Consider the following 138,259-nt stretch of genomic DNA (forward strand, 5'->3'; position numbering starts at 1 on the left):
ATCGTCCCTGTTCCCAAGAAGCCAAGGACCACAGGGCTTAATGACTTCAGACCCGTCGCCCTGACCTCTGTGGTGATGAAGTCCTTTGAGCGCCTTGTGCTCTCACACCTAAAAGACATCACCGACCCCCTCCTGGACCCCCTGCAGTTTGCCTACAGAGCCAACAGGTCTGTAGATGATGCAGTCAACCTAGCCCTTCACTTCATCCTCCGGCACCTGGACTCCACAGGAACCTACGCCAGGATCCTGTTTGTGGATTTCAGCTCTGCCTTCAACACCATCGTCTCAGTTCTGCTACAGGAGAAGCTCTCCCAGCTGAGTGTGCCCAACTCCACCTGCAGGTGGATCACTGACTTCCTGTCTGACAGGAAGCAGCGCGTGAGGCTGGGGAAGCACGTCTCTGACTCCCTGACCATCAGCACCGGTTCCCCCCAAGGCTGTGTTCTCTCTCCTCTGCTCTTCTCCCTGTACACCAACAGCTGCACCTCCAGTCACCAGTCTGTCAAGCTTCTGAAGTTTGCGGACGACACCACCCTGATCGGACTCATCTCTGATGGTGATGAGTCTGCGTACAGATGGGAGGTGGACCATCTGTTGGACTGGTGCAGCCAGAACAACCTTGAGCTCAACGCTCTAAAGACAGTAGAGATGGTTGTGGACTTCAGGCAGAACCCAGCCCCACCTGCCCCCATCACCCTCTGTGACTCCACAATTGACACTGTGGAATCTTTCCGCTTCCTGGGAACCATCATCTCCCAGGATCTCAAGTGGGAGCCAAACATCAGCTCCCTCATCAAGAAAGCCCAGCAGAGGATGTTCTTCCTGCGGCAGCTGAAGAAATTCAACCTGCCAAAGACTATGATGGTGCACTTCTACACAGCCATCATTGAGTCCATCCTCACCTCCTCCATCACCATCTGGTACGCCGCTGCTACAGCCAAGGATAAGGGCAGGCTGCAGCGTGTCATTCGGTCTGCTGAGAAGGTGATTGGCTGCAGTCTACTGTCGCTCCAGGAACTGTACACCTCCAGGACCCTGAAGCGGGCAGGGAAGATTCTGGCTGATCCCTCCCACCCCGGTCACAGACTCTTTGAGACTCTCCCCTCTGGCAGGAGGCTGCGGTCCATCCGGACCAAAACCTCACGCCACAAGAACAGTTTTTTCCCATCTGCCACCAGCCTGGTTAACAAAGCCCGGAAACCACCCTGACACTGTCCCTTTCCCCCACACCCCCCTTTTTTTGCTGACAGGACACTTGTAACTTGTAACTCTTTGTGTTACATTAACGCTCAGCTTGGACTCCTGCTTTACTTGCACAATGATCACCTGCACTGTTGTATTGCTCTTGCATCTTATACTGCTCTATATTTACTCTCACTCACTTAAAACTGTGCACATATATTTATATTATATTGTAGATATGTTTATACTGTTTAATTTGTACTGTATTGCACCGACTACGCCAAAACAAATTCCTTGTATGTCCAAAAACGTACTTGGCAATAAAAGCTTTTCTGATTCTGATTCTGATTCTGATTGGTCAAGTTAACAAGCATTATTTCTAAGTCAATGAAACTAGGTCATATGGCAACATTAGACACTCATATAGTGTTTTTTATTTTTCTTGTGTATTTCACATGTGAAATACTGTTGTTTCCTGAACAGAATTTATTCACTTGACATAGATATCTACAGTCCTGTAAAAAAGCAATTGTCCTTCCAGGTTTCTTCTATGTTTGACTTTTTGTCACATTTAAATGTTTCAGATTATCAAATAAATGTAATATCAGATCCGTATTAAATACAAAAAGCTGTTTTTAAATGATTTATTTTATTAAAGGGAAAAAGCACATCAAGCGGTCAAAGGTGGAAATAAAATTGCCACCCCTCTAGTTAAAATCATAAATTATTTTTGATTATCTGCATTTTTTGGTTAATGTCCATATGCATGCCTGAAGACTACCAGACCCGGTAGAATTAAAAAATTGCTTAAATAGTACTTGTATGACAACTGGAAATAGGCTAAAAGATCTCAAAAAGCAACACATCAAGCCCTGATCTAAAAAAAAAAAAAACAAGAACAGATGAGTGACAAAGTCACTGACACCTATCAGTCTGGTCCCAATGCCATTTCTAAGGCTTTGGGCTACAGTGAGCCACAGTGAGAGCCATTATCCACGAATGGAGAAAACATTGAACAGAGGTGAACCTTCCCAAGAGTCTTTGGCCTAACAAAATTACTCCAAGAGTGCATCAATGATTCAGGAGGTCAGAAAGGAGCCTAGAACAACATCCACAGCAATGCAGACCTCACTTGCCTTAGTTAAGTGTTCATGATTTAAAATAAAAAATGAGATATTCTATTAAATAGTTCCTATGTGAACACCACTACAGAATAAACACAAAGGTCCTGCTCACATTTTCCAAAAAAATATTTTCTGTTTTCTGAAAGAGTTTTCAGAAAACATTCTGTCGACTGAGGTGACTAAAGTGGAACTTAAATCTGGTGTAAAACGAACACAGCATGTCAGAAAAAACATCATACCTACAGTAGTGTGGTGGTAGTGTGATGGTGTGGGGCTGCTTTTCTTCTGCGCAACCTGGACAAGCATGGATGGAACCATGGAACCAGGAATTCTCTCTAGCATAAAATCCTGAAGGGAATGTCTAGTTATCAGGGACAGCAGGACAATCATCCAGAGCACATCACCAACTCCACTTCTGATTTTTTTAAAAAGCATTATGAAGGTTCGGGAAAGGCCAAATTGAAATCTCGACTTTAATCCGACTGAGATGCTGTAGCATGACTTAAACAAGACTATTGGTACAGTTGTGTCTGCCAAGGGTTGGATAGCTTTTCTCCCTCAAAAAATTAAATCAAGTTTGAAAACAGCCTTTTGTATTACCTTGCTTATATTTTATATTGAAATTGGTCTGATGATCTAATAAGTTTGAATAAAAAGGCAAATAGAAAAGAAATCTGCGGAGGGGCAAAATACTTTTTTAGCACTGTAAATATGTAAGCAAGTGATAGTATGTCCATTTAACTTGCCAGTGACACATTGGTAAATGATAAACTTTTTTTTTAAAGTATGCTGGAGGATTGTAAGGTAAAGATCTATTTTTCTCCAAAGGTTTGAATAAATACATAAATAAACAGACCATGTGCTCAGTCTTATCAATCTTACCCAGAGAAATTAAGGTGCTGCCAACAGTCAGTTTGACTTGCTGTCAGCTGCAGGGAGGGAGGAGGATGAAAAAACAGCAGAAAGGGAGAGCTCAGGAGCTCCTCTCCTTCAGGCATCCCGACAAGTCTGGACTGTTCTGCTCCTGCTTGTGCTCCACTCTCTCCTAGAAACAAGGCGGCAGCCTCGGGAATCAGAAACAGTTTTTCACGCTCCTGACTGTCGCCTGAAGGGATGCAAAGAGAAGAGCTGAGTCTCTGAGCTGGCTTTCAGGTGATCGTGGTGTGGTCGTGTCCCGCTCTGTGAAGCTGTGACGCTGTGACACCGGTGGTCTGTGGATACCCGCTGCTGTGTGAAACCCCCCACAACGCAAAGAGAGCTCGGGCTGGATGTGCCACAGGTGGAGAGCGGCGGTCTGTGGGCCGGCGCACAAGGCAGAGATCACCAGGTACCAACAAACTTCTTCTGTTTCATTGCAAAGTTTTCCAGGAGTTCCATTTGTCACAATGCATGCATCTGCAACCTGCAAACTGCACGTTAAGTCCAAACGCTTTAATGTTGCATCTGCCTGCATTACAGTGCTGTTTGGTACTGATTTTGCTGCCACATCACCGTCATAAATGGTTGCTCGCATCGACCAGAAAAAAAACATTTTAAGCAAGCTGTCTGTTGATTCTTAAAAAATATATGAAACTTATTCAAAACTAACTTAAACTCGACGAAGATCGAATGGGTCATGGTTAAAACGAGCAGTATTTTACATTATAGCTTAACCCCTTAAAAAACTGTAAACTAACAAAAAAAACAAAAACAAAAAAAAAAAAAACGATTTTCCAAACCCAGTTCTGGTTCACGATGGACCAGTCTAGCCTTGCTTTAACACAACTGGGCTGGTTTATGGGTTTGATGTGGGGTTGGCAATGGAAAAAATAGATTAAAGTAACTGAAGACAAACTTTAAAGCTGCTAATAGGTGAGTTGAAAACAAAACAATTTATCTTGAATAACTATGTAAGTAATATTTGGATTAAGGTGAATTATTTTGAATGGTAACTAGTAACATTTACTTAAGTAACCTTTTGGAAAGAAAAAGTACTTCTTGGAGAAGTTTTACAGAACCATATTTTTTTCCCCACTTGTGTACAATTGTTTTGAAGTAACGCCACTGTAACTTGAGTATTATTTCTGACATCTCTACCCAACTCTAGTTATTTCACTGAATGAAGAACAAACGCATTTAAGCAAAATGCACCAGACACAGACACATATGTCATATTTTCTGAGTAGCAGAATCTGCACATAATTTTAAATTTTGTCAGTTTGCTTATTTCCACAGTTTCCATAATTTCCACAAATTAAATCAGATTAAACAGTACTACTCAACTACTCAGTTGCATTTTTACCAAGTACTTTTTTAGTTTAAATTGAGTAATTATTTTTTTTTATCCACTTTTTACTTCTATTTCACTAAAACAATATATGGAAATATTGTCACTTTCACTTGAACACAATTTTTGGCTACTCTACCCACCTTTACCTAATTTATAATCTCTACATTACTTTGTCTATATTAACCAATTCTGCGGTCAATGTGTGAATGTTGACCATAACTAGCACTAGGCTGTGTTAACTACATAGCACAGGCATAGATGAGTAGATGCCTCATTGGCTTTGTTGTCCCAAAGAAACTTTACATCAGCACGTTCGCCATGCTGTGAGTGGCAATTTTACCTTGGAAACAAACTCAGCAGATAAGTCTGTGTCAAAGAGTTTTTGGAATATAAGTAACTATTTTAGGTACAGCTGATCTTTAACTAATTTTGACAAATGATTTTTAATAATATCTTGTATTTTAGTATTTGTAATGGTAATCTCAGATGTTTTGATTTGGAATATCTCCAAATCAAAATATGTCTGTGTGGCTAAAATGCATTTAAACGTACTTTAATTGATTAATTTAATCCAGTCTTAAACTCTGTTCACTACAGCTATTTTGTTTTGATGAAAAAACTCTTTTGTAAGAGCCTGCGCTCTTTATTTATTTATTTATTTATTTACGTGTCATTGTAGGAGAAAATTGTCCTATAAAAATATAAAATCATAATATCAAAACAAACTAATCTTTTAGTAGGTCTGATAAGTTAGAAAATGATGAACTGTGTTTGAAACTCCGGGTGCAGAAGGAGGTGTTTATCATTCATGCAAGCACTGCCATTGACAGACAGTGATGTGTTGTCTAGTCTTCTATATCTATGAGTACTTCACATGTAAATGGCTCATGCTATCCTAAGAGAACCAACTTGTTCTCAAGGGTGAAGTAAAACCGTTAGCGCTGACATTAACTTTATTGTTCTGCATAAACTTTACCATTCTACCATTTCTTGTTGCTTCTGATGGAAGGGGTTCAGTAAAGTCTGATCAAGTCATTGTATTGAATGATTAGACTCCTTTTAGTGTCTTTTCTAATTCAAAAAGCTGCAGCACAATGTTTGGCTAAAACCGGCCTAAATAAATAACCCAGAGGTTCTTAGAGTGTGTTGTCCTCAGTTGAACTTATTTATGATGAGGACACTGACAGTTCTTGATGTAGCTTGGAGGAAAATATGCCCACTTAACTTCCTCTGGTTCATTGGGCTCAATTATCTGCTCTAGATCTGACTGCACCCATAACTTTGTTGTGGTAAGGCTCAGAGCAGTAAAAAACGTACGTTTTGTATTGGTAATAAAATCAGACTGTTTCTGTTTCACCTTCATCTTGCTTTTTTCATTCTGTTCTTCATTCTTTGCATAGTTGCAGCCAGACCTGGTTAGGTCTTTGGTGCCACTCTGGCGTTTGGTGCTAACATTTGGGGGAAAACTGCTGCAGCTTGTCCCTGTGTTTGCTCGATGTCATTCCCTTTTTTTTCCTTAGTTGAGGATTAGAAAGAGAATATTAGTTTTTGCTCTGCATTAAAGTGATGTTTACAGTGACTCATTTTTGTTTGTTTTAACTTAAATGTTTCTGTAATGATGTTTTGAGTTGGCTAAGCCAGCTGGAAGGCAGGCGTGTTGCTGTGTCGCTGTCTTTTCATGCCCCATTTATGTTCTTGAAAGAGACAGATAACTCTTTGAAGATTAAGAGAGTCCTTTCCCTGAGTCATTCTGTTTGGCTTTTGGTAACAGTAATACAAAGCTTAAGCAGTTATGGAATAAATTTGAACCTTGCAAATACTTTTTTTCACTGAAATGATTCATTTTTGTAATAGATCATTCCCGAATGGGTCTGAATTTATGCTGAGTTTGGCTGAAAACCATGACCATGATGGATCTTGTTCTTGCATTAAGGATCATGAGTCTTCAGATAACCTCAGACCAGGTCTCATTTATTCTCAGAATAAGCAGAGAACCAAGAATACAAGATCCCTGTGGTGTGAGAATTTTTAGCAGTCTTGGGTAATTCAGTGGAACATCTCACCCTCCTTTAACCCCTCAATTCCTATGTCCACTTACCTCACAGTCTGCCCCTGAACTCTTGCAGTGTTTGGGGACCCTGGTTCGACAGACCTGCAGTCTGTTACATTGTAGTGGTCCGCGGCTCCCCCTGAGGGAATGGCATCTGAACTGAACCACATTTATTTTACTATGCGAGAGTTTGCGTTTATAGCTTTGCTCAGTGTTTATACAGCTCCCACCAGAAACTCATGGGAAGAGTCATATTTTGTTTTCTTTTGTCCCGGAAATGCCTTGTTAAGCTTATTCAAACACTTTTGTTCCAGGGTTGTCTTTTTACTTTTCAATTGGACTTTGTTCAGGAGGACTATGAGAAACCCTTTGCTACTGTTTCTTTCACATTTAATTATACCAGCTTGGTTTAATTTGTCAGATGACTCATACTGGGTGTGGTCATGCCTATCAGCCAGGTGTTTCATATCTCTTTTCACCACAAAACAAATAAAAATGGCCAAAAACATAAAAAGTGTACTCGTGTAAAATTTCGATAGGTTTGGATGAATATAATTATTCTGTAATTGCTTTACTACATTTTGAGCACCCTTAGCTGAGATCCACAAAACATCACGGTCACATAAATAGAAAGTTTCACAGGATTACGCTAGTTTCACAAAGATAAAAACAATTTAATTATAAATGTTTTTATTCAAAACAGGAAATCATCAATTATTCTTCCTGCTACTGAAATGATACAACACATTGATTACAGTTATAATAATGTTATCTATTGCATTTGTTTATTGTAGTTTTGATTTTGATATACAAACTTTAGAAATAATTGTTTGATAAGATTGAGGATAAGAAGTGCTTCTTGGTTGAACTTCTTAATACCGTGGCACTGATCCAACCCTGAGTAGTGGTTAGGAGATAAGTTAACAGGGGCTGTTTGCAGCTTATTGCTCACTGAACCAATATTAAAGTGTTTATTTTGTCATGTAAGAAAGATCACAAACCAAAATGCTGGAATATTTCTTCAAGGAAGATATTTCATGTTCATGAAGATGACTGTGATTTCAATTATAAAAAATATAAGCTGTTCTACATTATTCTATTGTAAATGATCAAATTGTGAAGTGTTGATAGAAGTCAGTATATGTTAGCTTTCTTTGAATATTTACCAATCTGTCAGCATGTGTTAACTACATCGGTTTTTCACGTGGTCTGCATCTGAGCTCAGCTGTCCAACTTTCACTCTGGTTTCTGTCGTTTTCTCATAGAACTGCGAGCGTTAAATTGTTTTATTGCATTATCAGACATACAGGGGCTGCTGTTGTCGTGCCTATTCCTATCGACCATTGATATTATCCACTCGTATGGACTCCTGTGATTCTGTTAACCTGACTTGGAGCTTTCTATCACTATGATGAAAAGCTGTTCTTTCTTGCCCCACATTTATAATGGCTATGCCCCCCCCCCCCCCCCATGGCAATAGCTGTCACTTATTATATTTAATAGTGACAGATGTTATCATGACTCACAAGAGTTATAACATTCATTATGTCTTGAAAAACAGCAGGGATCTCCTGGATCATCTATAGGAATCTGTCATGTGCCTTCCAGAAGAACAATAACCAATGACAGATAGAAAGCATATGGAAATAATACTTTATGTTATTTTGTTGTATTACTGCTGTGAACGTATAGAGACATATGTGAAGGTGGAGTGAAGTAGGGATTCATATTCATATGTCTGTCTTTATGGCCAGGATGACCAGTACTGATGGTAAATAATAAAATACAGTTCTTATGGTATTTGTTTATGCTGGTCACTGAAATGTAAAATAAAAAAGTGGAGAGGTTTAACAACATTTTATAAGTGTAATAAACTATTTCATGACAATTATGAATTTCAATCGGAAGAACAACTTTGTGAAAGTTACGCAAAATGCATGTTTAGTGTGTTCAGTGCTTTTTAATAGATGTTTATTGATTTTATTAATTATTATTATTAATGAAACAGTTTGAGCGGGTCATATGGTTTTGTCAGACACATCAGGACAAGCAGATCTGAATTATATCCATAAATATGTATTCCAAGTTTAACCAAAATGTAATTCATATCAGTCTATTAAAATTATATCCAGTCATGTAGTCAGATTCAGATCCAATTACGTATAGTAATGTTCAGTCCAAATAATAATCCAGTACAATGATACTGAATTTATGTAACATCTTGTTGTGAAGTATAGGACATTAACACAAACAGGAAGATGGTGGTCTCGTTACAAGATTATGATTTCTTAAGTAAACAAACGGATAAGGAAGCACAAACAGCAAGAATAACAGCAGGGGTACTGGGCTTGGATCTGGACAGGTAGACAGGAGAATCACAAAAGTAGAGTTTGTCGAGGAGTGAAAACTGACAGGCTTGGAGATGCTCAGGAGGTGATTAGTGCAAGCAGGAACAGGGTCTAATCAACATAATGAATGGGAACTGTTATAAGTGCATGACTAATGATCTGAGGAATATGAACTAATGGCATAGAGCAATGAACAGACTCAGGAACAACCAATGAGTATGAAGTAACTAGAATTACAATTAAACACAAATGAATGCTACAGAAAACAGTTAAATAAAAAATAAATAAAAGAAAATGCCTCAAAATCCAAAACTTAAATGGTGATCATGGGGTCATGATTGTTTATTATGCAATACCAGTTGGTATTAAATTGAGTCATTGAGTGATTGACTTTACAGCAATCCCTCCACCCGAGCAAGTATGTGTCAACAGTGGAAAGGAACTACCCGCTTTTAACAGGACGATGCCCCCAGCAGAACCAGGTTATGAACAGCCATCGGCTAGGGCTGTGTTTTGAGAGGACAGGAAAGAAGCAGAAGCAATGATTAAAGTGTACTTTCAACGGGAAAGAGAAAGAGAGAACACAGATGCCCCTTTTCCACACGCTCTACTTAGGCTGGCTTTATTGACGGTCCTCAAGCGAACCAGAGTCTGCAGAAGGAGGGACCACCAGAGAGCATCTGGCTGTATTCAGACTGCCTGCATCTTGTCAAATGGGAGGAAGACTCTGCTGAATTCGTGGAGCAGGAATATCCAATAGGGTATTGGAGAGGAGAGACCGGCCAATAGTCAAACTTCAGCTTCAGGAGGAGCAGTGTGGTTTTTGCCCCGGCATGAAACACTGGACCAGCTCTGCACCCTCTGTAGGGTACTCGAAGGTTTATGGGAGTTTGCCCAACCGGTCCACATGTGTTTTATGTACCTGGAGAAGGCATTCAACTGTGTTCCTTGTGGTGCTCTGTGGGGGATGCTTCAGGAGTATGTAGTCGAGGGCCCATTATCAGGGTCCTCTGGATTCTGCACAAGCGGAGCAGGAGTTTGGCCCACATTGCCGGCACTAAGTCGGACCTGTTCCCAGTGCATGTTAGACTCCGGCAGGGCTGCCCTTTGTCACCGGTCCTGTTCATAACTTTTATGGACAGGGTTTCTAGGCGCAGCCAATGGCCGGAGGGGGTCCGGTTCTACCCTCTACTACGTTCCTACCCTCAACTATGGCCATGAACTTTGGGTCATGACCGAAAGAAGGAGATCCTGGATACAAGCGGCTGAAATGAGCTTCTTCTGTAGGGTGGCCGGACAACCCTTTAAAGATAGGGTGAGGACCTCGGCCATCCGAAAGGGGCTCGTAGTAGAGCCCCCACATCGAGAGGAGCCAGTTAAGGTGCCCGGGCATCTATACCGGATGCCTCCTGGATGCCTCCCTCGGGAGGTGTTCCAGGCAAGTCCCACTGGGAGGAGGCCCAGGGGACGGCCCAGGACACGCTGGAGGGACTTTATCTCTTGGCTGGCCTGGGAATGCCTTGGGCTTCCCCGGAGGAGCTGGAGGAGGTGTCTGGGGAGAGGGACGTCTGGGGATCTCTACTGAGTCTGCTCCCCCTCGACTCGGTTCTGGATAAAGCGGAAGATGACGAGTACGAGGGATATCCAAAATCCAACCTAAAACTAATTTTACCACAGTCAAAGGTCCACGGTTTTGTGCTTTAAAGTCCTTGTTGCCATCATCTATGACACAAACCTCCTTATAAAGCCCAAAATATTAACTTGTTCAGGCAAACCTTTGAGCTTCGGCGGCCCAGCCAGCGGCGTCTCTCCTTTTCACAGCCTCCCCTCATGTCAAACACCTGAGTCTTTTTTTTGGACTTTGTTCCAGATAATTATCCCAGTGGATTATTTTATACATAAATAAACACAATCAAGACATTCTTGCATATACAGTAATACTAACATTATTTGAATTTTGATTATTTATGCTTTTTTTTCTATTTATTTAATTAATTTAGCATTTCATGCAGACTACTTTATTGTGACTGTGTCACACAATAACAATATCGGCACAGCACACTAGTGGGTGGAGCGGAGCTGCGTGAAGCTGGAACCTTCAGCGAAAGTAAAAGGCAGCAATAGCTCCATCCATGACTCGGTCTTTGAAACCAAGAGAAACACAAAGATATTGATTGTCGTAAAATAGGAAAGATATGTTATATCAAGCAGTCATCAACAGAAACAAATTTTTGGACCAATTATGAGTTATGTAGATATGATTACATGTTGCACAAAGATTTAATAGTAGTATTTTAATGTTAATTTTTGTGATTAGAAATCTTCACCATATTTTTTGTAAACTGTTTTTATTTTTCTATTTTTAAACTAGCTGAAAACTAAATGAAAACTCAAGCAGTAAGAATCTTTGTTTTGGAGACATTGAAAAGCAAATTAAGAAAAAGGTTAATCTGCATGTATGTGCATTATACAATAATTTTAATCTCATTAAATCATAGTAAAAGTATTTTACCTATAAGATGAAGAAAATGACTTTCATTTATGATGTAAGGCCCTGAACAGGCATTCCTCCATGACTCCATATTTTAGTCAACTAAATTTACAGTAAAACTAAAAGTACTACAGAAAATTAAATTCAGACTAAAATAAAATGGATTTGAGTCAAACAGGGATCCTTTGGAATCCTGAAAAGTTCGGAATAGTAGAGACTTTTCTTACATTTGTTTTCATGTCTGAATTGGTTTGAAAAATTGTTTGATTTTCCAGATTTCCCAATTCCAAAATGTTAAAATTTAATAATGTCTAACAAGTGCTGTGATTTTAACTCTAGGTTATATAAAATGTACATGCTTTATGCTTTGATTTGCAACAGCACACCTTGATTTCAACATTTTACACAAGTATCATTATTTTGGTTTTTGACAAACTGAATGAATGTACGGTTATCGAAAAATCACATCACAAAAGGACAAATTTACTACCAGTTTGGTTACTAGACAACTTTAAAATCAGGTTGAACAGAACCTTTGAAGTTATACTATGTTTAAAAGCCCAAATAATTAACTAAAATTATTATATGATCTAAATTGGTTGTGATGTCAAAAGAATCAGTAAAATGACATTATACCACACTCCGAAGCCAACTAAAAATGTGAAAAACGTGTAAGAACCCTGGTCTAAAGACTATGACTAAACATAAATTAAAACGTGATGTCAAACTTAATGCTGTTTTTATCATTATGCTAACTTTGGAGCTGTTTATTCTGAAATATTCTAAATTAATGACAAAGACTGGCAAAATGTAATATGCCAAAATAGCCTGCAGCTGAAGCTGATTGTCAGACAGAGCTGAAAATCATGGAAATATCTTGTAATTAATAAGACTGGCAGACTGGATATCAAGGATCAAACACAGGAACAATGAATAGAGCCTCAGGGAAACAGACAGTGACACATAACAGAAGAATTGAAGATGCTGTGGAGTTAATTACTAACAGGATTCAAAAGGAAACGCATAGAAAGGATCTGGCAAAGAGCACAGAAAAATAAGGAACTACAGTTTTAATAAGGATGACTTGGTATCTGAAGGATGACAATTCCTATGTTTTCAAAAATATATAATTTGTTCATCATGTTTTGCATAAAGTTTGCATAAAGATGTATTTCCTCTCTGTGTGTTTAGATCGTGAAGATGTGGAGCTGGGTTTTCACTGTTGCGGTTCTGCTGTCCTCCATCAAACTTGCTGAAACTCAGGGTAAAAATATTCATCTTGTTTCTCCTCCAGCAGAAAACCGAACTACAGGGTTTCTGGGAACGTTTAGAATAATGTGGAATTTGATTTAGTTGTTTTTCTAGTTTCGATATAGAACAATGAAAATTAGAAATGAAAGAAAGAAAAAAATCCACACTTATATATGAAATATCCATTTTCCACAATGCCGAATCGGAAGTAATCTTTAGCATTGAGTTGATGGTGATCTGTGGAAAAGGAAAAATATCCACAAAATGGATGGATAATCTAGAAAAGTGAGCCTGGAAAAATACTGAAATGGAAAATTGGTAGGAACCCTGACATTAGAACCAAGTCCATCAACAGACTAACGTTGCCCTCTATTCTCCCGAGGGAGGCGTCCAGGAGGCATCCGATATAGATGCCTGAGCCACCTCAACTGGTTCCTCTCGATGTGGAGGAGCAGCGGCTCTACTCCGAGACCCTCCCGGATGGCCGAGCTCTTCACCCTGTCTCTAAGGGAGTGCCCAGCCACCCTACGGAGGAAGCTCGTTTCAGCCGCTTGTATCCGAGATCTCGTTATTTCGGTCATGACCCAAAGTTCATGACCATAGGTGAGGGTAGGAACGTAGACCAACCGCTAAATTTAGAGCTTCAGTTTTCCGCTCAGCTCTCTCTTCACCACAATGGACCGGGACAGCGTCCCCATTACTGCAGCAGCCGCACTGATACGTCTGTCGATCTCCTGCTCCATCCTCCCCTCACTCGTGAACAAGACCCCGAGATACTTGAACTCCTCCACTTAAGGCAGGAATTCCCCTCCAACCTGAAGAGGACAAGCCACCCTTTTCTGGTCAAGAGCACTGGCCTCTGACTTGGAGGAGCTGACGGTACCCATCAGGAGTCCCACAAGCCAACCACAGCCGAAAGGACTCATTCTTTAGCTTGACAGTGTTCCTTACTGCCAGTGTCCACCACCGGGTTTGGGGATTGCCGCCACGACAGGCCTTACGGCCACAGTTACGGGCAGCAGATTCAACAATAGATGTGGAGAACATGGTCCACTCGGACTCTGTGTCTCCAACATCCCCCAGAATCTGGTCAAAGCTCTCCCGGAGGTGGGAGTTGAATACATCCCTGGCCGAGGGCTCTGCCAAACGTGCCCAGCAGACCCTCAATATGCACTTGGGTCTGCCAAGTCTGTTCGGCTTTATCCTCTTCCAGCAGATCCAACTAACCACCAGGTGGTGATCAGTGGACAGCTCAGCCCCTCTCTTCCCCCGAGTGTCCAAAACATGCGGCCGAAGGTCTGACGACACGACAACAAAGTAGATCATTGACCTCCTGCCTATGTGTCCTGGTCCCAAGTCCTCTGATTCAATTCATTTCAGTTTATTTATATAGCGCCAATTCACAACACATGTCTCAAGGCAATTCACAAAAGGCAGGTACATGCAGGGGTTGGACAATGAAACTGAAACACCTGTCATTTTAGTGTAGGAGGTTTCATGGCTAAATTGGACCAGCCTGGTAGCCAGTCTTCATTGATTGCACATTGCACCAGTAAGAGCAGAGTGTGAAGGTTCAATTAGCAGGGTAAGAGCACAGTTTTGCTCAAAATATTGAAATGCACACAACATTATGGGTGACATACCAGAGTTCAAAAGAGGACAAATTGTTGGTGCACGTCTTGTTGGCGCATCTGTGACCAAGACAGCAAGTCTTTGTGATGTATCAAGAGCCCCGGTATCCAGGGTAATGTCAGCATACTACCAAGAAGGACGAACCACATCCAACAGGATTAACTGTGGACGCAAGAGAAAGCTGTCTGAAAGGGATGTTCGGGTGCTAACCCGGATTGTATCCAAAAAACATAAAACCACGGCTGCCCAAATCACGGCAGAATTAAATGTGCACCTCAACTCTCCTGTTTCCACCAGAACTGTCCGTCAGGAGCTCCACAGGGTCAATATACACGGCCGGGCTGTTATAGCCTTTGGTCACTCATGCCAATGCCAAACGTCGGTTTCAATGGTGCAAGGAGCGCAAATCTTGGGCTGTGGACAATGTGAAACATGTATTGTTCTCTGATGAGTCCACCTTTACTGTTTTCCCCACATCCGGGAGAGTTACGGTGTGGAGAAGCCCCAAAGAAGCGTTCCACCCAGACTGTTGCATGCCCAGAGTGAAGCATGGGGGTGGATCAGTGATGGTTTGGGCTGCCATATCATGGCATTCCCTTGGCCCAATACTTGTGCTAGATGGGCGTGTCACTGCCAAGGACTACCAAACCATTCTTGAGGACCATGTGCATCCAATGGTTCAAACATTGTATCCTGAAGGCGGTGCCGTGTATCAGGATGACAATGCACCAATACACACAGCAAGACTGGTGAAAGATTGGTTTGATGAACATGAAAGTAAAGTTGAACATCTCCCATGGCCTGCACAGTCACCAGATCTAAATATTATTGAGCCACTTTGGGGTGTTTTGGAGGAGCGAATCAGGAAACGTTTTCCTCCACCAGTATCACGTAGTGACCTGGCCACTATCCTGCAAGAAGAATGGCTTAAAATCCCTCTGACCACTGTGCAGGACTTGTATATGTCATTCCCAAGACGAATTGACGCTGTATTGGCCGCAAAAGGAGGCCCTTCACCATACTAATAAATGATTGTGGTCTAAAACCAGGTGTTTCAGTTTCATTGTCCAACCCCTGTACATTCCAATTAATCCTAACCATTGAACAGTGCAGTCAGATTCAGTCATTTATTCAAATTTGATAAAACGTTTTTCTATCTAAGGAAACCCAGCAGATTGCATCTAGTCAGAGATTTGTGGCAGTCACTCCTCCTGGATGAGCATGTAGCGACAGTGGACAGTCACTGGCGTTGACTTTGCAGCAATCCCTCATACTGAGCATGCATGTGGCGACAGTGGAGAGGAAAAACTCCCTTTTAACACGAAGAAACCTCCAGCAGAACCAGGCTCAGTGTGAGCGGCCATCTGCCACGACCGACTGGGGTTTGAGAGAACAGAGCAGAGACACAAAAAGAACACAGAAGCACTGATCTAGGAGTACTTTCTATGGGAAGGAAAAGTAAATGTTAATGGATGTAGCTCCTTTAGTCGTTTCATCTAGAAAGAAAGAACAGATTAACTTTGAGCCAGTTTTCAAGGTTGGAGTCTGAAAAAGAGCACATATAATTAGTTACAGTAAAAGCTCAGTCAATCGCCATGTCTAGGAGAGAGAAAGGGTTAAACACTAAAAGACAGGGCCATGTGGACCATCGGTAGAGGGTGAGCATTAAGTTGTTGCCAGCAGAAGCTTGGACGATTCCCCTCTCCAGAAATGTGTCACAGGTAGACGCAGAGTCAGGCCAGGTGTAGCTTCTAGGAAGAGAAAAGAGAGAACAAGGTTAAAAGCTGAAATAACAGCAAATAATGCAAAATTGGAGAGTAGTGTGAGAATGCAGCCTAAGCCTATAGCAGCATAGCTACAGAGATAGTTTCAGTTTCATTTTGTTTATTTATATAGCGCTTATTTACAACAATGTCGTCTCAAGGCACACCACAAGACCAAACCACTGAGTGCCAGAGCCCGGCCCCTCCAGAACGGGCCACGTGTAGGGGCACTAAGTAAAATAATAAACTGATAAAGTTTGTCCATCTAGAGCCCACTGATGGCCATTGTTATACCAAAAACTACAAGGATTGGGATACCTCTCTCTGTCAGACTGATTATAACCATTGGAAAAGAGAAGGGGTCATACAGGTAGCAGAAATGATGAACATCCTTATGTTTGAACGTGGTGTTCATAATGGACAATCCGTGACTAGCACAGTAGCCAATAACGAAACACCACTCGGATTCAGATCGGCGAGGCCATTCCTCCCGATCACGCCTCTCCAGGTGTCACTGTCGTTTCCCACGTGGGCGTTGAAGTCCCCCAGCAGAATAATGGAGTCTCAACACTATCTAGCACCCCCGACAGGGATGCCAAGATGGCCTGGTATTCCGCACTACCGCTCGACCCGTAGGCCCGAAAAGACAGTCAGAGGCCTGTCCCCGACCCGACGGCGCAGGGATGCGAGCCTCTTATCCACTGGGGTAAACCCCAACATGAGACGGCTGAGCTGGGGGGCAACAAGCAAACCCACCTCTGCCCGCCGGCTCTTCCCGTGGGCCACTCCAGAGTAGAAGAGAGTCCAGTCCCTCTCAAGGAGATGGGTTCCAGAGCCCAAGCTGTGCATGGAGGTGAGCCCGATTATTTCTAGTCGATATCTTTCGACCTCCTGCACAAGCTCAGGCTCCTATCCCCCCAGCGAGGTGACATTACACGTCCCTAGAGCCAGCCTAAGCATCTGGAGATGAGGCCCCTGAGGTCTCCATCTTCGTTCGCTACCCAATCCTCTTTGCACCGATCCCTCATGGTTCCCCCTGCAGGTGGTGGGCCCACTGGGGGATGGCCTCGCGACTCTCGTTCGGGCTACCACGAGGAGCAACCCATCCACCAGGCGCTCTCTGATGAGTCCCGACCCCAGGCCTGGCTCCAGGGTGGGACCCCGGCTCCGCCGTACCGGGCGACGCCACGTGCCTCGATTTTGTGGTCGTCATGAAGGTGTCTTGAACCGCTCTTTATCTGACCCGTCACCTAGAGCCTGTCTGCCATGGGAAACCCTACCAGGGGCATTTAAGCCCCAGACAACATAGCCTCAAGGATCATTCGAGCACTCAAACCCCTCCACCATATTAAGGTGGCGGTTCAAGGAGGGGCTTTTTTTTTTTTTTACCATAAATTAAGTAATAGTTCACAAAAAAACAACAGGCTTTGAAGATGGCAAGCAAAATAAAAAGATACCATAAAGATTATTGTTGTCTTTTTTATTACCTTTGAGGGATTGGCTGTAATTGTCTTTTGTTTTTGGACTGGAGGCCACATGTTTTTAAAGTACTGGCCACCCAGCCTTGCTCTCATGCAAGTGAATTGCAACACACTCATGGAGCAGAGCAATCTCTTTTTTGCAACTGTTTTGCTCCAGCTGTTTCCTTTATTTCTGCACTGGATTCTTCAAGCTTTTTGCACTAACTACATGCAGGAGCAATTGCACACATTAATTCCAACAGATGGGAGCAATTTAGACAATTTTTTAAATCAGGTGGCAGTTGTTCTCTCCTTAACAACAAACATAGGGGTTGAGTTAAAATTGACAGATAGAACTTTAGTCCCTTTTTAATGTTATTTTTGATTAACACTCATTGGTCCCTTGACGTTTTTTGTGTTTTTTCTTTATTTATTTTATTGTATTTGAGCATACCTTTGGTTATGTTGATACAAAGGGAAAAACAGTCCTTTATATGCCCTTTAAACAACATAGAACAATATGTGTCCCTTGGTCATTTTTTGTTCTATTCACATTCAAAATGCACTTTGATTACATTATTGTTGCAATTTGAATTCTCTTTTTAGTTTAGTTATTCCCCATTGTTGAAATAAAAAAAAATCATGTTTCATTGAAAAGAGAAAAGAGAAAGAAAGAGAGAAAAACTGGTAAAACTGACAACATGGTTAAAAAAAAAGAAATCCTAAACAATTATTTATGCTTAGGACTGAATTTATGTGCCCTGCGATTGACTGGCGACCTGTCCAGGGTGTACCGCGCCTCCCGCCCATAGACTGCTGGAGACAGGCACCAGCTTCCACGCAACCCACTATTGAAGAAGCGGTATAGAAAATGACTGACTGAATTTATGTTTATATGCTAATTTTAATATTTTTAATGGAAACCTCTAAAAGACCTACGTTTTGGATCAAAGGGAGACAGGTGGAGAACAAAACCTGAGTAAACCGAGAACTCCAGGCCCTGACCCAATGGGGTGAATGTCTGAAAACTTTAAGAACAACATCTGACTTGAGGAAGTTACAATGCTGCTTCCGCAGGGGACCCTACAGATTGTGTTGATGATGAATCCATCTAACCGATTCATTCACAGATGAAAATCACTGACTGAAGTACTAAATGTATCAAATTGTAAAATTATTTTATGTTTTCTTTACAAACATACTTTAGTTAACTATGTCATAATAATAGTAACCTTTACAATTATGTCAGAATTAAAAAAGGAAAACTGTGTTGTAACATTTTACAGATGGATCTTAACAAAGTTTACAAGGTTGGAATCAATTTAATAAACTCATCATGAAAGACATCTGTTAAAACATTCTACATTGAAAATGTTTGCATTCAAAATTTATTTTTAAATTAACAAAAATGTCTTTAACAGGATGTAGACAATGCATCAGATTTAATTTGTAGAAAATAATTTTCAAAAATATCCAGCAGACCGCACCAGGAGACATGATGACCTGCCTAATGTACAGGTCCTTCTCAAAATATTAGCATATCGTGATAAAGTTCATTATTTTCCATAATGTAATGATGAAAATTGAACATTCATATATTTTAGATTCATTGCACACTAACTGAAATATTTCAGGTCTTTTATTGTCTTAATACGGATGATTTTGGCATACAGCTCATGAAAACCCAAAATTCCTATCTCACAAAATTAGCATATAATTAAAAGGGTCTCTAAACGAGCTATGAACCTAATCATCTGAATCAACGAGTTAACTCTAAACACCTGCAAAAGATTCCTGAGGCCTTTAAAACTCCCAGCCTGGTTCATCACTCAAAACCACAATCATGGGTAAGACTGCCGACCTGACTGCTGTCCAGAAGGCCACTATTGACACCCTCAAGCAAGAGGGTAAGACACAGAAAGAAATTTCTGAACAAATAGGCTGTTCCCAGAGTGCTGTATCAAGGCACCTCAGTGGGAAGTCTGTGGGAAGGAAAAAGTGCGGCAGAAAACGCTGCACAACGAGAAGAGGTGACCGGACCCTGAGGAAGATTGTGGAGAAGGGCCGATTCCAGACCTTGGGGGACCTGCGGAAGCAGTGGACTGAGTCTGGAGTAGAAACATCCAGAGCCACCGTGCACAGGCGTGTGCAGGAAATGGGCTACAGGTGCCGCATTCCCCAGGTCAAGCCACTTTTGAACCAGAAACAGCGGCTGAAGCGCCTGACCTGGGCTACAGAGAAGCAGCAATGGACTGTTGCTCAGTGGTCCAAAGTACTTTTTTCGAATGAAAGCAAATTCTGCATGTCATTCGGAAATCAAGGTGCCAGAGTCTGGAGGAAGACTGGGGAGAAGGAAATGCCAAAATGCCAGAAGTCCAGTGTCAAGTACCCACAGTCAGTGATGGTCTGGGGTGCCGTGTCAGCTGCTGGTGTTGGTCCACTGTGTTTTATCAAGGGCAGGGTCAATGCAGCTAGCTATCAGGAGATTTTGGAGCACTTCATGCTTCCATCTGCTGAAAAGTTTTATGGAGATGAAGATTTCATTTTTCAGACCTGGCACCTGCTCACAGTGCCAAAACCACTGGTAAATGGTTTACTGACCATGGTATCACTGTGCTCAATTGGCCTGCCAACTCTCCTGACCTGAACCCCATAGAGAATCTGTGGGATATTGTGAAGAGAACGTTGAGAGACTCAAGACCCAACACTCTGGATGAGCTAAAGGCCGCTATCGAAGCATCCTGGGCCTCCATAAGACCTCAGCAGTGCCACAGGCTGATTGCCTCCATGCCACGCCGCATTGAAGCAGTCATTTCTGCAAAAGGATTCCCGACCAAGTATTGAGTGCATAACTGTACATGATTATTTGAAGGTTGACGTTTTTTGTATTAAAAACACTTTTCTTTTATTGGTCGGATGAAATATGCTAATTTTGTGAGATAGGAATTTTGGGTTTTCATGAGCTGTATGCCAAAATCATCCGTATTAAGACAATAAAAGACCTGAAATATTTCAGTTAGTGTGCAATGAATCTAAAATATATGAATGTTAAATTTTCATCATGACATTATGGAAAATAATGAACTTTATCACAATATGCTAATATTTTGAGAAGGACCTGTGTATGTGGGCAACCTACTTCAGTGCACAGAGATGCTGTTTTGCGCCTATTTTCTGAATTAGGAGCACATGCAAATTTTTAGCAATAGCTCTACGCATCTGCTCTCATTGTTTTTTTTGTTTTAACATAGATATATACAGATGTTTTATCATGTCTAAGTAACAAAGGGAGTATGTATTACTACACTCACTTTATTAGTGACACCTTGCTATTATCTAGTTGGAGCCCCCTTCGCTCTCAGAAAGGTATGATTTCTTAATTGTATAGATTAATTAAATATCCATGAATTTAAGTATCCTGTTCCACCATGTCCCAACTGTATTCTACTGGATTAAGATCTGGTCTGTGGAGAACATTGGAGTATAGCAAGCTCATCAATATGTTCAACACACCAGTTTGAGGTGATTTAAACTTTTTGGGATGGGTAAATTGTGGTCATAAAGGATGAAATAAAGTGTTTCCCATTTTTAAGGGACTCTGGACCTTGCAGGATTGAGATAAGCATGCATTTTCTTAGTTGATTTTTTTTGTATATTGATAGTTGGAAACATTATCTAAAGGGTCATCAGGGTGCTTAAAACATTTTTCTCATCTCTAGGTAAATCAGACACAGTTTTTCTTTACCTAAACAGCCATAATAGCTGGCTATGTCAATAAAAACAATGAAAAAATAGAGCAATGACATTCTGGAAATGCTTAATTTACATTAACTTCTGAAATTCTTGAAACTAAACACCTGGATTTGAGGCGAATATGCAGCCACTTGCATAATCACCAATCAAGTGACTGGAGCGAAAACAGCAACCCCAATTATGGTTAGTAGTATACCTGATTAAAGATTTGCTACATAAATACCATACCCTCACATTATTTAAAACAAAAGGAAGAAATGTGGTTCAATTTATGTAAATGAAGTTATTTATAAGCCACTAATTGTCCTTCTCTTTGCAGGCAGGTGCAATAATGTGCAGGCAGCAGACATTGTGTTCCTGATTGATGGGTCCTCCAGTATCGGACGCGCAAACTTCCTGCAGGTGAAGGGCTTCATGGCTGGAATTGTAAAGCCTTTTGCTAGCTCTGTCAGTGAGTCAGGGATCCGGTTTGGGGTCGTGCAATACAGCGACACCTCAAGGTGACTGACAAGATTAATAACTACCTCTTTTCTCTACTTCAGCAGCAGAATTATGTTATCATTTGTGTTGTTCTTTCTTCAGGGTGGAGTTCACCTTTAACACACACCTAACAGGCACGGATGTTGTCAACGCGGTAGAGAATATAAACTATAAAGGTGGAAACACACGCACTGGAGCTGGTCTGAAGTATGTTTCTGATAACTTCTTCAATCCTGCCTCCACCCGGGATGTCCCAAAGGTCTAACCAGCACGATTAATCATTATAAACTGGCTTATGCCAGGGACAGGTAGCTAATTTTACCTGTGGTACCGTTTTAGGTCACCATCCTGATCACAGATGGGAAATCCCAAGACCAAGTGCAGGAACCGGCTCAGAAGCTGCGCAGTCAGGGAGTGAATGTTTTTGCAGTTGGTATGTTTCTTATCTGCAACCTTGTGGCTTTGCTGTTAGAATAAAAGAGTGGATATGAAATCCACTGCTTTCTTTCATTCAATTGCCAACGTTTTGAAAAAAATAATTTTAGGAATCAAGAGTGCAGACAGGAATGAACTGGCTCAGGTTTCCTCAAAGCCCAGCAGTGATTTCACCTCGTTTGTGGGGGACTTTAAGTTGCTGAATACGCTGCTTCCTGTTGTTAGCCCACAAGTGTGCTCGGCAGCAGGGGGAGTCTATGCAAGTGATGGTATGTATAGGTACCACAGCTCAACATCCGTATATTGTAACACAGTACCCTGAAAAAGTATCCATATCACTTTTCCACATTTTGCCAAATTACAGCCACAAACCTCAATGTGTTTTATTTGATGTTATGTCAGAGACCAGCATAACATGGTGCATAATTGTTAAGTGGAAGGTAACTAATTTCAATTATTTTTATTAAAAATCCGGAAAATGTTGTCTGCATTCCTATTTAGCCCCTTTTACTCCAATACCCATAAATAAAACTGAGTACCAATTACGTAATTAGTAAACAGAGCTAACTTAAGTGTAATTTAATCTCAGTATGAATACAGCTGTTCTGTGATGGCCTCCTAGGTTAATTTGTGAGCAAACATCATGAAGACCAAGTTTAAAGCAGGGTTATGTAAACTTACAAGCCAGGCAAGACAAGCATTAATCAAAGAAGTACAAAAACGGGCTTTTGTAATACTGGAGGAGCAGCAGAGATGTAGAGCTCAGGTGGAAGAATCTGTTGACGAAGGTGCACTCTGAACATCCGGGCCCGTATTCACAGTCGCTTCTAGTGACATCATTCTGACATCATTCTGTTAAGAGTAGTGAGGAGCAGTAGTGTCTTAAGCAGGCAAGATGTTGGAAAGACTGAGAGAATGGAGGGATATTCTCTGAACAACAAATACCAGTGAATTAATAAAACGATACCGGCTTGACCGCGCAGGGATCCACTCCAAAACAGTCAAATAAATAAGAAAATAAACTTCTATAACAATCATACAATTTTTAATATAGAGATGAGATTAACTTTATCATCGACCTAGGGGGAAATTAAATAGTTTCAGCAGCAGGACAGATTAAAGGTGCACCTCTTGTAAGGTAATATTAGGAAGGATAAATAACTAATAGAAACAATAATAACCATGAAGAAAAAGTGAGCAAAATTACAAACAATGTAGTACAGAATTATTTTAACATTTACAGATTGTAAAATGCTTTCAAAAAATTTATTAGGAAAATTGGAAAAACTCAGAAAAAAAAAAATATATATATAAATACAAACTCTAGACGAGATACAGTAGGCTACAATAATCTAAGCACTACATACATAGAAGGAAGATGTAAATGAGGTGAATATGTACTTGCTTTATTGTACATGATGATGTCAGCTGCCTAACCTCAATGGTCATCTACAACGCTCCCTGTCTGGAGAGAAGTTCTCTGGTGTGCTGCTATCTCCTCTCTAGCTTGTGACCAGCGCTGCTTATATTCCAGGCTGGTGCTGAAAGCAAAGGGAAAGACCCACTAATCTGCTTGGGAATTCCTGTTTGTTCGCCCTGTGATCCCAGGACCAAATCTACCTTTTTAACTCCTCTATTCTCCTCCACCAGCAGGTTCTGCTCTTGTTCAGTTTGGTTTTCTCCAAGTTTTTTTCTCCGTTTTGTTTTGGTCATTTTACCGAACTAAACCTCATTATATAATAAAACAATCACAGTAAAATGCTGAATTTTAATATTAATGTTAAATGTATTAATATGAAAAAGATGCAGTATGAAAACGACTACCATGGCGAGTAAACATAATAAGCAAATCAAAATAATGACCAACATGTAAATAAGCTACATTCAAACATTTTGATGCTACGTGACAATTAATTTAATTTAGCTAATTTTATCATCATGATTTACACATTTTTGAATCCAGTCTAAATTCTATCATCAGTTAATTTCTCTCCATTGATTACTGGGAACGCTTTTTTTTGGCGGTTTCTTTTAACAACCAATCACAGCTCTTAGAAGACAGCGTCACGCCTAGCAACGGGGTCAACCACGCCTCCTCACTAAGATAGGAGTTTCTGTCATTTCCTCGCTCAGCGTCGCTCTCATCAGCGAACAGAATCACTTTTAAGCTAGGAGTCCTTGGCAGGAATTTCTAGGCTAAGATAGGAGCTCTCTGAGAGGACTCTAAGAGTCTTTGTGAATACGGCCCTGGCTTTTATATACAGGTCCTTCTCAAAATATTAGCATATTGCGATAAAGTTCATTATTTTCCATAATGTCATGATGAAAATTTAACATTCATATATTTTAGATTCATTGCACACTAACTGAAATATTTCAGGTCTTTTATTGTCTTAATACGGATGATTTTGGCATACAGCTCATGAAAACCCAAAATTCCTATCTCACAAAATTTGCATATCATTAAAAGGGTCTCTAAACGAGATATGAACCTAATCATCTGAATCAACGAGTTAACTCTAAACACCTGCAAAAGATTCCTGAGGCCTTTAAAACTCCCAGCCTGGTTTATCACTCAAAACCCCAATCATGGGTAAGACTGCCGACCTGACTGCTGTCCAGAAGGCCACTATTGACACCCTCAAGCAAGAGGGTAAGACACAGAAAGAAATTTCTGAACGAATAGGCTGTTCCCAGTGTGCTGTATCAAGGCACCTCAGTGGGAAGTCTGTGGGAAGGAAAACGTGTGGCAGAAAACGCTGCACAACGAGAAGAGGTGACCGGACCCTGAGGAAGATTGTGGAGAAGGGCCGATTCCAGACCTTGGGGGACCTGCGGAAGCAGTGGACTGAGTCTGGAGTAGAAACATCCAGAGCCACCGTGCACAGGCGTGTGCAGGAAATGGGCTACAGGTGCCGCATTCCCCAGGTCAAGCCACTTTTGAACCAGAAACAGCGGCTGAAGCGCCTGACCTGGGCTACAGAGAAGCAGCACTGGACTGTTGCTCAGTGGTCCAAAGTACTTTTTTCGGATGAAAGCAAATTCTGCATGTCATTCGGAAATCAAGGTGCCAGAGTCTGGAGGAAGATTGGGGAGAAGGAAATGCCAAAATGCCAGAAGTCCACTGTCAAGTACCCACAGTCAGTGATGGTCCGGGGTGCCGTGTCAGCTGCTGGTGTTGGTCCACTGTGTTTTATCAAGGGCAGGGTCAATGCAGCTAGCTATCAGGAGATTTTGGAGCACTTCATGCTTCCATCTGCTGAAAAGCTTTATGGAGATGAAGATTTCATTTTTCATCACGACCTGGCACCTGCTCACAGTGCCAATACCACTGGTAAATGGTTTACTGACCATGGTATCACTGTGCTCAATTGGCCTGCCAACTCTCCTGACCTGAACCCCATAGAGAATCTGTGGGATATTGTGAAGAGAACGTTGAGAGACTCAAGACCCAACACTCTGGATGAGCTAAAGGCCGCTATCGAAGCATCCTGGGCCTCCATAAGACCTCAGCAGTGCCACAGGCTGATTGCCTCCATGCCACGCCGCATTGAAGCAGTCATTTCTGCCAAAGGATTTGCGACCAAGTATTGAGTGCATAACTGTACATGATTATTTGAAGGTTGACGTTTTTTGTATTAAAAACACTTTTCTTTTTTTGGTCGGATGAAATATGCTAATTTTGTGAGATAGGAATTTTGGGTTTTCATGAGCTGTATGCTAAAATCATCCGTATTAAGACAATAAAAGACCTGAAATATTTCAGTTAGTGTGCAATGAATCTAAAATATATGAATGTTAAATTTTCATCATGACATTATGGAAAATAATGAACTTTATCACAATATGCTAATATTTTGAGAAGGACCTGTATAAAGAAAGGCAAAGAAAAACATGTTTGCAGTACACATACCAAAAGCCATGTGGACAAAAAGGAATCATGCGAAAGAAGATGTTCTAATACACTGATCATGTGTTAAAATGGTCCAGACCTAAATGTATTTGAAACTGTGGCAAGACCTGAAAATTGATGTTCAAAGACGAGGGCTGAACAATAAGGGTATTATTGGCAAATCTTGCAACAACGACATCAGTTGCAATAACTACATATTTTCCTTTCACCTATCTTTGTAATGTTTGCCTATAGTACTCTCTGCGACCATTTTAGACACGATGACATGTGTCAGGCGTGAGCATCTACTGCCGTATAAACTCATGACCCTAGAAAATATTACCCAACAGTTGTTGCTTTCCAAACAGCTGGCTGGGATATTACACATAATCACAGTAACGATAGATTCGAGATATATTGGGCAACCCTATGAAACCATGTGTCATTCTGCACTACCTCTGTTGATTTAAAATATAAATAATAAATAAAACACACTGAGGTTTGTGGCAAAAACTTGTCAAAATGTAAAAGATATCAAGGGCTATAAATACTTTTGCAGCACATTGCACAAATGCATGTAATTTTGAACAGTAAATCCTATTTATTTTGACCCATTTCTTTCAACTCTACTGTCAGAGGCCTTTTCTGGTCCATCTAATCTTCAGTTCACGGGCCAAACGACTGATTCTCTCCGGTTCCGATGGAGTCCTGCAGGGGGGCCTGTCAGCGGCTATGCCATACAGTATGTGCCCCTCTCTGGTCTGGGTCAGCCAATCACTGCAAAACTACGTCAGGTGAGTCCAGGATTTTGTGTTGTGACACGTGAAAATGTGAACAAGCAGATTTATTTTGGCCCTGACTGAAAAGTTTAATTGTAGTTCTTGAGAGCCAAAGTCAGTCGTGCTTTGCTCGAGAAACATGCATTCAGGCTGAGTATAAACCTGTCTAATGGGTGGATTCTTTTGATGTAGACATTGTAGAGATTAAAGCGTGGCAGACTAGAATTTGGTGTTCCTGTAAGCTGTTATAATGATGTAAGGATGCCATAGTTCAGGCTGTTTTTAGCCACACTTTTTGCTAAAATCTGACTGAGAGATAGCTAAAATAGGATATGTGTCGCTCTCTACAGGAAACGGTCTTGGCCAGTCAGAGGACATTCACTGCACGAGAGCTCAGTTCAGCAACAGACTACCTGGTGACTGTCATTGCCCAGTACCCCAATAGTGTTGGAGATTCTGTTTCTGCTAAGCAGCGAACCAGTAAGAACTGACGACAGACAATAACCAGAAACTGACGACTAGTGCAACACTAATAAAACTCCTCTTGTCCTTTTTTCCCTCACACAGGATCATTACCAGGAGTCTCCAGCCTACGCTTGGTGCAGGCAGGCTTCTTCTCCCTCTCTATTGAATGGGATCAGCCTTCATCTTCTGTGCAGGGCTACAGGCTCACCTACGGGCCACGGGGTCAGACTCACACAGTTCTGTTATTGTTTTCTGTCAATCTTAAACGTCTTGCCTCTAACTTGCATCATGCATAATGGTACTACTTTCCTATATTGTATAAACCAAATCATGGGACTGTGAGTGATCTTAGTAGAGTAAAGGATTACAATAAAGTTGAAACAGTAGTCAAAAACTTGCCACCAAATTTCCTTTGGTTGCAAGTTGGAACCATGTCAAGAATGTGCATGAGTTTGAGTAAAGGCTGAGAAACACTGAAGGTCCCCCAGGCACTGGTTGTATGAGTTTTTACTACCTCGGTCATGACCTAGTATATGAAGGTCATCTTCAATTGGTGTGAAAAAAGGCTAAATTTAACCAGTTTCATATACTGTGAGCAATTAGTAATATAATCCTTGTATTTCTGAAGACAGGGTGTGTCAAAAGGTCTGGGTGATTACACTGTGATTCAGGACGGAAAATTGCCCTCTGGGGGATGATATTGTTTCTCCCACTGAACATGTGGCAGGAGTGCCAGTCTCATTCCTTTGCTGGAGGAATCTCAGACTCGTCAGGCAGATAGATGTCTGAAAGTAATTACAGTGCTCTTTTTATCCTTTAGGCGTTTCCTGTTTTATGTTTTAGGCTAACCTAATAAAGGAGGTAATTCACCACCTCAAGCCCAATTTACAGTAGAATGGAAAAGCAAACATAAGAATGACACATTGTATGTAGACAAGCATTCATGTTTTTTTCTTAATACTTGGTTACTCAGCGCGTAATGAGACTTCCAGCTCATGAGACAACACGTAATATTGGGTTTACAAAAACAAGACGAGATAAGTTTTTTTTCCATAATGTTCATCCATGCAGTTGTGATGCAAGACAATGCCCACCAGTAAGTCCAAAACTGAATGTCCGAAAAACAAAACTAAATAAAAGTTTGGAATGGCCTATTTAAAGCTCAGATTAAAATCATATTAATATGCTGTTGCAGGGCATTAAAGAAGGGCATTTACATACAGCCAGGCTGATGTGGATAGCTTTTTCCTCCTATGAAATCATCACTTCAAACAACGTTTTGTACTCACTTAGGTTATCTTTGTCTGATTTTAAAATTGGTTTAATCAGAAACATTAACTTTGATAGTGAAGCAAAATCAGCAGAAATCATTAAGGAGGGAAATATTTTTTCACAACCCTGTACATCCACAAACATGTCCTACAAAGGCTTAGACATAGCCAGCACACTTGAGCTAGAGACTACACATATTGCACATATGAGCTCCTGTATTTACGATGCTGGATGACACTAAGTGTATTTTGTGATGCCCCTAGTGCAATAACTGTCCTTTTGCATGCCAACCATGAGTCTTTTTTGCCCTGTGTATTGATTAGGACAACCAGCGACCCAGCTGTTGGAGCAGTCTCTGTCTGCAGATGCCATCTCTATCACCTTGGAGTCTCTTCAGCCCGACACAGAGTATGTCATCAACCTGTACCCTCTGTTCTCCAGAAATGGTGCATCCCCGTCTGTCCTTAATGCTCGCACATGTAAGTGCATCACGTCTGATAGTTTTAGCTCTGTTGGGTGATCGGTATGATTTAAATAAACAGAATAGACCACTAATACGGTGTTTGATAAAGCCTGTATACCTGTTTACTTCTATTGTGTGTCTGCTTGTGCTTCTGATTGCTTCAGTGAGTCTGGAGGCAGTGCAGCAGTTAACAGTGGAGACAGTGTCGGAGGGCAGTATTCGTGTAAAATGGAGACGAGTCAGTGGTGCACGAGCGTACCGTTTGGTATGGGGACCATTTACAGGTTAGAAATATATTTTCTTTCTGCCAACGTTTTTTGGTTAAAATCTTCCATTTACAAAAAATGTATGTTTTGCTTTTCCACCAAGGGCGTAATGTGGAGACTGTGGAGGTCGCTGGTGACACTGAACTCTATACTTTATCCAGCCTGCAGCCGGATACTGAGTACATTGTCACCATCATCCCATTGTATGAGGGCAACACTGAGGGGCCTCGGGCCACAGCCAGATTCAATATTGGTAGGACTGAGGCGTTCATCACTTCAAGCTTCTCTGCGTGATTTCTCTGATGGTTACCACAATTTTTCTGTATCCTCATCACCCCAAATAATTTTACAGACAGCAGTTAATTACAGTACTTTTTTTAAGATTGGATCTGTAAATTATATGACATAAAAAGCAGCGTAGTGTATATATATTTTTTCTACTTTTAAGTTACATTTCTTTGGGTACAAATGCAGTTTCAAGGCCATTGCCTGTTCCATTTGCATGTAAAAGTGATACTATACACTTTTACATGTAAGGTTTAAAAAAACATAAAATAATACATTTTAAAAACATTCTAGTAAATAGCATGCCGTTATATAAAGGTGTGGTAAGTTTTTAAAATATATCCCTTAGGTCATGGAAAATAACTAACTTAGATTATTACTATACTTGATGTTATTAGATATGTTCCCATGAATATCCTTTATTTCATGTTTAAAGTTCCTTTTAAAACCCAGCATCGTTAAAAGCTTTTTTAACTGTGAGGTAATTTGTTTTTATAATTGCAGTGTAAGAATTTGCATCAAATAACAAAGTATATCATGAAATCACCAAAATGCCTATTAAAATATTTTAATTCTAGAAGAAAGAGGACGTTTTATCCTTAAATCTTAGTTTTCCTGCAAGTATTGGGCTTGCTTGTAGTTTTGTTTAACCTCAGCATTAGCTGATAAGATCATCACAATGGTTATAGCCTCACATTGTAATTAGGCCTTAGCTAATCATAGCTTTTTTTGAGACTCAACACCACAGCCCGCACAGGAGAGCAAATTTCTCATATTGCTGCAGTTTTTGAAATGTCTTCATCTTTTCTGAGAAACCTTCACCTGTCAGAAAAAAATAAACATTTTATCCCTTGTGTCGCGGACATGCTGTAACCCATTAGGAATCCTCTTTGAAAAGGCAAATGCCCTCTGTTTCATCCTGCAAAGTACAGAGACAGGAAACGAGAGGGGAAAAAAATAAAACAGAAAAGATGGCCAGAAATCTTTCCTTCTGTCTGTTTCTCTTCTAAATATTGTGCACATGTTACTGTTTAGGTCAGACAGACAGTCTCACAGCCTGGGCCTTTCATGTGTGATGCCCATATGGTGTCACTTCAGTGTGATGAAGGCTGAGTCACTGCAGGGCTGTTTCTGTACTCAGCAGAGACAGCAGCGGAGAGACTCTCTGAAAACGTTTCAGCTTTTAAAGGCAAGGCAAGGCAAGGCAAGGCAAGGCAAGGCAAGGCAAGGCAAGGCAAGGCAAGGCAAGGCAAGGCAAGGCAAGACATGGCAAGGAAAGGAAAGGAAAGGAAAGGAAAGGAAAGGAAAGGAAAGGAAAGGAAAGGAAAGGAAAGGAAAGGAAAGGAAAGGAAAGGAAAGGAAAGGAAAGGAAAGGAAAGGAAAGGAAAGGAAAGGAAAGGAAAGGAAAGGAAAGGAAAGGAAAGGAAAGTTTATTTATATTGCCCATTTCAGTAGCAAGACAATTCAAAGTGCTGTACATGAAAAACAAAAGAAAAAGAAACATAATAGGAAAAGTACATTGCAGTGGTATAAAGTTAATTAAATAATTAAAGAGAATAAAAAATGAATAATTAAAAAGATGATAATAAAACAATTAATAAAATAAACATTTTATGATAAAATGATTGATAGACATGACATGAACACACAATTTGATATCCTGTACATCTGTAATTTTAACTGTGTTTTGGCCTGTTTGTCAGTTTTGTGATGTCTCATTTTATTATTCAGTTAGTTTTTATTTATTGCGAAAGAGCTTTAGGAAGGAAATAATTGCTTGCTGCTTACTAACTGTACTCTCCTCAGAACGTCAAGAGCAGCAGGTTCTCAGAGCAGCAACCACAGGACCCTCCTCAATCCGCCTCAACTGGAGACTGATCCGGGCCGCTCGAGGCTACCGCCTGGAGTGGAAGGAAAGTGAAGGTCAGGAAAACATGGTGGCTCAAATTAATCTCTCTCGCTCTGGCCCTCAAAACATATGAACAGGCAAACATTTATTTGAAAGCATGTTGACAGTTTGAGAGGTTTCCTCACAATCACAATATTGTTTTAGGCCAAGATAGTAACCAGGATATTTTCATCTCGCTCTTGTAGTTTCTCTTTGAAAATTTCTAATCAAAAATCTCTTTTCTTGTCATGTCATTAGTTAGACATTCTTGAAGTTAAACCCTCAGAGCTAAATCCTTGCATTTCTGAGATTTTTTCTGACCCTAACAATCTGCCACATTTTACATAATGCTCTAAAATTTGCCCTGAATGAACTTCTAACTTTGATTTACAGCTAATACATTGCTGCTAAATGTTTGTAATAAATTAATAGTAACAAGTGTGTTTGGCTAAATATTCTTCAAATCTCAAAAACTACTATTATTTGTTTGATATCTTCATTTAAAGCATAATAATATAAAATATATTGTTGACATACACACAGTTATTTCATCTTTATAAAGAGAACATTAAAAAAAAAAACAGAAAAAGTTTTTTTCTTAAATTTTTTAAAGGTAAAACACATTTCTTTTGGAAAGCATTAATGCTCAGTTTCTGCTTTTTGAAGATGTTTTATTGTTTTTCAACACTAAGATTTTGAAAAAAGTTTAATGTTTAATGTTACATCTGTGTATTATGTTGATTATAAAACTTTATTGTTTATTTAAGATACCTGTTCTCAACAATTATTTCAAGGACCAATGGTCTGAAGCTTCATTCAATACAGTGCAAACCATATACAATAAATGTTGGATTTAAAGATTCTGGAAAAAATGTCACTCTTAATACAGGACCAATTAAATTTTATATATATCTGAAGAATTATAATTTTTGACCCCCTAAAAAATATATTTTAGGGGAAATACATCATTTAGGTCATCTTTTAAGCTGCAACACTGATTATATAAGCATAAAACCTATAATGTTGCGACCTTGTCGCTTTCTGCAGGAAGCCCTCTCCAGAGTCTGTCTTTTCCTCAAAGCTCCACCAGCTACGAACTAACAGGTCTCCGACCAAACACAGAGTACATCTTCCAGCTGTACACTCTGTATGAAGGGCGTGAAGAGGCCACACCCGTCTCCACGGAAAACAGAGGTCAGTCAGAAGCTATAAGCTGATTTCTGTCTAACTTAAGGGTCATAACCATGCTTGTGGTAAATACTCTGCTATTTGAACTTTGAACAATCAGTCAATAATGAATTATGTATTTGATGTTGCAGAGGAGCAGCCAATAGGAAGCGTGTCCAACCTGAGAGTGGTGGAGTCACTGGGTAGTACAGTCCGAATTGGGTGGACAGGTGTGGCAGGGGCCACACAGTACCGTATCGTTATCTTGAACACTGAGGGTATGGTCATATTGACTGTTTTTGTTTTGTGTCCCTTTAGTGAATATAGACATAATTGTATCTTCTACTATTCCTGGTGTCATATTAGATGGAACAGAGGCAATCAAAATTATTCCTGGAAACCAGACGACCCTTGACCTGAGAGATCTGACAGTGGGAGTCTCATACGGTGTCAGTGTTACCGCACTGGTGGGAGTAAGCGAAGGAGAAACCATAACTGTCTACATCAAACCAGGTGAGCTGAATAGTTCAATTAAACATACCTGAAAAATTAGCTGTGCAGAGAATGTGTATTCATGTTTTATTAAGGATGGCAGCATGACTAAAAACAATCATGTTAAATATAAAATAATGTACTTGTAAACCTCTGTTTGCAGAGCCAGCTGCAGGGAGAGTGACCAATCTCAGAGTAACAAATGTAAACAGTCGGAGAATTCGCATCACTTGGCAAGGTGTTATTCGTGCAACAGGGTATAGAGTTATTTGGAGACAAGGCAACAGTGAGTAAAACTCAGTATATTTAAAGTAGATCCCAAAACCCCTGTTAAAATGCCAGGTCTTTGATGTAAAAGTATGAGAAGATAATTAATTGTTATTATGAAAACCTTTCCCACATTTAGTACATTTATCTTGGATTACTCAGCTGAAAAGACAAAAAAAACCTGATAGAGAATAAAATATAAAAAACTAAAGAGCTACAACATCCAGGTTGTATAAATGTCCACAAATTAAATTACATTTTATAGCATCTTATGATTGAATTTCAACATTCAGAGTTCTTTGATATGAGTTCTCAGCCTCCACATCTTGACAATATTTGTCCACTCTTTGTCACCCTTACTAAAGCTCTTAAAAGTTATCAGATTGTGAGGGCATCTCATGTCCACAACCCTCTTCAGGTGGGCCAACAGTAGTTCTGTCAGATTTGGTTCTGGACTCTGGCCATAAGACCTTCTTTTACGAAGATTTGGGAGGTCTTACCCCAGCTTCAATATTTCTTTTGGAAGAAAATGGATATGTTACATGTAGAACATGCTGGTGTAGATTTACAGTCATCCAGAACATGTGAATCCTAAGTGCTTAAGTAGAAAACAACTGAACATGGTTGGAAGTTACAGGCTTATAAGTTCATGTCCATATATATATATATCAGTGGCGGATGCTGGACTTTCAAGGAGGGGAAGCTCAATTTCAAGATTGCTGATTCCGTGGTTTGCTCATTTAGCTGTCAATCAAAAAGGGATTCAGCCTCAGACAGATCATCCAAACATCATGCAGAAGCTGAGCATCCGAGCCAGCCCACTGCCCCATAGACCCCGAGAGACGCTGAGGGTCCGATGGGCGGGACAAAGCCCAGCATTTTTCCTTCTCTATTGAACTCACTGTTTAAAGCACTGTGAAACTGTGGGAATGAGTGAGAGGAAAGCCGCGCCGTTGCCAGGGATAAGAAGCTGATTCTGAACAAAAGTTGAACGCGTTGTAGCGCATATTTAGTCAATGACATGTACACCCAACAGTATATATTTGATCACTTATTTTTTGACATTTTAGGGGAAGCTGAGCTTCCCTTGCAGTCTTAGAGCAATCACCACTGACATATATATATATATATATATATATATATATATATATATATATGTGTGTGTGTGTGTAAATGAGCAATTGTGGGAGAGATCAAATGAGGAGTTAGCTCAGATTCACTGCAATGGCAGGGGTGAACTCCAGAAGAGTGAATGCTAAAATTAAATCAAAAGATGCTTCAAAAAATATGTAAATTACAAATACCTGGCATTTTAATTAGGGTGTGTATAACATTGAGAGCCAAGAAATATATTTAAATCATCATTATTATAGATTTTATAACCTCCTGTTCTGCTGTGCAGATGCAGAGCAATCTCGTCTTCTGGGAGCAGAACCTACTTTTTACACTATAGATGGCCTGCAGCCGGATGAGGCTCTGGTGATCAGTGTTGCCCCTATTATTGATCGGCGTGTTGGTGAAGCCGTCACTTTGTCTGCAAGGACGAATCCCTCTAGTGGAGCATTGTCTGGGCTTCGCATCACTGAAATCTTGTCACAGAGGATACGCATTACATGGTCACCTTTTTCTCGGGCCACTGGATATAGGATCATTTGGCGCCTTGAAGATGGTAAGGAATGATTTACTTTACAGTAGTTATTAAGGGTATACACATTCAGTTCTTTGCTAAAATACTTACATCTCTTGAACTTTTGTACAATATGATACCTTACAATCATAAACTTTGATGTGTTTTATTGGTGCTGTATGCGACAAAGTTACATGCAATTTTGAAATGGAAGCAAAATGAAACAGTTTTGCAAATTGTTTTGCAAATAAATGTCTGAAAAGTATAGCCTGTTTATGTATTTAGCCACTGGGAGTAATTACTTTGTAGAACTACCATGTTCGACCACTTATACACATCTAGAAACTAAATTATTTTCTGACAACCTTCCTTGTCCATGGTTAAAGAAAAGCATCTTCCCAGCATAATGCTGCCACCACCATGTGTTACCGTGGGGAAGGGTGCTGTGCAGTGTTTTCTCCCCCACATGGCATTGTAAATGTAGGTCAAACACTTTTGTTTTTGCTCATGGACCTCTTGGCAGCTGTACTGATTAAGGAGCTCCCTGCCAGGCCTATCAGTTTAGGTCAGGGGTCAGCAACATTTACAATCCGAAGAGCCATTTTGGCCCTCATTCCTACTAAATAAAATGTTTCTAAAACCTACATGACCCCTTGAAAAAAATGACTTATCAAACATTTACAATACCTAAGATATACAATTAGTTTGTTTTTTGGTGAAATTATGGCAATGATATTATTATTTGTTTGTGTTTTAAAACAAAGGATGAACATCAGACTTTCCCAAAAAGAAAATGATAACATTTGCTTGATTAGAACAGTTCTTATTAGCGGAAAATTTGTTTTGCAACAGTTTTGTAGTCTAATGATTAAAAATGTTCTTCAAAAATGTTTTTTCCTGTGTTAGAGTCATTGTGGAAATTCTACAAGATATTTGCATAAAACAAATAATCTCTCAAACTAGCCTTTTTTGTTACCTTTAGATGTAAAAATACCTTTAATATTCATAGAAGTTTTGGCCAATTTTATTAGGAGCTATTGTAGAGGTCCTGAAGAGCCACTAGTAGCAAGTGGCAGACCCCTCCTGTTGCTGGACAGGCATGTCTTGGTAGGTTTGTAGTTGTGCCGTACTGTATCCATTTCCACATCATGTATTTAATGGTATGTAGTATCTAAAGTTGGATATTCTTATATAACTTAATCCTGCTTTTAACTTAAACAACCTGGACCTGTCTGCTGTAATCCTTGGTCTTTATGATGTTGTTTGACAACCAGTGTTTTTTATATAAATATCTGAGGCCTTCCCAGAACAGCTGTATTTTTACTGAGATTAAATTATACACTGGTTGACTATCCACTGATTAGGTGACCTCTAAAGGCCAAATGTTGCCCTGAATTTGACTTCAGGGTATTAGAATAAAATTAGGCCAAATATATATTACTCTTTTCAGATTTTTATTTACAAATAATTTTGATAACTATGTATTTTCATTCCACTTCCTAGTTTTGCATACCTTTGTGTCACTCTATCACATAAAATTCCAACAAAATACATTGAGGCTTTGGGTTGTAATGTGACAAAAAGCGAAAAGGTTCATAAGTGTGGAAATGAAAGGTATTGAAAAGGTTAATGTTGAAAAATGAATAAATCTCCATACAGGAACTGAAACAACACGAATCGTAGATGCTGATGTCTCTTCCTACACCATAGATGGACTTCAGCCTAACTCAGCTTACACTGTATACGTTTCTCCCCTTATTGGCTCTCGAGAAGGAAATCCAGCTATTCTCAGCATTAGAACAGGTATCTCATTGTATTCCTCTTTAACTACTGTTGCTGCTTTCAAGAACGTCCCTGCTGTGACCGGAAACGGAGCAAAGTTTAAACCGTTTCTGTCCTGACGCACTTAGAATCAGATCAGTCGGTTGTGGGAATTGTGACATCGCTTCAAGTCCAGGAAGCCCGAGGGGAAGTGGTCCGGGTCTCTTGGGTTGGTGTACAGGGAGCAACAGCTTATCGAATCATTTGGAGGAGACTCGTTGGTAATTTCTTGTACAGTTCTTTTTACAGTTCGTTTTCTTTCCTGGACATTTTCTACCATCTGCCTCTGATCTGCTGATAAAACTTCCATCTTCCCGATACCTTCCTACCCAATGGGACCCTTGCTCTATCACTGATCCAACTGACAACCTATCCACTTTAACCAAACTTATTCACAACTAGTTTAATGTTGTCGTCTTCAACTTTAGATCCCTACGACTTATTGCATGCATGTCAGTGTGGTTTCCTGTACCCTTTTGAATGAAACTGAATTGTTATTGATTTTGACATTTTCTGAAAATGTGAGGAAGATTTTGACGTTCATTTGAAAGAAATTCTTGTATTCTTCGCAAAGAAGTCTGTGTGAACATGACATTGTGTCGCTGTAGGTGGAGAAGAACGGAGCCAGCTGGTAGGCCGAGATGTGACTTCCTTGGATTTGGACCAGCTTGATCCTGGAGTTCAGTATGAGGTTCAGGTCATTGCTGTTGTTGAAAACAGGGAAGGGCCGCCTGTTTCGGTCAGAGTCACCACACGTGAGTCCCATTTTTCTGTGTCAGATGCATCATATGGGGAAATATGCTAGCATGGGGTGATGATCTTGTGCGACCTCCATTGGCACAGCTGGTTATGTCACCCCACCTTCCCCACTACCAACCACAACTTTACGAGTAACAGAGGTTACCCAGGATTCTGTGCGGCTGAGCTGGGCTGTGCTTTCGGGCACCACAGAATATATTCTACGCTGGAAAGAGGAGACAGGTAATGCTTTAAATTACATCTTACAACCGAATTCTGTCTTATTTATCATGTTAAATATCAATATTTCTTAGATGTTGGTCGGGGCCTGTCCATCACGCTGCCTGCGTCGTCCAGCTCCTACCTGGTGACCGGGTTGCGTTTGGGCCGCAGATACAGATTTACCATCCAGCCCACCTTTGTAGGCGGAGTTTCAGCTGAGACTTTTGTAGATGAACGCACTGGTAACAGGCTGTCACAAACTTTAAGAAAATGATCTTGCATCAGCGCGGGTAACATTTGCTCATTGTTGTAAGCCGTTTTCTGTCCAGTGTGTTTGGGCGGACGTCTAGATCTGGTGTTTCTTGTTCCTGCATCTACCGATCGGACTGACCTAATAAGGCCTCTTAGGGATCTTGTCGTCAGTGCAGCAGGGTCGCTTGCTGCTATTGGGCCCCGAGACTCACAGGTACTTTTAGTGAAGTACTTTCAAAAAATTGGAATGGTCGGTTAAAACGCTGATTCATTTTTTTTTAAGTTATCTGACAATAATCTGGTTGTTATAGGTGGGGGTGGTTGTATACAGTTTTAGACCCAAAATCTGGTTCCTGCTCAGTCGTCATTCAAGATCTGACACACTGCTCCAAGAGATCCGGGCTACACCCTTTGACGAAAGCCCAGGAAATAACATCGGTCTGTTTCTTTCTTTTTCTATTTCACAGTATCACCTATTTAAACATTTGATGTTGTGTGGCGGCATGCGGTGATGACATTAGCTGTATTACTCTTTAGGTGAGGCGGTGACGTTCACCAGACAGTACCTGCTGACCCCCTCAGCTGGACGGAGGCAGAGGGTGCCTGGGGTAATTGTGATCATTGCTGACAGGAAATCTGTGGACAACCTGACCCTCGCAGCTAGCAGTCTAAGAGATGCAGGTGTGAGACCCTGAAACTCTGATCTTGTGCTAAGTAGGACCAATCACTGTGGTTAGATGAAACTAATGCTCTCACTAAGGATTTGGATAATTTAGTACCTGCCCTGAATGCAACTTTTGGAAATTAAATTTGAATTCAAAGAAACCAAAAATATAGTAACATACAACACTAAGTAAAATGGCAAGAGCAAAATGTAATGGGTGTGTGTTCATGTAAGGTGTGACCGTGCTAGCAGTGGGTATAGGCCAAGCGGACACAGAAGAGCTGCGGCAGGCAGTGACGGATCGAAGCCCACAGAACATTCTCTACACCAGTACCGCAGAACGACTGAACACAGTACACGCTGATCTGGCCGACTTGCTTTGTGGTATTGCCAGAATTCCAGAGGTGAGAAATAAACCAAAAAAAGCCAAAGACTGTGTGTTTTTAGTTGGTATATTTACAACTGTTTTGATTTCAATTCTATTATACATGTTGTCTATTTTAGCTAATTAAGTCAAGGCTTAATAATTGAAAAAATGTGTGATAAACAAACTAGTTAATCGCTTGCTGGATAAAGGTAGACAGTGCAATTTAAAATCAGGGGTAAGTCTCGGCCTCAAGCGGAAGACATATATCTTTGGGTTTTGTGAACGAGTAACGGTTGAGTTGAACAGCGATGGATTGATAGATAGAGGCTTTGCCAACAGTAGTGTAGATACTACTACTACATCAAGCACTCAATTAACCAGACCCTCTACATTGCTGCACTCACCTATGGTCTGCAGAAACAGATAATCACTTTCAATACTGGACACAAAAAGCTTGAATGTTCTCTGGTTTGGTCATCTGACCTTCTCGACTTTCTGGTATATAACATGAAAGCTTGGATCCATCCTACCTTGTATCAGTGGTTCAGACTGGTGGCAGTGATGTAATAGTATGGAGGATATTTGGCAGTCTTTGGGGCCCTTAGTACTAAATTGAGCATCGTTTAGCTTACCTAAATATTGTTGCTAAGCACTTCCATCCCTTTATGGCCACACTGTACCCATCTTCTGGTGGCTACTTTCTGCAGGATAATGCACCGTGTCACAAAGCTCAGATAATCTCAAGCTTGTTTCTTGAACATGACGATGACTTCACTGTACACCAATGGTCTTCACATTCACCTGATCTTAATCCAGCAAGGCACCTTTGGGATGTGCTGAAATGGAAATTTGACATCATGGATGTGCAGCCGACAAATCTGCTCTATTCTACCTGTATTCCTATAATCTCTTATTCGACCAAAATCTCTCAGAAATGTTTCTAACACCTTGCTGAATCTATGCCATGCAGAATTAAGGCAGTTCTGAAGAGTAGAGTAGTCTAGTAGCACCTTTGGATGCTCCAGAATAAGCTTGAGAGTTTCAGTGGGTCCCTTTCCAACCTCATCTCAGATAAGCGGAAGACAATGGATCATTCATTGGATATTTCATCCCACCTTAAAGTCTCCTTTGATTTGTTCAGGTCACTCCAGGTCCAGAGCAGTGTACTGTGCAGTGTCCTCAGGTAAGTTATTTTTACAGCATCGTATATTATAATCCAAAAACTTTATTTAACAGAATTTATTTTATCCATGATAAACTCAACAGCTTTCTGTATCTATGGATGACCTTTCCTTAATATGGATGTTATTCATTCATGTCTTCTAGGGAGAGAAGGGATATCGTGGTGATAAGGTAAACTGGTGGACTTTTTCTTTTTTTTTCCATTTCTCTACTTTCTATGTGCACAACCAATTTATTTCTTAAAATTGGGTCAAAATGTTGCAAATAATATTAGAACATCATGTTAATGATCAGATGACATTCATTAGACTTTACACGCTTTTTTGAGTGTTTATTGCTTTATGCCAGTTTTAGGCTTTTTTTTGTCACAGCAAAAAATACAGCATAAAGGTGTTTCTTTGTTTTTGCTTTGTGCCACAGGGCGAAAGAGGCAGCGATGGTACAGATGGACGCAAGGGTGAGCCTGTGAGTCAAATAAATCAGTCAAGTTGACAATCCAATGTGGTACAACATGAAATATTACATTTTAAAGTAGCATTCATACTATTGATACAAATCTATCCCTTAATGATGGAGGGTCGTGATGGTTTGCCTGGGAGGGAAGGTCCCAGGGGTCCTGAAGGCCGGCCAGGAACACCCGGACAACCTATCCCTGTTGACCCTTCCCAGGGTATAAAAGGGGAAAAGGGGGAGAGAGTAAGTGCAGCTGAGTTCATGCTAAAATGAGTTGATGCTAACATGATAAAAAAGAAATATAGAAAAAAATCTATATAACTTTTTCTTCTTTTTAGGGCTTTCCCGGAGTGGATGGAAATCCAGGATTACCAGGAAGACCAGGAGCTCCTGGAAATGCAGGTGTTCCAGTAAGTAGAGCTACTGGAACTCTTTGACTGTTTTCTTGTTCTAGTTAAAAAATGAAAAAGAAATTATTCATGTCATCTCTTAGGGTTTACAAGGTCTCCCTGGAGTCAGAGGAAGCCCGGTGAGTAACCCACTTACCCTTAAACTACCAGGTGTATTTCAAAACTCAGCATTTTTCTTTTGTTTTAGGGCGAACCAGGAGGACAAGGCACTCCAGGGTCAAAGGGTGATAAAGGTGAAAGGGTGAGCTTAAACCTTATTTAAAATTTTGCAGAGAGAAATGTTCTTTTGGTTCAAAAAGATGCTGAGACCAAACTGATGTGTAGAGAGTTTCATGTGTCTGTGTCGCAGGGTGAACCGGGTTTAGCTGTATCCGGTGGGGGTCTACCAGGGAGGAAGGGAGAGCCAGGCATCCCAGGAATACCTGTAAGAAATTATAAAGTCACTTAATCAAGATAAAATTGGAAAGAAAGTGACAAAAAAAAACCTGAGATTTACAGTATTTTGTATAGTGTATAAACTTCCACATTTAAAACATCCAGCCTTTGTTGGTAAAGTTATATCTGACTTCTCTGGTGGGGTCTATAGAGTTGTGAACATGTCATAGATCTCCTTAGAGAAACCCTATAATTTTCTGCATGTCGTATGAAGGGTTCTCCAGGTCGACCAGGCAACGATGGCGCCAAGGGATCCCTCGGAGATCCAGGTACACCGGGCCAGGATGGTCGCCCAGGATTGTCAGGAACGCCGGGACTTAACATTAAGGTTTCCCTCCTTCAAATCCTCTCTACAAATGAAATATGCTCATATTGAATTAAAATTTTTAAAAGAAAGTCCACACTGCTACAGTGTTTTATTGCATAGCAAGAGAATAGGGTTCTTCTTTACTGAGGCAGCAGGTACAGACAGCTGGTAATCTTCAGTGCATTGCAAAGATGGAACAGTTTCCCATTTTGTTTTGCAGTGTTAAGTGATAGACAAACAAGTAGTGCATACATGTTAAGTAAAAGGGAACTTTTACATGGTTTTAAAATAATTTTTTTATAAATGCATGCAATTGCATTGCCCCCTTTATCCTAATATCTCTACATAACATTCAGTCTGAACTTTGACTAGGCCATTCTAACCCCCCATCTTAGGTTATTTGAGGCCTCTAACATATTTTCTTCCAGGATTGTCTTGTATTCAGCTCCATCCATCTTCCAATAAACTCTAATGTGTGTGCTGTGTTCCTTGACCTTCATGATGCTGTCTGATAACCAATGTTCTCTAATAAATCTCTGAAGCCTTCAGAGAACAGCTGATTTTATATTAAAATGGAATTACACTCAGTTGGACTCTATTTACTAATTAGGTGACGTCTGGAGGCATTTGATTATATTTAGGTGTAACAGAGTAAACGGGGTGAATACAAATATCCGCCATATTTTTCAGATTTTCTAAAATATTGCATCTTTATCGTTTTATTTCACAGTTATCACTAAGCTCTTTGTTTTGGCCTGCCACAAAATAATTCCAATAAAATACGTTGAAATCCTTGACTGTAACATGTGAAAAATGGTATGAACACTTTTTCAAGGTCCTGTTTAATAATTAACATGAGTGAAAACGGGATAACAGATCAGAACACTGCACATCCATTCTTTGCTTCTCTTTGACGTGGATGAATAATTTTTTTTGTTTGAAGTTAAACTGCTGTTGTCAGAATAATGCACATGGTGGTAGCATTGAGTTACCTGTAGTGAAAGCATCACAGCTGAGACTCATATTTACTTTTAATAAACTGAGGCAAAATACTGCAAAAACTCTGCTGTGCATTTATACTGTTAATTTTCACAATATTTGGGTGGTTGAATTAGTTTTTTTTTCTTTCTTGTATATTAGAAAAAACATCTTCCTCTGACTCAGTTTTTCTTTTCAGTAAAATGAATTAGGAAAATACTAATATTATGTCTGAGCATATTTTTTCTCACCATTTCTCATACTATTCGCATTGTTAATCCTAGTTATTACCAATTGAAGAAAACACTACTTCATTGGGAAACAATTCCTGCATCACCTTATTATACATTTGACAATATATGATGCATATTTTGATAACCAATTAATCTAGTTTGGCACAGATTTTTTACCTTTTTTGCACATGTTGAACAATGCTGCTGGATTAGTGGTGGAGATTCCATGTATACCGCCAACATAGGTTCAACAGGTACATAATCAATAAACTGCTGATTAATTGTCACAGGACTTAACTAATAATTAATTAGATTAGAATAATTTATTAACATTAATTAATATACCAGTAATCCTACATATAATAAAAAAGATTCACTACTCGGCAAGCAGGATGCTTGAAACCGAAAGTTTAACTGACGGCTTGTTCTACTTTCTGATGAATTCATCTACTAATCATTGCACCACTCTGGAACACTCATAGAGCTTTGAGGTTTGCTGTCCTGGTAATCAGTTGATTCCTAAATACAGAAAACAGATAAAAAAATGAGACAGCAGAGCAAAAGTAAAACATTGTGAATTTCCTAATACACATCAAAAGTGGCATGCACACTTGAAATATGTGACAGGACATGATGTTCCACAAAATCCTATTTGTTTCTTCACATGTAATATTGTAATATTTGTCGTTCACGACACCAACATATATGGCAAGATAGAAACAGTGTAACAGCAGCCTAACAGTTTTGCATTTAGTAGCTAAGCTAAAAGCGTAACGTCCCACTATTACAACTGATGCTGCAGTTAACACAGCATCAGTTTAATTTGTAATCCTAAGGGGTTGGAGCCGGTGGCAGACATTCAATGCAGGATGAGTTATCTAGGACCAAATAGCAACAAATGTAACCTCATGGCACTTTACAAGACAAGTAGGTCCAGTTCATATTAACATTTGGAGTTTTGTGCTTTGCTTCCACTAGTTTATTCTTGCTACGGCTGATTAAATTTAGTAACACCTTTCCTTATAAGTCCCACGTGTTTGTAATGTGTTAATATAAGACAATTTAATAATAGTTGTTATTTTAGCAAAATAATATTTCTATTTCAGTAGGTTTACAAATTATGCATTCATGTCTGTTATGCTATTTTTGTCTATACTTCCTAAGCTTTTTCTTTTTTTCCAATATTTCTCTTTTCTTCCTTTTATCTCCCACAGGGAGAAAAGGGCATCCAAGGTGAGAGGGTGAGTCATACCATCATTAACCTATCCTCTAATTGCACACATTTCCTGAGGAGCAAAGGAACGTAATGATCCACAGCTCTTATCTCTCTTTGCTGACAGGGACCTCCAGGAGTAGGAAGCGGTGTGGCCGTAAAGGGTGAAAAGGGCTCCCCTGTAAGCGTCTTCAGTCACTCGTAGTGTGCTGATATGTTCGTTTTGCAGGTGAAGTTGCATGAACATATAGTATACTTTCACTAACTGCTTTTAAATGATCAGGGTATTCCAGGAACGTTAGGTGGCCCAGGACCTAGAGGGGCAGCAGGGCCACAGGGCATTAAAGGAGAAAAGGTATCCTCAGGATTTATTTAGTGTTTGAAAATCTGAACAAAGGAATGCGTCTGTTTTAAAGTAAATGGATCGCTGGTGTTTATCAGGGCGAAGATGGCGCTGGACTGCCTGGACCTCAAGGAAAGCAAGGAGAACCTGGGGACAGGGTGGGTCAATCACATGGCACTTTGAGAAAGATTTCTGATGGAGATAGTGTGATTAACTGGCTATCCCAGGAAGTATAATTTAACTCTGAGTATGTTGCAGAGAGCGAAACATGGTAACAATGTTTACTTCATATGGATCACTGCAATACAATCTTGATTTACTAACTAGTAGCACCACCTCTAGGACAAATTGCATCAGTTTTTCAGGAATTGCAAAAATAAATTTATTCGATAATTATTGACACAACAGTTCTAAAAAATTATTATGGCATATGATTTGTTTGTCCACATGAGTATGTTTTTGGTTTTTTTACATTTAAAGTGTAATGTATCATGTGAAATCATGAAGACAGAGAATGTTTCAGGACTGCTCTATATCTGAATCTTTACCTGAGCAGGTATAAGATTTTAGGCTCATGCCTATTTCCAATGTTTTCCAGGGTCCCCGCGGGCCTGCAGGCGAGATTGGCAGTAAGGTAACATGCATGTGATAAAGAACATTTCTGCAACAAGATGGAAGAGGAATGACCTTTGTCCTGATCTCTTTACCACCAGGGCGACCGAGGACAGCCGGGTGAGCCTGGGACGCGGGGAGACAGGGTGAGCCATACGAGAGAGTCCAGTTGGATCCTGTGAACATGTCCACACCAGCGTCTCAGTCAATGTGGTCCACTTTCCAGACACAGCACCGGGTTTAGATATGGTCACAAGGAGGAAACTGAATAATGGAAATGAGCTCCCTCTTTGAAGATGACTTTGTTTTTTCTAATTTCTTTTTGAAAACTTTAGGAAGGTACAGTTTGAAAGGTCAAATAAAACATTGTTTAATGTTGAATATTTGAACTGAAAGGTACAGGTCCCTCCAGAGTTAATGAAACCTATAGTAAAGTCATAAAGTAGATAATTCTGAATACATTTATTCAGATAATAAACCATTTATACACCTTTTAACTCACTATCAGCATGTATTCTTCTTACGTAGACGCCTGATATCAATTTTAGTGAATCTGACAAACTGTAAATAAAGTTTAGATGCTCTCGTAGGATTATCTTGACATTTTTTCAAAAGCCATACTTTGCGGACAGGTTACAAAAGACCAAAAGGATCTAATTGAATAAAGATTTCAGGAGAACGGTACAAGACATTCAACATAATTAGAAATACAATTGCACAGTAGAAAGACAGTCATTATTTATTGGAGAACCAGACTATGCTACTTTAAATAATTGTACAGCTTATTTTGTACAGTCTCTTATTTTCTTTTTATGTTTATGTATATCTGCATGCTTCCAACTGGGCACTTTGGTGCCGTTAAAACTGAATTTCCCCACTAAGGGACAACAAAGAAGATTTCTATTCTATTCTATTCTATTCTATTGTCTCAGTAATCTTTTTTATATGATAAATTTGAACCTTTGCATCTTTGTAGGGGGAGCGAGGACCAGCTGGGGAGACTGGAGAGAAAGTGAGTAGAACTAGAGTTTCTGAGTTTGTTTTTCACTGAAATTAAAGTTCTGTTGACCGTTGTTATTTTTAAAGGACGTTTACATAGTTGTCTGAACAATACTGTCCTTTCAGGGAGACTCAGGGAAGGCAGGGATCCCGGGATCACCAGGCTTGAGAGTAAGCATTGTTTTAATGATGTGTGACTACAATTCTTGTCTCTATGTTTTCCTATTTGATGCCCAGTGCGTATTTGGGGTGTCATAACTTAGTTTTGAATTTACTCACAGGGTTTACCAGGCCCAAGTGGACCAACGGGAGAAAAGGTAAAAATTAGATTTTATTGAAGAAACAATAAGCAGCGGGTCAGTAGGAGGCTTGTTGGACTTTTCATGATGTAATAGGATACATTTTCAAGCAAAGATCTTAAAAAAGAGAAAATGTCTGTTTCCAGGGAAATGAAGGAGCACGAGGGGAGCCAGGAAGAAGTGTGAGTGCTCAGATCTGATACCTAAATATTGACTGAATATATCTATGACAGTGAAATGAGGACACTCTGCTCTCTTTTTAACCGTTCAGATGCCGGGTTTATCAGGAAAGAAAGGAGAACAGGTTAGAGATAAAGCTTGCCTGAATTAAAAAATCTGTTATCAGCTCAAACTTTACCCAGTACAGTGCTGGTTTTACTTTTTTGGTTCATTACTGTTTTTTCACAGGGAGAAATAGGTCTGCCTGGTTCTGAAGGCCTGAGGGGGGAGAAAGGGGAGCCAGGACAAAGAGGAGAGAAAGTGAGAAACCGCTGGACCACATTTTGGAAATATCGTGTCCATCAGATTAAGATGCATGTTTCTGTTGCTCCGACAGGGTTCTCCAGGAACAGGAGGGTCAGGTGTTCTTGGAACTAAAGGAGAGCCAGGAGAGCCTGTAAGTTCAGGACCACTATAATAGTCCTAACAATGGCATTCTTTATTTGTGAAACAATCTTTTGAGCCCTCTTCACCAAAACTCGTCCAATTAGATCTGCATTAAACATGTCGTCTTTTCTCAGGGACTAGCAGGTCTTAACGGACGACCGGGAGCCAAGGTTTGCAGCCTGCAGTGTCCTCTTTGACTTTTGCTTTGAATTTCTTCTGCTTAACTGCTAAACTGATCTTTTTCACTATTATTTAGGGAGATCCAGGAGATCCAGGTGAGAGGGGAGAAAATGGACGCCCAGGAATTCCAGGAAAACCCGGCCTCCCTGGAAAACAGGTCAGAGTGTTGGAGGAAGTTTTACTCTTAAAAGACACCATATAAAAGTATAAACAGTAAAATAATGTAATAATAAACAAATGCTTGTTCTTCAGCTGAAAATGATCAGACTGGTACACATAAAGTACAAAGATTCAAACAGTGGCACTATTCCAATGCAGAATGGGGCATTTCTTTTTGCTTTGACTTATACAGCAAGGTTGAAGAAGATATGCTGCTACATTGTTTATTAACTTTTTTTGATGTAGCTCCTAAAATAATTAATGTTCCAGTTATGTAAATGTTTCCTCCTAAGCTGAAGTTGTTGCAAATTCTTAGCATGTTTTATATCATGATTATTACAATCACACCATTAATTATCCTTTTTAGTCATTGATGTCCCTGTACGCGCCATGTCCTGCAGATGTCCTCCAGATTCAAATTGCCATGTTACAGGTTTACAGGGAATCTAGCCAGTGCTTACTGGTTGTGAAATATTTTCAATTTCACAAGCTAAATATACCAAAACTCCCTCCATTTTCAGTCTAAATATGAATCAACCCACAGCATGTACTTTGATGTGCTTTTTTTGAGTTTAATAAAAAAAATCTGATAAAGATTGTGGACCTGTGGCTTTGATTAAAAAGGGGGGATAGTCCTGTAATTTATATGTTTTCTGTGTTATTCAAACTACTACCTCTATCAAAGAACCTTCAAAAGTGTATAGAATTATGTACCATCTAAAATATTGTGAAATAACTCAAATGATATTCTAGATTCCTCAAAATAGCCCCCCTTTGCGTTGATTACTGCTTTGCACACTGTTGTTGGTCTCTCGATGGGCTTCATGAGGTCGTCACCTGAAATGGTTTTCCAGCAGTTTTGAAGGAGTTCCCAGATATAGGAATAAAAATAAACACAAACCATTAAATAAGAAGGTGCATCCCAACCTTTGACTGTCATGTATGCGTTACAGTCCTCAGAAAACAACTAAACTAAATCAGAATCGCTCAAAATGGGGATCTACAGGTCAGACTTCAAAGAGAACCATAAAGCCAGGAAAAGCCGTATCAGTTATCTGTAGATTTGAGCGCATCCTTCCTTCACGTCCAAATTGGTGAATTTTAAAATGTGGGTGAAAATTACACACACGTTTGTTAAAGCCAAAAATAGCCAAAAACGTTAGCAATAAATACTGTATTTGTTATGTTTCTTTTTCTCTTTTTTGCTTTGTGTATTTTCTGCTTAAAGTGTATTTTGTAATATGTTTTATTAAATCAGTTTTTTGGGGTAGTTTTGTTAAGCAAAACTTAACACACATTAATATATAATGTTACACATTATATATTAATATATGTTCTGTGTTTTTTTTTTTCCTTTGCTAGTTTTCTACAACTGGTACAGTAACACTTCACCTTATTCTTTTATAAATTTAGTAAATTAGTTTTACAGCATATTCGCTGTGATAAAAATCCTGTTAAGCTCTTCCCTGTTATTTCCAACATGCATCTCTTTCTAATGATGACAGATTAGAGGTAAAATAAAACAATATTTTTCCTTGATACTCAGATTGCATGTCAACGGCCACTTTTTCTGTATTTATTTAATAATTTCTGATTTACAGGGAGAAAAAGGTGAGAAGGGCGATGAAGGCACACCTGTGAGTAGAAGTTGCTAAAATCATTTTGACTTTATGAACAAGGAGTAAATGTGATCATGAGAGTTTTCCTGCCTCTGTGTTTTTTCTTTCTTCAGGGGGAATCTGGACTCCCAGGAAAGCCAGGAGAAAGAGGCTTGCGGGTAGCGCATTTTGTTCTAATTCATTTTTCACATTAAAACTTGCCAAGTTACACCAAGTTCAGGTAACAAACAGTGTTATTGACTACTCACTCAGGGACTGGCGGGTCAGCCTGGGCGACTAGGAGAGAAAGGAGACATGGGAGATCCGGGAGAGCACGGGAGAAATGTGAGAGACTTGCTTATATTTTAGCACATAGACAGCTTTTCAATGCGCTCTTGAGCTGTTCCGGAGAGTTCGGGAGAAAGGAAACCGCCAGAAAGATCGTCCACTCAGTGTCTTTATTTATCTGTGTGCGATTACAGGGCAGCCCTGGACCCGCTGGACCGAGAGGAGAGAAAGGAGAGCAAGTATGCTGTTGTCCTTAATATTAAAATCGATTCATGTATCTTTAGATCTGTACTCAGCTGATTCACATGCTTTATACTTATTAAGGGACCTCAAGGGCCTGCTGGGCCACCAGGAAAAGTGGTGAGTTTCTCACTTAACATATTCTATTTAAACAAAAAACCCTGATACACATAAAAAGCAGAGCTTAATGTGATATTTCATGTTTGTCAACAGGCTGATATCCAGGGTCAGCTGAAAGGAGAGAGAGGGGAGAAGGTTTGTGCTTTTACTGTGTATTTGAGTTTCAATGCATAAAATGGTCCTGCAGGGGCAGATTATAATAAAATTGCAGGTTTCAATAAAATATTAGCTACAATGCTTGCAAAATTACTCATACTCTAAAAGGCGAAAGTTACAACCAAAAACTTCAGTTAATATATTTTTATATGATTGAACAACAAAAAGTAGCGCATAGTTGTAGGATGGAAGGAATGAAGCCAGTACATACATACATTTTCAAATGTTTTAAAAATAGAAACCTAAGTGTGGTCTGCATTTGTTAAATTCCCTCTACTTTGATAGCAGTAAATAAAATCCAGTGCAACCAGTGTTCAGTAGAAGTTATTCTATGTATGATCTAATCTCAGTATAAATCCAGTTGACCTGTGAAGGCCTCAGAGGTTTGTTATAGAACATTAGTGAACAAACGGCATCATGAAGACCAAGGAACACCTCAGACAGGTCAGTGGGAAGGTTGTGAAAAGGTTTAAAGCAGGCTGAGGTTATAAAACAATGTAAACAATATTACAAACTTTTAACATCCCACAGAGCACTACTCAGTCTATCATCTAAAAATGGAAAGATTATTGCACCACCCTAAACCTACTAAGCTCAACTAAACTAACAGGTTGGGCAAGGAGAGCATTATTCTGAGAAGCAGCCAAGAGACGTTTGGTAATTCTGGAGGAGCTGCTGAGATCCACATCTCAGTTGGGAAATCTGTTGAAAGGAAAACTATTAGTTGTGCACTTCACAAATCTGGCCTATTTCGAAGAGTTGCAGGAATAAAGCCATAAGATGCCCTGTTTGTGGGTTCCCACAAACCATGTAGGAGACACAGCAACCATGTGGTTTCTCTCATCAGATGAGACCAATATATAACTTTTTTGGACTGCATGCAGAATACTATGTGTTGTAGAAAACTGATGCTGCACATCACCCTGAACACACCATCTTAATGGTGAGATATGGTGGTTGCAGCATGATGCTGTGGAGATGCTTCTTCTCCAGCAAGGACAGGAAAGCTGGTCATCATTGATGGGAAGATGGATTAAGCTGAACACAGGGAAATCCTAGAATACAATCTCTTTCTAGCTTAATGAATTGGAATGCCCCAGTCAAATAGCTCAATCTGTTCACTTTAAAAGTGCTGTTCAAATTCTCCATTTAATCTGAGTTAGCTTGTGCTAGTTTGCAGAGTATTGGTGACTATATGTGCAAGGCTGATAGAGAGATATGGCAAAACACTTGCAGCAAATTGCAGCCAATAGTGGTTCTACAAAGGTTTTTATCAGGGAGCTGAACACTTTTTAGATTTTTATTCTTACACTTCATAATCATGCCCTACTTACGCTGGCCTCACATATAATCCTTATAGGCCACATAAAGATTTGTGAATTTAACCTTCGGTTCATGGAGGAATACTTTTACAAGGCCCTTTGTTTGGGTGGAAAACAGTAGTAGCACGCATTAGAGGCCGTACATCCTTGTGTTCCCAGGGTGACGCCGGCGACCCAGGAGAGCATGGCAGCAGAGGTCAGCAAGGGGAAGCAGGAACTCCAGGAGCTGCAGGCCTGCGAGTGAGTTTGCCATTTTAAATGCTATAATGGGCCGCCGATATTCCACTCTGCTTTAAATGCGTCCATATGCACACCGACTCCTTTCTGTGTGGATTTGCTGTGCATGACTGATCATTGTCAGTGACTTCTTCTGTCTATAAAGGGCCCAGAGGGACTGAGGGGGCCTGCAGGCACAAAAGTGAGTTTGCACTGTGCTTCAGTCATCATAACTACAGTAGATATTCCCATCTCATTTACAGGGGTTGGACAATGAAACTGAAACACCTGGTTTTAGACCACAATAATTTAGGGCCTCCTTTTGCGGCCAAAACAGCATCAATTCGTCTTGGGAATGACATATACAAGTCCTGCACAGTGGTCAGAGGGATTTTAAGCCATTTTTCTTGCAGGATAGTGGCCAGGTCACTACGTGATACTGGTGGAGGAAAACGTTTCCTGACTCGCTCCTCCAAAACACCCCAAAGTGGCTCAATAATATTTAGATCTGGTGACTGTGCAGGCCATGGGAGATGTTCAACTTCACTTTCATGTTCATCAAACCAATCTTTCACCAGTCTTGCTGTGTGTATTGGTGCATTGTCATCCTGATACACGGCACCGCCTTCAGGATACAATGTTTGAACCATTGGATGCACATGGTCCTCAAGAATGGTTTGGTAGTCCTTGGCAGTGACGCGCCCATCTAGCACAAGTATTGGGCCAAGGGAATGCCATGATATGGCAGCCCAAACCATCACTGATCCACCCCCATGCTTCACTCTGGGCATGCAACAGTCTGGGTAGTACGCTTCTTTGGGGCTTCTCCACACCGTAACTCTCTCGGATGTGGGGAAAACAGTAAAGGTGGACTCATCAGAGAACAACACATGTTTCACATTGTCCACAGCCCAAGATTTGCGCTCCTTGCACCATTGAAACCGACGTTTGGCATTGGCATGAGTGACCAAAGGTTTGGCTATAGCAGCCCGGCCGTGTATATTGACCCTGTGGAGCTCCAGACGGACAGTTCTGGTGGAAACAGGAGAGTTGAGGTGCACATTTAATTCTGCCGTGATTTGGGTAGCCGTGGTTTTATGTTTTTTGGATACAATCTGGGTTAGCACCCGAACATCCCTTTCAGACAGCTTCCTCTTGCGTCCACAGTTAATCCTGTTGGATGTGGTTCGTCCTTCTTGGTGGTATGCTGACATTACCCTGGATACCGTGGCTCTTGATACATCACAAAGACTTGCTGTCTTGGTCACAGATGCACCAGCAAGACGTGCACCAACAATTTGTCTTCTTTTGAACTCTGGTATGTCACCCATAATGTTGTGTGCATTTCAATATTTTGAGCAAAACTGTGCTCTTACCCTGCTAATTGAACCTTCACACTCTGCTCTTACTGGTGCAATGTGCAATCAATGAAGACTGGCTACCAGGCTGGTCCAATTTAGCCATGAAACCTCCCACACTAAAATGACAGGTGTTTCATTTTCATTGTCCAACCCTTGTATATTATAAATGAGATATATTATAAAATAATTTTCACTTTGAATATTTGCAGGGTGACACGGGAGAAAGAGGATCACCCGGAGAGAAGGTTTGCCATCGATGCGTGTGACTTTTCAGCACACTATTTGGTAGATTTAAAACTGAATACAAAAAGGATGCACTGCCTTTCTTACAGTGAGTGGCAGGTCTCCCTCTTTGATTCAGTCTCTCTGCAGCAAATCAGAAAGCCTCAATATTTTTTTTGTGTCCCACTACAGAAAGCTCTGTTTGGTGCTCCTGATTGTTTCTCTTTTGGTGACAGGGAGAAAGGGGAGCATCTGGCTTAGATGGGCGTACTGGTCTGGATGGTAAACCAGGCTCTCCAGGACCACCTGGACTAAGGGTATCCCACTTTTATTTGTATTTTGAGGCAACTCTGCAAACATACTGCATCCTTGTGTGACATCATGGAAAACAAAAAAAGAAAGAAAACACCCCAAAAATCACCTGCACAAGTCTGGTCCATTCTTGGGTACAATTTCTAGATGTTCAAATTATTGCAAGCAGGTATAAACATCATGGGATATTCACCCATTTTACATTTTTGTAAAGTTCTGTGTCCCAGAGGTAAACATAAGCCTTTGTCCAGTGAGTCCTGTAACGGCATGGGCTGGAAGGCCACTCAGTGAGACACAAGCCATTACTTGAAAGGCAAAATGAAAAGCCACATTTTAGTTGTGAATGACACAGAGACATGTCCTGTGGTCCAATAAAACTGAAGGTTAAGTGTTTGGTCATAATGACCATTGTTTCATTAGGAGGAAAATTATGGAAGATTGCAAGCCTAAGAACATCATCCCATCTGTGAAGTACGGGGGTGGCAGCATCATGTTATGGGCACGTTTTGCTGCACTAGGGACTGTTGTACTCCACAAAATAGATAACATCATAAGGAGAGAACATTTTAGGAAAATATTGAAGCAGCATCTTAAGACATGAGCCAGGAAGTTAAAGCTTAGGTGCAAATGGATTTTCAGAATGGATAATGACTCTAATCATGCTGCCAAAATTAGTTATAAAGTGGGTTAAGGTCAGTGTTTTACATTGACCATAACACAATCCTGATCTCTTTCCCATGGAAGATTTGAAGGCAGAGCTGAAAAGGTGTGTGAGCAAGGCAGCCTTTGAATATGACTTAGTTAACCCGGTTCTATCAAGAGGAATGAGGCAACATGCCAACAAACTGTTGTTGGAAGCTTTTGGAAACCTTCGATCCAAGCTATACAGTTTAGAAGTTTAGAAGGCAAATCTACCCAATGCTAAGGAAATGTGTGTAAACTTCTGAACCTGGAAAAAGTAAGAAAAAATCTCCATCATTACTCTATCATTTAGCAAATAGAAAAAAATTTGGTCATCCCTTCCTGACCTAAAACAGGAAAAGTTTATTCTGATTTATCAAACATAAACAAATAAATAATATGTATTTTATACAGTTTATGTAAATATCTGGTTTCAATTGTGCACTGGTTGTCCTCATTTCACAGGGTGATCCTGGAAAACAAGGCGACGCTGGGAGAGATGTAAGCTTCCTTTTTCTATTGAAAATGCAATTTGTTGTTATATCAAAAGAAAAAAAAAATCTTATTTCTGATAGTTTTAGTAAGAATTCAGTCTGTGCTTGTTCCATTAGTGTCTGTGAACGTGAGGCATTCATACAGCAGATGGCGCTATGTATATGTTTAAATTCCTTTGTTGCTCCTGTGGTTTGTTGCATAAACCAACCATGGGGAAAGATGTCTTCAGGCCAGTCTGGTTTCACAGGAAGCTGTTATGTAATATTGACAGTAATAATGATTCTAGGGGTCCTGAACTGCTTCAAGCATTTGGTATAGGAAAACGTCTTCCTTATTTTATGGGCAGACACAGAGACTATACCTCTACGGCTGCTGTTGTATGCTAAAATCAAACTCCCTGCATATTTTTCCCAATGTAATCTGTTCTTGTAGGGGTTACCAGGATTAAGAGGAGACCAGGGTCCCCAGGGGCCTGTTGGTCCTCCAGGAAATCCAGGAATACCTGTCAGTACTCGCTGTCTTTCTCACATGTTTGTTTTCATAAGTCTCTAAACTGGTCTGTCATAACTGGGTCATTGTATGATGTAGGGTAAAGCAGGTGAAGATGGAAAACCTGGGGCTCCAGGCAAAATGGTAACTCTTCTTTTCCTGGATATATTATTACTAGTTTCTGATTTACTCTGGCTGGTCATTATTCAGAATTTAATGTATTTATTTTTTTTGACACACAGGGCGAGGATGGAGTGCCAGGTGAAGACGGGAGAAAGGTCTGTGGCTGTTTATGAATTTATATCATCTGACACCCTCAGGTTAAAACTCAATAAATGGGTGTTTAACAGTTCAGATCAGTGAAAGAAATGTAAGCTATGCTGTAACAATATATCACCTAAAATCATTTTAGGTATTTGATATTTGTGCACATTTAAGTCCACTAAAATAAAACAAAAGTATTCATACCTTGAACCTTTCTGCATTTTAGCACATGGTTCTAAGTGGAAAGTGATGCATGGTTATCAAATTTATTTACAAAAAAATCTGAAATGTGTGTGGTGATTGCATTCAGCCCCCTTTACGCTAATACCCATAATTAGAATTTAGCCAACTGCTGATAACGATAAATGTATTTTATTCCGGTGAGTTGGAGAAGGGAGGAATCTGAAGGTTGCTGGATGGTAGGGTTAGGATTAAGGTTAGGGTCTGGGTTAACCCTAATCCCTGCTGTCCATCTCCTTGAACAAGCCATCTCCACTTTCAAACACGGTGGTGGTAGCATCATGGTGTAGGGAATATTTCCTCAGCGAGAGACAGGGAAACTGGTCAGAATTGATTGGAAGGTGGATGGAGGGCAATCCTGGAGGAAAACAATGTCATAATGGGTTTTTACCAGACTCTGAATGACACAACCACAAGTGAACCAAGGCAACGTTTTAACAGTTTATTAGGTTTTACATGAGTAAGTGTGATCAGGAACCAGGACTGGATCATCGACAGGATTGGGGTCTCACTGAGGGGAAAAAGAGAGGCTGAGAGAGGTCCTGCATAAGATGGCAAAATATAAAACAGTTTCTTTTGGTTTTGGACTTACGAAGGCAAGACTCTCAAAAAAAACCCAGGGAGGAATAATTCTGTTCCACGATGGTTGAGGTTGGCAGATAGGTGCAGTGGAAGGGGAACATGACAAGAATTAACCGGAGGCACAAAAAAACCCACAGAATCTCCGGCAGAAACCGTCTTCCACTGAAGTCAGACAACGACCTGACGCCTCCCTCTGGTTCTCCACTCCTCTTAAGCCCAGGTTGATTGCTCCCTGATGAGCAACAGCTGCGCAGGAGCACCTGCCAGTCACACCCTGAGTGGAAGGAGAGAAACACAGCACAAAAAACACAGACTGCACCCAGCCTGCACACAACCACCGTGGATAAGACAAACAAGACTTAATACTGGGTTGGAGGTTCATCTTCCTGCCGAACAAAAACCCTAAACATGTAACCAAAGCAAATCCATGTCTAATAATTTGTGGAAAGACTTGAAAATTACAGTTCCTAGACACTTTTCTCCAAATCTGTCTGGCTGAGCTTGAGCTGTTTTGCAAGAAAGAATGGGTAAAACATCCAGTCTTTAGATGTGCAAAGCTGCAAGAGGCATAACCCAAAAGACTTACAGCTGTAATTGTAGTAAAGGTGGTTTTATAAAGTCTTGACTAAGTGGGACTGAATACAAATGCATCCCAAATCTTTCGGATTTTTGCTCGTTAAAGAATTTAAAAGCATGCACCATTGTTAACCTTCCAGTTAACAAATATGCAATATTTTGTGTTGAAAAAATCCCATTAAAATGCATTGCAGTTGTTGTAGTAATGTGGCAACATGTGAAAGTATTCCAGACCTATAAATATGTCAGAAAGGTACTATATGTGTGTATTAATTGCTGCAGCTTGTATTTACTCTGACATTCTCTGGGGTTTGACTCTGCTGTTTCTAATCTGCAGGGTGACAAAGGAGAAGCTGGAACAGCTGGAAGAGATGTGAGTTGTGGCTCAACATTTTAAAATGTATTTATCTTTCATGCATATGATGTACAGTTTGTTTCTGCTCTGCATCTTCCACTCCTCCACTTCCTGTTTCTACTATCGTTTCATTCCACACCAGTTTCTCCCTCTAACGTCTGTTTATCAGGCATAGTTTGCTCTGACCCTGACATCATACACTCACCCTCTACTGAATCAATAGGCTTCTTAGAACCAGCCATAAAGATTCACCAGCTTCTAATGATTAAGCTTAGCCTTTAAGGGGGAGCCACTTCAGAGAGGAATCCAGTGGGGTGCCAAATGTCACAGTGCTGTTTTCATGTGCAAATTCATATTAATTATCTCTTGAACATCAGCGGAGGGGCGGCAGCAGCCACCTGCTTTGATTTTAGAGCTCAGCCTCCACTGAGTAGGAAGACACTAAGAGTAGAGTGAATCAGTTTTTAAGTTCACAAGTTGGTGGGTTTTTTCAGGGTCGTGATGGGCAGAAAGGGGATCGTGGCCCTACTGGGCCTCCAGGCCCCTCTGGACCCCAGGGGCCTGCTGGATTGCCTGGCAGCATTGGTCCCCCTGGACAGGTGAGAATCATCAAGAAAACTGAAAATGAAGAGGAAGAAAATAACATTTTACCAAATCCCAGTGTCTTCTTTCAGGTTGTGTATGTAAAAGGGGTTGAAGCTGCACCCATCGTAGGTCCACAGGGCCCTCCAGGAACACCGGTGAGTTTAGGATTGTAAAACAACCAAAAGGCATATTACGGCTTGTCCCAAACTACATAAGTTGGATTGTTTTAGGCTCGTAAACTAGAAACTATAACAATGAGAACTTTACAGCAGTTTAATAAAAAATACTTCTTCCTGCATTGTTTTGCACATCCTTACCTCTACATTCAGTTCACACGTTAAAACTGAATGAATTCATGTTTATAAGTCACATTCTAAACATCCTGAACTAAACTGAGTCATAACTTGAACTAGTTCATGCTTATTTCTTAGTTTTCTAATGAAATAAAGTTTTAAAAACATAGGCTATGATGTAAGGTGCACATGTGGATATTAATTATATCATAATGTAGCATTTGCAACCTGTGCTTTGCCAGCTTAGTTTTGTTTTCTGTTTATTTCTCTCCTGTTCTCGTTGCTCAAATAAAATTACAATATCCCCAGTAAAGCTGCTCTCATTCACATATATTCATGCTTTAGATAAACATAAAGCAACATTTGACTGCAATTCTTGCAAAAAAAAAAAAAATCAACTGTCGAGCATTTGTACAATTTAATCTGCTTGTCTGTGTTGTATGCGCCAACCCTAAAGCTGGTCTCACTCCCTGCCTGCAGCAGGCCCCCATGTAGCAATTCAAGAACCGGGAGTTTAATTTCATGTAAAAACAGTATTACTAAAGTCAAAATTCTTCAAAAAGGATATAGCCATTCATGAACGCACTAAATTGATGGTATTCGTATCTACGCTGCCTCCCCGGATAGCTCATAGTGTGGCCATGTTATCATTAGCAGCATCACTCTTCCACATATGGGAGCCATGATGTGGGTTTCACCCACACCTGTCCTCTCTAGAATAACTACTCACTCTTAGTGTCTTCATATTCTCAATTCCAATCCTCTGTCTTCCAGGGCGTCCCTGGAATTCCAGGAGCAGTGGGAGCCCGAGTAAGAAGCAATAGTTTTTACTCTTCACTGTCAATTAATAAATGTGCCGTCTGGTTTTATGACCTTCATCATTTTTACAGGGTGAGCGAGGTCCAGCAGGTCCTAAAGGAGATGTTGTAAGTCAAAATTGATGCTGTTATCCTGAAACGTTAAAATCAAGGTTTCATCTTCTATGTGTTGACCTCTGTATGCCTTGTTTATGCTTAGGGAGACCCGGGAGAAGACGGGGCTCCTGGTAAACCGGGGACAGCAGTGGTATGATGACAGCGTATTACCTTAGATGTCATGACCTCATGTCTCTGTTTGTATTTATATATGTATGCCTCCATGTTTAATGCTGTGTCTTTGCTCTCTGAAAAGGATGTACAAAAGGCGCTGTCTGGCCTAGGAATAGTGGTACGTGGTTTGTTTCTCCTTGTAATGTTACATTTAAGGCTTTTTGTTGGATATTAACTCATGCCATTTTGAGACAAGGAAATTAAAGGATAGTAAAGATATAATATAAAATAAGAAAAGTAAAAGTTAGACTTTTGTCCACAGCACTTGTCAGACATTTACATACACTTTTCATCAGCATGAATGTCATATTAAATTGGGCCTTTTAACAATGCATTGAACTTGTTTCAGCATGAATTGCTTACACAACTTGTAACTTTTAGGAGTTTTACAAAAATCCATTAGGTGAACAAGTTTTTTTTAAAGGGGACATATCATTAAATCCTTCCTTTTCGCATTTGAATCATTGAGTTGTGGTCTATATAAAGTGGAACTGCAATCCTTTGGTCTGAATTCAATTTTATTGTAGCTCCTCTTCTCAGACCGCTGTTCTGAGGTGCATCTGTCTGAGAGCAACTCATTTTGGTGGTCTCTTTAAATGCTATGCTATGCTAAATGCTATATCAGAAATGCGGCAGTTCACACAAGTCCACAAGTGTGGTGTTCAAGGTGCAACTTGCTAAGAGATATTTAGCCAAATGTTACTGTGGGCGATGAGGGTGAGATGCGGACCATGTATATACATTTACATAACCTGTATTTATTATTTTTAACCAGTTTGGGTTACAGAAAATCAAAATAAACTCAAAATTCACAAAATTTGAATGTTGAAAATGCAGCTCAAATGTGTCTTTAATACTCCAGAATTAATATGACATTCTTTAATGTAAGTAAACATCTGACCAGCAGGGAATTATGGATCACTATAAATACATGCTAAAACACACAATCATGATGATGAACAGTATTTTTGAATGTATACATGATTTTACTAATACCTCAAAGTCTTGTTAAGCCCAGCTCTTTAAGAAGGTAGTCAAATCCAAAAGATCCCCTCATTTTATGTTCCAACACACCCTTTTTAAAAATTTGAGAGCTTATGCACCAGCATGCCCTAAAATCCAGTGTTTAAATGTGGCATAGAATAGCCAACTTTCCAAAGCTGCGAACATTAATTTGTTACGACCTCCCTTTATCTGAGGTCAGAAACATTTCACATAGACTTATTGCTGATGGTGTAATGCTCTTCGATTTATCTGATTCCTTCCCTGCGTACAGGTGTCTGATCTGAAGGTGCTTGTGGACAGGAAGGACACAATGCTGTCTCCTACAGTGCAAAAGGTTGAGAAGGGTGAAAAGGGAGACAGAGGGGAAACTGGGTCGAGAGGACCATCTGGAGCAGATGTAAGTGTGACTTGCTCAGTCATTCAGGCATTTCATTGCTGTTTTATCATTCTGTGCAATGTTGAGACTGTTGATGGTAATATTTTATATCTTGCTGTATATAAGTATACAACAAGATAAATACTGCACCTGAGAGGCATCTAAACAGGGATATTCAATGCATGCCTGGTTGCACATGTTTTTATGAGAGTTTTCTTTTATTAGCCCATTATGTGGAAAGACGAGTTTAATTACTAAACTGTATTATTATTTTAATTATTAAACTTTATTAGCTGCCAGTGGTGCAATTTAAAGTATTGAATGATTTGTCCACAGACAGTTCAGACTGCCTTATTGACCATTCTATCTTAGAACATTAAACACTGGTAAGAGTATACTGTTTGGTTGAATGTTTGCCTTATTTGTGTTTAGTTATATGTTAAAATGAATATGTTTTTCATGTGAATATATGATTTTATTAAATGGATCCAATAGCCTCTTGTTTCATCTGCCAAACAAAGCACAAGTGAGATACCTCAACAGACAATCAGATGGATTCTGATTTGACCCAAGTTGTCTCAACAAGAAACAAACTGTGTGCCATCAGTAAATTGCAATCTCCTGATTAGCAGCGGGTCTCTTTGTTTGTCACTTTCTGCTATTTTGTGCTGCATCTGATAGAGTGCTGTGGTCATTAGTGAAACAAGTTGGTTGGTTCTGCAGAACTGGGCACGGCAAAACAGTAATTATAAACTCTGATTAAGGGTTTGACAATCCATCTAGCTCAATAGAACAAGACAATGCATGATATTGGATTCATAAGATCAGGTCAAGATTTTTGGAATATTCTTCAGAAATTAAGAATCCTAGTTATATCCCCATACATACAGTATAAAGTAAAGGTTTCACAAATCCCAAACTGTGTTTTAAAGGGGTGTAACAGTACACAGAAATCATAGTTTACGGTATGCTTCAATCAAGAAAAAAAATTATTTTATTTTTACTTAGGTCAGCAGAAAACAAAGAATCTTTTTCCATTTCTGAAATCAATTTGATTTTACTATGTTCTAAAACATAAAAAAGTGGAAAATATTGAACTGACTGGAGCTTTGTTTGAAGTTTCTTTCAGTGAGTAAAGTAGTATAAGCAACACTTGCATAACCACTTCAAAACGTTTAATTATTGATGTGTACAAATTTTTAAAATAAGACTGTGCACATACTTGAGAATAAGATGTGCTGTTGGAAGATGCGTATGCTAGGAAAGTTCTGGTTTGGTCCACCTTTCGCTTTCCACTGTACCTGCAAGAAAAAGCTTAATGTTCCTAAACAGAAGAATTAAGTAGGAACCCAAACCAACAGAGCCGTATCGGATATTTACGGTACCAATAGGTGTGCCGTTACACCTCAAGTGTTAAGAAACCGTATTAAATGTAGAATAATCCAGTCAGGCTTAAATTAGTCTGTATGTTGCTGTCTTTATGCTTGTTTGGTTCCAAGGTGATCCTAATGCCTGACGTTTCCCTTTTTGTTTTCAAACACACACAGAATAAAGGTACCATAAATCTCAAATGTTGTTTAAAAATATCTGCTCAGTGTAGAATTATTCAGTTCAGGTTGAAATAGTATTTTTACATTTTGAACCAGATATCATCAGAGATGAGATTTAGACTCATTAAAATAAACTGTTCAACAACTCTTTAGTGCTGATGAAGAGTAGTTGTGAAGCAGCATGCTAATATTAACATTGTTTGTGGCTAATTGTTTGCCAATTCTCACAATGCTCAGAAATTTTGGAATTCTTTTGTAACAGTTTTTTTCTGCCAGGCTGTTGAACAATCTTTTTTACCAACTCTGTTAACACAACAGTGGAACTCAAAAACTGCTTTCACTCATAATAAGAGTTTAAACCATAGAAGGAATAGGTGGTCAAGCTTAATTTACTTGCGTTTAGATCTGGGGCCCATTACAATACTTCACACCTACATCACCATACGATGTTACATGCTGACAACTAGTAGACAGACTCCACTTAAATTAGTGATATACTGCCATTTTATGATATTGCAAAATCTCATGGCACAATATCTTTTTTACAGCTAACTCTGATCAGACATGAAATGATCAGATAATTATACTGGATATGGAAAGTATGTAAAACCTAACTCGAGCATGTTCCAGTTGGAAGCTAGAAAACTTGCAGGATCTGCTAATTATTGTTGTCAGAGGTCAGGTTAACAATTATAACCAACATAAAATGTCTTCCCATTCTATGCATTGAAACACTAAAGGAACATGTTTACAAATACAGGTCATACAGAAGCATACGGCATGTCAACGGCTTAATGCAACCCTGGTCAATACGGCCCATTGTCATGCATGTTAGGTGTTTCCCTGATAGCATACAGCTGACTTACAATAGATGGTTAGAGGCTTTTCTAGCACTTGATTGCATGCTAAAGAGGAAATGGACTGAACTTATATAGCGCTTTTCCAGTCATACAGACCATTCAAAGCACTTTAGACTAGAGCCACATTCACCCAATCACACTCACTAACGCTCACACATTCATACACCGATACGCAGATCGGTAGGCAACTTGAGGTTAAGTGCCTTGCCCAGGGGCACATCGACATATGGCAGGAGGAAGCTGGAATTGAACCCACAACCTTCTGTTTGCAAGACGACTACTCTTCCTACTGAGCATGGTCCATTTGGACCTGGATGTTAAGTGTTTGGTTTGGAGGAACTTCCCTGGCTTACACAGAGCCCTGACCTCAACTTGTTAGAGAACATTCGGGATAAATTGGAGCGGAGAATGCAAACCAGGCCATATCTTCCATCATCAGTGTCTGACCTCAAAAATGCTCTCATGGAGTAATGGTCAAATATCCCCATTATTTAAGACACTTTTAAATAATGTATATAGCTGCAAGGTTTGGGCTGACATCATGTTAAACCTTATGGAATACAAATAGAATGTCATTAAAGTGAATGTGTTTGTTAAGACAAGCACCTCAATACATTCGGCCATGTAGTGTGTGTGCCCTGAAGGACTAGATAAAAGTATAAGATTAATATTATAGTAAATACAAATTTAAAAGTTTTTTTTTTAAAATGTCTTCTAAAATGTGAGTCTTGATTAAATGTCCCTCCTTTTTCTATTGCCTTGTTTCAGGGTGCTCGGGGCTTTCAAGGAGATAGGGGACCAAAAGGGGAACAAGGGGAGCGAGGACCCATTGGACAAACAGGGCCTCCGGGACGAGCCATTGTAGAACGAGGACCAGAGGGTCCCCCAGGGCCTGCTGGAGAGCCTGGCAAGCCAGGAATACCGGGTGTTCCAGGGAGAGCAGGGGAACTCGGAGAGGCTGGGAGACCAGGAGAAAAGGTGAGGGAAGATAAATGGTATGCAAAATGAAGATTTCTTTCATTGACTGAGCATGCCTGTTAATATCAGGTGTGTCTGTGCTTCAGGGAGAGAGAGGGGAGAAAGGTGACAAAGGCGAAGCTGTAAGTAATTATGTTATACAAATGTAGTTAGCTTTTACGGTTTTTACTGTCAGCTGATAATTGCCTCCATTTACCAGGGTCTAATTGGATTAACAGGACCAGCTGGCCCTCCAGGTCAAAAGGTTAAGTCCCTCTACCTCAAAGTTTTTTTCTAACTAAAACAATATTCTGTAAGTGTAGAACAAACATTGAGTTTAAAAGTTCTCATATTTCTTGCAGGGAGACTCGGTATTGGATGGTACTCCTGGGCTTCAAGGGCCTCCGGGACTGAGGGGAGAGCCTGGTGCTACAGGACCTTTAGGCCCCAAAGGAGAGAGAGTAAGAAACAGAAAATATCCCATATCAGTATCTTGTGTGACATTTTCTTATTATATTTGTTGTGTTTTAAATGTATTGCAGGGTTTTGTAGGACCTCGTGGTGATAAAGGAGATAGAGGAGAGCCTGGAGATAAGGGGCGTGAAGGCTCAATGGTGAGATAGCCCTTGGTTTAGATTACAGTATAATTGGGCTGTGTAGCAAAAATATGGTCTTGGAGAAATGATGAATTGGTCTGGTCCTACTGAGAGGTAAATGTAAAGATAATATGAGAATGTTTTAAGTTAACCTTTGGGAAAGCAGCTATTTGGTGAAGCTAAGTAACACTTGATATTTTCAAAGAGCCACTGTGTTCATAAGAGTCTCAGGTGAGTGGAGCACTTCAATGTTAGGGACAGAGGAAGTAGAAGATTATTTTCCAAACTGACAAATCTCACTAAGATCATTTTTCCAAATTTTGTTCTTGCTTTTACAAAGTTTTTTTTAGGAAATTGTATTTTTCTTTTTAAACATGTTCATTCATTTCCCAAAATTCTCATTGATGCTCACTAAACTTCAGGTCTAGTTCCCTGAAACAGCATTAGCCAACTTATAGATGTCTTAAAGGCTCCAGATCATCAAACAAAATGTAAAATTTGATAAAGATAACTTGAGTAAATACAAAATTCTGTTTTCAAATGATGATTTCATTTATTATGGCTATAAGCTATCCAAACTTTCCTGGCCCTGCTTGAAAAAGTAATTACCAGCTTGTTAAATCATGACATGTCTAATTAACCATATTTTCTTGGCTCAGTTTCACTTCCTACACACTTGCCTGATTACTACCAGACTTACTACCAGAATTACTACCAGAATTACTACCAGAATTACTACCAGAATTACTACCAGACTTACTACCAGAATTACTACCAGAATTACTACCAGAATTACTACCAGAATTACTACCAGACTTACTACCAGAATTACTACCAGACTTACTACCAGAATTACTACCAGAATTACTACCAGAATTACTACCAGACTTACTACCAGAATTACTACCAGACTTACTACCAGAATTACTACCAGAATTACTACCAGAATTACTACCAGAATTACTACCAGACTTACTACCAGAATTACTACCAGAATTACTACCAGAATTACTACCAGAATTACTACCAGAATTACTACCAGAATTACTACCAGACTTACTACCAGAATTACTACCAGACTTACTACCAGAATTAAGGAATCACTTAACAATCTCACTACAAGAGGTGACTGTGTCTCAGTAGGAAGAATAGTCGGGTAGTCACCTTGCTATCAGAAGGTTGTGGGTTTGATTCCAGCTTCCCCCTGCCATATGTCGATGTGCCCTTGCCTACCGATCTGCGTATCGGTGTATGAATGTGTGAGTGCGATTGGGTGAATGAGTGTGAAGTGCTTTCAGTGGTCTGTATGACTGGAAAGGAGCTATATAAGTTCAGTCCATTTACCATTTACATTACGTGAAGTAGGCCAAAAGATCTTAAAAAGCAGCATATCACGCAATCTTAAGAAATTCAAGAACAGATCAGAACCAAACTCATTGATGTCTTTTTTTCTGGAGGGAGTTACAAAGCTATTTTTGAGGCGTTGGGACTCCAGTGAACAACAGTGAGAACCATTATCTACAACTGAAGTAAACATGTAAACAAAGGTGAACTTTCCCAGGAGTTTCCCAAAGAGAGCTCAAAGGTCCATCTAAAAGACTAGGAAAACTAGGAAAGTGCACCTCTTGAGTGGCTCAAAGACAAAAAAAACGATGGTTTCGAAGTGGCGTAGTCAAAGTCTGGACTAAAATCGGATTTAGACATTGGGTAAGACCTTAATCAGGCTTGGAAAGCATCCAGTATGTCTGAAATAAATTAATTCTGCAAAGAAGAGTAGGTCTAAATACCTGTTCAATGAAAGACCTGTTTTCAGTTATCACAAGCGCTTTATGGCGTTTCTTGCTGGCAAGTGTGGTACAACCAACTATTAGGTTAAGAGAGTAATTAATTTTTCACATTGGGCCAGATTGGGTTTGACAGATTTTTTTTCCCTTAGTGATCATTATTTAAAAGCTATAATCTGCATTTACTCTGTCTGTTCTTTATCTGATATTAAAATTTGTCTGATGAACATTTTAGGTGTGACAAAAAATACATTTTTAAGAAGGCAAATACTTTTTCCTTGCAATGTAAGTATCTAAGCAAGGCAGTTTGACATCACACACTGGTAAGTAAACCTATTTAGAGTTAAGGCTTCACCTTTATTTGTAAAAGTATTCTTTATTGGACTTTTTGGACACTTTTACTTGAGACAAGGTTGAATTAAACTCGCATGTACCATCTGTTGTCCTGCTGCTGCCTTGATTATGTTATCATTCCCTCACATACACATACTGGGATCTTGAGATAACAAAAGTGACAAAATGCTGTTAGGCTGTAGATTTAAACAGCAGGTCATAAATAACATTTGCTGTCACTTTGATGAGCTAAATAGAAGTCAGTTAGACCACTACGAAAAACTGCTATTTTAGAAGCATCATCATATTAAAAAAATTATAACAGACTTGTGTTTTATTTTATTTTAGGTAAATCTAAGAACAGTTTAACATATGACACTAAGCAGCATCTGTTGTCAGGATTGATTGCATCTGGCATACATGTTGCAAAGTCACACATGATAACTATGTGGAAATATGTTGACTCATATTAAGCAGTGGCAGATAAACACTTCCTTACTTCACAATAGAGGATGATACAATGATTCACACATAAAATCATATATGCTGTGCCTGTCTAAAGATTGTGTAGATATAATTTTATTGTTTATGTTCTCACAATTTTATCTCAGCAAAATACTGGGGAAAAGCAAAAAAACAAAAAACTTACATTCACATTTGCTTATTGCAGCAAAACACTCGAACACTTTTTTTGGTGTTGAAATTCGTGTGGTATAGCAAAATGTGGTTTGTAATTCCAGGGCGTGCCAGGGGAATCCGGAAAACCTGGACAGGAGGGGAAACCAGTAAGTCAAGGACTAATTGTGAAGTTCTGAAGGGGACATCATATCCAGCAATTCTGCAATTTCATTACTTAAAGCTTGATGAAGTAGTACCTTGTATAAATGTATAATGGAAATTTGTTTCAGTGAACTGGTAAGTTATTATTATTTTTTACAAAAGTCAATGTATGTAACTTTTTTGTGATTTTATAGTGTAATGTCACATAATTTCATCAAAAGATCACTTTAAGTGACTTCAGGTTTATTTCAGTGTCTCAAGATGTTTTTCATACTGATCACTAAACTGTTGTCATGATTACTTTGGATGTGAGTTAAAGTAAGTAGAGCTGAAGAAAGATGATAAGTACTTCCTCTCAATTCTTATTTTCCTTCTCGACATGTTGGAGCAGGGCCCTACGGGGCCTCCTGGTCCTCGAGGCCAACCAGTGAGTAACCCATAAACCAGTCTGCTTTTAGGCTTGACCTGCAGACTAAATCTACTGGGATGGCTGCAAGCTCAAAGCAAATGGAGCTCTGTTTTTCCCCTCCTTGCACCAAGGCTTCATTGATCCCATTGCTGCTGTGCACCTAACATCTAACTCTCTAACAGTCTCTTCTGTCTCTGTTCATTTTCTTCTCTGTCTGTCTCTTATTTCAATTCTTTCCTCCACCAAACTGTCTCCCCACACCCCTACTGTCATTCCCTATTTCCTTTGTCTTTCCTCTTCTCCAGGGCTTCCCTGGGTTCCCGGGAGTTCTAGGCAGACCGGTAGGTTATCTGCTGTTGGCTGGCATGCTTTAAGCTCTGCAGGAGGAAGGGAGCTATATGTCTCTGTGTCATCACATACAATTGGGTATGGACCAAAGTCACTGAGATGCCTGCAGGCTGTAGCTTAGACAGCAAGGAGCATGAGAAGAGGCAACAAACGAAGAGCAATCTATCATCATGAAGTCAGCATCGTAATGTAAAACCTAGGGAAATTGAGATGCTTTAATATTAATTCATGTGAATTTTAAAATATAATCTGGCGGCTGGGATAAGACTCAGACCTTGATTAATTCCTCATGAGATGCCCCTAAAGGCACTTGTGTTTAACTCCAGAAGTAATATTTGAAGTTTGATTAAAAACATTTTAAGACCCATAAAAAGTGAGAAGATGAAAGGAAGTGGGATATCATCCCGAGGTTGAGCCCTCACCCAGTGTGCAGCAGTGTGTGTTGTTGACTCTGTCTGTTTGTCTGGAGGTGGGGTTGCTCTAAATCGTATCTACTGTTGCATGTCATGCATGCAGCTGTGCCTGCTGTCTGTGTTATTATCCTTGCAAACTCTTATTTGTCAGTGTTTCTTGTTTACCTTTTACATGTGTGCGTCTTTTTATTTGCGTCTTCATGTCTCCTCATGTCAAATGTCGATATCAAATTGTCTGTTAATGTATGACATAATTTGTTGGAGACTCAGTATCGTCCATATCTGTGTACAATGTAGTGTGTGTAGTTTTATCTGAACATATCTGTGTACAAATGTTACCTTTAAAAATTGTTTTACATTTTGGGAAAAGGTCAAACTTATACTCGCTCTTGTGCTGAAAGTTAGAGGAAAAGGTCACTGTGATTCATTGACGGGGTATAAATTATAAGCAGAGCTGCTGTAAAATCAGCCATTTCTATGTGAGCTTCGGTCAGGATGCCTAGAGTTGGGGATTTGTTTTGAAACTGCTTGTTTCAGGAGCCAAGAGTTTTAAATTATGAATGGACAAAAAAGGTGTAGCTGGAAATTAAAAACTGCATTCTAATTCGATAGAAATGATTGATCATTTTGAATTTATTTTACCAAGAGGAAAAGCAGACTGATCAGAGGACAGAATGTAGTTAATGGCACTGTTATGATTTATGGTAAAATAAAAAACAAAAAGTTTTTGACTCATTTCAAGAATGACATTTTTTTTAATAGAAGTCCACTAAAGCCTGGTGTGTTATGCAGTGCCTTGTGGCTGTTAGTACATTTATTTAGTGGGGAAGAAAACCTTTTTTACAAAATAATTGGTTTCCACAAAATCACCGAAGGCACAACTTTTGGTACCATGAACAATTCCTTTGAAATAGATGCAACTGAAACTTTTTCTAAATAATACTTCACTTTTTTTTAAGTTAATCAAAGTTTCCAGAAACTTGTAATTAGTACATAATGGCTTGTGGTTCTCTGGGGAATAAACACAGAGGACCATTTCTTTTAGCCCCTGGGTCCTTGGCTGGACGACGACCCAAGTTACTTGCCACCATGCATAGAGAGCAAGATGGTATAGGAAAAATGTCCAAAGTTAATTGCTGGAGAACTTCAGTAAACAGCGACATTTCGAAGTCCCGAAGTTTTCCGTAAACATTGTTAAAATCAAACTATTCGCAGCCCAGCTGTTTGAGAGATATGCCAGGAAAAACACTTTTCTGTCCTACCATCACAAATGTAAACATGTCGGGTATGCTAAATGCAATTGGGACTTTACCCAGAACTGTGGTCAGAAGCTTTGGTCAGATGGGACTAAAGCGCCTTTTAGGTCATACTTTCGTTCTGGGCTCACCACATGTTTATTAAGCCTTGTAATGAACAGGTCCCAACACAGAATATGGGGATACAGTCGACCCCTCCTCCAGAGGGTAGCAAAATATCCAAAACCACTCTGAATTGTAAGGGGTAATGCGAAATCGTGGAATGAGTGTTTAGAGTAATATCACACAAAGACAACAGTTCAGTCTACTGGTGCGCTCAGAGCAAAGCTACCACAGTGTCCTCCAGTGTCCATCTGATCTGAGAAATAAACTGATCTGCTGAATCTGGTTCTTGTTAAGGATAGCACATAATTTTCCCTGTTTTAATAATTTAAACTACTGATTGTATTTGGACAGCCTGCATAAGGACCGCTGGACAGAGCTCAGCCAGATACTGTGAAATTACCCAATATATCTTACACATATTGTTCAGGTAAATGCTGCATATTGTTTCCACTCCCCCTTGGTTCTGCAACCCCAGCTGCATGATCTGAAAGCACACAGGGTTTGTTATTTCAGAGGATTTACTTGTATGATTTGAAAGGACAAGATGATCTGTTGATAGATGATACAAAGATGTGTTCATTGCTTATTGATCTGAAATAAGAATTAAGATTGAGCTTTTCAGCAACAGACTCCAGATTGGTTTTATGCAAAGCCAATGAATATTTGGAAACTCACCTCGTTCCCACTGTTAAGTACAGTGGACAATCCGTTACGCTGGGGGCCTGGTGCTCCACCTAATGCATTGTAAGCCTTGTCAGAGTGCATTGCATCATGAACTCTTTGAAGTACCAAGAGACTTTAAATAAAAAGCTGGTTAGCTCTTTCAGTAAAACGAAAATCTGTCACTTTTGGGTCTCTCAGTTGGATAAGGATCCAAAACCTATTGACAAAATCAACAGAAATGGTTCACCAGACACCTCTGTCATGGCCATCTTAGTCCTCAGACCTAAAAAAGAAATATTTTTAATAGAAAATAGAAAACCTGAAGAGACGAGAGCATATGAGAGCAGTAATGGGAGCCGGGTAGCAATAGTTGTATCAACAGTGATATAATTAAAAACAACCATATCTTACTATCGAGCTGTTTTCCTCACTGAATAAATCTACTTAAAACAAAGTTTGGATTTTGTTTTATTACATTTTCAATATGAGATTATTCTACTGCAAAAGACATCAGGTATTTTACACTTCTTTACCAGGGTAGGCAATAAATGTATCCACATCTGAACGGATGCCATTGGATTTTTATTGGCTCCTACAGTGCTGCTTTCAAAAAATACACTGCGTTGATTTGTCTAACGGGGACACAAACAGCAAATTAATTATTTGTGTCGATTCAAGATTACGTTTTCTTTTAGACCATCGATAAGTGTAACAATTGCAGCATCTGTAAATCAATAAGAAATTGACAGAAATGTCGATTATTGTTTCAGTAATAGGTCCTGTGTTTCCTGGTCAGGTGGTCTTTATTGAGCACAAACATAACCAGAGTCTGATGCTGTAACTGTGTTTTTTAAAATAATTCATGTGATTTTTGCTGGACTGTGCATTTAAATAGGTCTATTATAGTAAAATTAGTGCCCCATGAGGGGGTTAATACTGCTTTGTCCATTTTTGTCCATAGTTTAGTGTTCCAGTGGAATTAGCAGCAGAAAATCTGAAAATTAATCATTTAACAATTTTACAAGTGAAACATTAAGCTCGATAAGACTTAGTCGTCCTGGAGCTTTCTTAGTAGATAGATGTTAATAGACGTCAACTTCTCTGATATCAGTGAGAGAGACAATGAAATTTCCAAAATGTGAACAATTTCCAAAAAGCTTTCTCCTAGCATGCAGTGTGTGTTTAGCTGCGCCTGATTGTGTTGTATTATGGTTTTTTGAATAAAGCTTTAACATTAAACGTTTGCTCACAGGGAAATCCAGGAGAGCCTGGCATTAGGGGACCAACTGTGAGTATAAACATTCAGTGTTTTTATCGATGATTGCTGGCCACAGTTTAAAGCTTGATTTCTTGCTTCTTGTATTAGGGACCCATGGGTCCTACTGGCATGCCAGGTCCACCAGGTGTAAAGGTAGCTTCACAGTATTTTCAGTATTTTGTCTATTCTGCCTTCACAAGGTCTTGAAACTCAAAACACATTTCCTTCCCACAGGGTAATCAAGGAGAAGCAGGCATTGGTATCCAGGTAAGACAGCGGAGGTTGTCTTTTATAATAAATATTCATTTGTCCAACAATATGGCAGTCCAACACGAAAACTGTGAAAGAGATACACAGTTTCTGAGTTTATTCTGTCTCTCTGCAGGGTCCTCCTGGTGCTCAGGGGAGCACAGGTATGCCTGGGCCACCAGGTCCACCAGGAGCTGTTGTAAGTTTTGCTAAAAAATCCCAGCTGCCCTTCAGCCAGAACCACCTTCATGTTTCTTAATTGAAAACCTTCTGCTGTGTATCCTAATATATGTCCCTTAAAACAATGTGTTTATTTCTCTCTGCAGGGTCCACAGGGCCCCCCAGGACTGTCGGGGCAGGTGGTGAGTATTTAATTCTGTTTTAACTCCACTTTGAATAGGAAATAGAAGAAATGTTTTACCCCTGAGGTATTTCTCTTGTAGTGGACATAGGAAGGTGATTAAAGTAAATGCCAAAACATGTGTAACAAGGTCTGATTGATAAATAGCAGCTTCAGCTGCATTTTTTGTCTTGGTAGCTTTAAAACAAGCCTACAAAGAAGACCCTTATTACCTGAGATCAATGTGCTTGCAGTTCTATTATTCTCCTTTTGTATTTGGTTTGATTACCCATGTTGTTTGCTTGTATAAATAATACGTAAAATAATGAGTTGAGACTTTTTTGCTGTGAGAAGATTTTGTAAACTGGGGCTAAAATAAATAAAAGTGATGCACTATTAGGAACTATACATTTATGCAAAAAATATGACATACACCATGATTTGGCCTGTTTGTCAGGGTGAGGCAGGGAAGCCTGGTGTTCCTGGAAGAGATGGGGTTCCTGGTAAAGATGGACTACCTGGACTACCAGGAAAGCAGGTACTATGTGTGTGTGTGTTTTAGCCTTCAACCAAACTATCGAGTATCTGCCTTGTGTTTCAGTTGCATAGGAAGATACGCTGCTTGAGGTAGATACCACTCAAGCATCGCCTTCCTACGCATGTGATAATCTAGCACAGGGGTCACCAACTCCAGTCTTCAAAAGCAGGTGTCCTGCATGTTTTAGATGATCTCCTGGTTCAGCACACGGGTCAAGTTAATGGTTCATTGCAGGCCTCTTGCAGAACTTAATGACATTCTTAGAAGATAAGTCAGCCATTATTTAAACTTTGTTGGAGCAGAGACACATCTAAATCATGCACTGGCTCTTTAAGACTGGGTTTGGCCACTCCTGATCCAGCATCACAACACTAAGATGCCATGTATGCTGTATATATGCACCACGGATACAGAATCAATGCATGTGACAATCAAATGCCGCAGCAAAGGCCAAATAATAACATTACCGAATATCACACTATGCAAATGCTCAATCTGCACTAGTTAAGATAAACTCACCTCCACATACTGAATGTTGGATTTTTTAGCTGATGATTCATTCAACTAATAAATATTTGACCACTTGACGAGACTAATTGAGCATTGAAATTCAAATGCCAGATTAATTCAATGGGTTGACTGGAAACAAGATGCATTTAATTTCCTCACATTTACTCTCATAAACTGACATGTTTTTTTGCCAACATACATTGATAAGAAAAAGTCTAAAATCAGACGTAGATTATCTTATGCAGCAGCAATGTGTTCCCTGTTTGCTCCCTGTCAAGTTGTCCTCATTGTTAACAGGGAATCATTTGTTCCTTAGGGTATTGCAGGACCTCCAGGGCTGCCTGGCTTTAAGGGGGAACAGGGAGACAGTGGTCCTCCTGGGAAGGTGAGAGTCTTCTCTGTCTACTGGGATGTCACTTTTGTTCGATGTGAGTTTATCTTGGTCTTTTGTGGTCACAACAAAGATGTATGAGCTCACTAGAAGGCAGATTGTTATTTTTACTTTTAATAGTTTGTTTAAATTTGGTTGTTTGAATGACTACCTCCCAATTGGGGCACAAAGCAGATTTCTAAGGTAAATAACCCGTTTAGTTATTCGAGTCATTTGAGAGATACACACTCTTTCTGTAACTTAATTAACATTTCCAGCATTCCTAAAGTAATTCATGTAAGGAAATGTAATTATTGCCTCAGGTCACTGTGACGTCTCTTATAGTTTAGTTCAGGGTATATTTGGCCTAAAAGGCAAAGTCAATCAGGCAGTCATTTTCTATACCGCTTCCTCCATAGTGGGTTGCGGGGAAGCTGGTGCCTATTACCAGCAGTCTATGATGGGGAGGCAGGGTACACCCTGAACAGGTCGCCAGGGCTAAAAGGGAAAGTAAACATCTAAATTGAGTTTTAGAAGTCTTATGGAGACATACACTTAGTCTGGTTTAGAAATAAATGAAGGTGTCAGGGATTGATCAAAACTTTGTGTAATAATGTTCATTCTGGAGATCCACCCAGCTTTGCAAATGCATGTGCTGTACTCAATATTTTTATTAGTAAAACAAAAAAATAATGTGTCACTTCCATTTGGCAATTATACTCCTTCACATTAAGTCCTAATGATGTACACTGAAGTCTGTGCGTGTAAAGGGACATAATCAAGTCAAGAGGTTCAAGAGGTATGAATACATTTATACACTGTATATGCAACACATATTTATTTGTCAATTTGTCAACTTTTATGACTATGTTAGCTGACTGCTGTCAAGGTCACAGTACTCTAACAACAACATGGCTTCGTTTAATAGAACTCAGTAAACATGGGTTTATACTGCCATAAATAATAATTGGATTAGGGTATTATGGTGAGGTGTACACTCAGAAAAACACAAGTGGCTTCCCAAGCCATTATTACAGCAACATGTTGGTATAAAAATCCTGACATTGAATGTATAAAGTATTTCCTCCACATGGCCCATGTCCTTGGCTGAATAAAACAACTTAACTATAATCCAACACAAAGCCCTGAAGGGCTGTCTTTGCTGCATCATTACTAAGAGCCAGCCTTTTTAATTGCACTCAGTCACAACACCGCAGTTCTATGATGAAGTCATAACAGCTCCTAAACTGGAATTTGTCAGTGTTAATCAGATCCCAAATGGGAACCATCCTGCTACTGACACTTGTATGTTTCTGCCTGCCTACAGTGTGTGCTGTAATGACCGCAGACATTTATAAACAGGACCTGGCCTGACTTGACAAACATGTGCCAGTTCTGCCAGTGAGGATCTTAACTGAGACAAATTTGTCTTGTTGAGTCTAAAAGTGACAGAGAAGGTCACTTGGATTGTTTTCTCATCACATTATCATAAGCTTTGTGCTTTCTTCTATGATCTCTGCTGGATTTAATAGTGGAAGTCCCATCAGCAGCTCTCGTCATCAATATTCTTTATGGTGTCATATAAGCATCCATTGAACTGCCACCTTCTGTCATGTGTTTTAACAAGTCCTCCACCATAAACACAGCAGATTTCTCTTTGTTGGAAACGCAAGCCATCAAACATTTTAGCCTGGAGCATTGCAATCTGCAATGCAGAACATGTCTGTCTGGTTTGCTGCCAGATTTTGTGACATACATACAGATGTGCCTGTGTCTGCTGGATGCAAACACATGACTGCAGTGTTTCTAGAGCCACGTAGTGTTGCACCTTGCAGGAAATCAATTTATCAGATCTAATGTAATATTTTCATTTTGCATAAATTAAGAATACAGTGCTGTGAAGATGTATTTGCCCCCTAACAGCTTTTCTTGTCCCTTTTTTTCTTGGGCTTAGATGCTTCTTGTCAACAATATCAGTCAATAATAATCTGAATAAATACAAAATGCTTCTAAAAGAGAAATTCCTTTATTAAGATTAAAAGCTATCCAGAGCATACTTATACTTATTAAACAATATGTATTTTATTCCATTTTATTTTTTTGTCACATTTAATTTAGTGAAGATTTTTTTAAATGGTGTTTTGAAATGGTGACGACTACGGAGAGGTCTTTTAACACAATAAAAACTGATTAGTAATACTACCAAAAATGTAACTGTCAGTGATGTTCAACAGTTGATTAATAATCAACTTTTCAAAGAGAGATCCTTTTTTAATAATCCTACAAATAACTGCTTTTCTGAAATATGCAGCAGTTTTGATGTCTTATGTTTCAGTAACTTTAAGCTTGCTTAAATAGATTAAATTCTTGCAGTAAAACAAAAGCAGCATTTTCTTAAATATTTTATGATGCTTTTCCTTGCAGTTAGTACCAATAAAGGTTGTAACTATTACTAAAAACACTTATACTCCCTGCATAAGTCAGCATCGCCAGGAATTTATGAAACTCTTAACACAGAATCCCTGTAGAAGGTGTTTTGATAAAAACATAAAGGGAATTATGTTAATTCATCATTCCCTTTATGCACTCTGATCTGGAGCTGCTGAATGTTATTTTAGTTGTTTTAAAATGTTTCCAGAGAACACTCACACATGTGCACCGATACCCCCCCTGTGAACAGCCCACTATTCAGCCACTGTCCTGCTGTTCATAATATTGACATGAGTTGTGGTGAGATGTGTCTTGACAAGCTCCCCCACCGTTAACAACCCCAGGTTTAGCACCTTGGACAGAGCCACGGTGATGCTGTCAGTGAGTTCAACAGTTTGATAAATGACCAGGCAGTACTCGTGCATCTGCTCCGATCTCCCTGCAGTTATTATTATCTCTCAGACACACTCATACGAACACAGACCAAACTGATATACACTTTTATTTTCCAGCAAACAGTTCCTCAGTCTAACAAGAGCTAATACCTTTTTTAAATAAAGACCCTCTTTAAGCATCTTAAATAAAATATAACCTTATGTTGTTAACATCATTGGTGATGTTTTTCAGGCATTCCTTAATGTTTATGAGCCTCGTCCTAAAACAGTAAAACAAGCCAGAGCTTTGGCATGAAACAATCTTTATTAAAGCCTGGCTCTGGAAGAACATCCCTTGCTCAGAACCTGCATAGATGCCAAACATCTTATCAGTAAGCATTTCAGACAAGAAATTCATGAGAAATTTGAAAGAAGGATGTACCAGACCTTGAAGATTATTCTTAAGGATATAGTTATTTCTCTGCTGCGAAAAGAACTTCACTCTAACAAAGTAAAGGATCTAAATACTTGCACGAGACACATATATACAGACACACATGTGTGTCTAAAATGTTTCATACATCTGGCAGTTTTAACATTTTAATTTTACCAACACATAGCTTGTTACCGGAAGTAACTTTAATGTTTTGCAGTGGCCTAGCCAAAGCCCAAAATTAAATCCGACCACCAACCTCAAAGAATTGAAGCTCATCATCAAAGATAAATTATGAAAATATAGGAGCAAAAAGATGGTCAGCAGGTGTCAGAAGGGTTTGACTCGTATAATGCCAAAAAACAGTTTTCCACTGATTATCAAAAAGGGTTTTTAATACAATGTAAATCTGAAACTGCTTTTATTAGCATTTTTTATCATCTTTTGAGAGCTGTTTGTTTTATTTATCAGAAACAATCTTCTTAGTTGAATGAAGATAATTTTAATTCTATATCTGCCAGGGGAATTAAAAATCCTGGGCTGTAGGTATGCATGCGCTTCACAGTCTGAAATTATTTTAAAGCATTTATTAAATAATCCTTATATCCATGTAAATCTTACAAACACTGCTGAGAGCAGCAATTTACTTGGAGAAGCCTTGTAAAGTAAGCAAAAGGTGACAATTTCCACCCTCTGTGACTCTATGACTACAGGGCTGGGATTTAGCTCTGAGAGAATGAATTTATTGAAAATCCTTGAAAACACCAAGCCTTTTAAAGTGTATGAGCTGGAGAAGATATCAATGAGGGTTGTTGAGGCACTTAATGACAGGGCTTTTAGTTATGCATTTACTTATCATAACAATAACAGGTGTTATTCTACAAAGGAAATAATGGTTATTTTCTGTATTTCTCTGCCGTCTTCCAGGCTGTGGCTGGAGCTCCTGGTCTTAAAGGAGACACGGTGAGTCACCGTTTACATCAACATAAAAGTGGCAGATACTGTGTTATAAGCTGTGTTTTTCTTCAGTAGCTCACTGCTGCTAACAGTACTTGTCTGATCCTGTCTGATGCAGGGTCCTCCGGGTGTAACAATGCCAGGTACGGCTGGAGAGCGAGGTCTACCTGGAGAAAAGGTGAGTATGACCAAACAGGCTCACTCTCAGTCGAAACCACAAAACAAGATCCAAGTGTCTCCCCTTTTAATCTTCTGTCCTTCAGGGTAGCAAGGGAGACAAAGGTCCTGCTGGCATCAAAGGAGACAGAGTATGTATAGTTACAGAGCATAGCCCTGTTTTTGCTCTCATTACATTTTTACAATGTGTTATCTGTCATTATACAAGGGAGTGGCTGGTGAACCAGGAGAGCAAGGGGAGGATGTAAGTATTTAGCAACCACTACTTGTTTGTGATATGAATTCAGGGTTTTATTTCAGTTTTTTTAATAAACTGGAGCTTGAAAATTAAAACAGCCCATGAATGGTTTCTTCAAAAAAAACAAAAACGTTTAATCTGAAATAATGCTTTGTGAGAAATGTTGTCGCAGCACAAGCTAGAGACGAACTCTGTGGAAGTTAGAAAGGAGATCCAGCATGGATAATGAACTGACTGAATTGCATGTCTAGATTATAGTTATTATAAGCCAATCTAGAGCTCATCTACTTCCTTACAAACTCGACAAAGGCCTGTGTAAATTGTGCTTCTTTTAACAGTCTGCATATAATGTATATTACCTTAGAAAAGTAACTCTACTCCTTGAAGTTTTTCACTTTTTTGTCTCTTTAAAATCCAAAACTAATATATTTGCACAGGTTGGAGAATCAGTTGACAGGTATAAGTCGTGTACCATAAGAGATCTCACTTACAGTTGGCCACAAGCCATGTAGAGGACACAGAAAACACATGCAACAATTATTCAGACCTCACATAAATATCTATAAATTGGAGCATTGTAAAATTATTGTTTCCTTTTTCCATCACCTCATTTATGTTTTACAGGGAGCACAAGGATCACCAGGGCCTAAAGGAGATAAGGTTAATCTTTTACCATCTATTTTATTATGTCATCTGAATTCAAAGCATTTTGACAAGAAATTTTATGACAAGAACCTGTTTTGCAGGGAGACAAGGGCGTCGGACTACCAGGTCCACTTGGTCGTATCGGGCCTCCAGGTCTGAAGGTGAGAAGCAGCATGTATTACAGCAGAGGAAGATCTATGATTTTATCTTTTCTAGTCAGGGAGTCAGTGTGGCTTATCAGATGTGGCTCAGGATAAAAAGATATTTATATGTATTTCAGGGAGATTCTGGGCTTCCTGGTCCAGCTGGCCCTCCAGGCTCCCAGGGGAAGGCTGGAGATCCTGGACTGCCTGGTGTGAGAGGAGAAAATGGACAGCCAGGACCTCCTGGACCTCCAGGGGAGAGGGTTGGTGGAGATGTTAAAATAATCTGCATTATTTTCTTTTTTTATCTGTGCCATCCTTCAGGGAAAATTTGGAACATTCATGGTTCTATTTTCAGGGCCTCCAAGGGTTTGCTGGCCGTGCAGGAAACACTGGAGTTCCTGGTCCTCCTGGACCTGCAGGACAGCCAGTGAGTTTGTTTTTCTAATTGCAGAAATATTTTATGAGGAGCAATGGAAAGTTGTAAAGCAGAAAGTAAGGATCTATGAGGGCTGCAGCGGCCCTTCTGGTTGCAGCCTGATATATAGTGTCTTGATTCAACAGAAACACCAATAAAATAAACCTGTAGCAAATAAAAATATGTGTTTTTAAGATGTTAATAAAAATATTGTTAGTTTTAGTACTGGTATAGAGAAAGACATAGTTAGAAATGCCAATTACTGAGGTTAAAATAACACAGCAACATTGGACCTCCTATGAATGTGAAAGTTAGTATCAGCTCTGCTGCACAGCTATCTGCTACAGGAAGTTAGAACAGTTTAAAAGCCTCATTAATCATTCCTTAAAACTAAGGCAAAAACTCATGTTTTCTTTGTTTTTTACATACCCTGTATGTCAAATCTAGAATGTAATTATTTGAGAGATTAAGTGTTCTTGTTACCATTCCTCTCTGTGGAGTCCCGCAGGGCTCTATTACAAGACAAAGCCTATTTTCACTGTATTTGCTAACACTGTCATCAACCAGAAAATACAATATTTATTTTCCCTTGCTCTTATGGCGATCTTGCTGATGATTTTGCCAATTCAAGCAAATACTTCTGCTTAGAGCTGCACAATAAATCGAAAAATGGATCAGTCATTATTACAAAATATCCAGCAATAGAATTGTAATTACATTTTTTCTTGGTATAACGCAGGGCTTGTTCTGCGTCAGTTACAGATCTGTCTTTAAGATATCACCTTAGATGAATGATCGCTTCCTTATTTTCACAAACACAACACAAAACTTTTTGCATTTGGAAATTCAACAGTCTTGGATGGTTATGACAGTACTATTAACCCTCTAGCAGTTTTCTTCTGTCAATCAGCCATAACTTTGGTTTTATTTCAGTAGAGATTTTAAACTCAATACTTATATTAGCTCTGTTGTTAAAACAGACTAGTTTCAGCTAAAGTGAAGGTCTAGTGACCAGTATAGGCATTTAAGAAAGTGATCCACACACTTACAGCTCCTCATGGTCTGATCTCTGTAACTCTTTGTACATGAAGCAGTGTCTGTTTTCATTTGTTGGCTCCAATTTCCCCAAAATGTAGCTGCTCACCACTATGCTGCAGAACCATGGTACCCTGGTTTTAGTAGCTTAGGAGATTTCATTGACTGGCACCACAGTATTTTACAGAACTATTAATCATTCATGCTAATGAAAGAGCTTTGGGATTGTCAAACACATTTTTTGTTCCCATTTATAAAAGAGAGTTGACGAAGCTTTTTTGGTCGCAGCCCTGAAGCTCTGGAATAGTCTCCCACTTCATGTATTTCAGCTTTCGGCTCTGGTTGACCATGATACACTGGCTTTTTGTGGTGTCAATTATATACAGTTTTTATTTGTAACGGTTTTGATTTATCAGCTCCTTAGATTTATTGTTGATCCATTCTCTTTTTACTTGTTGCACCAGATTACATTATAATTATTTCCGTAGCATTTGGTGCAACTGAGTTTTTCATACCCTCTAAAATTAGTAAACTAGATATATATTTCATCTTCAGCTCAGTTCATTTCAGTTTTTATATAACAGAAATTAAACAAATGCGGCACTTTACAAGACAAACAGGCCCTATTAATTTTAATTAATTCCATTATAGTTTAATCATATTGTCAGATTCATATGTAATTACAATCCATCCAGTTCAATCCTGAGTGTAATACATAAATATATTAATATTTATTTGTTTTCTAGGGCTCTGCTGGTACTAATGGAGTCAAAGGGGACAAGGTAATTTTTTTTTTTTTTATGCTGACGAGCACAATATCTCGGTTGAACTACGTGAATGTCAATACATCCTATTAAAGGTATAAATGTATTTCTTCTGGTTTCAGGGGGAAGTTGGTGTTGGGGTTCCTGGTCCTAGAGGGGAGAGAGGAGATCCAGGACCCAGAGTAAGAAGCCTCTAAACTTTAACACCGTGTTTGCATTGAAAAGTAAATTTACATTGGATGAAGCAGAACTAACTCTGGTGTGTTTACTTTTTGTGCCTCAGGGGGAGGAAGGCAGAGCTGGCTTGGATGGGGACAGAGGACCAACAGTAAATATCAGAAGTTTCTGTTTTCATGTAACACTCAGAATCAGAATCAGTGTAGAAGATGACCAACAGCTCCTGTGGAAGGTTGAACTTCTTGAGTTGCCTCAGGAAGTACAGTCTCTGCTGGGTCTTCTTTCAAACAGTGTCTATGTGTGAAGACCATCTCAGGTCCTCAGAGATGGTGGTTCCTAAGAACCTGAAGTGGTCCACGGCCGATACAGCGTTGTTGAAGATGGTGAGGGGGGTGTATGGGGGTGGTGTTCTCCGAAAGTCCACCACCATTTCCACAGTCTTGAGCGGGTTCAGTTCAAGGTAGTTCTGACCACACCAGTGTACCAGCCGATCCACCTGCTGTCTGTATGCAGACTCATCACCGTCCTGGATCAGTCCAATGACGCTGGTGTCATCCGCAAACTTAAGGAGTTTCACGGACGAGTCCGATGAGGTGCAGTCATTTGTGTACAGAGAGAAGAGGAGTGGGGATAGAACAGACCCCTGGGGGGCACCAGTACTTATTGATCTGGATCGGGAGAAGATGCTCCCCAGTCTCACCTGCTGCTGTCGGTCTGTCAGGAAGCTGTTGATCCACTGACAGGTGGAGGCTGGGACGTTGAGCTATGTGAGCTTCTGGTGGAGGATGTCTGGTATGATAGTGTTGAAGGCCATTATGCAGACCACAGGGTTGTTCTCTGAAAGGCTTTCAGCATTCTATTTCAGGGGTGTTTTTAAAAGCATGAACCAGTCTGTTTGGAGGCATAATGGAAGCAAAGAAGCATTCATCTTATGATTATACAGATGAAGAGCCTTCCTCACAAGAACACAAAATGTTTTCTGGACCGTAAACATATCATTCACTGTGTCTTTTACTCTCTCAGTGCTGCAATCTTTAGGGAAGAAGGATTCCACACTCCTAATGACTCACAATGTTGTTTTTCTTTTAGTTTCCAGTCATTTATTGTCTAGCCAGAACAGAAATAATAAACTACAGACAGAAACAGACATACAGTAGTCCATTTTACATGGAACTATTCATGTATACGTGTTTTTTGCCATTCAGGGTCCATCAGGGATTCGAGGTCTTCGAGGAGAAAAGGTAATTTTTTTCATTAATTTCTTTTCCCATATTTACTCATCCTCAGGTTGTCCATCTTCTGAGTTTTCTTTACATGTAAAACAATGAACTACATTCACAGACACCAATGAATTGTTTTGCTTAATCTTTGTTTTCTCTTTTGTACAGGGAGACAGCGGACTGCCGGGTGAGAAAGGAGATAAGGTTTGTGCGTTTTAATATGCAATAAGCTCCACTGCCATTCACTCTTTCTCAAAGTGTATTTGTTTTATTTATAAATTTGAAATCAATGGAAAATAGTCGGCAGCACATGATTTGATAGAGCTCTTTCTTTCATATCAAGCTGGATGAATATATGAATTCACAGAATACTGATGAGCTGAGATATGAAAGAATCACATAGTGTGAGAAAACGAACAAAAATAAACACTGTTATTTTCCTCTTTGGGGGTCGAAACAATTCTTTCAAAATCTGTCCTATCAATTACAGGGGGACACTGTGCTGGTGGGAGGACCACCGGGAGAAAAGGGCAACAAAGGAGAAACAGTCAGTGATGTTTAAACGCACATTGCTCTAAAAGAATATTCAATTAGAGAAAATAACCTCCTTTTGCGGTTGTTAACTCAGGGTGACAGAGGACCCAAAGGTACACAAGGAGAGAAAGGGACGAAAGGTCAGGAGGGTCCATCAGGAGAGCAGGTAAATTTGACTGGAGATTGTTTGGAGATTAAAGTAAATGGTTTTGAGATGTTGGTCTTATTCACTAACTCTGTCAGCATTAACAAGTTTTTTATTTTACCTTCTTTAATCCAGTGACAATGTGCAACATGTAGAGTCATTAACAAGGAATATACAGTTCTGGTTAAAGGTTTACACACTCATTAAGGGACTTGACCTGTTAATTTAATCTCTTTAACGATGTGTTTGAACTGTGCATTTATTTATACTGGAATGATTACAAAACAGCAATACATTTTCAAAAACAAGAATTGGGTTGTGGATTTTCTCTAATCCACACAGAGTCAAAGTTGCACATTAATGTGCAAATATACACATATTTCCCCACTAATACGTGGTTCAGTGTCCACGTTGCAGAGAAACCAGAATTTTGTATCTTTTAACTAAAACCATAGTTTGCAGAGAGGTTTACAAAGGATCAAAATGGATAGTCTCATTATACCTAAGAATGAATCTGGAAATTAAGGTAAAACATGCTTCTTCTGGGCACGGTGCTGTTGGTGTAGGGGTTTAAGCGCGCTGCCCATGTACTGAGTCTTCAATCCTCGACGTGGCAGTCCCTGCCCTAGCGATATTTGCCACATGTCTTCCCTTCTCTCTGCCCCATTTCCTTTCGACCTACAGTAAAAAAAAATTAAAAATAAAAATAAATAAAGGCCACAAAATCTTAAAAAAAAATGCTTCTTCTGGCTTGTCCATGTGGGCAGCTGTGGATTTCAGTCAAGCTTAAACGTATCATTTTGGGGCGTAATGATCTGTCAACGACCCTCTCAGTCCTCAGGTGTTTTCTGTTGAAGGCAGGCTGAAGCCTTGGAGGTTCCTCAACATTTCTGCACATTTGTTCATTTACTTTCTTTAGAGTGTGGCAGTTAGGGTCAGATGATTGAAATTGGAAAAGGTCGTGTGTTCCAACTGGTTAAAGATGTCAAAAGGGGCTTTGAATCGAACAAATCAGACTTCTGGAATAGCCTTTCCAAATCTCTGACCTCAACACTTGGAAACTCTTCTTATAAAGCTAGGCCTCTCCCAATATGCCCACATTGTGTATGCCAATTTAGACCTGAACGCAAGCTGATTGTTCAGGCATTTATTAGCTATATAACAGTAAAAGAAAAAAAAAAAAACATTTTATAATATAAAGTGTCATTTAAATAGTAAAACTGATTATCAATGTCTGCATATTTGCCATCAGGGTCAAAGGGGAGAACCTGGAGAGCGAGGATCCACTGGTTTCCCAGGGGCCCGTGGACCTGGTGGACAGAAGGCAAGTTTTCATATATAATTCTTAACTGGTATAACCAAATCTGTTAAAGCTTGGTAAAAATCATCAAATAGTGTCAGAACACTTGGTAAGATAGAGACCAAACCAGAACAAATGAAAACTCATATGAGAAAAGCACAGTGAAAACCTCAAAAAGCAGAGCAGAACCTGATTCAGTAAGAGCTTTTCTTCTGCCAACATGCAGACGACAGGCAAAAAGCAATGAGTTCCCCCACAGAAACTGAGTTTTCATATGGATGCAACCAAACTCCTTCTAATAGTTTAGTAACCAAAAATGTTACATTGCTGCTCTTGTAATACAGGTGGGCCAAGCATGATGATAAAAATAAAAGGGAAAAGCAAGGAAAATATGAGTTAACTGCAGCCAGTATCATCATCACAACGTTTAGTAATAATATTGTGAAACCTTGGATTTTACAGTTATAATTGTTTGTTTTTTTCTGTGCAGGGAGAGGCGGGTGATCCTGGAGTACCTGGTGAATCGGTGCATATTTTTACTTCTCTTTTTTCTATATATAGATCTAGCATCTATAAAAGATTTGACACACTGAATTTCTTCTTGCTGTTTTTCTGCCAGGGTTTACCTGGAAAAGACGGTCTGGCGGGTCGTAAAGGGGAGAAGGGTGAAGTTGGGGTCAGTGGACTGAGAGGAATCAAGGTATTATAATTGTCTGCATACCCGTGTTGTTTTTATCACATGTGGTTTCAACCTTGCAGGATCTTTTTTATAAGCGGGTGATTACTGCCACAGCCTACTAATAGTATGAAACTGATATAACTGCAGAGGATTGATTGTCTCACACATACAAGCAGAATGCACTTAGTAAACTCAATCCTGGGAAGGTTCACATCTTTAAATACGACTTTTGCTCTTTGCTCTTAACCTATCATGCAATCACTTTCCTATCCCAGGTTAGGATATATTTGATTTTACAAATTCACAGTTGTCTCCTGTATTGCAACCCCTGCTTTTACTACTTTCAACCCTTTTTTGCCTGTAGGGCAGCACCTAGTCTTCTCCTATAAGGTTTTAAAAGGTTGGAGCATACGGAAAGAGGGATCCCTGGCCATGCCTCTTTGCACAGTTTCTTCTGATCATCCATTGTCTCTGGTTCTCTCTTATACTGTCTTATTTTCAGCTCACAGTTTAGGTTTTCCATACGATTTATGTCTAGAATTTTAATTACAATGGAAGAAGCTTGATTTTGATTAAAAAATACACTATTGTGTCTATTAAACCATTTGCATGTTGATTTGGAGATATGTCTAAGATTCTTAATGTGCCAAAAGTGCCATTGATGCCGCATTTTCAGTTTTCCATTAGAATCTCCCAGGTTTGTATTTTTTTAAATCTCCTGATGGATTATGCTCTGCACTCTAACAAGGTTCCCAGGAAAGAAACAGGACAACAGCATCTTCTCATATGGTCCTCTATGCTAAAGAGTTTGCATATGATTCTTTTAAGCATCTTCATTCATTGGGTCACCTGAGGTGTTCCCAGAAGAATCCCAAACACCTAGTTGACTTGAATAAATCATCTAATGGCATTTTGTTCCACAAATAGACTGCCATGCATTTTATGTCTGTCAGTGATGATATCTTGTGTTTACAGGGTGACCGTGGACCCAATGGGGCCTGTGGGGCTGATGGACCCAAAGGAGAAAAGGTTAGTTACTAAGACAGGGAAATGAAAACTGGACGGGAGAGAATAAATGCAGCAGACATGATTGTAGTTAAACAGGTAAATCTCAACAGAAAACAATATAATCAAAACGTTAATATACATTAGTTCTATTCACTGCAATAAACTTGCATGTATATTTATTACACACAGAGTGATATATTTGAAGTGTTTATTTCTATTAACTGTTCTGACAGCTAATAAAAACCCAAAATTAGAATATTAAATAAGACCAATAACATTTTTAATACAGAAATGTTGGCCAACTGAAAATACAGTCTATGCACTCAATACTTGGTTGGGGCTCCTTTTGCATGAAAAACTGCATCAATGGACATGGAGGTGATCAGCCTGTGGCTCTGCTGAGATGTGATGGAAGCCCAGGTTGCTTTAAAAGAGGCCTTCAGGACATCTGCATTGTTGGGTCTGGTGTCTCCCATCTTCTCCTTGACAATAGTCCACAGTGTTGCGACTTGCGAGATAGAGGATCCCACAATGCAGACTAGCAGGCAGCATGACGGTAAGTGAAAAAAAAAAAGGATTTAATGAATAAAAAACAAAAACTCACTCACGGAGGAGGCAGGAACAAAATAGAAACAATAAACAGGCAGGCAAGACATGCAAAAGCAGACATGGGCAGAGTGGCAAGATAGGCTTGGCATGAAACACATGAGCATGGTCCAGAAGACAAGACATGGTTTGAAAAATGTTTCCGCGCTGAATAACTAAACAGGAATGTATATATGGAGAGTAAACCAGGTGGAGCAAGGAGACAGATTAGCTTGGAGCAGGTGAACCGGATAAAGATAATTAACAGACAGAACACAACATGACAGGGGCAAAACAGAACTTCAAGGATACAAAGAAATAGAAATCTAACTAGAAAAACGTGAAACCAAAGCATAACCAGAAGCCCAATCCAAATACACAACTAAGCAAAACATGAATACAAAAACTAAAGCATGACCAGGAAAACAAAGAAAATAACAATTCAAAATCTTAACTGTGAATAAAACCAACAAAAACCCCAAAACACCCACAAATCATAACACATAGATTCTCTGTGGGGTTCAAGTCAGGCCAGTTTACTGGCCAATCATGGTCACTGAACTAAGTTCTGGTACCTTTGGTAGTGTGAGCAAGTGTGAGCTGCTGGAAGATCAAATCAGCATCTCCATAAAGCTTGTCAGCGGATGAAGGCATGAAGTGCTCTAAAATGTCCTGGTAGATGGCTGCGTTCACTGTGGACTTGATAAAACCCAAAACGGGCTTTGGACCGTTGAAAAATTAGGGCTGCACAATATATTGTGAATTTATTGTTATCACAATATACCTGTACACAGTATGCATATCCCAAAGACCTGACTGAACTGCAATAAATGTTAGCTAATTATTGAAGTACCATTCATTCAGGCTACCTATGCAAGTAATATATTTAGTGATACTTGTTGTGTAATGCAGCTTAAAAAGCTTTAGAAGGTAAAGAGGAGGTCAAGTCATTAGGAACTAAGTTGTTTAAACAGCAGAAGTCAATCAGATGAACTTTTTCTATGAAAAGCTTTATGTTGGGATAGGAAGTAATTATTGATTTTTTCCAGAAGCTGGATAGACTCTTAATTATCTGGTGTTTGTGTTTGCTGTGAACCACTTTAACACAGTTTAGTTATTTGTCCATTTATTATCAGTCATATTGTTACTGCGACATTCACCAACATTACCACATATCACATGTTTTCCTGACATGTCTTTGAGAAACAGTCCTGTCCTTTTTCTCCTTAGCCCAGGTAAGAAACTTCTGAAGTCTCTGGTTCTGGAGTGGCTTTGCACAAGGAAAGCAGCAATTATGACCCACGACCTGGATACATCCTTGTATTGTATCCCCTATAGCACTGACTCACCACCATCTCTTCCCACATCACTCAATCTTCTCTGGTTTTTCTTTCTCAAACTTTTTTCTTTCACTTAAATTTCCATTAATATTCTTGGATATAGCACTCTATGTATGAGCAGCCAGCTTCGTTATAAATAATTATTTTTGGCTTATCGTCCTTGTTGAATCTGTCAGTGAGTCTTTCCCATGATAGTGTAGGCCATACCACAACATTTCTACAATAAAATGTTTTTTTTTATTGGTCTTATTTAATCATTTAATTATCTATGGGTTTTCAGTAGTTATGTAAAATCTACTCATTTAAAATATATCACTAAGTGTGTGTGATCAATTTTATAAATGAGTTTCACTTTTTGAATTAAATTATAGTAAATGGCCTGCACTTGTATAGCGTTTTATCAAGTCCCCAGAGACCTCAAAGAGCTTTACACAACAATCATTCATCCATTCATACACACATCCACACACTGACAGTGGTGAGCTACAATATAGCCACAGCTGCTCTGGGGCACACTGACATAAGTGAGGCTGCCATACACAGGGGCCCTCTGAGCACCATCAGCAGGCAAGGAGGGTGAAGTGTCTTGCCCAAGGACACAACGACTGAGACGGACAGATCAGGGGTTCAAACCGGCAACCCACTGGTTACAGGACAAACCTCTACCACTGTCGCCACTGTAATTTATCTAATTGCTTTAATAAATTAAGCTTTTGATATATATATATCTATCTACAGATATATATATATATATATATATATATATATATATATATATATATATATATATACGTATATATATAGATAGATATATATATATCTATATCTATATATATATAGATATAGATATATTCTGAGTTATTGAGATGTACCGATAGGTGATGATGATAGTAAATGTAAAGATGTTGAAATTGTTGTAATTGTTCCCAAATTTTGTATTAGGAGGTGCATAAGTATGCAAGAACTATATTAAATGAAATATTGATCATTTTATTCTTTTGCCATGTTTTCATATTGAAAATAAATTAGGTGTTTATTTGTTCAGGGGGTTTCAGGCGTTCATGGACGATCGGGCTTACCAGGGAGAAAAGGTGAACAGGTATGAGTGGTGTCTACACATAAAAAGGGGGGTGCCGAGGGGTTTTACATGGATTTCTTGCTCATTGTGCTCTGTGTGTGTTTTGCAGGGGGCCATCGGGCCTGCTGGGGCCCCTGGGAATCCTGGAAAAGAGGGAATAGTTGGTCCCAAGGTATAATGCAATATACTTTTATGTATAAAAGTATCCCAAGTGTGGAAAGTAAAATTTTTCTGTTTGTGGATGTAGGGGGAAAGAGGTTTTGATGGGGTTGCTGGACCCAAAGGAGCTCAAGGAGATAAAGGTGAAAGGGTCAGTATCCTAGGACCTGTAGTGGCTGTACAGGTCCTTCTCAAAATATTAGCATATTGTGATAAAGTTCATTATTTTCCATAATGTAATGATGAAAATTTAACATTCATATATTTTAGATTCATTGCACACTAACTGAAATATTTCAGGTCTTTTATTGTCTTAATATGGATGATTTTGGCATACAGCTCATGAAAACCCAAAATTCCTATCTCACAAAATTAGCATATCATTAAAAGGGTCTCTAAACGAGCTATGAACCTAATCATCTGAATCAACGAGTTAACTCTAAACTCCTGCAAAAGATTCCTGAGGCCTTTAAAACTCCCAGCCTGGTTCATCACTCAAAACCCCAATCATGGGTAAGACTGCCGACCTGACTGCTGTCCAGAAGGCCACTATTGACACCCTCAAGCAAGAGGGTAAGACACAGAAAGAAATTTCTGAACGAATAGGCTGTTCCCAGAGTGCTGTATCAAGGCACCTCAGTGGGAAGTCTGTGGGAAGGAAAAAGTGTGGCAGAAAACGCTGCACACCGAGAAGAGGTGACCGGACCCTGAGGAAGATTGTGGAGAAGGGCCTATTCCAGACCTTGGGGGACCTGCGGAAGCAGTGGACTGAGTCTGGAGTAGAAACATCCAGAGCCACCGTGCACAGGCGTGTGCAGGAAATGGGCTACAGGTGCCGCATTCCCCAGGTCAAGCCACTTTTGAACCAGAAACAGCGGCAGAAGCACCTGACCTGGGCTACAGAGAAGCAGCACTGGACTGTTGCTCAGTGGTCCAAAGTACTTTTTTTGGATGAAAGCAAATTCTGCATGTCATTCGGAAATCAAGGTGCCAGAGTCTGGAGGAAGACTGGGGAGAAGGAAATGCCAAAATGCCAGAAGTCCAGTGTCAAGTACCCACAGTCAGTGATGGTCTGGGGTGCCGTGTCAGCTGCTGGTGTTGGTCCACTGTGTTTTATCAAGGGCAGGGTCAATGCAGCTAGCTATCAGGAGATTTTGGAGCACTTCATGCTTCCATCTGCTGAAAAGCTTTATGGAGATGAAGATTTCATTTTTCAGCACGACCTGGCACCTGCTCACAGTGCCAAAACCACTGGTAAATGGTTTACTGACCATGGTATCACTGTGCTCAATTGGCCTGCCAACTCTCCTGACCTGAACCCCATAGAGAATCTGTGGGATATTGTGAAGAGAACGTTGAGAGACTCAAGACCCAACACTCTGGATGAGCTAAAGGCCGCTATCGAAGCATCCTGGGCCTCCATAAAACCTCAGCAGTGCCACAGGCTGATTGCCTCCATGCCACGCCGCATTGAAGCAGTCATTTCTGCAAAAGGATTCCCAACCAAGTATTGAGTGCATAACTGTACATGATTATTTGAAGGTTGACGTTTTTTGTATTAAAAACACTTTTCTTTTATTGGTCGGATGAAATATGCTAATTTTGTGAGATAGGAATTTTGGGTTTTCATGAGTTGTATGCCAAAATCATCCGTATTAAGACAATAAAAGACCTGAAATATTTCAGTTAGTGTGCAATGAATCTAAAATATATGAATGTTAAATTTTCATCATGACATTATGGAAAATAATGAACTTTATCACAATATGCTAATATTTTGAGAAGGACCTGTACACTGTTATACACACAAATCTGAATGTATCTTATTCTGATCTAATCATCCTTAATAATTATGCATATTTATTCATCATGACTGCATCTTACAACATCAGTCATTCTTGGGAATTCACAAAACATAAAATCCACAGTGAACTGTGTTTGTGCTTTAAACAGGGAACATCTGGCATACCTGGTCCTCCAGGTCCAAGAGGGCTGGATGGGCCCCCCGGCTTGACTGGCCCACAAGGACCAGCTGGTGCTAAAGGTCCAGAGGGACTCCAAGGACAGAAGGTGACTCCCCTCACTGTGGTTTAAACATTGCTGATTCTACACCTATAGCACAAAATATATTTATAGAAGCTGATGCTCAAACGAAGAAGATAAAGGATAAACACGTCTCAGATGTCTATTGATACCCCAAAAATAGCATCTGTTTTGAAGTTGGAGTTGACAAAACCCAATAATAGGTTTGAGAGTCGAGGTAGGATGTAAGTACTGATATAAAAAGATTACAATCTTTTTGTGTTTCTCCTGTCTTTGTTGTCCTCTTACTTTTCCACTTGTCCGCTTTTATTGCTATCTTTTGCCTCAAGATGATTGGCACTTTGAAGGGCTCTCTGTGTGTCTGGCTTGTCTGGTTTATCATCAGGTTAATAAAGGAAGCTGGTGACAGGGTGTAGGGTCACATCAGGTCTCTGTGATGGATGCACCTGTCTTTCAGACAGAGACACTTTTTATTCACCACTCTTTTCCACACTGATGTAACAATGTCTTTAGTTTTTCTCGTCTTCACTCCTACAGAGAGACCTAGAAGCTGATTAATAACAATAAACAAAGTTTTTTTAATCATCAATAGTGCTGATGCATTGAATGGAGAACTGCTTAAATAACCTAGATGATTTTCAGATAATTATGAACCGAAATAGTCCACCATCAGTTCGAAATTTTACCAAATTTCAAACCTGAACAGACGATGGATATATACAATGCCTTGCAAAAGTATTTACATCACTTGACCTCACATTTTTTGCTTGAAGAAATTTTTTTGTGATTTAATGTGACAGACCAAGACGAATACCTGTAGTAACATAAGGTATGACACATAGTATTTTGTAGACCCACCTTTTGCTGCAATCATATCTGCAAGTCGTGTGGATTTGTCTGCACCAGCTTTGCACATCTACAGACTAAACATTTTAAATGCTTTTCGTTGCATGTCAGCTCAAGCTCAGTCAGGTTTGATGGAGAGTGTCTGGAAACAGCAATTGTCAAATCTTCCCACAGATTCTCATCAAGATTTTGGTCTAAACTTTGACTGGGCCGTTTTCTCACATAAATATGCTTTGATATAAAGCAATCTATTCTCTCTTTGACTCTAACACGCTTTCTTCCATTTTCCCATTTAGTCAGACTTCCTTCCTAGTCCCTGCTAAAAAAATCATCCCCACAGCATGTATTCAGAGTGAATTGCATTGTTAGTTTTTTAATCGTATGTAACATTTTGCACGTTTAATGTTGGTCTCATCTGACCAGAGCACCTTCCTCCATGTTTGTTGTATCCCCACATGGATTGTTTTGCAAACTGGACTTTCATACTACAATGACTGTTGTCCTGCCTCTCCTCCATTAAGCCTGGATTTGTTAAAGGCTATTTTGCTTCTTTTTAGATGAATGCTGTTCTTGCCCGGACTGTTAGATTTGCCATTGTGCCATACACTTTCCATTTTCAGATGATAGATTGAACAGGTCTCTGTGACATATTCAAAGCTTGGGATATTGTTTTTATAACCCATCCGTGTCTTAAATTTCTCTACAACTATATCCCTGACTTCTCTGCAGTGTTTTTTGGTCTTCAATATGTATACACACCTCTAAAAGAAAACTTTAAGAAGTATAAATAAATTTGCAATTCTCTGTAGGCATTATCTTCTGAAAATGAGTAAACAAACTGAAAAAGTTAGCAAATATTAGGCATTGTTTCTCTGTAGTAAAGATTTTGAGAGGAACAGTGAAGTAAAATAACATTGCTTCTACTGAAGTGGGAATTACAGCTGCCAAATAATGGACTAAGTGATGAATCATCTTCTCTCACAGCACATTTCAGATTTGAGAAGTGATGATGAGATTGAAATTACATCAGGAGGAGCACAAAGCCATTATTTAGCCACCTTTGATGCCACAGAGTTCTTACAATACTGCTTGAGCTGTGGTTTGTTTTCATTCCATTTAACTCCTTCCTACTTCACACATAGCCAAGAGTCATACTAAAACATCCATCCTTATTAGAAGCATTTGCTCATCTGCATTCACAAACATATGAGCTTTATTGACATCCCATTCATAATCCGTCGGGTTTAATTCGATATCGGCCTACTCTTTGCAGTTATAACAGCTTCACCTTTTTAGCAAGGTTTCCACAAGGCTTAGGTCTGTTTATCTGAATTTTTGACAATTGTTCCAGGAGCACATTTGTGAGGTAAGATATTGATGTTGGACGAGAAGGCCTGGCCTACACTGTCAGCTCTAATTCGTCCCAAAGGTGTTTTATCAGGTTGAGGTCAGAACTCTGTGCAGGCCAGTCAATTTCCCCCACACCAAGCTCACTCATCCATGTCTTTATGGATCTGGCTTTATACACACCTGTGCAGTTATGTGGGAACAGAAAGGGACCATCCCCAAACTGTTCCTACAAAATGGCAGGGTAAGGTTATCCAAAATGTTTTGGTACACTGAAGCATTAAGTTCTTTCACCGAAAAACAGCCCTTATCATAATTCCCTTTGCACCACACTTTACACTTGATGTAATGCAGTCATGCAAGTACTGTTCTCCTGGCAACAGTCAAACCCAGACTCACCATTTGGATTGCCGGACAGGGCATGAATCTTCACTCCAGAGAACATGTCTCCACTGTTCTGAGTCCAGTGACGTGTTTTACACAACAGTATTCGAATCTTTGTATTACACTTCTGATCCTTAGGTGTTTGGATTTTTGGGTTTCATCAGTGCCTCTGTTTTCTTCATTTCCTTGTTGTTTATGTTCTCTAAGATTTTGCTATTTTAGTTCATTCCTTTGTTTATTAGTTTTTGAGATCATTTGTGTGTTCTTTGTACATTTAAAATTACCTCTGTGAGATATCCTATAGTATTTTTGTGTATCTCTGGTCAGCTGCTGTTTTAATTAGTCTCCTTCCCTCAGCTGTCTGCTTTCACTCTATTTCAGCTGCTCCACTTATACCCTGACTGCCTCACACCTACATCCAATGTCTTTCTCCACATCTCCCTCAGTATATAAGGTCTTTTGCTCACACTGTCGACCGCTGGATCCTTCCGTTAACATCCCCCATCTTTCCTGTTCCTTTCCCCTCGTTGTGTCTGTGACTCCACCGTGTTCCTCACCCTGTTCTCCTTGTGCTCCTGTAAGTTTTCTGTCCACATTTAATACATTTCGTTATGTTCATCCAACACCTGTCTGCGCCTGGGTCCAATCCACAACCACACAACATGGCAGCTTGGTGATGTAGGGTTGGGATGCAGCTGCTTGACCACTGAAACCCACTCCGCACTCCGCTAATCTAGTTGGAGGTCTGTAGCTTTTGACTTTGCAGAACGTTGGTGACCTTTGTACACGTTATGCTTCAGCATCCACTGACCCCACGTGGTCTGCCACTTTGTGGTTGAGTTGCTGTCGTTCTCAGTCGCTTTCGCTTTGTTATAATACCACAAACAGTTGACTGTGGGATATTTAGTAGAGAGGAAATGGCACAGTGGATTTCTTGCACAGGTAACTTCCTATCACAGTACCACACTGGAGTTCACTGGGCCCCTGAGACTGACCTGCTCTTTCACAAACAGTTGTAGAGAGCAGTCTGCAGGCCCAGGGGATGGATTTTATAGACCTATATCAGCAATGTCAAACTTCAATCCTCGAGGGCCAGTGTCCTGCAACTTTTAGATGTATGTCCAACACACCAGAATAAAATGACTACATTTCCTCCTCAGTATGCAGTCAAGTTCTCCAGAGTCCCGCTAATTACCTAATTATTTGATTTAGGTGTGTTGAAGCAGAGACGCATCTAAAAGTTGCAGAATACCGGCCCTCGATGACTGGAGTTTGACACCTGTGACCTATGGCTGTTGAAGTGACTCACACCTGAATGATTTGGAGCTGAGAATACTTTTGGCAGTAGGAAATTAATAATGCTTTTTTTAAATTCAGAAATATTTGACAAAAAGACCTAAAAACTGGCTTGAATGTGACTTATTGCAGCTTTTCTTTCAACAAGGGCTAACTTGCTGCTCTTTAAAAAAAAAAGCCGTATTACTGGTTGTCATGTTGACAGATTCTGCTACATCAGCTGTAGTTCTCTTTAACGATTGGGATATCATTTTAATAACCTAACCCGACTCTATACTTCTAAACAACTTCATCACTGTTCTGTGTACTGTGTCCATTGATCTTCATGATGCTGTTTGTTCACTAATGCTCTCACAGAACAGTTGGATTTATACTGAGGTGAAATTACACACAGGTGGACTCTATTTACTAACTAGATGATTTCTGAAGGAAGGTGGCGGTACTGGTAGCTAAGCCTGCCATATTTGTTCAGATTTGCGTGTTAAAAAAACACTAAGTCTTAGTTTTTTCACTACTTTGTGTTAGTCTATCACAAAACCAGGATTTAAGAATAATGATGAAAGAATATCTGCCAAAGCCAGCTTTTTCCATTGATTTGTTGCTTACTTTCTTTGTCCACATCTCTATTGTTGGGGATTTTGGTTAACTCTAATCAGTAGAAAGAACCCAGACCAGGCTGCAGCTACACAGCCCAATGAAAAGCAAATTGCAATACAGTGGGTGTTGATGTGTGTTTATTGGAAGCAGCATTAATAAGGTCAGCATTTATTTACCTGATTGTGCTTTGACAGTGTATGACCCTGTTGTCAGTATACCAGTTTTCTTGGAGAAGCACGGTGGGTACTGACTAAAAGTCTACCAGCCACTGAAATTCTTCCACTGGTCTATTTTTTTTAATTTAACTCATCGAGTCTTTAGTTCCTGTCATATTTATAGCCCTTTACCTCTTTTTGTGTTATAACAGGGGGAGAGAGGTCCAATTGGTCCTGCAATGGTGGGTCCTCGTGGTATCCCAGGAATCCCAGGCGAGCAAGGAGAGCCGGTTAGTATTGCCCCCCTCTATCTTGTTGTATACTTTGCAGGAACCACTATACTAAAAAGAGCTGTGATGTCCTGCTAAAGTTTATGTTCTGCAGAATCACTTTTTTTTTTGCTTTGATGGTATTTTGACCAAAAGCTGGTTACATAAAATGACATCCAGATTCTAAAATTGTTGCATTTCATTTGCTCTTGAAGAGCTTAAGCTCAGCTCGTTTAATATTTGGATGTGACTGTGTAAATACTTTCAGTGCAAGTCACTGTTGCTGATTTAACCTTCCTGTTGGGATGTTGATTTTGTTCAAATGGGGCACCTGGCCCCAGTCTAATAAATCATTTACCTTGAAAGTCTGTCTGAGGGTCCTACATCTCCTAATACCCGTCCACATTGCAGGGAGACATGGGACCAGATGGTGCCAAGGGAGACAGAGGAGAGCCAGGCATGACGGTCAGTGTGGCATCATTACCACAGGGTTCAGTGTGAAGACAGGAAATGACACACAGACACACATCCACAGAGTTTTTACTGAGCTAGTTTATAATACACTTTCTGTCTGTCTGTCTGCTTTTTCTTTTAAATTCAGGAGGATGAGGTCAGAGAATATGTTCGCACTGAGATGAAACAGCACTGTGGTGAGTCTTTCAGCTTACGCTGCAAATTTAAAACAATGTTGTTCTTAAGCTGAACTTGAAATTTGATAACAGAGCATGAGTCAAAGCAGTGCTGCATTTCTTAAAACTAATCTGTGCTGTTTCCTCTCTTTCTGATTCCTTCGGTCTGTTTGACTGATCCCCTCAGCATGTGGAGGTGAGTTAGTCATCCAACAGCAGCAAGTAAGACAAAAACGGCAATGATTAACTGCACCACTGTAAAAAACTATTTATAGATTTCTTGTATAGATTTGTTGATTTATTTTGTTTTGGCTTTTTTTTTCACACATAAATGGTTCAAATTGTCAAACAAATTTTAATATCTGAGAAATATATCCAGAGTAAATGCAAAATTCAGCAATGATTCCTTTATTGAGAGGAAAAAATATCCAAACCAACCAAGCCTGACATAGAAATGCAATTGCTCCTTACCTAAAAAAGATGTGCCACCCTTGGCAGCAACAACTATCAATTATTTGATATCGCTGTGAAGCAATTATTCCCCAGTCTTCTTTTCAATTTTATTTTGCCAAATGGGAGGGTTTTCAGCCTTATTTAGGTCATGCCACAAAATTTCTATCAGATTAAAGTCTGGACTTTGACTAGGCCACTCCAAAAGTCAGCCAGGACACACACCTTCCTAAAAATTCCTGACTATTTTGTGAGAAACCACAGAATATTTTCCCCAGTTTTGTATTGTTTAATCATGAACACTGACTGACTGCAGGCACGTGAGGAGATAACAATGTTGTTCTGGGTTCTTTTCTGACATCCTGACATGATGAGTCTTTGAACCGCTCTTGGAGTAATTGTGGTACGCAGTTCTCTCCGAGGAAGGTTCAGCACTGTTTTATGTTTTCTCTATATGTAGAGAATGGTTTTCACTGTGGTTTGCAGTTGTCCTAAAGCCTTAAAAATGGCCTTGTAACCCTTTCCAGACTGTCCGATCTCAAAGACTTTGCTACTCTTGTCTTTTTTTTTAAGATTGGGGTATGAAGTGTTGCTTTTTGAGATCTTATTGTCTACATCATGTTGTCTGACAGGCTCTATTTTAGGTATTTCTTCATTGTACAAGTCTGGTAATCAAGCCTGGGTGTTGCTAGTAAAACTAAACTGCCCAGAACAATGTGGTTAATCATAGGTAATTTATGATTTAACATGATTTACTTTTTCACATAGGGCCAGTTTGGTTTGGATACATTTTTTTCCTTAATAAATGAAATCATAATTTGAAGGTGCTTTTTATATTTCCTCAAGTGAAAAATGGATTTGATGATCATGAAATATGAAAAAAACAAAAATACAAATACATTTTGCAGCACTGTATAAACTCATTTGATATTAGTCTGCAGTTATTTAGACTTGTTAAAAATGGAGTGTATGTTGCATATTTTTTTAACTAAGTTACTCTACAGACTTGGCCCCATGCAGGTGTCATTTTGGGTCATGTTAAATATCAACATCAAATTAAACTTGTGCATGTGTTAAAGTGAATAAATAAAATGCAAATTAGCAAAAACCTCCCAAATAATTGTCCTTACTCACATTCAAGCTAATATGTTTGTTGTGTGAGTTGTTAATGAGTGCAGGACAACACCGATGTTATGAAACAGCATGAGATAAGTGATGCTGATGTAGGCAGAGAAAGCAGCCAAAGGCAGTTTTTCCTCATGTTTAATTTATGTGTTATTTTTCAAAAAGAATATTTTATGCTTCACAATTAACAACCTAACAAAGATTTTAGTAATTAGTTCACTGTGATGGTCCAACTTATATGACACAAGTCATTATAGCTGTGACTTAAGTCTTTAAAGGATTACAGCTAGTTCTGGCAAGACCGTTCCATGTTGATCAGTCCTGAGAAAGACTGGTGAAACCATTTCATCTATTGTTTGTGTCAGATTGGTGCGGTGACATTTCGTGGTGCTTTGGGGATTGTTCATGGGTCATGTGTATGAATGAAATGCAACGGGACTTGAAAGTTTATATTCTCTTTGGATTTTTCTGCATTTTTGCATGAATGTGGTTTAAAACTAAACTTTCACAGAAAGTGAAAGAAAAATAGAAAACGTTTCAAGGAAAAGTGACAGAAACACCACATATATTTTTGTCATGGTGGATATTTGAACCTTTTGGGGTACGCGTGATCTACATGTGCAGAAATACCAGTAAATGAATTATAAGCCATAATGGCACGCATAATGGTGCTGGTTCTCCTGACTCAGGTTGTTTACTTCAGCTCTTGCAACAAGATTTATTTTGGGTTAAGGTCAGAACTTTATCTTGGCCAAAGCAACAAATGAAATGTGTCCATCTCCTTTTAAACCACAGGTAGAAGTTGCAAGTGACAAGAAAGCATTATAACGTAGAGGCAGTAAATCAGGCCCAAACCATGACACTATCGCCATCGTGTCTTAACAGATAGGATAAGGGTTTTATGATGGAATGCACCATTTTTCCTGCTACTCATGTGACATCTCAAATTTAACCACAGCTTTATATTTAGTCTCAACATACAAAAAATGTTTTTTCTCAAAAAATGTTTCATTTCTTCTCACATTTGGCAGATAATGGAGAAACCTGTTTTTTGTTTTCTCGTACTCGCACCCATACTTGTCGTCTTCCGCTTTATCCGGGACCGGGTCGCAGGCGCAGCAGACTCAGCAGACTCAGCAGAGACGCCCAGACGTCCCTCTCCCCAGACACCTCCTCCAGTTCCTCCAGGGGGAGCCCAAGGCGTTCCCAGGCTAGCCAAGAGACATAGTCCCTCCAGCGTGTCCTGGGCCGTCCCCTGGGCCTCCTCCCGGTGGGACGTGCCTGGAACACCTCCCGAGGAAGGCGTCCAGGAGGCATCCGGTATAGATGCCCGAGCCACCTCAACTGGCTCCTCTCGATGTGGAGGAGCAGCGGCTCTACTCCGAGCTCCTCCCGGATGGCCGAGCTCCTCACCCTATCTCTAAGGGAGTGCCCGGCCACCCTACGGAGGAAGCTCATTTCAGCCGCTTGTATCCGGGATCTCGTTCTTTCGGTCATGACCCAAAGTTCATGGCCATAGGTGAGGGTAGGAACGTAGACCGACCAGTAAATTGAGAGCTTTGCTTTTCGGCTCAGCTCTCTCTTTACCACAACGGACCGGCACAGCGCCCCCATTACTGCGGCAGCTGCACCGATCCGTCTGTCGATCTCCCGCTCCATTTTTCCCTCACTCGTGAACAAGACCCCGAGATACTTAAACTCCTCCCCTTGAGGCAGGAACTCCCCTCCAACCTGAAGAGGACAAGCCACCCTTTTCCGGTTGAGTACCATGGCCTCGGACTTGGAGGAGCTGATCTTCATCCCAGCCGCTTCACACTCGACTGCGAACCGCCACAGCGCATGCTGTAGGTCTTGGCCAGATGGGGCCAGCAGGACCACGTCATCTGCAAAAAGAAGAGACGAAATCCTCTGGTCCCCAAACCAGACTCCCTCCGGCCCTTGGCTGCGTCTAGAAATCCTGTCCATAAAAGTTATGAACAGGACCGGTGACAAAGGGCAGCCCTGCCAGAGTCCAACATGCACCGGGAACAGGTCCGACTTAGTGCCAGCAATGCGGAACAAACTCCTGCTCCGCTTGTACAGAGACCGGATGGCCCCTAGTAAAGGTCCGCCGATTCCATACTCCTGGAGCCCCCCCCCCCCCCCACAGGGCATCATGAGGGACACAGTCGAATGCTTTCTCCAGGTCCACAAAACACATGTGAACCGGTTGGGCAAAACGTTTGTTTTCTCATTTTATTTATTCCTTCAGAAAGGCATTAGCCAGCATTTTTGCTCTATTCAGTTTTCTTTAGCATTAATCAAAATCTGCCCAATAATACTGTTCAGTTTTGATAAGAGACCCTCAAATAGCTATGATTTTAACTTTATATCAGCTAAAACCATGTTTTCAATAGGGTTTCTGTATTTATTTCCGGGGCCTATGAAAATGCGAGGATAATTGCAGTCCTAATTATGCAAAAATAAGAAAAAAATGTAAAGGGTACATGAACTTTCAAGCATCAATGCTGCCAAAATGTTCTGTCTTCCTTCTTTTTTCCTCATTTTGCTTTTCCATATGTCATTTTCCTTCCTCTTGTGTCACCTCCCTGGTCGCTCTCACTCTCTCAATCATCTTTTTGCTCCTTTGGCCCATGTTTGCTCTCCCTCCTCTCCGGCTCTCTCAGGTTCAGGCCCAGACACTCGGTCCCAGCCCGCACTCAGGGCTCGACCTACAACAGAGCAAGAACTGGTACTGAATGGTGAGAAGGGTGAGTGTTTGTTCCACAGCTCTGCAGCTGACTTCAGTCTGTTTGTCTCTTTGTTCGTCCTTAACAAACATAAAACTGGTGGCGTAACACATGGAGACCTCTGAGCATTGGGTGGTTTTCTGAGCAAGAAAACAGAGGACTCCATTTTTCACCTAAAGACACAGAATGTATTTGTGACGTTATATGAAGACAAATGCAGCAGTAGGGTTTATCGTCTGTACTGATTTTACAGTTTCAACAGAACAATGTCAGAACCTCCTCTTTTTTATTGACTAAAACAAATTTTTAATGAAATGTGTAAATAAAGCTACTGAAAAAATTAATAAAAGCAGCTCCAAAATTCATGTTACCAACATATCAAACTCTTCACTTGCTCTAAAGCAGTGATGACAACAATGAAAGCCTCCAGTCTTCCCTGGAATCATCTTGTTAACCTTTCCAGCATCACTTTGATAGTTTGATCCTTTCATTTAGTTTGAAAGCCTCCTACAGGTTTACCAAGTTGTTCTTCCCTAGACAGTTGTAGCTGCACCTAACTGTCTTTCTTTGTTTCTTTGACCTTTAACATAAAACTCTGGAACTTCTTCACTAAATACATTCAGTTCAAAGAGTATAGTGTTTCAGTGAGAATTTAAGACAAAGCTACATACCATTCAGGACTTATTGTTGCAAACAGACTGCACTACTTGGCTAGAATGACCTGCCTTGAAATATAAATTACAAATAGATATTAAAAACCAAACTCAAAGTTTACGGTACATGAAAGTACCACAGTTTATCATGGCTACGATAGCTGTGAAGCATTATGGTTATAACAAGTAGGCAAATGCTTGTCTAAGTTTTGTTTCATCTTTGTTGGAGATTGTTTGTGGGATAAAGTATTGAGACTCTATTAGGAGTCTGAAAACAGGCTCAGCCATGGAAACCGTGAAAGCTCAAAACAGACTGTTGGCACTGAAGTCATCATTACTCTTCACTCTGTCTGAGGGCTGGAGAGTTTCAGAGTCAGATGAAGGATTTTGATCAGTGTGATGCCACTTCTGTGTCAGGGCGGGAGCTGCGTGTGGTGGTAAACACCAATGACCCCGAGTACGAGCACGTCTACTCCATCGAGGCCCTGGATGACCCCATGGATGACCTGCTCTACTTCTCCACAGAGTCAGTCAATCACACTGAAGGTATTCTATGTTTCATAAAGTTTGTAACTTATATACTTCGTTTTATGAGTCAAGTTTAAATTAATGCCTAATTAATCCAATTTGAGACAGTTCAGCATCTCATCCTAAATGTCTGCATTTCTGCAGCAGCACAGCTTTAATCACCCTGTGTCTGACATTCAGTTTGTCTTATGATAATGTTTCTCTTAATCCTTATACAGGTCCTTCTCAAAATATTAGCATATTGTGATAAAGTTCATTATTTTCCATAATGTAATGATGAAAATGTAACATTCATATATTTTAGATTTATTGCACACTAACTGAAATATTTCAGGTCTTTTATTGTCTTAATACGGATGATTTTGGCATACAGCTCATGAAAACCCAACATTCCTATCTCACAAAATTAGCATATTTCATCCGACCAATAAAAGAAAAGTGTTTTTAATACAAAAAACGTCAACCTTCAAATAATCATGTACAGTTATGCACTCAATACTTGGTCGGGAATCCTTTTGCAGAAATGACTGCTTCAATGCGGCGTGGCATGGAGGCAATCAGCCTGTGGCACTGCTGAGGTCTTATGGAGGCCCAGGATGCTTCGATAGCGGCCTTTAGCTCATCCAGAGTGTTGGGTCTTCAGTCTCTCAACGTTCTCTTCACAATATCCCACAGATTCTCTATGGGGTTCAGGTCAGGAGAGTTGGCAGGCCAATTGAGCACAGTGATACCATGGTCAGTAAACCATTTACCAGTGGTTTTGGCACTGTGAGCAGGTGCCAGGTCGTGCTGAAAAATGAAATCTTCATCTCCATAAAGCTTTTCAGCAGATGGAAGCATGAAGTGCTCCAAAATCTCCTGATAGCTAGCTGCATTGACCCTGCCCTTGATAAAACACAGTGGACCAACACCAGCAGCTGACACGGCACCCCAGACCATCACTGACTGTGGGTACTTGACACTGGACTTCTGGCATTTTGGCATTTCCTTCTCCCCAGTCTTCCTCCAGACTCTGGCACCTTGATTTCCGAATGACATGCAGAATTTGCTTTCATCCGAAAAAAGTACTTTGGACCACTGAGCAACAGTCCAGTGCTGCTTCTCTGTAGCCCAGGTCAGGCGCTTCTGCCGCTGTTTCTGGTTCAAAAGTGGCTTGACCTGGGGAATGCGGCACCTGTAGCCCATTTCCTGCACACGCCTGTGCACGGTGGCTCTGGATGTTTCTACTCCAGACTCAGTCCACTGCTTCCGCAGGTCCCCCAAGGTCTGGAATCGGCCCTTCTCCACAATCTTCCTCAGGGTCCGGTCACCTCTTCTCGTTGTGCAGCGTTTTCTGCCACACTTTTTCCTTCCCACAGACTTCCCACTGAGGTGCCTTGATACAGCACTCTGGGAACAGCCTATTCGTTCAGAAATTTCTTTCTGTGTCTTACCCTCTTGCTTGAGGGTGTCAATAGTGGCCTTCTGGACAGCAGTCAGGTCGGCAGTCTTACCCATGATTGGGGTTTTGAGTGATGAACCAGGCTGGGAGTTTTAAAGGCCTCAGGAATCTTTTGCAGGTGTTTAGAGTTAACTCGTTGATTCAGATGATTAGGTTCATAGCTCGTTTAGAGACCCTTTTAATGATATGCTAATTTTGTGAGATAGGAATTTTGGGTTTTCATGAGCTGTATGCCAAAATCATCCGTATTAAGACAATAAAAGACCTGAAATATTTCAGTTAGTGTGCAATGAATCTAAAATATATGAATGTTAAATTTTCATCATGACATTATGGAAAATAATGAACTTTATCACAATATGCTAATATTTTGAGAAGGACCTGTAATCAGTGAAATGTAACAGGTCTCGTTTGCTGTCTTTGTGAATATTTTGCTGTCTCTGTAAATATTCCCTGTTTCTGTGTCCATTGCCAGGCCAGGCCAAAGCTGATCCCAAAAAATTAAGCAGCCCTGCTGGTACTCAGAAAACAGCTGACCATTTGAAAAAAGTTCCACCGCAGATTGGAGACAAGTCCAGATTAATCAGGCCCAAGAGGACTGTACAAAAGGAAGGTAAATCAGTTTGTATAATTTTTTATTGTGGAGACAAATTCCAGGTTAATTCTGCCATTGTGCTCGTCTGATGTTTGGTTCTCTCTTTATATTTATATCAAGTAATTGGTTTCCCTGCATGCATCCAGGTAGAAAAAGACAGCAAGTAGCTTTGCAAAGAACTCATGTAACTATCTGCCTGCTTGCTTCTCTCAACTTATTTTATTTCACTGCTTCTCTGCCTTTTCTCTTTTATCAGCAGTGTGCTTATCCCTCGTTCTGTTTGTGTTCATGCATGAACTCTTCTTACATGGGTGTGTGCTCTGCAGGTTCGACAGAAATGTGTCTGCTGCCCATTGATGAGGGCAGCTGTCAGAGGTACACTCTGCGCTGGTACTTCAACAGCCAGGTTCGAGCCTGCAGGCCTTTCATCTATAGCGGCTGCGAAGGAAACGACAACCGCTTCCTTCACTTGGAGGAGTGTGAGGAGACCTGCCTCAGGGAGACTGAAGGTACAGGAAGGAACGCACAACATGTTTTTAGATGAATATTAAGGGTTAGGATCTAATCAGGGCATTGTTTTGCAGATCTTGAACCCATACAGACGGCACGGTGATTGTGGCTATCTTCTCTCCCACAAGAATATTTTTATAGCTCATTATGTTTCAAATGTCTGTAGTTTTTGTCTATTTATTACTTCATAAAATTCTGACGGACTGTTTTCAAAGGCCACATAACTTCCAAGTTTGTTTTGCAAAACAAAATTAAAAATACATATTGTTTTTCAGTTTAATAACAAATCCTTATTTATCATTCTGGCAATGAAAGGGTGTCTTTGTTTATTTTTAAGACTTCAAGGCTTCAGAATTAGCTCTCTAAATTAAACCTTCCTAGAGCTTTGAGGTATTTTAGTACCTTCAGTTCAGTTAACGTTCTTCACCGGCAGTAAGAGTAATAGGTGCAAATTAAGCATGGACAGGGGCAAGCAACTCGACTCATCTTACTGTGTAGCAACATGCAAAAACAAGTCCATTATAGTTCATTATTAGAGGTTGTTCAGAGTCCTTTACAATGAATGTGTCAACATAAGAGCTTATGAGTTCTGGCCAAATTAATCTTAACACATAAATATTGTTAATTACTCCCATGTTAATCATGAAATCGCATTTAAAGAAAATACCCATTTCAAGACAGAGCTGATGAAAAGAAGCGTGGAAAAGTTTAGGCAGTAGATTGATTTTTTTTCTCCCCCAATGTTGCACCTGCAATTCTTATCTGTTCTGCTTCCAATTGTACCTAATTTTGTTAAATAAGTACATTTTTGTTTTGTTAGTTCAGTTTTCTGTTGATTTGTGGAACTTAACAGGCCAAAATATTCCAAGTAATTTTAAGTTGTTTGATTTTTTTTTTTTCTTGAAATTTGATATTAAACCATATTTCCATCATGTTCTAATCCTCATTTGGACCTGTGGATTTTGTCCTTTGTGGCCCTATCATTGGTTCACCTAATGTTTCTTGCAGAAGTAATCCTACTTCTTGAACTTTTCCACATTTTGTCATGTTAAACCAAAACCTTTTATGTATTCTATTAGGATTTTAGGTGATAAACTGACACAAAGTAGTGCATAAAGTGGAAAGAAAATGAGAAATTGTTTTAATTTTTTTTATCAGTTAAAATCTGAAAAGGGTTCCATGCACAATTTGTACAACTTCCCTTCAGTACAATCTGGAGACTGATTTTTCTGCTCATTCCTCCTTCCAATTTAGCTTAAGCTCAGCCACATCGAATTCAGAACGTCTATTTTTTTTTTTTATCTATCCATAAATACTTAATTGAATTTGAGTCTGGATAAAGTCTTGTCCATTCTAACACAGAAAGATGCTCTGGCTGGATGTATAAGTTTTTCTGCTGCATTAGGCTCTGCCCCAGTCTCAAGTCATTAGTTGTCCTACCAACAGATTCTCCTGCCTGAGCTGACAATCTCTGCAGCTCCTCCAGAGTTACAGTTTGCCTCTCGCCTGCTTCTCTGAATAATGCTTGTCCAGTTTGTCAGTTTAGGTGGTAGGTTTAAAGTTGTGGCCAACTGTTTTTATTTTGGGAAGATGGATGATGGACACTGTTTTGTTAAATGTTCAAAGCCTTTGGTGCTCTTTTATAACCTAATCCTGTAGCCATGTTAATCATCTCCACAACTTAATCCCGGACCTGTCTGCTGTGGTCCTTGGTCTTTCCTGATGCTATTTGTTCACCAGTTTTCAAACAAACGTCTGAGGCTTTCACAGCGCAGCTGTATTTAAACTGAGATTAAATTGCACACAGGTGGACTATGAGTAAAGGGGACACCACACTTTTCAGATTTTAATTTAGAAAGACAAAATACTTTTAAGTTTGCGGTTGTACTGTGGCAAAATGTAAAAAAGTTCAGTCTGTATAAATAAATCTGCAAAGCATTGTCTAAAGCCAAGGAATGACCCGATCAGAGAGTTGATTTTTCTGAAATGACCAGACAAAATATTCAGTATAACTTGACTCAATTTGGAGATATTATGAATTTGTGGAGTAATCAGGTGTAACTTTCTAGCTTTGTTCTCTACTTTTAGACATTTATAGATGAATAAAATGGTTCATTTATTTTTTTAGAATAAAAATTTGTAACTGAAGTTAGGAAAATATATCTCACAATTTTAATGGTTGTTTTTAACAAGAAATTGTTTTGTTTATAAAAAGTTTGACAAATGGCTAAAAGTACTGTTGTGTTTAACTCCTCCCAAGATAACTGAAATGTTAAGTGCTTTTATGCCTTGTTATTTTTATCACTTTTATCTTAGAACTGGACTAACTAAAAGCAAAGTTATTTTGGTGAATTTCCTAATAGCTTGTGTAACATCCCAATATTATTCAGAAACAAAACGCCCATTTAACTTTGAGAGCTGCAGCTGCAAGCACCATCTAAGTGCTCTTTCTGTAAATTTTCTAGTTCTGCTCAGTTTACTTTCACAATAGTATTCTACTTTGAGTTTTATGCAGTTTTTTATTATGTTTCTGATTTGATACGTAGGTGAAACCTGAGAAAACTAGGGTCTAATTTCCTTTTAGCCTTAACCATCTAGACCAGGTTTGGAGATCTTGTGTGCATCGTTTCATTTGTTTTCTTTACATCATAAAGGATTAATAAGGACCTTATAAGGACCTTATAGGATTTCCCAGGGACCTTCATATGGGGTTTGTTATCTGCTGTACAATGTTTATAAGTTTTCCAGGCAGGATCTTCAGATGCATAAAAATCTAAATTAAACCAGAAATACCGGAAATATAATAATTTTGGTATAGTTTTAGCATCTGTTTTAAAAATGAAGAATCAAGCACAATAATTTGTTGTATATAATGTTGTGTTCATTATTTTGGGGAAAAGTTGTCTATTTTCATGACTGCATGTTTACCTGCCAGAGAAAAGGTGCTATTTTTAAAAGGTATTTTTTATACTGTGTTGAAGGTGTACGCTTGTGTTTTTGTGGTAAAAATCTGTGTCGGTGTTTACTATGCATTTCTAATAAAGCAAATGTTTCAGTGATATTGCTGTCGGCTCTGTTAATCCTCTGTTTGACGTTTTGGAAACAGGCTTGTTCACACAATTAACAAATCATTACTTTCGGAGACTGATTGTTTGAAACCGAAATCTGATGAAACGGAAATAATTACTAGATAATTTCTCAGTGGAGGATTTGAGGAGGAAAGAAATTACAAGTGTGTGAGGGTAGGAGTGTGACTTATTAGTCATAATTTCATCAGCAGATTTTATTAATGAGAAGATTTTACGCCTGTCGGCCACGACTCCTCCTCTTGTGTTTGTCTTTGCTCTCTGCCCTCCCCTGATTTCCCTTGGTTCGTGACACACTCACTCGGTATCAGCTTCATCTGACTTCATCAGACCTCATTCAACTTTATCAACTCTACCTCAGCCTGAATTTATTTCTTATCTAAGTCATCTCCTCATCAGGTGCAGGTGCAGGCGGTGCTTATATTGGCAAGAACAGGACTGTGGTGCAGTGAGAGAGATGTTACATGTCAGGATAAAGAGGTGGAAAAGTTTCTAAACAGGGTTCCTACGTATGAATTCTGAAAAAGGTCTGTTCATCCATCCATAAACTGGTTGTTTGGGTTTTAGTTTTCATTTGTGTTTGTCTTTTGATCAGTTTTTAGCTGTTTGTTTAGTTTATGTTTACAAGGTCTTGCCATATAGAGTTTATTTTTGTTAGAAAGGGGTTGCCATATTAGTTCATTTAGGTTGCGCTTATTTCTTGTATTTTGTTCTCTGTTTATTTTAGTTCATCCTCTTGATCAGTGTTAGGATGTCTAGTTTAGTTCCCGCTGTTTTAATTGTTAATCTTCCCCCTGCATGCCTGCTTTCTCTTCTCCACAGCTGTCCCTAATTATCCCTGATTATCTCACCTGCATTTAATGTTGTTCTCCACTCTCACCGCACTATACAGGTCCTTCTCAAAATATTAGCATATTGTGATAAAGTTCATTATTTTGCATAATGTAATGATGAAAATTTAACATTCATATATTTTAGATTCATTGCACACTAACTGAAATATTTCAGGTCTTTTATTGTCTTAATACGGATGATTTTGGCATACAGCTCATGAAAACCCAATATTCCTATCTCACAAAATTAGCATATCATTAAAAGGGTCTCTAAACGAGCTATGAACCTAATCATCTGAATCAACGAGTTAACTCTAAACACCTGCAAACGATTCCTGAGGCCTTTAAAACTCCCAGCCTGGTTCATCACTCAAAACCCCAATCATGGGTAAGACTGCCGACCTGACTGCTGTCCAGAAGGCCACTATTGACACCCTCAAGCAAGAGGGTAAGACACAGAAAGAAATTTCTGAACGAATAGGCTGTTCCCAGAGTGCTGTATCAAGGCACCTCAGTGGGAAGTCTGTGGGAAGGAAAAAGTGTGGCAGAAAACGCTGCACAACGAGAAGAGGTGACCGGACCCTGAGGAAGATTGTGGAGAAGGGCCGATTCCAGACCTTGGGGGACCTGCGGAAGCAGTGGACTGAGTCTGGAGTAGAAACATCCAGAGCCACCGTGCACAGGCGTGTGCAGGAAATGGGCTACAGGTGCCGCATTCCCCAGGTCGAGCCACTTTTGAACCAGAAACAGCGGCAGAAGCGCCTGACCTGGGCTACAGAGAAGCAGCACTGGACTGTTGCTCAGTGGTCCAAAGTACTTTTTTCAGATGAAAGCAAATTCTGCATGTCATTCGGAAATCAAGGTGCCAGAGTCTGGAGGAAGACTGGGGAGAAAGAAATGACAAAATGCCAGAAGTCCAGTGTCAAGTACCCACAGTCAGTGATGGTCTGGGTGCCGTGTCAGCTGCTGGTGTTGGTCCACTGGTGTTTTATCAAGGGCAGGGTCAATGCAGCTAGCTATCAGGAGATTTTGGAGCACTTCATGCTTCCATCTGCTGAAAAGCTTTATGGAGATGAAGATTTCATTTTTCAGCACGGCCTGGCACCTGCTCACAGTGCCAAAACCACTGGTAAATGGTTTACTGACCATGGTATCACTGTGCTCAATTGGCCTGCCAACTCTCCTGACCTGAACCCCATAGAGAATCTGTGGGATATTGTGAAGAGAACGTTGAGAGACTCAAGACCCAACACTCTGGATGAGCTAAAGGCCGCTATCGAAGCATCCTGGGCCTCCATAAGACCTCAGCAGTGCCACAGGCTGATTGCCTCCATGCCACGCCACATTGAAGCAGTCATTTCTGCAAAAGGATTCCCAACCAAGTATTGAGTGCATAACTGTACATGATTATTTGAAGGTTGACGTTTTTTGAATTAAAAACACTTTTCTTTTATTGGTCGGATGAAATATGCTAATTTTGTGAGATAGGAATTTTGGGTTTTCATGAGCTGTATGCCAAAATCATCCGTATTAAGACAATAAAAGACCTGAAATATTTCAGTTAGTGTGCAATGAATCTAAAATATATGAATGTTAAATTTTCATCATGACATTATGGAAAATAATGAACTTTATCACAATATGCTAATATTTTGAGAAGGACCTGTATATATCATCAGCATGCAGTCCAATTCTGCAGAATCAAGCTAATCTCCTGACTATTTCGTTCAGGCATGTCGTGGAACAGACGCGTCTAAGTTGCAAGACACCAGCCCTCAAGGATTCGAGCCTTAGACCCATGCTTGAAATGCTAAATTTATAGAAATTGTCAAATTGACCTGATTGTTTCACAGACACCAAGTCAATGAGATGCTGATTTTCAGTTTTTTATTATTGCATCTGAAAGCTATGATTTCTTAGATTATGCTTCGGTTTTAACCTCTGTAAGGTTATTAATCAGAAATTGGATGTTGATCAACCAGTCGATGGCTAGCCATCCTAAACATCTCATCTCTGTTCTTTCTTTCTTCTTAAGGAGGAACAATTTTAAATAAGGAACACTGGTGTCCAGCCTGAAATGTAGTTGATTACTAAATGCTCCTGGTTTATAATCTCTTCATCATTGCCTCTAGAATTAAAAGCGGTGTGCTTTCAGTGTATGGTTATGACCAGACTTGTCCCCAACATGTTGGCAGTGGTTTTAAATGTTCTCCTCATGTTTAATGTTTTTCAAACAGTGGAATGGCTGATTTTCCAGGTTATTCCTTACCAGACTCACAAATCTCTGTAAGGTATTTTCTCCCACTGTTGTTATGTCACTTTAATTTTTCAGTGTTGTTAAAGTTGATATATATTCATGTGAATCAAGTATGTTAGATAAACATACAGAGTGTCCTAATTTTTGTATATTGTCCAGCATATCATACCTAAGTGCAGGATGGTGAACGTACCTGCTGGAAAACACACACTGCTTTTTAATCACTTTAAATTTCGAAGCACTGGCGCCCTACAACAACACACTTTCAGCCCTCATCAAGCTGGCACTTTTGGATTTGTTGGAATGCAAATAAAATGAGAAAATACTGTAAGTTTCAATTTATACACTAAACACATAATCTGATGCCTGGCTTTACTTCAGTCTGCCAAATTCCCCATGTCTGTATTTCTGTGTGTCTTTTTGTACGCATGTATGTGTAAGATTGTTCACTGGCACTACAGATACATTTCACATTTTCTAAAAATAGCAGCCATCACTGATTTCAGCAGCCGTAACAGCCGGCTTTATGCAATCCGCCACAGCCTTTTGAGCTGTCTCACAAGTCTTTGAAAGGAATAATATATAAAGATGGTTGCTGTGTGTCTGTGTCCAGGCAAATGGTGGGTGGGAATGTGTGTGTGTTGAAGAATGATTACTAATCTGTCCCTGGATAAAAAAAGGGAGAAGGTAATAACCGCATCTAATTTTTCCACGTCTAAGGCAGGGCTTTCAATGTGAACATAAACAGACATGCACAGTCATGACATCAAATTGTCCTTCACATACTAATACTGCTCTAGGTACAACTTTATAATCTAATTTTGGTTCACTACTAAATCTGCTAAATTTGCATTGATTGAAGTTTAATACCATGTTAGCTTACATACAAGGTTTCTGTCGTTTTTTTTGTGACCAAATAGCCTCTAATGACCAAAGTTCTAGATAGAAATAAGAAACATTCACTGAATTTAATGCATATATTTTATTTAGATTAGGGTTACAGTTTCTACATATATTATATACATGTAGAACCTTATAATACTGATGGTTGGATGGAAGGAAAGACAGATGTTTTCAAAATTTACACAGTATTAAGCAACAAAATCTGGAAACACAAATATTTCCCATAGTATTTTGGACTTGAGGAAAAATCTAATTCTATTCATTTGCATACTTTTCCAACCAAAAACATTACTATCAGCTGGTACTTTATGAATAGGTCTAATTTAAACATCTTTGATCATTCAGGATCTCAGTGTCCAGTGTTTGTGTGATTTAAATATGACCCTTTGGACCCTTGATGTGCTGTCTGTTGTCGTCATTTTGGTTTGAGCTTACTTCCCACAGAAGCCATCACACCCAGTCAGATTGGTAAGCCTGGAAGTTCTCTTAATACCTCCTCGCACCTTCACGTTCTTTAACATATTCACATGCATTTTTCATCCACCCGCTACACCTGCTGAGATGGGAATACTGCATTTTCACCTCATGCTGTTATCAGCAGGGTATTGTGATTAATCTATAGAAATATTTTTTGGTAGGCAAGAGACACAGCGGCACATATTGGATCGGCATGCTCCAAGTTTACCAAGTGAAATGTTACTTTGTAGGATTATAACCACTCAACTTCCCTGTTAGTGGCCTTATTGTTATGTTTGGATGGGGTATTTAAAATGACTTGCAAAAGTATTAGATCCACTTGAACTTTTTCAGATTTTCTCACATTACATTAAAAAACTTCATATTTCCAGAAGACTACATGTTCAGTAACAGTGTGACATAAACCTTGTAGTGAATACACTAAAAATGTGAAAGAAGATTGTCTAGTCCTCACCCTGAACACACCATTGCCATAGTGAAACATGGTGACTGCAGTATCATGCTGTGGGGATGCTTCAGCTGGGACAGGGAAGCTGGCCAGAGTTGATAAGACGATGGCTGGAACTAAATACAGGTCTGTCCTGGAAGGGTGACTTGTTAAAGGCTGCAGAAGATTTACGACTGGAACAAAGGATCTCCTTTTAGCATGCAAACAATAAACACATAGCCAGAGCTAAAGTTGAATTGTTTTTTTTTAAAGCATATATGTATGTGTTTGAATGGCCCAGTCAAAGTCCAAGTCTAAATCTAATTGGTAATCTGTGGCAAGACTTGAAAATACAGTTTACAGATACTCTCTGTCCAATCTGGCTGAGTTTGAGCTATTTTGTAAAGAAAAATGATCCACAATTTCAGACTTTAGATCTGCAAAGCTGGTGGAGACATTCCCAAAAAGACTTGCAGCTGTAACTGCAGCTAAAGGTGGTTCTGCAAAGTATTGGCTCGCAGTATCTGAATAGATATGCATATATTTCAAATTTTTGATTTGTGAAAAAAAAAAGAAAAACCTTTGTGAACCACATTCCAGTTCACAACTAAGTACTACTTGGTGTTGGTCTAACACATAAAATTGAAATACATCGAAGTTTATGGTTGTAACATGACAAAACATAGAAAAGTTTAGGGAGTATGAATGCTTTGCAAGGTACTGTAAAACGCAATCTAAGGAATATATAGCTGTTTTTTTGTTGTTGTTTTTGCAATGCTTTAGCATGTCTGCGATCTACTTCAATCCTTCTGCACGTTTGTTGCAGTTCTTGAGGAGAACAGTCATGCACACGCTGTGAGGACAATAGCGTTTCCCTCTGCCTGTTTGAAGCCAGAGCTGCTCTTCACACTCCTTCTTGGATAAGAAGTATGCAGAAACACGTCTAGGAGTTGTTCATTTTTTCTCTTCAGTGACCTTGATTGTTAAAGCCCCCGGGGTCTTGAGTTGGCAAGGAGCTGCATTGGTTGAAGCTCACCAAGAGAGTGGAGCAAGCCAACGTCTTCCTCTCTCCATCACTCCTCTCACTCTAACTCTTGCTCTTTTTTCTGCCACCCACTTCCATCCACAAGTACAAAGGCTGTTGCTATAGCAATGAAACATGTCAGAAATGTGCTCAGTCTCACTTTTATCCATTTTCAGATAATCCAAATTACTTTGCTTGCAAATATTGCTCATCTTTAAAAAGCACAGGAAGTGGATGCGTCTGAGTCCAGTTTAGGTAGTTCTTCACTCAGTCTGCACAGATCAGCAATATTACAGAAATAACAGGTGAGAGCATTTAATATGAAAGCAAAACAAGTCATCGGAAGCCTTCTCTTTAGCTATAGCAGTCACATCAACTGTGCAGGTTATGTTTCAGCCTTTTTTTCTAACTTGGACCTTAAAAGGTCCAACTACTAATTACAATTGAAAGGTAGCATCTTTTCTCAAGCAGATTACATTTAGGTTTTGTTTTAATGGCCAGTTGCTTTGAGTTATGCCCAATCCCTGTTATCAATGCTTTTACACATTATCCTCATTTTCTATTTAAGTAATGTGGTGGTTTAGGAGTAAAACATTATTTTGTAAAGTAGGACATTTCCTCAAGAGGTCACCCTCAAACTAATACTTTGTTAATGCACCTTTTGATTTAATTTTCTCATTTAGTCTTGGGTTCACACCTATCATCAAATATAATAATTTAAATTAAACTGGAGTAAAGCATGATTTTCCTGACTTTTGCCTATTTGCAACCTCTAGCTAAACACATAGTTTGCAGAGAGGTTAAAATGGATAAGATGGATCTCAATGTCCAAATCTATCAGTCCAGAGAAGATTTGAAAAAATCCACAGCATTAAATACACAGCATGGCAGAGTGAAGACAGTCGTTGTTAACTGGAGAAAATATGGGGCAACAAAATCCACAGACTAAGACTCCTCAGAGGATCTACCAAGGGACCAAAAGCAACACTGAAAGAGCTGCTGATTGTTTTTTTTTTGCCTATTACTAGTTATGTTCTACATGACAAGCTCCTGTTTTCTGTCAGTTTTCAGCTTGAACTCTCCCATGGAGGCCATTTTTGCCCAGTCACGTTCTGATTGTTGAATCATAAACACTGACCTTAACTGAGGCAAGTGAGGCCTGCAGTGCTTTAGATATCCTTCTAGGGTTAGTTTGTGACCCGCTTGAATGAATTATTAATGCTCTCCTAGAGCACTGCTGATTCATCATCAATGCTCAGATAATGGGATTTGCCATCATAAGGCATATTTCAGGCCTGGTTCACCACGTTTCACGTTTTCTCTGTAAGTAGATAATAGGTCTTCTCTTGGTCTGATATTGAATGTTTTTGATGATCGGAAACATTTAGATGTCTCAAAAAGCAAAATGGAGGCAAACATTTTTTAATATGTTTATATGAGACGCTTTTCTCCTAAGCTCCCTGCTTGCTTGCATTCTTTTACTCCTAACATTTTATCTCTTAGCCAAAATTACGGAAATATTGGACTAAAACAACTTCTTACCAGCAACTCCCAAGGATTATTATTATTATTATTATTATTATATATATTTTTTTAATGACTGATGTTTTTATAATTTAACTCGAAAGCAGGACAAGTTGTCACCAGCTAATCAGCACAAAATGCCTCCCTTCACCACAGAGGACTTCGACAAACTTTTACAGAAATTGGCTGTTTTGGAGGTGAAAATCCATTGACTGAAAGTGAATCTGGAGGTGAATATGGGGTACAACGATGATTCAACTCTGCCTGTGATCCCAAACAATGACAGCCAGCTCAACGACTCAGACGGCAATCAGAACACTGAGAATAAACCTACCGACAGACCCCCCTGGCATGTTTTAGGGGCATGCCCAAAAAATCAAGGTGGATGACTCACTGGAAGATCTCAGCAAGTAAATAAATTAGAATGGCCAGAATTACAGAGAAATGCCCCCGTTTCCCCTGGGAAAATGAAACGTCGACAGCGAGCTGCTGTCACAACTGATAGGAGTGAGACAGCTGGAAATAATGGAAATCCCCTCCAGAACAGATTTGCTCCACTACAGAATGAAAACCAGGAAAATGATCCATCTTCTGAGAACAATAAAAGGTTTGAGAACAACCTTCATTCCAAACAGTCTTCTCCTAAATTGCCAGAGAAAAAGCGCCTCACCAGACCAAGAACCCTAATAGTGGGCAACACAGCTGTGGATGGGATTAAAAACTGCTGCAACAAGAAAAACACAGAAGTTATGATTGGTACTAGTAACGTGGTCTCTAATATCTCAGAGAATATTCTTGCAATCACAGAAAAGCGCCCGTCTCTAGAAAACCTTATTATACACTGTGGAGCCATGGATGACGTGGCTAAGAAAAAATCAGAAAGACTGAAGGAGGATTTCACTCGTCTTCTGAATATTGTTGGAGGTCTCAATATCAAGGTGTTTCTTTGCACCGATCTTCTGTGGAGATGAGATTTTTTCCAGACTTCTGATGATTAATAAGTGGTTGAAAAAAACATGTGCCAACACACCTGTCAACTTCATCGACAACTTTAATATTTTTTGGGAAAAAAGACAACTCAAGCAAGATGGTTTCTGTTTGAACAAGCCAGGAGCCAGACGTCTCACATCTAATCTCTTCTATTCAGTAAATAATCCGCCAGCAACTTTGACCTTGAGCAGAGAACATGGAGTATCAACAACAATGATAACGCTGACTCCAACAGCTCCAGCAGAAACAACCAGCCAGTTGGCTGAGAAAGAGAGGTCATCACAAAAGGTCTCCCCGTCAAAATCCACAGGAGAAGTGGACCCCCCCATTATACCCCCATCCCCCCAAACCCAGATCCAGACCGACACCCCTGGTAAACCCCCCTCACCCCAGACCCAGACCCAGACCGCACAGAACTCTCCCATCTCCCCACTGAGCCCGCATTTTGCTTTACTGGATTCTGATAACATGAAAGGAGCTGTTAAAATCGGGACCCAAATGGCTCTGACATCTTCTCCATTCAACGCCCCCTGTGGCCGAGGCCCTGCTACTAAAACAACATCTTCCGAAATGCTGCAGAGCTCCAGCACCTCCTAATCTATCTCCTCCTAATCAGGACCTTCAAATCACTTCTCTGTGATACAGTCTGGGCCCCAGTGGTAACTCTATCGGAAATGAGCATGTCCAGGAAAGACTTGGGCCCCTAATAGGAGATAGTTGTAAAATCTGTGTGCTTATACGTGACAGAAAGAACAAAGCCAAAAAAAAGGATAAGAGACAGCAATAATGAATCAAAAAAAGCCATAAACTGTCAGGTACAACCAGACACAGAGTTAATATCATCAACTAAGTAATATAAACTGGCTTTACTGAACATTAGATCTCTGTCAGGAAAATCATTTTTAATCAATGACTTCATTACTGACCACGATCTTGATGTTATGTTTTTAACAGAAACATGGTCACATGAATTTAATGAAGCTCCCATTCTGATAGAGTCGACGCCTCCGAACTACAATTTTCTTTGTGAGAGCAGACAGCAAAGAAAAGGTGGAGGGGTGACCACTTTGTTTAAAGATTTACTAACGTGTAAAAAAGTATTTCTGGGCAAATTTGACTCTTTTGAATATTTGGCTCTCCAGGTAAAGAGCCCGGTCTGAACAATGTTCTTGAATATTTATAGGCCTCCTAAGTCCAAAACAAACTTTATCATTGATTTTAATGAGCTTTTATCTGTGATTTGTGTTGATTATGACTGTTTAATTATTGTGGGAGACTTCAACATTCACATGGACAATCCTGAAGACAGAAGTACAATAAATCTATGTGACACTCTTGGAAATTGTGGTTTGACTCAACATGTTAAACAGCAAACGCACAAACAGGGACATATTTTGGACTTGATCATCACTAAAAGTCTAAATATTGCCAAGGTGTAACTGATGTTGCTCTATCTGACCATTTTTCTGTTATTTTTGAAAGCATCATCTGCAATGACTCAGTTTGCCAAAGAGACATGATAAGAAAACGCATCTTTAAGGACGGTGCTGCTGAAACCTTTAACCAGATTTACTCTTCTACCTCCACTTTGCCCTGTAACACTGTAGATGAGCTGGTAGAAAACTCAATTCTAAAATCTCAGACATCATTGATTCAATTGCTCTAATTAAAGTGAAAGTTTTTTCTGGGAAGAAAATGTCTCCGTGGAGAAGTGCTCCACTAGTCGGAAGTGAAAAACAGGAGTGTCGAAAAGCTGAACGCAAGTGGCGAAAGACTGGACTCGGGGTTCACTATATTATCTGTAAAGAGAGACTATACAGTAGATATAACCTACAACTGAAAAATGCAGGGGAATCCTTCTTTTCTGAGATCATCAGCAAAAACATTATCAATGCTCGTGCATTATTTGCCACGGTCGACAGGTTAACAAACCCTCCTGTAACTGTAGCATCTGAACTCCACTCTACCAAGGCCTGCAATGAATTTGCTAACTTCTACAAATAACCCTAAAGATCAGAGGGGCAGTCAGCACATCCACATCAACTCCAGTACCAATGTTGTCTCCAACTAGAACTAATTTTGACAAAATTTCCCAATTACACCAAATAAACTGCAAAATCTTAGAAGAAATTGTACAGCAACTAAGCTCTTCTTCCTGCTGTCTCGATGTTTTATCCACAGCTTTCCTTAAGAAAGCTTTGCCTGTAATAACATCTGATTTAACACAAATAATAAACACGTCCCTTTTGTCAGGTGTTTTCCCCCAGGCCCTAAAAACAGCAATTATCAAACCTCTATTGAAAAAGAGCAACTTGGACAAGCTGCTACTACAGAACTACAGGCCTATATCAAACCTCCCCTTCATCAGTAAGATATTTGAAAAAACTGTGTTTCAGCAGTTAAACAACTTCCTAACAATGACCAACCGCTTCGATGTCTTCCAGTCAGGCTTCCTGCTCACCATAGTACAGAGACTGCTCTTGTCAAGGTGTTCAATGACATCCGTATAAATGCAGACTGTGGAAGAACCACAGTGCTGGTATTATTGGACCTTAGTGCAGCATTCAACACTGTTGATCACTCCATTTTATTAGAGCGCCTGGAAAACTGGGTAGGCCTTTCTGGTACAGCACTCAACTGGTTTAAATCCTACTTGAAGGACAGGGACGTTTTTGTGTCAGTAGGTAACTTTACATCAGAGAGCACAAAAATCACATGTGGCGTTCCCCAAGGATCCATCTTAGGGCCCCTCCTATTGAATATCTACATGCTCCCCCTACTCAGATTTTAATAAACAACAACCTAAGTTATCATAACTATGCAGACGACACACAGCTATATGTGACGATGTCACCAGGTGACCATGAACCCATTCAAGCGCTGGGTAAATGCTTAGAAGAAATCAATGCATGGATGGGCCTAAATGTTCTTCAGCTGCATCAAAACAAAACTGAAGTAATAATCTTTGGACCAAAGGAAGAGCGTTTAAAAGTTAGCACACAGCTTCAGTTAATACAGCTAGAAACCACCAGTCAGACTCGAAACTTGGGTGTAGTGATGGACTCTGACCTGAAGCTTCAGAGGCACATAAATACAGTAAAAAGGTTGGCCTTCTATCACCTAAAGAACATCTCCAGGATTAAAGGACTAATGTCTCAGCAGGACCTTGAAAAACTAATTCATGCGTTCATCTTTAGTAGAATTGATTACTGCAATGGTGTTTTCATAGGTCTGCCTAAAAAGTCGATCAGACAGCTGCAGTTGATCCAGAACGCTGCTGCCCGCGTCTTCACTAGAACTAAGAAAGTGGAGTACATCACCCCAGTTCTAAAGTCCCTACACATGGCTCCCTGTAGCTCAGAGAATAGAGTTTAAAATACTATTGTTAGTCTATAAATCACTGAATGGCTTAGCACCAAAATACATTACAGACTTGTTGTCAGTGTATCAACCACCCAGACCTCTCAGGTCTTCTGGCTCAAATCTACTCTGCATACCCAGAACCAGAACCAAACATGGAGAAGAAGCTTTTAGTTCTTATGCTCCACTAATCTGGAATAAACTCCCAGAAAACTGTAAAAGCGCTGAAACCCTAAGTTGCTTTAAATCAAGATAAAAAACTTATTTGTTTAGAGTGGCCTTTGACTGTGCCATCTAGGCATGATTAGTTGCGTTTTCAGTCCAATTTTCCTTTTATTTTCTTGTCCATCATTCTATTCTCTTTATTTTATTTTACTTTTTTAAATTACCTCTGTTGTTTGATTTTATCATTTGATTTGTTTTTCTGTGTCTGTATCTGTGTTTATTTGCTTTATGATTGTATTGTAATTGTATGTACAGCGCTTTGAGTGTCTCGTTGCTGAAAAGCGCTTTATAAATAAACTTACCTTACCTTACCTAATAGCACAGAGCTTGTATGTATACTTTTGATCTTGTGAGGACTGCAAACAATCCACAATCAATTCAAAGTTGTGGACCCAAATATTTTATTCATTTATTTATTGAAGTTATATGCTTTATAATCATTCCCCTGTCAAATGGACCTGTTTAAATGCAGATGAATATTTGATTCATGATGATGATGATGGGTGTATGTAAACTTCTGACTGGCACTGTCTTTGTGTGTGATGACAAAAAGTTTGATAAGAATATAAGCCTGCACTTCAGTGACGAGCTTACTGCTCACAGCAGGTTTCTTTAATGGTTTGACCCCATTTTTGATCTTTCTTTTATCTCCCCAAGTTTCAGGGTACAGACTGAACATCAGAGGTTCTTTCTTCCCTATATGTCCTTCACTTGCGGACCTTCACTTGTGCCAAACTAAGCATTTATTCAGTGTATGGATCTTACCTTAACCTCTCTGACAACTTTCACACAAAACACTTTCAGTTAGAAACAGGAACTGTACAGGGTCTTGTCTTAGTTCATTATATTTATTTATAAATTTTCCCTTGCCTCTTAATTCAGTCCATCAAAAGGTCAATAAAGAGAAATACAGTGTAGATTGTCATTCCTGCACACACTCCATTGTATAGGAGCAGTTTAGGATCTCCAATTAAAATAGCATGCATTTTGTCTGATTGTGGGAACACTGGCCAACTCAGAAAACAAACAAATCATGCATGGGGATCTGAAAACTCCACACAATAGAGCCCTGCCTGGCCAGGAATTCAACCCAAGACCAAACCTCTGGACAGCTGTGCAGTCCTGGGTTCATTATATATCAATTTTAATGCATGAAATGTTAGTGCCTCATGATGTGATCTGAATTGAAAAAAAATGCTAATTGAAGGTCATACAGGAATACTCTCACTTCGCCAATAAGATACTGAAAGTCCTTCCTGGCTGATCTTTAGCATGGCAAAATAGCAACCGAGGTGTTGTTTACTCTTTTAATTTATCCTCTCCCAAATGAATCAGCCTTTTTTCCTTTCGGCACAGCTGTGATGAGCTTGGAGCATCTGTGTGCCAAAGTGCCTCAGCACTATTTGAAAAGTTCCCTTGGGACACCTCGGGGTTTACAACATTTCTCATTTCTTGCTGCTGCTATTCAGGTGACCATTTTCTACTTTGGCTTAGGTTCAAACGGCTGATGGTCTGATTTATTTTTGTAGGTTTTGAGCACCCTCTCTTCATTAATCTCCCCTTCCCATCTTTTACTTTCCTCTTTCCCCCACCCGAGAACCACTTTCCTCAATTGACTCAAAGCAAATCTGTGATCTATAATTTTGCAGCTGACTAGGAAGCAGAGCGTGTCAGAAAATGTTAGTCAGTGTGACAGTTGGGCAGATAGAAGTATGATAAGAACCTATAAGGCACTGGCTTGGAATTGGTGAGCACCCTGACCTTCTTTCCACAGGGCAAGATGTACCTTAAAATCCAAAAGGTTCTTGCAAGGTGCATGAATTTCTTTAATCAAATATTTGTTATGGCTGTCATTTCATCAATTTAGGGTTGTTTAAATTACAAAAATGCTTTAAAAACATATTTAACCCTCCAAAGAATTACTTTGACACACAGTAGCTGTCCAAATGTCACTGGGAAGAAAAATAATTACAATTTACCTTTGAGCTATTTCATATGTTGCTGATATTTCCTTTTTAAAACATTTGTTGCTCAATAAAACATGACTTTAAGAAGTAGAAATAAAAAAGGACTGTAATTGGAAGATGCAATAAAACAGTCATTAGTAACATTATTTTATGAAGATTTGAAGTTACACCTTTATTCCCAATTAATTTGTTTCTAAAATAACTATTTAGGCTAGTTATTTTCACAAAATAAAATAAATGATCCAAAAAGACACTGAATGACAAATATCAGGCTTATGCATGCAGGTGGATTGGCCCACACCTACTACTAGGAAGCAACATCAAAGCATCCATCAGGAACTTGAGCATCACCACGTCACCATTTACCACCCTCACTTCTACTAAGAAGACATTTTCCTGGACTCCTGAGGCTGAAGAAGCCTTCAAAACCCTTCGAGAAAGGTTTGCTTCAGCGCGTATTTTGATCTATCCTGGTTCAAAGACCCAGTTCGTTCTGAAGGTGGACACATCAAACACAGGAGTTGGAGCTGTACTATTCCAGAAGGCGCCCATGGACAGTGGGCTTCACCCATGTGCATTCTTCTCGAAATGTTTCTCCTCTCCAGAACGAAACTATGACGTTGGGGACCGAGAACTTCTTGCCATTAAGATGGCATTGTAAGAATGGTATCACTGGCTGGAGGGCACCACCATCCCTATAATCATCTGGACTGATCATAAGAACCTTGCCTACATTCAGTCAGCTAAGTGCTTAAACTCACATCAGTCTCGATGGTCCATGTTTTTTCCCAGTTTAAATTCTCCATCACTTACCGCCCAGGGTCACAGAACACCAAGCCTGACGCTCTCTCTCCTCAGTTCTCTCCAGAAGAAGAAACACAAAAATCAGAACCCATCCTTCCTCAGACCTGCTTCATAGGGGCCCTCTCCTGGGACCAGGAAGATCGGAGCCATCGGGCTCAACGGCAAGAACCTGACGCAGGAAGGGGGCCACCTGGTCGTATGTGTGTGCCGTCAACCATCCTTTCGCAGGTAATACAATGGGCTCACTCATCAAAATTTTCCGGCCACCCCAGTTCCAGTCACACCATAGCCTTGGTCCATCAATATTTCTGGTGGCCATCACTCAATAAAGATATTGTGGAGTTTGTGGCAACCTGTTCCATGTATGCCCACAACAAGAATCATCATAAAACTCCCGCTCGTCTACTACAACTATTATCCTTTCCCAGTGGTCTCACATAGCCCTGGGCTTTGTCACTGGTTTACCCCCATCTAATAATAAGACTGTTATCCAATCTGTCATTGATCGGTTCTCCAAAGCATGCCACATTGTAGCCCTGTCTAAACTCCCCTCTGCTGTTCTCACTGCTAAATTATTAATAAATCATGTTTTTAGGATTTATGGACTCCCCTGTGAGATTGTGTCAGACCGAGGTTCCCAGTTCCTCTGTCAGGTTTGGAAAATCATCTTTTCAGTTCTTGGCGCCCAATCTAAACTCTCTTCTCTCCTGGACAAGAAGTGTGGTTGTCATCCCGTAATTTTCCACTCAGGGCATATTCCAAGAAGCTCGCACCCAGGTTCATCGGCCCCTTCAAAATAGAATCCATAATCCATAATCAGTCCCACATCTGTATGCCTCAAACTTCTGGCTCATCTCCATGTCCACCCTGCTTCCCATGTCTCTCTGATCAAGCTCGTTCTTACCAGCTCTTTGTGCCCTCCAGCCAGACCCCCTCCACCTACCCAGGAAATCAATGGCCACCCTGCTTTTGATGTCTGCTGCATCGTTGACTCCCGGAAAAGAGGTTGAGGGATGCAGCTCCTGGTCGATTGGGAAGCAGTCCAGAGGATCGTTCATGGGTGACACGGAGCTTCATTTTGGACCCGGACCTCATCAGCGAGCATGAGTCGTCCAATCAATCCACCTCTGGATGGCCGCCAAGGGACTTCTGTTGAGTGGCGGGGGGGGGGGGGGGGTGATATCATGGCACGGAGCTGAGCACAGGTTTGTGTGGTGTGCTGGTGGGCTCTCTCTCTTTCCTTCCACTAAAGGCTGTGACAGGTGGGTGCATCGCATCAAGGCTCATCAAGGGAATGTTCTTAAGCTGCCAGAGTTCCTGAAGGAGGTGTCAGATTGTTAACTCACCTGAGCGGTAATCGGACCTACAGACCTTGTCTGATTGCTATTGTTTTTGCGACCTTGTTTCTTACCCAACTTTCTCTGCCCTCCTTGTCTCAGAGTGATCAGACCCAGAGGAATCAAAACTTGAGAATCCACCGTCAGATGTCCTTTAATGTGTTTTCTCCACTGAGAGTCTCCTCCACTGAGAGTCTCCTCCAGAGCTGGAAATCTCCCTCCTCAAGAGAAAGGCTCACCACTCCTCCTGCTGTTTGCCTCCCTGCCTGTCCACCCTACAATCTCGCACACCACCACCTGGAAAGGGGTACTAAAGAGAACCATCCACTCAGCACAACCACACCTCCTGTCGACCCCAGTCCCTGTGGCATTGTTCACCTTCTCTGGACAAATCTCTCTTTCATCCCCCACTAAGAGACTTTTTCCAACAATCCTATTATGCTGTCTGCTCCTGTCACCCATACTCACCAACTTCTCCTCCTCAGTGTCCCAACCCAGAAGAACCAGATGCCTGGACTGCACCGCTGAATTAACGTGTGTTTCAATAAACCTGTTTGACTTTCATCCTGCCTCTGTAATTGTTGCTCGAGTCTCCTGTTCAGTAGTTATGACAATATACGTAAATTCTAAGAAATTAAAAGAAGGAAACAGTAAATTACAAATACAAAAGAAGCAAATGAGACACAATAAAAATAAACTGAAAGAATATGGGTAAACAATAATGTTTTCAGTTCTGATTTAAATGAGCTAACAGTTTCTGCACTTCTTTATTCGGCATTCAGGAGTTTGTTCCATAACTGAGTTGCATACAAACTAAATGCTGCCTCACCTTTTTGGGTTTTGGTACTGGTAACACTGAGTAAAAAGGTTTCTGATGATGGGACTGTGGTACACACCATCAAGAATTAAAAATCTATCAATTCACAAATAGGAACCCAGCATAGTGATTCAATGACTGGTGCATTTTCCAGGTGTTGGTCAGAACTGTGGCAGCAGCATATTGGAACTGCAGCTCCCCGATTTTTTTAAAATAACCAGTAAATACATCATTACAATATTCTAAGCATTTGAAAATACTAATTCCACTACTATATTTATTTATAAAGCACAGCTGCAACAAAGTTGGGAAAAACCTCCTTATAAAAGTGCAAGGGGACAGGATCATATGGAAACACAGTTGGCTTGATTTGCCCAACTACATCATTTAACAAGGTCAAACTCACTGTCAGTCAGTCATTTTCTACCACTTATTCCATAGTGGGTTGCAGGGAAGCTGGTGCCTATCTCCAGCAGTCTATGGGTAAGAGGTGGGGTACATCCTGGACAAGTCGCCAGTCCATCACAGGGCAACACACAAACAACCATGCACACACTCATTCATACACCTAAGGGCAATTCAGAGAGACCAATTAACCTAACAGGTTAGGTCTTTGGACTGTGGGAGGAAGCCAGAGTACCTGGTGAGAACCCACACATGCACAGGGAGAACATGCAAACTCCATGCAGAAAGACCCCTGGATGGGAATTGAACCCAGGACCTTTTTGCTGCAAGGCAACAGTGCTACCAACTGCACCACCATGCAGCCCTCAAACTCACTGGTTCAAATTTATTAAACACACCCGGAAAAGAGATCAAACAAGATCAAATAGAAGCATATTACAGTTCTTCTGTCATGTTTTGACAAGAAACCCTTTTATTCTATCAAAATGTTAAAATGGCAGCTTGCTAATTTTGTAATATACTACATGTAGCCTTACATACTCTGTGGTTTTAGCCTACTGGAGTATATCTGAGCACTGTGAACTTGCATTTTGCGGCAACATATTATCACTTTCATCTCTGTATTAAGTGGATGAAATTCTGAGCTATCTACTCTCATGATTCTGAGGTGTTGCTGTGTCTGTGTGATTTGTGTTATTTCCAGTTGAGCTGCTGGTGCTCTACAGGAGGGTGGAGCCATGCACGCTGCAGCTGGCACACCTGATTTTCGTCGGGCTCATCTGGCAGTCAGGATTTAAGGAGCTGCCAGACGGTCATTCTTAGCCTGAGTGCCAACCTGCTGTGATAGTTCCAAGCCAAATTACTTCTAAGATCTTGATTTGTGTGCTTAGGTTGTGTTACCGTCTCCCAGAGGAAATCCACCGAGCTGCTCCTCCTTCATTCAAGAAGGAAGCTATTCAAGATATATCAGACATCCCTCGCCTATACCCACCTGGATTACCTGCCAGGTGGCTCTGTTTTACAGCAGTTCTATCTGTCTAACTAATGTCTCCAGACCTACCTACCTACCTTCTCCTGGAGTGCCACCTTAAACATCGATGCAGTATTAAGCATTTTTCTACCTATTAAAAATACTTACATTTTGTCATATCCAGCCAATGTCTTTGTTTTTGAGTTTGTGTTTATGTTTTTATTTATTTTACCTGGTCTGGTCCTTGTTTCCTTCTGTTTACTGCAGCCTGCTCGCACCTGTTTCTTGTTTCTCCTAATTACCTGTTCTTGTTTTTCATTGGTTCTCCCTGTATATCCTGTTTGTATTTAAGTTCGTTAGTTGCCTTTGTTCCCCGCTGTGTCCTGGGTCGTACTTATCTTTGTTCCTGGTCGTATGTTTATCTTCGTACCTGGTCATTCATCCTATGTCCTGGCCTGGTTCTGTTTTCCCTGCCTGGTCTGTGAGTGAAGAACAATAAATCTTGGACTTACCATTATTCATCTGACTCCTGGCGTCTCCTGCTCGGCACTTTGGTCCTACCCACAACCGCACAACATGACACATTTTCAATACAATATCAAACTGTTTTTCTTCTCAAGTGCCTACATGGATCAAGATATTAAAAGAAATTGTCAAATCCAGTATTAACATCCCCTTTTCTTGTTTAAAAAATAGATTCCTTCTGTTGCATTCCTGGTGTGTTGAACTGCATGTGACTCAGAAAATCCCTACAAAATTCCCTTCAGTCATCAGATCAAATCTCTGATGTTATGGACAAGCTTACTCTGTAACTGTATTGTGGTGACACAGAATATAAAGATGTGTGTCATCTGTATTGTAAGAGATGATGTAATACCAATTGGACCAATAATTTGTCCAAGAGTGGAGCTTTGAGGGACCCCACCATTTTAGGGTCTCAAAACATTGGGGGCTTTAGCCCACATCCAAAATATTTAGATTTCAATAAGACAATTTATAGGTAATTTGAAATTAAAATAATATAGGACATATTGTACCAGTTCTCTGTCTCAGCTGGTTTTAGACTGAATGTAAATTATTGTGAATCAAACAAAAAAGGTTTGCAATAATCTTACTTTTTATTTTTGTTAGAAGCTGAATGAAGGACAAGGTGAAACAGAGTTTAGGCCTGATGAAAAACCATTTTGCCAAAGCAAATAATGACACATTTCGAGGTATTTAGAAAATAACTTAATTTGAATTTTTGCTGACAAAAGTTTTTCTTAAACTCAGAGATGTTTACTTTGGGACAGATAAATGTGCTTCTTTTGTCATCTACATAAATTACCTTTTTAAATGTTACATTTTCATCAAAGTGTTTCACTCCTGAGGCTCCATTGTCTTTATTCTTATATTTCAAAAAAAGGAAAGTGGTATAAAGTTGATTTCCTAAATCTTAGTCAAATGGTAAAGTCCTAGAACACATTTATTTTATTATGCCAAGAGCTTTTGAAACATTTTATTGAAATTATTCCTTCTTTTATGAACCTGTTCTCTTTTATCGGCATCTTTTCAGCCCTTCATTCCACTTCTGAAGAAATTTGGCTGCCAAAAATAATAAACGAAACATTTTTCAACACAGTCTTTTGATCTGCATGTGAGACATTAGTGCAGTTCTTACTATTAAACACTTTGAGAGGAAAGGGTGTTAAGTTGTGGTGTTTAAAATATAGCATAGAGCCTCATTCTGGACCTTATTCGTACTAATATTACTGTTATTAATAACTGTATACATATGGTATGTATGTCTTACCTTCAGTAAAACTGTATCCTTGTTTAATTAGTTTAGTTTATATGATATTACATGTGTAATTCAGAAAAATAAAATAGTTAACTAATCAATGGTCCACCTGTGATTAATTACTATGATTTATATCTTAATTATACTTCATCTTTAAACCCAGAGCTGCATGTTTAGAATCAGCACAGAAGATATGAAAGAGAAGAGAGAGGCTTACTTTCTACTACGTCTTACTGGAACCAGGAGATATTTTCCTGGTTTATTGAGCAACACTTTTTTCTGTCTACATGTAGAACTAGACTATAAGACTGGCTGCTGCAATGAGATCAATGTGTTCAGCTACGTTAGGATTAAATGCTTTTATTTTGACTGAAGTAAAGGACCAGATATTTTCACATTATGATGCAAATCCCGCTAGAGGCTCACAGAGAAGGTTGCTGCTGTTTTATGTCACAGCCACATTTAACTTAATCTGTAGCTCAGGTGAAAGTCTCTCATCATGACCCTGAAGATACTCATTAGAGTGAACCTCCACCTCATGTCTTGCTGGGTGAATCAGTGATTAGCTGTAACTTACAATTAGCCCATTCCGAGTCAGCATTCAGGTTTTACCGCCATCTTCGTCTGGGTTATACTGCTCGGCTCACCCTCTCCGGATGGCTCCATGGTTGCTCTGAAATGATCCCTGTTCGAGCCGCTATGTGTAACTGTTCAGGTAATGAAGGAGGCAGGTCAACCTGGAGTAAACTGCTGTTCTGGACTTCTCCAGAATGGCTGTGCGCATAGTTGAACTATTGTTTTGTCTTCTCCTTTTAACTCGTTGTCAGGTTAGGTGGAGCAGGACGTGATTATATGGAACACAATTGAAAAAATCTGATTGTTTTTAAATAAAAATGTGAAGTCCATCTTTTTAATACTTCTAAATTTCTCATATCAAGAAGTCCGGGGCTATTTAGAAAACATCCCGGGCTTCCGCCTGGACCCCACATTTGATTTTTGTGTGGTCGGACTTGTAATTTCTAATGGACACAAAGTATCCATCTGCCAATTAGGCATCACACAATCTGACCCACTTTTCCATCCTATCAATCACTGTTATGATCAACTGTGCCAAACAGTTATGGGGTTGCATAACCCAGTTTCTCTGTTATAGACCAAATGGATAATAGAAAACATAAATTGGTTGGACAAAACATCCCTAAAGCAGGTATGAATTGAGTCATGGTTTGTACAAAATTCCCTATGGCAGTAAACAAAGCTGGAAAGGTATGAAATGTTGAAGGGGTAAAGGCCTCAAGCCTTTGTGCTTGCAGTTTGTTATCAGCAATGTCTGCCCAGTCCCACAGACATAGGCTCAATTTGTTGATTGCTCACCCTTTTCGTCACAAACCTGAGTGCAGCTGCAGTTCACATTTCAGCGTGGAATTTATTGGTTTATTCTAAGTTTTTAACTCCGCCTCACTTTTGTATTTTTTTGCCATAACATAATTGAAACTTGATTATCTTTCATTCAACTCTGTATTCCCTTAATAGCTGTTTGCATTGCATCTACATACTCTTGGGATCACTACCTGAATGTCTTATTCTCTCTCTAGCTGTTACCTAACCTCATGCAACCACTACTGCTTCCTTTGTAATTGCCTATTGATTGAATAAAATGTGTCCATCTTAAAGCTCTCTTTGAATGAGAATTGTGACAATGCTACTTTTCAGCATTGTAATACAGATGGTGTGACAGCCACTGTAATTTATTTGCCATTTACTCGAGGTAGAGGTTGTGAGGAGGGACAGAAAATTATATCCTTCTTGTCTGTGCAGATAGATGTGTGTGAGAGCTGTCTAAAAGGGTGTATCAGTTTGGATCAATGAACTCTCAGGCTCTCTCACCCTGATTTAGCACATTATATCTGGCAGGCTTTAGTGATATCTGCACTCTGAATCAAATGACAACCTTAGCTTCTAGAAAACACAGCAGACAACATTGGTAATGCTTTGCTGTGATAATAGCTTATATATATTTACAGTATGTGTGTATGCATAAACGTGAGATGACAGATATCATGCATGCTTTACTATGCATGGTAAACGACAGGGCTTGTTGCAGAAAGAGTCAAGTGTATCTCAGTTGGGCATATAGGACAGAACTGACAGACTGTGCGTAAGGATGACGAACAAGAGGTGCAGGGATGGAGTCAGGACCATACATGTCAAACAGGAGAGCAAGCCTCAAAGGAAGTGGTCAGAAAAGGAAGAGTCAGGGTGTATAGGCAGAAGAGGGGATAGAAGTGGCAGGTTGGTGCACGCGCCTCATATTTTATCCATCATGCAGCCCCTTTGTGGTTCAATCAAACCACACATGGCTTGACAATATTTGACTGCAGGTACATAGATGAATGTGTAGTCATGCAGACAGACTGCCCCTACTTGTGTGTGGTACAGTGACTATCAAAAGCATTCATAGACCTGTTTTTTTACTGTTGTTTCTACATCAATCTCTGATGTATTTTATCTGGATTTTAATGTGAAAAATGCAAACAAAGGGGTGCAAAGTGATTCATGGTTTTCAAAAATTTTTTATCACTAACCTGAAAAATGCAGTGGTGTAGACACCTCACTGTTTCATGTTGCTCTCTTTTCTAATGTGCACACTTTACTGTGGTTCCTATTGATGGCATGTGAATTACTGTCGGCATTAATGGGTTTTGCTTTATGAAAACATGTTCTGATACCTGGTGCTGAGCTGGTTAATAAGCCACAATCAAACAGTTGGCATTTGTATTCAGGGCCCTAAAGTTAATATTTTGTAGACTTTTATCTTTTTGGGTATGTCTCTACCTTCTTTGAAAAGACAAGACTTGAAGCAACAATTCTTTGCAGAAATGTTCAACCTTAGAGAAATAGGACGGACACTGCATATGGACAGTAAGGGGAGTGGTGGCCTAGTGGTTAGAACAGGAGGTTTGAGTTCCAAAGGGGACACAAGGGGCCAGGTTCCAATCCCACAGATTGCCACTCTGGGTCCTGAGCAAGACCCTTAGCCCCAGAATGCTCCCCAGGTGCTGCACAATGGCAGCCCACTGCTCCCTATAAGGGATGGGTTAAATGCAGAGGACAATTTTTGTTGTAATGTACATGTGCAATGACCAATAAAGATGATTATTAATTTTCAAGTCTTACAATTTTTGTGTATGGATGTTTCCTTCCAGGATGTAGCTCCACCCATCTTTCCACCAACTCCAACTGTCTTCTCTGTGCATTCCCATGACATGATGCAGCTACAATGCTTTCATCATGAAGATTATGTTTTTCAGAGTGTGACGCCCAGTCTTGGTCTCAAGCAGAGCACCTTCTTCTACAGGTTTTCCATGTCCTCTATGGCTTGTGTTAAACTGCAAATGGGACTTATGGCATTCTTTCAACTGCTTTCTTCTTGTCACTCTTACATAAACACAATTTTTTGGATTTGTGGCATACATGGCTAGTAGTTGAGATAACTTTAAATACCTGTCAGCAGATTTTCCCACCTGAGCTGTGGATCTCGGCTGCTCCTCCAGGGTCAAAATGGGCCCTTTTGGCTGCTCCTCTAATGCTGTCCTTCCCTAGCCTGTCAGTTTAGGTAGACAGTCATGTCCGTGTATGTTTGCATTTAAGTCATGATCTTCTCATTTTTAGATGCTGGATTGAACAAAACTCTGTGAGATGTTTAAAGCTTGAGACAACCTAACCCTGCTTTAAACTTCCCCACAACTGTCTGTCGTGTTCCTTGGTCTTCATGAAGCTGTTTGTTATATAATGTTCTCTAACAAACCTCTGAGGGGACTTTGCAGATTTGTATTTGTCAAAAACAAAAACAAAAAACTTAAACTATGTATTCCCTTCCTTCCATTTCATAACAATGAAGTGACAAATATTGATGTTTGTGGCTGTAATGTGACAAAATGTGGAAAAGTTCTATTTTTTGCACTGAATTTCCACTAAGAAGCATTTCTCATTTACTATCCTTGGATGTGGACCATACAAGTTTAGTACGGGAGAATGTTTTAAATTGCTATACTTTGTGTAAATTAGAGCAAAAATTTTTTCTTTTCTAAAGCCTGCCTTTGGGGGACACTAGATATGGCAGAATTGTTCTGTAGCCGTACTGTGTGCAGTGATAAAACTAATTTCACAGCCCATTAGACTTATTTGAAAAGCAGCAACCAGACTCACAGCGAGGCACAGAGTGTCAGGAAAATTATAGTTTACGGTACCTCCAAATACCAGCTAAAGATGATTGGCCGGTAGCGGTGGGTCACAGCGTCATGGGGGCTCTGTCAATACGAGACCCACTGTGCAGGTCCAGGGCTACTTCCTGGGCACACTAATGAGGGTGTAAATCAAGCTGTCAGTCCGCCCCCTCCTGAGCAAAGCCACCATGATGTTATACAAATACACCTTAGAGGTGGCATTTACTGAACTATGTCTGTGCCAACTCTTTGTGCTGGCAAAAGGTAAATTTGTTCCCCTTCATTCATAATGCAGGGCTGTAATTGGCTGGAGCATCGATCAAAGAGCATAATCTACCTTTTATATGTCAGCTTGGCCTCTCTCCCTCTTTACTTTATCTCTTTTTCCCCTCTGTTTTTCCCTTCTCCTATTGTCTTCACTTTTCTTTACTGGCTGCTCTTCTTACTCCGCCTCACTGATAATCCTCTCCATCTGCCTCATACCCCTGGCTCAGCATTTGCTTCACTCAAACCTCATCTCAAGGTCGTTTTGTCATGCTACAGTGGCTTCACAAGGTGTTTTTTTTCCCTAAGCGTATTCCCCTTAATCAGGATGTGTTTCTTTGTAAAACCTTCCTGTGCATTCACCTATTAGGGTGCAGATTCTCATAGTCATCTTCTGTTTTTCTGTCATATTGTTTCAACTTCGTTGTTTATTTCGCTGTATCAGAGCCCTCTTGTTTGTTACATTCGCTGCAATTCAGCAGATGACAAATCCCTCCCTTTACTGCTTGATTTTATTGCTTCCACATCTCTTGGGTCTGTCTGATAAATCTCATCTCTTGTTTTTAAGTGCCTCTTATTTGAGCAGGAAGTGGCACTGAGTCAGTTTAGGTGACATGGGGAAAACGTTGTGATATTTTAATTTTTGCTGCGTCCCCTTTTTTTATGGGATGCTGCAGCTGGTGATCTTTCCTGTCTCTGACAGCATGTCACTGTCACAGTCAAGGGCACACCCAGCAGTGTTTACATAGAAATCATTGCTTAAAAATACTGCAATTATACCTGTGGAGCAATACAAAAAAGAGTGAATTAAGTCTCTTATAAATTAAATTGTCAAACCTCCGGGAAAGGTGGCCATCCTTCCTGTGGTCAGAGCTCAAGCGGCTTGCTAAAGGTTCCTTATATTTGTAAGAAGGTGACAACTGCATTAACAGAAAGTGAAGTAAAATTGTAATTCTATATTGTGCATACGTCTGATGTAGTAGAAAAAGGATAAATGATATTAAAATTTTTTTTACTAAATAAAATCTGAACAGTGTAGCGTGCACTTGTATTTAGCCCCAGGTATGAAAACTAGAACCCCCTGTTAGCTGCCATTTGAAATGTAAGTGTTTTGGGTGATTTCTCAACCAGCCTTGCAAATCTAGAGACTGCATTTTTTGCTAATTCTTTGCCTAATATCTTAAGCTCAGTCAGACTGGATGGGGAGCATCTGTGAACATCCATTTTGAAATTCTGCCACTGGTTCTCAACTGGATTTAGAAACTTTGACTGGGCCATTCTAACACATGGATATGCTTTGATCTAAACCATTCCTTTGGAACTCTGACTGTACAGGTCCTTCTCAAAATATTAGCATATTGTGATAAAGTTCATTATTTTCCATAATGTCATGATGAAAATTTAACATTCATATATTTTAGATTCATTGCACACTAACTGAAATATTTCAGGTCTTTTATTGTCTTAATACAGATGATTTTGGCATACAGCTCATGAAAACCCAAAATTCCTATCTCACAAAATTAGCATATCATTAAAAGGGTCTCTAAACGAGCTATGAACCTAATCATCTGAATCAACGAGTTAACTCTAAACACCTGCAAAAGATTCCTGAGGCCTTTAAAACTCCCAGCCTGGTTCATCACTCAAAACCCCAATCATGGGTAAGACTGCCGACCTGACTGCTGTCCAGAAGGCCACTATTGACACCCTCAAGCAAGAGGGTAAGACACAGAAAGAAATTTCTGAACGAATAGGCTGTTCCCAGAGTGCTGTATCAAGGCACCTCAGTGGGAAGTCTGTGGGAAGAAAAAAGTGTGGCAGAAAACGCTGCACAACGAGAAGAGGTGACCGGACCCTGAGGAAGATTGTGGAGAAGGGCCGATTCCAGACCTTGGGGGACCTGCGCGGAAGCAGTGGACTGAGTCTGGAGTAGAAACATCCAGAGCCACCGTGCACAGGCGTTTGCAGGAAATGGCCTACAGGTGCCACATTCCCCAGGTCAAGCCACTTTTGAACCAGAAACAGCGGCAGAAGCACCTGACCTGGGCTACAGAGAAGCAGCACTGGACTGTTGCTCAGTGGTCCAAAGTACTTTTTTCGGATGAAAGCAAATTCTGCATGTCATTCGGAAATCAAGGTGCCAGAGTCTGGAGGAAGACTGGGGAGAAGGAAATGCCAAAATGCCAGAAGTCCAGTGTCAAGTACCCACAGTCAGTGATGGTCTGGGGTGCCGTGTCAGCTGCTGGTGTTGGTCCACTGTGTTTTATCAAGGGCAGGGTCAATGCAGCTAGCTATCAGGAGATTTTGGAGCACTTCATGCTTCCATCTGCTGAAAAGCTTTATGTAGATGAAGATTTCATTTTTCAGCACGACCTGGCACCTGCTCACAGTGCCAAAACCACTGGTAAATGGTTTACTGACCATGGTATCACTGTGCTCAATTGGCCTGCCAACTCTCCTGACCTGAACCCCATAGAGAATCTGTGGGATATTGTGAAGAGAACGTTGAGAGACTCAAGACCCAACACTCTGGATGAGCTAAAGGCCGCTATGGAAGCATCCTGGGCTTCCATAAGACCTCAGCAGTGCCACAGGCTGATTGCCTCCATGCCACGCCGCATTGAAGCAGTCATTTCTGCCAAAGGATTCCCGACCAAGTATTGAGTGCATAACTGTACATGATTATTTGAAGGTTGACGTTTTTTGAATTAAAAACACTTTTCTTTTATTGGTCGGATGAAATATGCTAATTTTGTGAGATAGGAATTTTGGGTTTTCATGAGCTGTATGCCAAAATCATCCGTATTAAGACAATAAAAGACCTGAAATATTTCAGTTAGTGTGCAATGAATCTAAAATATATGAATGTTACATTTTCATCATTACATTATGGAAAATAATGAACTTTATCACAATATGCTAATATTTTGAGAAGGACCTGTATTCTCGGGTTAGTTGTGCTGCTGGAAAGCCAACCTCTGCTCCAGGTTCAAGTCTTTTGCGTCTTTTAACAGATTTTCTTGCAGATTTGCCCTGTATTCAGCTCCGTCAATCTTCTAATTAACTCTGGCTTCACTGTCCCGACTGAAGAAAGGCACTCCCACACAATTATGGTGCCACCGCCATGTGTCACTATTGTGATGGTGTGTTCAGGATAATGCGCTTGCCTGCTTCTGTTGTTAATGTGTACATGCATACATGACTATTAGCATGACTAATAGTCCTGTTAACAGATTCTCCCAGCTGAGCTATGGATCTCTTCTGCTCATTCAGGGGCCTCTTGACTGCGCCTCTGATAAATTCTCTTCTTGCCTGGTCTATCAGTTCAGATGTCATGGTAGGTTTATATTTGAGCCCTAATCTTTCCATTTTCAGAAGTTGGGTTGAACAGAGCTCTGTGAGATGTTCAAAGCTTGAGATATTATTTTATAACCTAACCCAAACTTTATCCCTGACCTATCTGCTGTGTTCTCCGGTCTTCATGATGCTGTTTGTTCATTCAAATTCACTAACAAAGTTCTAGCAGGCCATTCACTCACTGCATATAAACAACCCTTGGGTTCATGTAAACCTGATGGTTTAATTGGACGGATTGTCCAGCTTTCTGTGATGAGCTAAATGGATTGCAAACTCCATCTACCCAGATCCTTACTTGTCTCGCTGGTTGGTAAATGGTGCAGAGCCAGTATAAGGTGCTGGTGCCTCTATGCTACCATCCACCCCTACATTAATTTTCTATATAGGCTTAATCTTTCTGCGCCTGTCTTCAGCAATTGATTAGCGAGAGGCAGGGTACACCAGATGTCCCACCTAAAAGGCATTATATTTGCTTAGTTTCCATTGGAGTAAATCAAATACCACTCAATAAAATGTAATTATGTGTATTGTGTTGCAACCAATTATTACATTGCCAGTTATTTATCATCCTCCTGCATAGTCAGTCTGTAAATCTCAGAGAGAGCATGCTCTTTATGATGTCCCAGCCCAAATACGTTTGCTGCATCCTTTTCAAGCCAATTTGCAACCAATCTCTCACCACAGCTCCTCCTTTTCTGACTGCTTCTGACTTAATGTACGTCAGTCTGTGGCTGCTGATGCTGATTTGTTCTATCTCTTAAAGGATTTTTGCTGTTGCTCTCTCTGCCTCAGGCAATCTTCACCTGCAAGTAGAAAAAGCAGAGAGCTTCCAGGAATTTCCCGTGCCCTAAAATACAAATTACTTTTAATACTTACTACAACAACTTTAATAGGTAATTTTAATTTTGACCAAAATAATCTTGATTCTAAATGAAGCTTCAAAAACATTTATTGGTGTGCTCCCAAATACTTTCTAGTGAAATGTCACCTCATAAACATTTGTGTAAGCAATAACATATTTAGATGACTTCTTTTACTGACATTATTTTTCAAATACACACATTGACAAATTAATACTATTGAGTTTAACGCAGACATACAGCATGACTGAAGGTTTTGATACTAATTGTAAACATTTTGAATAGACTTAGATTTAAGGAAAGGGTTGTTCTTTAAATCTCTGGGTATTTTTGCTTTTAACACTCATTAATGACATTTATGATTAATTACAGGTTTTAAGTTGACTGTAGTGCTTCTGTTTATTAGACTCATCCTAATTCCAGTAATCAGTCTCCTTTAGGCAAAATACTACATCCCCTGTTCTGTCATTCCTGTACCAGATCCTTTTGTTTTTATTCCTGCAGTGTTACCCGTGTTATTCTCAAGTCTTCCCTTTGTGCCTCCTGCATTTTGTAACTTCTGTTTTCATTAAATATATTTTCAATTCTGCCTGGATCCTGTGAGCTGTTGGGTCCTAAACCTTAATCACTAATAATGACATACCCAATGTTACTTTTGAAAGGAACATTCCAATGGATAGAGACATGGCTGCTATCTGGTCACAACTTGGTAACCATTGGTGTGTAAATTCATCCATTCATTGTATTCCACAAATGGAGTTGTGTAACAAGTCTGGGAAGGAAATCCAGGCACCTCTGTCTCCACCTCATTCAATACTCCCAAGGCATTTAGGGATGTAAGAGAAATTACAGACACCACACTGAGCTCTACGTCTGCTTTGGGGTCTCTTGGGGGAGCAGCGGCTCTACCCCGAGCTTACCCTGAATAAAGGAGTACTGCACCTTATTGCCTGGAGTGACCTCAGCCATCCTACAAAAGGAAGCTAATTCCAGCTGCATGTATCCACAATCTCGTTCTTTTGGTCGTAATTCTTATCTTGTGGCCACGGGTGAGAGTGTATGAATGCAGACAAAGCCCATTTCGTCTGTCCACTTAACATGTTGTCCCACCATCACTCATGTAAGACACTCCACCGCTTGAAGCAGAGATTGAGGAGGTTGGTCACAGGA

The 138,259-nt window shown here is 39.9% G+C and overlaps 1 protein-coding gene across 1 annotated transcript; it reads left to right on the forward strand.

The window, feature by feature from the left end:
• The first annotated feature begins 12,664 nt into the window (after positions 1-12,664).
• col7a1 (collagen, type VII, alpha 1) lies at positions 12,665-108,252 on the forward strand. The gene is made up of 118 exons (XM_047346446.1): positions 12,665-12,728; positions 21,643-21,823; positions 21,906-22,062; positions 22,143-22,236; positions 22,349-22,507; positions 26,767-26,924; positions 27,260-27,389; positions 27,477-27,596; positions 28,970-29,125; positions 29,274-29,393; positions 29,479-29,628; positions 31,467-31,583; positions 32,596-32,742; positions 32,868-32,993; positions 33,082-33,228; positions 33,371-33,493; positions 34,877-35,143; positions 36,761-36,904; positions 37,012-37,143; positions 37,531-37,677; positions 37,766-37,903; positions 37,975-38,124; positions 38,212-38,348; positions 38,446-38,572; positions 38,672-38,815; positions 39,033-39,202; positions 40,307-40,348; positions 40,492-40,518; positions 40,768-40,812; positions 40,924-41,043; positions 41,139-41,210; positions 41,294-41,329; positions 41,398-41,451; positions 41,560-41,634; positions 41,860-41,973; positions 44,378-44,404; positions 44,504-44,557; positions 44,660-44,731; positions 44,818-44,877; positions 45,318-45,353; positions 45,433-45,477; positions 46,308-46,343; positions 46,457-46,501; positions 46,612-46,647; positions 46,776-46,811; positions 46,901-46,933; positions 47,038-47,109; positions 47,186-47,245; positions 47,370-47,405; positions 47,492-47,572; positions 49,176-49,211; positions 49,307-49,351; positions 49,446-49,517; positions 49,655-49,699; positions 49,785-49,820; positions 49,914-49,955; positions 51,458-51,538; positions 51,681-51,716; positions 53,085-53,120; positions 53,334-53,414; positions 54,556-54,591; positions 55,018-55,089; positions 55,174-55,218; positions 55,317-55,352; positions 57,074-57,109; positions 57,586-57,690; positions 57,766-57,831; positions 58,744-58,779; positions 58,860-58,895; positions 58,987-59,034; positions 59,140-59,175; positions 60,334-60,459; positions 63,617-63,826; positions 63,913-63,948; positions 64,026-64,070; positions 64,168-64,266; positions 64,348-64,419; positions 67,259-67,303; positions 68,013-68,048; positions 71,745-71,780; positions 71,859-71,903; positions 71,985-72,017; positions 72,136-72,198; positions 72,326-72,361; positions 72,797-72,877; positions 73,704-73,772; positions 77,922-77,957; positions 78,070-78,129; positions 78,215-78,259; positions 78,337-78,372; positions 78,991-79,026; positions 79,113-79,172; positions 79,292-79,417; positions 79,513-79,584; positions 81,354-81,389; positions 81,494-81,553; positions 81,655-81,699; positions 82,754-82,789; positions 82,937-82,972; positions 83,259-83,315; positions 83,397-83,468; positions 84,700-84,771; positions 85,238-85,273; positions 85,367-85,447; positions 86,402-86,455; positions 89,405-89,458; positions 89,547-89,609; positions 89,685-89,747; positions 91,550-91,666; positions 96,477-96,554; positions 96,945-96,998; positions 97,135-97,183; positions 97,350-97,358; positions 101,404-101,487; positions 102,537-102,665; positions 104,564-104,701; positions 105,010-105,192; positions 105,268-108,252. The coding sequence occupies exons 1-118, from the start codon at positions 12,665-12,667 to the stop codon at positions 105,294-105,296; spliced, it is 9,219 nt and encodes a 3,072-aa protein (XP_047202402.1). The 3' UTR covers positions 105,297-108,252.
• The last annotated feature ends 30,007 nt before the right edge of the window (positions 108,253-138,259 follow it).

Source organism: Girardinichthys multiradiatus, chromosome 20, assembly GCF_021462225.1.
Source record: "Girardinichthys multiradiatus isolate DD_20200921_A chromosome 20, DD_fGirMul_XY1, whole genome shotgun sequence".
In the NCBI taxonomy this organism is placed as follows: domain Eukaryota; kingdom Metazoa; phylum Chordata; class Actinopteri; order Cyprinodontiformes; family Goodeidae; genus Girardinichthys; species Girardinichthys multiradiatus.

Coding starts and splice junctions, on each gene's coding strand:
- col7a1 (XM_047346446.1), top strand. CDS start 12,665: ATGTGGAGCTGGGTTTTCACTGTTGCGGTTCTGCTGTCCTCCATCAAA. Junction 46,934..47,037: donor CAGGAAAGAAAGGAGAACAG/GTTAGAGATAAA, acceptor GTTTTTTCACAG/GGAGAAATAGGTCTGCCTGG. Junction 64,420..67,258: donor AGGGGCGTGAAGGCTCAATG/GTGAGATAGCCC, acceptor TTGTAATTCCAG/GGCGTGCCAGGGGAATCCGG.